The sequence below is a fragment of the Procambarus clarkii genome, chromosome 28 (genome assembly GCF_040958095.1).
Source record: "Procambarus clarkii isolate CNS0578487 chromosome 28, FALCON_Pclarkii_2.0, whole genome shotgun sequence".
NCBI lineage: Eukaryota > Metazoa > Arthropoda > Malacostraca > Decapoda > Cambaridae > Procambarus > Procambarus clarkii.
The window spans coordinates 24,180,442-24,324,620 of NC_091177.1; the positions used below are offsets into that span (position 1 = coordinate 24,180,442).

Genomic DNA, 144,179 nt, shown 5'->3' on the forward strand with positions numbered 1-144,179 from the left:
GAAATGCACAAATGATAAGGTACCCACTCAAGGAAAACGGAACACATGTTATGTCAAAGACCACATATGTACTATGACAGGGCATAATAAAAAGGACCCAAGAATCCAAAATGAAACACACATACATTACACTCCGAACCCGGAGAAAGCATTAATAAAACCAGTTGATAAAACTAGTTAACTATGTAACAAAGTCCCCTCAACCGGAAACAATGTAACAGGGGAGGGGGGGCACAGCACCCCGTAAAATACACATATACACATTAGTACCTGTACCACCCAGAAACTGGGAAAACAGGGAAGCACATCATAGGGACATGCCATGTAAGGAATCCAGGAAACCTACCTCAAACAAACTCATACACACCCAAACTGTCCCAAATCATAGCACCACAAACATCCGTATGATACCCCAGTCACAATACCATCATATTGCTATGCAGTGACACACACAGTGCCGTCACACAAACCCATCACAAGAGGAAAGGAAGGCACACGAACAACAGGTCATGTCGCACGCAATCCCTGCACACACACACAGTCGCACAAATGGAGATAAATCTCACAGCTAATCAATACACATGACAACATGATTCGATTCTCCGAATAGGGCTAGTACCAGCCGCGTCAATACCGGCAGGAGGAGCCCCAACCAGCGGGTGTTCCACACCCCCCACAGCAAACCGCCACTCAGCAACGGAAGACGACCCTCGACGGGTCAAGTTTTTTTTTTTTTTTTTTTTTTATTTTTACATGCAGAGCATGCAAATTAAATACAATAAAAATACAGAATACATAAAGGACCATACATAAATAGACCACCAGCCAGAAGGGCCGACAGCATAGCACAACAAAACAGCATAGCACAACAAAACACATACACAAGAAAAACATGAAAAATACAGCATACATCAAAGCACAAAACAGAATACAATGGCAATCCAGCAATCACAGTACAAAACAACACCTCCAGAAAAACAAAACATACAACAAGAGGCATAGCAGGAAACAGAACAGTGCAAACACAATACTGTCCAAACACGTACAACAGGTAAAGCAACATAAAATCAATACATTAAAAAAAAAACACACCAAGCCATCCGCCCCGTAAACAAAAGGCGAGGCCAAAATAAACAATAACAATAAACACGCACACCTGAAAACAAAACAGGCACAAACACAACAACTAGCCTGAAGGACCAAGAATGCAACAACAAAGTACATCAAGAAACAAACAAATCAATACACAACCATACAAAATCACTAAACACCGGCCTGAAGGGCCGACATCAAAAACACAAGAAAAAAGAAAAATACAACAAAACATCACAACACCACACCAAACACACAGCAAGCACACAGACTACGAAAAGATCTCATACTTGTCCGGCCACTCGTCCGCCGGGAAGCGAATACAATACGCCTCCCAAAGTAACATAATGTCCTCCGAAACATGGTCACTATTGAGCGTACGAGGATCGGGCATTAACTCTGGCACACCTACAATAAAACACTTAGCCCGACGAATCCAGATGGTAGAAGGGCACCACGGATCAGGACGCACACGGTCAACAATTTCAAAATTCAACGGATGGTCAGCATCAATCGCCACTCCGGAGGCCAAGATGAGAGGGAGAGGCACCTTCCCATGAGGCCGGGCAATGGGCAGCACACTGGGAGCCTCCTCAGCTGCCTCACAGGGCCCCGCGTCAACCACCGAACGTTGTACCTGCTGGGACCCCCCACGCTTGGCATCCTTTTTCAGCACCAGCTTGATGCCTCGGCTCGCACCAGGACCCACACCATCCACGCCTGTAGGAGCAACCACCTCCCACTGCGTAGAACCTTCTGCAGGAGAAAGAACAGGAGGTAAATTAGACGCACAACCAACGTCAACAGCAGACACATGGACATCAGCCACCACCAGCGTCGTAGAGCACGAAGCACCCGGAATCGCCACACAATCTCCCGAAGCACCACCCGCGTCGTAGTCCTCTATATCAGCCCAAGCAGTAGAAGAGCGCCTAGAACGCTTGGGCACTGGCCGCACATCCTCACAGCCGGAGGCGGATCCAGAACCACGGCCCTCACTAACCGGGCGAACCAACGCCCGTCGCAGTACGTCACAGTACTCAACCACATGGGGAACCGGGCCGCACACAACAGGATGCTCCGCAGCCCCCCCAACACCCAGCACAGCTGGAACACCTGGCGAGGGTGCAGGACCAGGCGCAGCAGCAGGAGTCGAGGAAGACGCAGACGCACTCGGCTGAGGGACAACAAGCACCAGGGGCATGTCGGGTGACACAGGAGGGGCCGCATCAGCAGCGACTGGGACCTGCTCCACTTCATCCCCGGAATCCACGCCCTGAGGGAGCGGCGGGAAATCCTCCTCCCGGAATAAGTTAACGGGTGCAGCAAGGGTCTCAGAGTATCCGGCAGCCTGATGCCCCAACTGGCCACACCGGAAACAAGTACGGGGCTGCCGGGCATAATACACCCGAACGTAGTAGCCCAGCAGCCGGACAGAAGATGGGATATCTGACCGCAGGCGCATACCTAATGTTCGGACGTTCGTCTGCTTCCCAGCATACTTCCCCGAGGACAGCTTGTTCACCCGCACACTGATGACTACACCATACCTCCCGAAGAAGCGCCGGAGAAGGTCTTCAGGGAACTCCAGGGGTGCACCGTGCACACTGACATATGTCAGGGCACCACTTCGGTCCGAGATCGTAACGGAGCCGGCGCCATCCGGCAACTGCAATGAACGCCCCTCGTTCCGCCGGAGGAAGTCCCGATACTCCTCCTCCCCCACGAACTTGACAATCACCCGGTGGGCCATAACAAGCTCAACGCCATACACAGCTTCCACCGGGACACGAAGCATGTCGCACATAACTAACTCAATGGCCGGATAACCAGCCTTACACGAGAATTCCAGGCCCACGGAATTTACCCGCAAAACAGGAGGAATGGCCAGGCCCCCCATGTCAAAACGGCCACGTCAGCACGCAGCCAGGCAGGCAACAACACTGGACAGGGAAGGTAAGAGACCCCCACACCCCCTGCCGGTGAAAACTGCAACCTCCCCAAACTGCCGGAGTGTTCAGACGACACGTCTTCACCCTACGGCTGCTCAGGTGGAACTCCACTCGACGGGTCAAGTGGTTGCATAATTCCGAGTTACGAGGGGCAGTTGTACAGTTTGACTTGTCAGTGGGAGACAAGATTAAGTTAACGTAAATGTTACTATTATTATTAATATAATCAATTAGTCATTGATTGTTGATCGTCCGAGAAACGAAGTGTTAATGTAAGCATTTAATTAAGGAGGTTTGCTGGAGTTGCCAGTAACCCCATTAGTCATTGTAATGTCATTGTAGACTACTGGTTGATTGCATTAGCAACGGATCTACATGGAGGGCTGCCAGATCGTAAAGTAATATATAGGGAGGTGACAGAAGACCTGTCTCCTAACCTACCTTGTTGCATTGTGATTATAGAGTAGTATGTTTTGCTTGATTGCATCCTCTGTGAACACTCAGTATGTTCAGATTAGTTCATTTATGCAGCACAACGAGATTGCAGGAAGGATCCTGTAGTTATACTCGTGGCTGGTGTCTAGTTGTCGTTAAAGTGCCGCAGGAAGGATTTTGAGCAACGTGTGATATTTGTTGTTGTTGTAGTAATTAGTACTTTGTTGAATAAACTGTGTTGTTAATTTGAACACTGTCTTTTCGTACACCCCCCCCCCCCCACACTATTACTGATTCATATATGTTCTGCCATGTTGCCTAAATTATTATCGCTATTCATTTGAAACTGCTTCTTGAGCTTCGAGCTGAATTCATAGCACCAGACAACAAATAATACGTTGTGAGAATCCATGACCTACTCGTTAGATTCGCTCCGGCGAATTGCGAAGTTCGACGAGCTAGTGATAGGGATTTCAAACTTTTGAAGTCTTGGCGTTTGCTCGCGCATAGTCATTTTTTCTATGGTCTCTAGAGTGAGGAATGAGCTGCTTACACCACTTAGCGTGTTAGCTAAGCAGTCCCTTCCTCAGGAGGCCCATCTAGACTTTCAGTGTAAAGTTGACGGATGTTATATTAGAATATTACGATGAAAAATCTCACAGCTGTGATGGCTGGATCAGGAAGAATATCATAGACTGTAGTGCAGAAAGGAATCGCAATAAAGTGACGTATCAATGAGAAAATCAGTTGTAGCCATGAGGACGATTCGGTCACAATAAAGCACAAATTGAGCTAGATCATCAAATATCTTATTGTAGCAGTTCAGTGTTTTTGCAGTGAAAGCGTAGGCAATAATAAAATGAGGAAACAATCTGGACACTTTCAAATTGTTAAACAATACCAATATATATATTAGCGTTAATAAATTTTAAATTGGCCTTCAACAAACGAACATAATGAAAACAATCACGTGACAGCGTCCAGAAGAATGTCCCTCTGGGATAAAAATGTTTTACAATCATGCATTTTGTTTATTAATGGAATAGGGAAAAACTATCTGACTCTTTCTCTTAACCATTGTGCCAAGGAAGAGGTTATTCAAAATGATACAATGTGATTCATTATCAGGGGCCGGATGGTCGGCAATGAATGGCGATGTGATTTAACTACGCAGTCAACTTTCATCATTTAAAGATGTTATTTTATTTTTGCTCCTGTTGAGAACAATAGGTTTAACAGCTTTGTTGCTCAAAACGTTAATTAAGCACTTTGACCTAAGTGTAAGGATAATATCAGGAGCAATACGTTTGCTTCAAGAAAGAAGCTTAGCCACTGTGATGCGCCGAGTTTATTGTGACATTCCCCCTGTGCGCATGAAATCAAGTGTTCCAAAAAATTATTTTTCTTTATAAAATGACAAATTTTCTTCCCTGAACATGTCTATGTAAAAATAAATATCAAATTCCACTTACTTTGGCAGTGAGGACGTGATCAAGGTGCGTTGTGACGTCATCATGGGCTGGTCGCCCGTGCGTGATGCTACCAAACACAGTCACGTGGGCCAACCCGCGAGTTGCCACAATTAAATTTACAAATAAATAAATCCACAAGGCCCGTGATGAGGGTTCGAACGTACGTCCAAGATGATCCCAGATGTGCCTTAATTGACTGCGCCACGACATAGTAAAATAATTGCAACAGGGTTTGCTACTGCTCACACACGGATCCCACAGTCTCTCAGAGAGAAAAAAAAACGTGATTTTACACAATTCCCCCCATATACCAGACAGACCACTGGAACATTATCTAACACAGTGCACAGTTACAAACCCAATAAGATTTCAACTCAGATTCAACAGAACAGAAGAAGTTAAACACATGGGGCAAAATCTTACTGAAGCGACCATACGAGTCATAGATAATCACACTCCGCCTAAGTAAAACATAAACAAGCAACACTTAGTGGGCCAGCCAGAGGCTTAGGGCCCCCGTGCAGGAATTACCCTGCAAAAAAAAGGCACTTGGGCTCTGCCAACAAGCTGTTCTACCTCTTCACCCTTACTTCATTACTCACATAAATCATAATAGCGTAAATATCAAATGAATAAATCTATGAGGGCCGTGATGAGTGTTCAAACTCATGGCGTGGCGCATTCGATTAAGGTGCGTCTGGGATCATACTCATTTAAGTTCGAACCCTCATCACGGCCCTCGTGGATTTATTCATTTGATATATCATGCTATTGTGATTTCTGTGTATATTTTAAAATATTTTTTCTATGTATTTTCAATGTTTTCTAATGTTTTTTTCGTATCGTATCTGATGCATATATGTGTCCTGACAATGTATATAAAGCGTAACGTTCATAATGTTCCATGGAACTATCATATATGTGTCACTAATGTGTCCTCAATAAATGTTTATTGTGGCAATATTACTTGTTCCACATTCCCTAATAATACATTATATACAGTTTCACACACTTTTACAAAGTAACACATTGTATCACACTCTTAGTACTTAGCAAGCGAGTAATATTCAAAGAAGCCGTCCATGAGACAGAGCGGGACTTTGCACTCGACGCTTATGGTACACACAGATTTTCGCTTTCTTGTTTTTCGCTCTGAGTTCTTGCAAACAATGCCCTCGCGTACACTTTTGGCCTTAGTTCTTGTAGGTGGTAGGTAGGCAGGCTTGTGAATTGTTAAGACGTCTTTACCAGCCAGTCTGTTGCAAACAAAATGTAGTCTTGTTTGGGCATGGGAAAACTGTCCTTACGCTGTCTTCCTGGCCATACTTGACGAGTAGTTGCGACACCAGAGCATGACTAAAAACTCGAATTGATGGTGTTTTGCCCGTTTTCACAAAAAACATATTGTAACAGTTGAGCACTGTTACAAGATGAAAGAAGAATTTCCATGTCCACTTTACACTTTTGCGGACACATTCGACGGCACCAACCATCATGTCACATTTATCTACAAGTCTCATATTTATATCGTTGCCAATGACACAATACGGCTTATACAATGTTCCATCAGTTCTTTACCTTACTTTGCCACTGTCAAGCATTTCACCAGTGTGAATAGTTGACAACATATTGACTTCACGTCTGTCTTTCCAACGCATTGCTAATATTTTGTCACATTTTCTAAGTTCACAATCACCTACACCAATATTATTGACAAAAATAAACTGGCATTTCTTTCCTATTTGTCTTTACAGTGCCACACACTCCCGCTCAAGCATGAACTTGGTTAGTAAGGGGCACGTATAGTAATTGTCATTGTACAGAATGTGCCCCTTGTCCAGCAGTGGTTCCATGAGCGTCTTCACTACACTGCCAGAAAACCCGTGAGGACCCTCTGCGGGTATGTCTACGTCTGTACCAGAATATAATGTCTATCACCATTCCAGTTTCACAGTTGCACGGTACAAAAAAAATGAGGCCAAAGCGGTGCCGTGTCGATGGGATGTACTGTTTGAAGAGAAGACGTCCCTAGAAAAGAAGTAAGGATTCATCAATGTTGATTCATCAATTCATCAATTCATTCATCAAATCATTCTGTCAATGTATAAAGTAATCACGAAATTTAACTCTAATATTTTTTTTTTTTGAGATATATACAAGAGTTGTTACATTCTTGTACAGCCACTAGTACGCGTAGCGTTTCGGGCAAGTCCTTAATCCTATGGTCCCTGGAATACGATCCCCTGCCGTGAAGAATCATTTTTTCATCCAAGCACACATTTTACTGTTGCGTTAAACAGAGGCTACAGTTAAGGAATTGCGCCCAGTAAATCCTCCCCGGCCAGGATACGAACCCATGACATAGCGCTCGCAGAACGCCAGGCGAGTGTCTTACCACTACACCACGGAGACTGCTAAATATATCACTGAACACTTTTCACACTCTCCAAAGTCGACTATTTTTATCAGTATTTGCAATATTTTCAAAGTGTAGGCACCGTAGTAGTATCAGGAACCTGTCTCGTGACATGTACTTGTTAAACACAGGTGTTGGAACAGCACATTTTTTGTTCCAATAATCCTGTATGACGTGCTTCACCGAATGTTTCATGAGCATACACTGAGCAAAGAACACATGCAGCTCAGCCAAGGTGGTGTCCTTCTAACGTATCATACGTAAAGCCTGTACTATGCCACTTTCAATAAGTTCCGTGCATACTTGTTTGTTTCGGCAACATGATGTTGCATGAACTGCTCATCAAAATATGCAAGAAAATAATCCATTTACGTCATGTTGTTACCTGTGTACGGGAACGTGGGTGCGACCCAGACATCATTATGACCAAATTGAGGTTTGTGTAGTACAAAAATATCACAGTACTCCCATACAAATTCACCCATTCTCCTTGTAGCACCGACACGAGCGACTCCACAACGGGTGCGTTTTCCTCCACTAAATCTCCTTTGGAGAGGAGTTGGAGGTCTTCTACCTTGTCTACTAGTAGAGCGAGCAGGGAAAGTAAATGTAGAAGCAACACTGTCGTCAGTGTCGTCGTGAGGGGATACATGGTGGTGTCAGGCAGGCGACCTGCTGAGACAGCAGATCTGCACCGAGACGGCAGCTGCTAGCACTTGGCTTATCTATGCCACTTGTATCAGAAGCAGCATCACTAAACTCAGACAATGACTCAACAGTATCACTTTCGTCAAAAACGGGAGATGGTGGTGGTGGTGGGGAAAATACTGGCAAGGGCGATGACCTGTGACGCACCACTGTGAGTGCCACTCGCCCTGAATGATACACCCTCACCGTATTGTCTTCATTTGTATGTGTTTCACTTCCATCGGAACCTTCCATCAGTCCTTGCGTCATCAATATCACATTCCACTCCATCTTCAAACAATAAAGTGTTTATCTACCTTGGAGAAAGCGGTCTTGCAACATTGCGTCCCACAGGCGAATGGGAGCCAGAAGCATGTGCGTCAGCCACGGTTGCTCGATCAGAACTGAGGCTACCCTTGGGTCTGGGAAATTTTTTTTTCAAAATGGCCACCGCTCACTGAAGATCTCAGGAATCCATCTTGTACACAACCAACTGAGCGTGCGTTTCGAATGGGTATGAAATATTCAAAAGGTGTTTTCTCGGTTGGAGTAGTTTCCCACCGACCGAGTTTTCTCAGTTGGCGCAGCACAGTGGTTAGGGAAGGGCTACCTCCCTTATGCTTGGTGCACCCTCAATATATATTACCTTACTACAATTAGGTTCCAAGATATCAAACAAGCAGCTTGATACCTCCACTACCAATAAGTACAAAAGTTACACAAGTGCAAACTATTAATTTAATTCTATTGTTCAAGTTATTTGTAAGAATCTAATTTTTTTATCATAAGCTATATTAGCAAAAATTTTATATATTTTTTAACACGTATAGTCACATTAAGTGTAATTTATTTAATAATCATGGCATATTTTATTATTATTAACTAGCTGTACCCGCCATGAGTTGCTGTGGCTCAGTCTGGATAAATGGAAAAGAGAGAAAAGAGAGAGTGCACCTGTCTGATATGTTTAATTTTACAGTGCTTGTGAGTATACAATACTTTCTGTTGTTCCATTGTCTGTGGAAATATAAAGATTGTCTGGTTTGCCGACTCTGGAACAGAACATATAATTGTCCATGTGAGAAGCAATCCATGTCTTCATATAGCGCGCACAACTCTAAAGATTGACCCTGAGCTTTGTTGATGGTTATTTTGAGGTTATCTTGAGATAATTTTGGGGCTTAGCGTCCCCGTAGCCCGGTCCACGACCAGGCCTCAGTTTTGTTTACCTCCCCAGGAAGCAGCCCGTAGCAGCTGTCTAACTCCCAGGATAGACAGCTAGCCTGGGAGTTTTACTGCTAGGTAACAGGGGGGGGGGACATCAGGGGGGGTTGGGGCATTTACTGCTAGGTAACAGGGGAACATCAGGGTGAAAGAAACTTTTTTGCCCATTTTTCTCCACCTCCACCGAGGATGGAATCCGGAATCTTAGGACTACGAATCCGAAGCGCTATGCACTCAGTTGTCAGGCGCCCTGCAATGGTCTTAACAACCTCAATCAAGAATCTCTTAAATAGAAATGGCATATCCGTTGGAATCATACGAATGAGAGAAATGAGGACATCTTCACCTTTGAAAGGTTCTGTCAAAATTGTTGCTTCTACGACGTTGGTGATTATTTTTTTACTGCAAGCCGCGTGCCTTTGCAGAGCTTTGTCTGGTTGATATCTCGCAACATGATAATTGACACGCCGATTTTCAATTGCAGCTGCACGTGCGGTGGTATCCCTGGCAAATCGAGTGAATTAAAAAATTCTGTTGGATCATTAACCGCTTAATCTGCTTCAAGAACACTGTAGAATGATTTGTATGTGACTGCCTCGCTTTGGATGTTAGACTGAATTATATTGTTAAGTTCGTAGACGATTTTGTTCTTGGCCTCAGGAATAGCTCGTTCACTCAGCCAATCGTGATCCTTATAGTTGGTTTAAATATTGGAAAATAGTTTTTCAACCAATTCTTCTTTTGACGTCACTAAATTGCAGAAATTATGAGGCAATGAAACTCGTCCTGAGGTCAGATCAACCGGCACGTTTCCGTTGCCAATTTCCAGAAAATAATGTGAGAATATCTCAACTGATGGATCGTTTTCAGCTGGACTCGCACATTTATAGTTAATTTTAATGTCTTTCCATGGCTCCACAAAGTAGAGCAATTCAGGCACGCATTTATTTCGTGCGCTGGTGTCGATCAAGGAATTACAGGTAATGTTTTCCTGAAATCTCCTGCAAGCAATATTAATGCTTTCCCAAATGGTTTGATGTTTCTACGCAAATCTTGTAATGAATGGTCGATCAAGAGCCTCGAGGGATTTTTTTGGAGTCCTTTGTGCATTTTTCCCAAACAATAAGTTTGCATTTCTACAATACTTTTCCCATGCCAAAAGCTTTGGAAATGTTGCACGTGGGAGTTTTAACGAATTGCATGTTCAATGGCAATTTCAAAGTCAAATGAGCAGTTCTTCAACCTGGTAGCAATATTGCAGCTATTCTGTTCGACACAAGAGCTAAGGCTATGCCATTTTGGAATCGAATCGCTGCCAGAATCAATCTAATTAGGAAGGTTTTACCAGTTCCTCCTGGCGCATCTAAGAAGAAGATTTCTCCAATCCCATTATTAACAGTTTGAATTATTTGATCGTAAATGCTTTTTTGCTCAAGCGTTATCTTAGGAATATTTGATTGCACATACGACAACAGATCACCTGTGTTGTAATTTGGTACACGACGCAATTCTATAACGAACGAAGCAGCATCAGATGGATTCGGTGATGTCATTCCCAATTAAATGAGAACTTTGTTCGCGATTTCTAAGCTAAAATCTTTAATCATTATCAACGCTTCGTTGTAGATTTCTGCTGTGAAAACCATGTTTATATTTGAAATTTTTCTTGCGTATTCGACGGACAATATTTGAAGTCATGTGCGATTTATACTTCTCCCATAACTGTGTTGGAGATGGAGAGCAGCCGGTCAATATGATTACAAACAATGCACGAATTTGATTTGTTGTGACGTGTTTGACGCGTCATTAATGCATACATTCCAGTGTCTGTTGTTCGACATTAAATTCACAACTTGAAATGCACTACGGAACGTGGCATGTGTGACGCCGTTTGACAAATCTCAATTGTTGGAAAGACGTTGAACCGGGCACATTGATAAACAGCACGCGAAGGAAAAAGCATTCATCTTGTTTGGGATGCATGGTGTACAATCTGCCTATCTTAGATTGTTTGAATATGCCAAGGTGTCTGTCGACTCGCTCTCCTCGTTGGCGACGTTCAAATGATTTTCTACTCACATTCCATATGTAATACGTAGGCACTTCCGCATACAGCAGTGTTTTCGCAAACGCGTCATTCTAACATAACGTGAAGAAAGCAGTTAATATTGTAGCTGGTGGTTCATGGCTATTTGTTGCACATATGCAGATGTGAAATAAACACGTTGTCCATTTTCTTGTTTTCCAAATAAAATAAAAAAATACTAACGAAATATTTCATTTCAAACACAGTTCAATCGGCACAGCTCAATTTCACCGCCAACTGCACTGAAAAATAAGAACAGTTAAAAAAACTATATGAAAAAATGAAAAAAAATAAAAATATAATATACTCACAAAATGAATGGTATGGTAAACAACACACCTCAATTTCAATGCAATATCACACAAAATAATTAAATCAAATTGAAAATAAATCGAAATACATGAAAATTTAATTCATCAATGGAATTGGAAACATTGAAATGGAATTGTAACAAATTTAGTATTGCGTGTGTTGCTCTTGCATGCAACAGATGGCGCGGTTTAAAAATACATGTTTTTACCTGTCACAGGTATTGCATCTATATAATAGGTATTTAAAAACACGTACGTATTCGAATGGAACGTTCTGTCAAAATTTTAAATCAGTCGGTGAAGAACTTTCAGAGATTACAGTGTGTGTTGCTCCCACGTCCAACAGGTGGCGCTGTTTTTTAAAAAAAATGCATGTTTTTCCCCGTCACAGGTTAGGCATGTATTTAATAGGTATATAAAAACACGCGCCTAATCGAATGCAACGTTGTGTCAAAATTTCAAAGGAATCGGTTAAGAGGTTTCGAAGATTTTCTTCACATGAAAAACACTTGAAAAATACAGTTTTTCAAATAAATCATGTTTTTTCCCTTCCCAGACGTGACATATATTTAGTATGTATATAAAAACCCGCTTGGGTGTGACGGGATCGTTGTGTGAAAATTTCAAAGCAATCAGTGAAGAACTTTCAGAGATTAGCCATTTTGAACAAACGAACATTTCCATTTTTATTTATATAGATTAATTAACATCTACTGTCACAAAATCAAGTTCTGAGAATAACCTTAGTCACAGTGCTGAGGGTTGAGGCGCCGTCCGTGAAGAACATGACGGAACAGCGAGGCTGAGACTCACCTTAGCCACAGTGCTGAGGGTTGAGGCGCCGTCCGTGAAGAACATAACGGAACAGCGAGGCTGAGACTCACCTTAGCCACAGTGCTGAGGGTTGAGGCGCCGTCCGTGAAGAACACGACGGAACAGCGAGGCTGAGACTCACCTTAGTCACAGTGCTGAGGGTTGAGGCGCCGTCCGTGAAGAACATGACGGAACAGCGAGGCTGAGACAGTGTTGCCAACACAGCATTAACACCACCGCTCAGTAGTGTTACTGTATCCTGATTCCCTGTAAAATTTAATATTAATATATTAAATCTTTAATATCTTAAAGTACATTTAATATATAAGTAACAATTTCTAACATTAAATTAAAAGTTATACAAATATAACGTAGTCCAGAACAGACTTCAGAGAACACTAAAAGTGCCAAAACATGAACATTGGTAAAGACGCTAATAGTTAATACCATGGGAAGGCTGGAGCTCCGTGGCTGCCAGGAGGGAAGTGGCTACCAGTAACAGCACCACAAATGTCACTACAGTCATCATGGTAACGTTGAGAGTATATTGCATCTTACTTACACATCAACGTCTTACATCCACCTTCTTCCTCATTCACCTACTTGGAAGAGAAACCCCGTTCACATTAGTTCCTCCTCCATCATTTAATCTTCAAATAATTTTAAGCTATTAACTAGTTAACATTCGCCAAGCCAATATAAAACTATTTATTTAACATTACAACAGTCTCCTTACAGAAAAATTATTTTTCAGCACAAGCCAAATATTTCCGGGAAAACATTATAATAACCTCTCATTCGTTCTACATGTTATGTGTACATATACTTTTCATATTATTATTATTAATATTACTAGCTGTACCCGGCCACGCTTCGCTGTGGCAGAGCAACACGTGGGCGTTGCTGAGACAGAGCAATTCTCCTTCATCCCCCAGTCCTCCTCGCTATTCCCCCCTCCAATGTCCCCTCATCCTCGCAACCATCCCCACTCACCCGTCCCCTCGTCCTCCCCACCATACCCTACTCCCCCGTCCCCTCGTCCTCCCCACCATTCCCCCTTCCCTAATCCCCGTTGTCCTCTCCATCATTCCCCACTCCCCCATCCCCCATCATCCTCCCCACCATCCCGAAATTCCCCATCCCTTAGTCCGATCATTCCCCCACTCCTTCATCCTCTCATTTTTCTGACCATCCCCCACTCCCCCTGTCCCCTCGTCCTCCCCACCATTCCCCACTCCCCCATCTGATGCGTGACCACATGATCTGATGTTCCCATCACTGAAAAATAAGAACAGCTAATAATACTAAATGAAAAAAATAAAAAATAATTAAATAAACTATACTCACGAAATTAATGGTATGGTAAACGACACAGCTCAATTCCAATGCAATGTCACACAAAATAATTAAATCAAAATGAAAATAAATCGAAATCTATGAAAATTCAATTTAACAGTGCAATTGAAAACATTGAAATAAACATATATCTCTTGAAAATCCCCCCACTCCCCCATCCCCTCATCCTCCCGATCATCCCCCACTCCCCTGTCCTCTCATCCTCCTCACCATTCCTCACTCCCCGATCTGATTCGTTCCTAAATGATCTGATGTTCCCATCATAAAAATGGGCCCAAGAAAAAAAATAAATAAACTATTCTGTGTTAACATTGTTTAAAAAAAATCTTGTTTTTACCTATCACAAATGTGGCATCTATATAGTAAGTATATAAAAACACACGCAAAAATTCGAATAGAACATTGTGTTAAAATTTCAAAGCAATTCGTGAAGAACTTTAGGAGATTTGCTATTTTTACCAAACGAACATTTACATTTTGATTTATATAGATAGATGAACGGTAAGGTAAACAACACAGCTCAATTGCAATGCATTGTCACAAATAATAATGAAAGCAAAATAAAAATATATCGAGATCTATGAAAATTCGATTTACGAATGCAATCTGAAACATTGAAATAGAATCGAAACATATTTAGACATAAAGCGTGTGTGGCTTTTACGTGCAACAGATGGTGCTGTTGTTTTTTTTAACATTTTTTACCTGTTACAGATGTGGCATGTATATAGTATTTGTATAAAAACATGTGCGTACTCGAATGGAATGTTTTGTTAAAATTTCAAAGCATTCGGTGAAGAACTTTCATAGATTACAGTGTGTGTTGCTCTTACGTCCTACAAATGGCACTGTTTAAAAAAAAAACTTGTTTTTACCTGTCACAGGTGTGTGGCATGTGTATTCTAATGCAACGTGGTGCCAAAATTTCAAAGCAATCGGTGCAGAGTTTTCGGAGATATCCCTCCCTCAAGAACGCCCATGAAAAAACTGTTTTTCGGAAAAAACATATTTTTACCTGTCACAGACATGACATCTACATCATATGTATATAAAAACCCGCTCGTACGTGAATGGAACAGTGTGTCAAAATTTCAAAGCAATCGGAGAAGGACTTTCGGATATTAGTTATTTTGAACAAATGAATATTTACATTTTTATTTGTATAGATTACTATTATTATTAGTAGTAGTAGTAGTAGTAGAAGTAATTATATTATTATTACTAGCTATACCCGGGAATTCGTTACTGTGGGTCGACAACACGTGGGCGTTGCTGAGACAGAGCAACCCTCCTGCATCCCTCTTTCCTCTCCGGCATTCCCCTTCCAATGTCCCACTCATACTCCCCGGCATTCCCCCTCCAATGTCCCACTCATACTCCCAACCATTCCCCACTCCCTCGTTCCCTCGTCCTCCCCACCATTCCCCACTCCTAAGTCCACTCGTCCTCCCCACCATTCCTTCTGGGCGCTTCTGAGGGTCGTTAGGTCTGAACATGTGTGGTTCTCTTTGTGCCAGGCAGCGAGCTGTGGCGAGGCTCCTCTTGATGATGTCGTTGACTTCTTCATGTCTTGCAATCTTACCCTGGGATTTACAACATTCCAGACCTTGACGAGCATATTGGTCTGCCATCGCAGTTCCGCATATGCAGATGCAGATGTTCGGTGAGGATGGAGGCGGAAGGCGATGGGCAACTCCAACGCGGAAAGAGTCATGATAGAGGTAAGTTCCTAGGGCTGCATTGGGCACAACATATAAAAAATCCCAGGGGTAGGGTGCTGTTTCTGCTAGGAGGCGGGCTTTGTTTTCAGCATCTGCGTTGTCAATCATTGCTGTGACAGTATTTTCCATTATAGGACTATCCCAGTGCGCCTGCTTGAGAGGGGCCTGCTTTCATAGGGGTTAATAGCTGTTGTATCTTGGGCACAGTCCAACTTCAAAGGAATTCGAAGAATTGTTTGACTTGCAACAATGATCGAACCTGTCTGTGACATTTATCAATGTTTCCCTTTGACGTGTTTTTCAAGAGATCCATAACCTTCAAGCACTTTTTGTATCAACGAATGTCTATCTTGTAACTATTAAATACATAATAAACCACAAAAAAAAGGAAGGGGGGTGGTAGGAGAAAAGCACACAGAAACTGTATTGGAGGGGACCTAAACATTCCCTCTAATGCGTTATTTGTGGTTTCCTCCCAGGCTAAGGGCCCCCCCTTCTTCCAGCCAGAGGTAGTACTCAATTAAAAAATTATATATTAATATATATATATATATATATATATATATATATATATATATATATATATATATATATATATATATATATATATATAAATATATATATAAATATATATATAAATATATATATAAATATATATATAAATATATATATATATATATATATACAGTATATATATATATATGTCGTACCTAGTAGCCAGAACTCACTTCTCAGCCTACTATGCAAGGCCCGATTTGCCTAATAAGCCAAGTTTTACTGAATTAATATATTTTCTCTAATTTTTTTCTTATGAAATGATAAAGCTACCCATTTCATTATGTATGAGGTCAATTTTTTTTATTGGAGTTAAAATTAACGTAGATATATGACCGAACCTAACCAAACCTACCTAACCTAACCTAACCTATCATTATAGGTTAGGTTAGGTTAGGTAGCCGAAAACGTTAGGTTAGGTTAGGTTAGGTAGGTTAGGTAGTCGAAAAAACATTAATTCATGAAAACTAGGCTTATTAGGCAAATCGGGCCTTGCATAGTAGGCTGAGAAGTGAGTTCTGGCTACTAGGTACGACATATATATATATATATATATATATATATATATATATATATATATATATATATATATATATATATATATATATATATATATATATATATATATATATATATATATATATATATATAATACTCCCACACCGGCCGCCCGATGGATGGAGGGGATTCCACCAACTAACCAGGAACCCCTCAGCCAAGAACAGGGTCCTGGGAACAGTGCACCCAGACGTGCAACCAGAGGACCCAGACTCAGAGGAACGTGCCGGGTGTGTGACGAATCACAGCCTTAGAAACGATGGAACCCTACGTCAACACAACGGCTGTGAGGGTTCATGGACGGAACCTGTAGAGAGAGAAGCCCCACAGGTCCCCCCGGCCCCCCTACACATCCCAGCAAACTTCATGTCATCAGATGACCTCCTTGGGGCCATCAAAGCATCCACCACCAGAACTCTTCCCCACATTCCTAAAGCAGCGCGCCCATTTGCAGCAGGGAAATATACAGACCTTTTAAGGAAAGTAAATGAACGGTCTGAAAATCTTAATGCTGCAGCCACCATCAAAACATGGCATAATTTGCTCCTGTTTGGCAATATTTGCTTAGGCGTACCTGCAAGAGGAGGCAAGTCACTAGCCTCATCAGTCACTAGGGCAATAAATAATTTCCCCAGAGCTGACAACTTGATCCCCATCCCTCCTCAACGCAAAAACCGTCGTGGCAGACCCAAGAGTTCCAATGATAATTTTAAACTTGGAACACAAGTGACCAAAAAAATTGAAGAGGGCAACACAGTAGGAACAATTAGGTTACTAACCAGCGAAGACAAAATCGCCCCTAGAAATACCGCTACCGCCAACTCGCTGAGAGAGAAGCACCCTCCTAGAGTACCATGGGAACCCACTGCTCAGGACACAAATGTCCTAGACATGGGACCTCTATTCCTCCAAGCGTCAGAGGTATACAAAGCCATCATGTCATTTCCGCCAGGCTCGGCAGGGGGATACACTGGAGTAAGACCTCAGCACCTCAAGGAGATGGTAAACCCAGTTCTCGGAGAAGTTGCCGAGACACTGTTGTCAGAGGTCACGAAGTTTGTCAACGACTGCCTCTCTGGGTTGATCCCAGATACAATTAAACCCTTTTTCTTTGGAGCATCCCTTTGTGCCCTCAAGAAGAAAGATGGTGGAGTCAGACCCATTGCCGTGGGTAACACACTTCGGCGCCTTGTTGCTAGGGCAGCTGTCAGAAAAATTAGCATAGACGCTGCGACGATGCTTCGACCCCATCAACTAGGTTTTGGTGTTCCCCATGGCTGTGAAGCAGCAACTCATGCAACACGAGCCTATATCAAGCACCTCCCAGAAAACAAGGCATTAATTAAATTAGACTTTAAAAATGTGCCGCCATGACTCCCCACTCTCTCCTTGTCTGGAATGATCTCCTCAATCCCCCCTTTTTTTAATTAGTATTCTCTGTCACCATGTCCACAGCTGTGATCCTTTCTCTCTCTCTCTCTCTCTCTCTCTCTCTCTCTCTCTCTCTCTCTCATCTGCTTTCTGGGAAGTCTTACCAGGACAAGTACAAAAGCCAGATAAGAATACACATTTAATAAACAGAAGAACATATACAGTACATGAAATAAGAAAAATAAAACATTAGCATACAACATTTTAAACTACTACAACCTGGTAGCAATCCAATACCATATCCTGGCTTCACCAACCGTCCCTCGCAAGTGGCTACTCAACTCTTGGCTTGCCACTTACTACTCCCTCTCTAAATGGGGTTAAATCTCGCCATAATAATATTGTACAATCAGTCCTAAAATATATATATAACTCAGCTTTTGGCTGTAACACTAGAGACATCTGCATAAATATTCCCCAACACAAAAGAAATCAATATCTCACCTTCCATTGCACCTTACACGACTATAAGCATTCAAGCACAACACATTAGGTGTGAATACCATGAACCTCTGTTCCGCTCCCAGAGGCTCACTACCATGTATATCTCCAGGTTCTCCCAGAATTGTCAACAAGGTTCTTCTGCAGTCCTCCCAAACTGCTACACAATGAACTTCTCTTCAAACACCAGTGATGCCTCACCACTGATCCCACAGACACGTGAAACTCCTCTTCACTGCTCCTTTACACAGCTCGAGGTCTACTCTTCACTATTAGGTCCTGCTCTGCCCCAGCATTCAGAGTTCAGCCTTCACTTCTCCAACCTCGAAGTTTCGTCCATTAACTTCTTCCCTGGCCTCGGAGTTCTTCCATCAACTCCTCAAAGAAACCTGCAATTTCCATGGCCATGCCAATGAAAAATATTTCACTAGTAAAACATAATTAATTGCATTCACAGAACATCAGTCCTCTCTATTTACTGCTTCCTCCCTCCGTTTCTTCTTCTTCTTCTTGCACTTCTCACGTCCAGAGTCAGACATTTACCGTCTGTAACTTCTCTGTCGTTCTCCTATTTCGGTTCATCGTCATCACGATTCAGTCTGTCGCCATCACGCTTCAGTCTCACATCCACATACTTCACTCTGTCGTCTTCATGCTTCTATCTACTACCAACATACTTTAGTCTATCACCAACATACTTCACTCTCCCGTCATACTTCCGCCTTTTGTCATCATACTTCACTTCCTCGTCTTCACCGACGATCCCTTCTTTTGTCTACTCATTTATCCGAGACTTCATCCTTTTCGACTTCTATCGAACATTCGACCTTTTCCTTTTCCTACATGCTTCCATTATCGTCCTCTTCTCACGCTTCACTATACTGCACAACTCCAAGTCTTCTCCTTCAACGCTTCCTCGTTCCTTCAAAGTTTCCTCGAGCACCTTATTACACTCAACAGCCCTGACCGTACTTATCGCTCTACCTCTTCTAGGGTGTTTGTAAGCATCTCTCCACACATACTATCTCTTCTCACTTCCTCTTCTTGGCTATCACTCGTCTCTACTATCTCTTCTTCACGCTTCTCGTGAAATATGTCAACTTCTGACATATCACACTACTCAACTTTATCATCTCTACACCTACAGTTCTGTTCCTGTGAACAACTTGATGTTTTACTCTTGTCCTCAGTCTGTCCATATCCTTCTTCACCTCGGTTCAGCACAGTTATCTCCACTTGCTGACTCTCAATTTCAGCAGGCTGGGCTCTACTCAAGTCCTCTCTCTTCACATTCGTTCTCTCTAGCAAGGTCCTCTTCACTTCTGACCTCACCGGGCCTCCGTTTTCCGAGCCAGACCTTCCCCAAACAGCCACGCTATCTCCACGTAGATATCCTCCTTTGGTGGGGTCGACACTGTCACATCCTCACCAGTGTCTCCTTCATTTCCCTGAGCAAGGCTTTCATCAAAAAGCCGCGCTATCTCCACTACGATATCTTCTTCCAGTGGAGTCGACACTGCCATGTCCTCTTTAGTGACTTCCTTGTCGGCCACCTCAGCCCTAGTCACTTCCGAGACAGGGTTCTCAATGGCTTGGCGGGCCTCTGACTCATCCTCTCGGATGTTAGTCAGGTCTACACTCTCGGGTGTCCCACCCATGTCGTGGCCCTCCGGGCACTCTTCTGGCACAGCTTCCACTATGAACTTTGGCAACACCTTCGTCCCACTCAAGTCATTTCCCAGAATCACCTGGACTCCTGAACAGGTATGTAGGGACATATTCCAAACATCACCTCTGCCGATAAATAGTCCTGCTTTAGCCTGACAGTACACATGGGCATGTCACTCTCCAACAACAACCCATGACTCTTTATTTTCATGCTGCGAGCTAACAGTCGATCATTCCCAATCAGGCTTCTCATAATCAAACTCTGATTAGCTCCAGTATCCCTTTGGATACCAACTTCTACCTCAGGTTGGTTCTATACTGACCCAATCTTTACTCATGAACGATCTATACCGCTCGTTCACTAAGTTTACTTTCTGTGGTTTGTCCTGTAATCAACCCGTTCTCGCAAATTCGTAAAGTCAATATTGACTTATTAACTACGTGCATAGGTGATATACTTAACATAATAGATACCCTTAAAAAGATTCATAGAAAACACCGACCTTACCTAACCTTGTTAGTATCTTAAGATAAGCATCTTATTGCTTCGTAATTACAATTATTACTTAACCTATACCTATTATAGGTTAGGTAATAATTGTAATTACGAAGCAATAAGATGCTTATCTTAAGATACTAACAAGGTTAGGTAAGGTCGGTGTTTTCTATGAATCTTTTTAAGGGTATCTATTATGTTAAGTATATCACCTATGCACGTAGTTAATAAGTCAATATTGACTTTACGAATTTGCGAGAATGGGTTGCCTGTAATCTATATAAATAAAAATGGAAATGTACTTATGTTCAAAATCGCTAATCTCCGAAAGTTCTTCACCGATTCCTTTGAAATGTTCACACAACATTCCTTTCGCATCCGAGTGGGTTACTATATACATATTGTATCGATATTTACGTCTGTGACGGGAAAAAATATGTTTTTTTGAAAAACGGTGTTTCATGTGTTTTTCATGTGAGGGAAAACTTCGTAACTGCTTTATCGATTGCTTTGAAATTTTAGCACATCGTTGCATATGAATAGGCGAGTGTTTTTATATACCTACTATATACATGCCTCACCTGTAACAGGAAAAACAAGCATTTCTTGAAAAAACAGGGCCATCTGTAGGATGCATGAGCAACACACTCTTTAATCTCCAAAAGTTCTTCACCGATTGTTTTGAAATTTTGACACAACGTTCCATTCGCATACGTGCATGTTTTTATATACCTACTATGTAAATGCCACACCTGTGACAGGTAAAACTATGCGTTTTTTTAAACAGCGCCATCTGTTGCATGTAAGACCAAACACAAGCAATGCAAAATATGTTACATTTCTGATTGCATTGATAAATTGAATTTTCATAGATTTTTATTTATTTTAATTTTGATTTAATTATTTTGTGTGACATTGTGTTGTAATTGAGGTATGTTGTTTTCAAACCGTGGGTTTGAAAACCATTTGGTGGGTATAGTTTATTTGTTTCTTTTTTCATTGTTTTTTTATTTCGTTTTTTTAACTGTTCTTATTTTTCAGTGCAATTCGTGGTGAAATATAGCTGTGTCGATTGATCTGTGTTTGAATTGAATTATTTCGTTACTATTTTTTGTTTTTGTTTTAAGAACATGAAAATAGACAACACGTTTATTTTACAGCTGCAAATGTTCAACAAACAACTATGAATCCACCGGCTATAGCGATAACTGCGTTATTCACGTTATGTCAAAATGACGCATTTGCCATAACATTGCTGTATTCGGAAGTGACTACGTGATACACATGGAATGCCAGTAGAAAATCATTTGAACGACGTAATCGAGGAGAGCGAGTCGACGGTCAACCTGACATTTTCAAATTAACTACGATAGGCAGACTGTAAACCATGCATCCCAATCAGGATGAATAGTTCTTTCTTCAAATGCTGTAGGTAAATGTGCCCGGTTCAACGTCTTTCCAGCAATTGAGATTTGTCAACAGCATAACACATGCCAATTCCCGTAGTGCATGTCAAGCTCTGAATTTATTGGAGAACGACCGATACTGGGATGTGTGCATTAATGACGCGTCCAAAACGTTACATCCAAATCAAATTCGTGCATTGTTTGCAATCATATTGACCACCGGCTCTCCTTCATCTCCAACAGAGTTATGGGAGAAATATAAATCGCACATGGTTGAAGATATTATCCGTCGAATACACAAGAAAAGTTCAAATATGACCATGGATTTTGCAGCAAAAATCTACAACGAAGCGTTGATAATGAATGAAAACTTGTGCTTAGAAATCGTGAACAAAGTTCTCAATCAATTGGAAATGCCATCGTCGAATCGATCTGTTGCTGCTTCGTTCGATGTAGAATTGCGTCGTGAACAAAATTACAACATGGGTGATCTGTTGTCGTATGTTTAATCAAATATTCCTTAGCTAATGCTTGAGCGAAAAGGCATTTACAATCAAATAATTCAAACTGTCAATAACATGCTTGGAAAAATCTTCTTAGATGCTCCAGGAGGAACTCGTAAAACATTTATAATTTGATTGATTCTGGCAGCATTTCGATTCCAAAATGGCAAGCCTTAGCTCTTGCATCGTCCGGAATTGCTGCGACATTGCTACAAGGTGGATGAACTGCTACTGCGGCTTTGAAATCGCCATTGAGCATGCAATTCATTGAAACTCCCACGTGCAACATTCCCAAAGCGTCAGGACTCGGAAAAGTATTGCAGAAAGGCAAACTTATTGTTTGGTTTGAATGCACAATGCACGGCAAAAAATCATCTCGAGCTTTAGATCGATCATTGCAAGTTTTGCGTGGAAACATCAGACCATTTGGGAACGCGTTAATATTGCTTGCAGTAGATTTCAGCCAAACATTACCTGTAATTCCTTGATCGACACCAGCGGACGAAATAAATGCCTGCCTGAAATACTCTACTTTGTGGCGCCACGTAAAGACATTTAAATTAACTACAAATATGCATGTAGTTATGTAGCTACTGCAAAACGATCCATCAGCTGAGATATTCTCACATCAATTTCTGGAAATTGGGAACGTGAACGTGCCGTTTGATCGTGCCGTTAGTGACGTCAAAAGAAAAATTGGTTGAAAAAGGTTTTTTCAACATTCAAACCAATTATATAAATCATGATTGGCTGAATAAACAAGCTATTCTTGCGGCCAAGAACAAAGACGTCTACGACCTTAACAATATTATTCAGTCTAACATACAAAGCGAGGCAGTCACATACAAGTCCGTCGACACTGTTGAGGAAGTACATGAAGCGGTTAATTATCCAACAGAATTTTTTAATTTACTCGATCTGCCAGGGATACCACCACACATAAGGCAACTGAAAATCAGCTTGCCAATTATCATGTTGCGAAATATCAACCAGCCAAAACTTTGCAACGCTACGCACCTTGCAGTAAAGAAATTAATCAGCGACGGCGTAGAAGCAACAATCTTGACAGGATCTTTCGAAGCTGAAGATGTTCTCATTCCTTGCATTCCTATCATTCTAACAGATATTACATTTCAATTTAAGAGATTGTAATTTCCAATTCGATTGGCATTTGCAATCACTATCAACAAAGCTCAGGGTCAATCTTTAGAATTGTGCAGTTTATTTCTAGACACGGATTGCTTCTCACATGGACAATTATATGTTGTGTGTTATAGAGTCGGCAAACCAGACAATCTCTATATCTCCACAGACAATGGTACAACAAAAAAATTGTATACCCACAAGCATTGTAAAAATAAACATATTAGAAACGTGCGCTTTCTGTTTTCTTTCTTTCCAATTTAACCAGACTGAGCCACAGCAAAGTGTGGAGGGTACTGCTAGTCTATATAAATGAAAATGGAAATGTTCGTTTGTTCAAAATTGCTAATCTCCGAAAGTTCTTCACCGATTGCTTTGAAATTTTCACACAACGTTCCATCCACATCCGAGCTGGTTTTTATATACATACTATATAGATATCACGTCTGTAACGGGAAAAAACATGTTTCTTTTGAAAAACTGTGTATTCCATGTGAGAGAAATCTTCGACAACTCTTTACCGATTACTTTGAAATTTTGACACAATGTTCCATTCGAATAGGCGAGTGTTTTTATATACCTACTATATACATGCCTCACCTTTAACAGGAAAAAAACCTGCTTTTTTTGAAAAACAGCGCCTTCTGTTGGACGCAAGAGCAACACTCGCTGTAATCTGTTAAAGTTCTTCACCATTTGCTTTGAAATTTTGACACAACATTCCGTTCAAAAATGCGTTTTTTTTTTATATACATACTGTATAGATGCCACTCCTGTGAATGGTAAAAACATTTTTTTTTTTAAACAGCGCCATCAGTTGCACGTAGGAGCAACATACGCCATTCTAAATATGTTGCGATTCCATTTCAGTGTTTTCGATTGCATGGATAAATTAAATTTTCATAGATTTTCATGTATTTTCATTATGATTTAATTATTTTTTGTAACATTGCGCTGGAAATGAGCTGTGTTGTTTACCATACCGTTCAATTTCATGAGTATACGTATAGATACCACACCGGTGGCAGATAAAACCATGTTTTTTTGAAAAACAGTGCCATCTGTTACACATAGGAGCAACAAACGCTATACTAAATATATTACGATTCCGTTTCAATGTTACCGATTGCATTGATATATTGAATTTTCATTGATTTTGATATATTTTAATTTTAATTTAATTAATTTGTTTCACATTGCATTTAAATTGAGCTGTGTTTTTTACCATACCGTTCATTTCGTGAGTATAATTTTTTTAATTGTTTTTCATTATTTTTTTAAATGTTCTTCCTATTTTTCAGTGATGGGAATATTAGATCTTTTCATGTTCCCAGTTTCCTGATGGGAACATCAGATCATTTGGGAATGCATCCGAGGAGGGAGTTTGGAATGGTGGGGAGGACGAGGGGATGGGAGTGGAGGATAATGGTTAGAACGAGGGGACAGAGGAAGAGGTAATGGTGGGGACGACGAGGGGACAGGGGAGTTGGGGACGAGGGGACAGGAAAATGGAGAATAGTGTGGAGGACAAGGGAACAGGGGAAGTGGGTGATGGTGGGGAGGAAGAGGAGACAGGGGTGGGGAGGAATGGAAGGGAGACGAGGGAACGAGGGGATGGGAGATGGTGTGGAAGACGAAGGGGCGGTGGAGTGGGTAATGGTGAGGAGGACGAGGAGACGGTGGTGTGGGGAATGGTGGGAAGGACAAGGGGAGGGGTGAGGCGGGAAAGTTGAGGGAGGACGACGGTATGGAAAAATGGGGAATGGTTGGGGGATGAGGGGACGGGGGAGTGGGGAATGGTTGGAAGGACGAGGGGACGAGGGAGGGGGGAATTGTTAGGAGGACTGGGGGATAGGGGAAGGTTGTTGTGACTCAGCAATGCACATGCAATTGCTAAGCCACAGCAACGTGTGGCTGGGTACAGCTAGTATATTAATACATTTGTTCCGGGGGGTCACACATGGCCAGAGTCACAGCTCTCTTGCCCTGCACACAATCTCGAATCATGTGACCTAATCTGCTACAATTGTAACATCTCATTTGGGAGAAGTCTCTTCTATATGTTCCCGAGTGGCTCTGACTCGGTCCACTCGCGTTCGAGCTCCTCTGACTCCTCAGAGTACAAAATACTTGTACTCTGTGGGGCTTGACTGGACTCTTGATTTCTTGGTACGGGATTAGCTTCTCGTTCAGCTCCTTCATCCTCACTTTCAGATGAAATGTGCAACCTACTTTTCTGAGTCTTAGGATACTTCCGTTTATCTGCCCACCTATCAAAATTTTTATCACCCCAGGTCCCTCTTGGTCTACCATAATTTCTTCCTCCCCAGACTCCACTGGGTCTGCCATTGTTACGTCTCGCCTCACTTTTCACCCTATCTTCCCTTAAGGTCCTATACGCCTCTGTAAACCTGTCTACCCTATCTGCGGCATCTCTTACATCCTTTACTCATGCCTCTTGGATCTTGAACTTTGTCTCGGGGTGCATCATTTCTAGGAATTTATCAATGATCATTAACTGCTTTAGATCAGCATAAGATCCAACTCTGATAGCGACCATCCATCTCTGGAAACGCCATTCCAGATCCCTTGCCGTCTCAGCAAACGTACTTGCTGGAGCCTTCCTCATTTCTGTGAAGCGTTTTCTATATGCTTCTGGGGTCAACTGAAATGAGCGTAATATGCTGTTCTTTACTGTCACAATCTCGGCCTTCCTCCAATGATAGCTGGGTATATGCCTCTCTGGTAAGCCCGGTCAACCTTAATTGAACTAATTGGGCCCACTCTTCCTGTGGCCACTCTTTGATGTCGGCTACCTTCTCAAAACGTTCGATGAAACTCTCTGCCTCCTCAGGCAAGAATACGGGAATTTCCTCTTCTCTAACTTTATTATCGTGTATGTGTGATACCTGGGTGGTGCTCTCTGGCAACCCATATTCAATCCTTTGCTCTGCCAAAGTTCTATTGGCTTCTATCTGCATTTGTTTTTTCTCCTTTTCTCTCTCTACCTCTAGTCTGGTTTTCTCTTTTTCTTTCTCCTGTTCTAACTCCAGTTCCCTTATTCTGGTTTTCTCTTTTTTCTCTACTTCCAATGTGGTTCTCTCCTTTTCTGCTTCATTTTTCATCTGAAGTTCTAACCTCAACTTCTCCAGTTGGAACTGTCTCTCTTCACGCTCTCGTTGCATCTGGAGCTCTAGCTGGAAGCGTTCTAAGCTCCTGTTCCTGCTACTGCGACTACTCCTACTTAATCCTTGGTATCTCACTTCATCTTGCCCATCATCCTCCTTTCCACATCCAGCTCCTTCCTGGGCTCCTTGCTCTGCCACTTCATTCTTTGCTCTCAACTGTCTAAGGATCTCATCCTTCATTCCGGCCACTATAGATGACTTCACTTTGATGCCACATTTCTCTGCTATCTGCTTCAACTGCTCCTTGGTGCACCCTTCCAAGTCCTCAGGCTTGCCTGAACCACAAAAGTTTGCACCTTCTCCATCCTGTCGTGTAAGTCTTCCCGAGAGAGAGAAAATATGCCTACAGTCACACGGCCTACCTACTGAGGCAATGGGTGTATCAGTCCAACCTCCTGGACTCGAACTGAGGGTGTGTCAATCCAATCTCACGGATAGGCCCCTGAATGGAAGCTTCGTCGACATCATACCTATGTACTTAGATTGAAGGTTACATCCTTCGTGGGGGATAGGTGTACATGTATGCAACGCTTGACTGCTGTAAAGGGTTCTACATTGGCTTCAGGCTGTTTTAAATAAGGAGGCCGGTAGTCTTTTTTGTTTTATACAATATGATCAGGAATATGAGGTGGCGGCTGCCAGCCAGTGTCGATCATGGACTCGTCCGGATGGGGGAGTACCCTCGCGATGTATGAGAGTTTAAAGAAATTTCGGCTGGAAAATATTTATGTTCTGTGAATACATTTAAGTAAGTTTTACTAGGGAAATATTTTGTATTGGCATGCCAATGGAAATTGCATGTTTGTTTGGGGAGAGGAGTTGATAGAAGAACTCTGAGGCCAGGGAAGAAGTTAATGGAGGAAACGTTGAGGTTGGAGAAGTGAAGGCTGAACTCTGTGGCAGAGCAGGACCCCATAGTGAAGAGTGGACCTCGAGTTGTGTAAGGGAGCAGGTGAAGAGGAGTTTCATGTGTCTGTGGGATCAGTGGTGAAGCATCACTGGTGTTTGAGGAGAACTTCATTGTGTAGAAGTTTGGGAGGACTGCAGAAGAACCTTGTTGAGAATTCTGTGAGAACTTGGAGATATACATGGTAGTGAGCCTCTAGGAGCGGAACAGAGGCTCCTAGAGATCGTGAGGGAACATTGTGAGGGAATGGGTTGACACCAGCTAAACTTTCCACTGGTTTTACGTGCCTATCGACTCAGCACGTGAACAGCCGTGCACGGCCACGCACGTGGATTAGTTCTGGTAACCTGTACCCGAATCATCTTGAGTTTGGGCTCATCTAAAAGCCTGACTTGTCAGCATCCAGAATATGCTACAGTGGCCGTGGTAGTGCATTTGTTTGAAGGTTGGAGCGAGCAACACTTTTGGTTGTGTAGGGCTTGGAGGGAGACAGAGGGTTTGCGCTGGAGGAGCCAGCGTGGTGACACGGGTTTCCCACCACTCCACCAGCCTTGTCGCCATGGCAACGCCACCTGCTATCTTGGCCAGCCATCTTGGTCGGCCATCTTGGAGTCACCCTGATGCCATAGTAGCTCATCTCTGATTGGCTAAGAGGGGAAGGCAGCTGTATGCCTTCCTCTGCCTGGTTCGTTTGAGGAGAACCCGGGAAGATGCCAGCACCTTGCTTGAGGAAGCCATTCTGCTGCCAGCTGCCGCCTATGCCTAAAGTTCCCTTTGCTCATTCGGCCAAATTGAATAAAAGGGCATCGTGGCGGTTGGCTACTCCACATCTCCAGCGATCAGCCACATCGTCGAGGGCCCGTGGAACACAGCAGAATTCGGGAACTCGTCGTATTTGGGGATAGCAGGGGAGAATAGAAGAAATCGTGGAAAGTGGGTAATGTTTATACGAGCACCAACGGACTTGAGTCCCCACTCCAATGATTTGTCAGACGTTCTCACCTCCTATTAGTGTTCTGTAGCAGTAGAGTGAGAGGGAAATTCGTGCTAGTGTTCAGGGCAGTTTTCCCAAGGAAATTCGTGGGAATTTCGAGTCATAGTGTTTCGACGCCATTGTTGAGGAGCGCCACGCTTTCCTCAGGGGTGGTGCGTGGGCTACCACTTAATCCTAGCTGCTCCACCGCCTAGCCGCCATGACCAGCCTGGTATCATGCAGGAGCCTGGGTTATGATAGGTATTACGTTGTGGGTCGTAATAATATAATATGTTGTTGTGGGTCGCTAGATCGTATCTTCCGGACAACCCACCAAACCAAAACCTCTGTAGAGCGCTTACACTTTAATCGAGAGATCACCCTGCACGCTTCTTGCTTTTGGACAGTGGTTCAGCGTACAATTTTTCGGGGATGAGGCTCCAACACAAACTTCGTTATCATGTGCACACACCCACTTGAGCCGCAGTGACCCCCACTCTCTTCTTGGTTGGTATGAGCCCCTCAATCCCCTTTTCGTTTGAATTATTATTCTGTACTACCCTGTCCACAGATGTGGTGCTTTCTCTTTCTCTCTCTCTGTTCTGTTTTCTGGGAAGCCTCACTAGGACAAGGGCAAACACCTGTAAATTATATACATTTACTAGACAGAGAACATGTACAACACACATAACATATATATTAAAGCACTCACATACAATATACAAGTATATAAACTTCGACACCTTATGATATTATAACCTGGTTGCAAACCAATACCAGCAGGACTCTATCAGTTACTTATACCAAGTGGTAGCCCAACTTCTGGCTTGCCACATATGCTACCAACCTCACCCAGTGAGTTAAATCTTATGAAACAATTATGGCACTATCAACCTCACCTAGAGGGTTAAACCTTGTAAAACAAATATGGCATTATCAGCCCTAGAACATATATATACATATATCTCTGCAGGTAATCCAGCCTACATTTGTAATTCAATAAACTTCCATATTGTCACCCCTTGGCAATAGAAATGATAATCAATCACCCACCTTTCACTGCGTCTTGGACGCTAACCCTTAAACTGCGCATGGTGTATATATACGCCATGAGTAACATGTCTCACCGTGCGCATGGCATATATATACGCCAAAGGGTGCCAGGCACGATTCAAATGTCCTGCGGTGTAAAGGGGTCACCCATACCGTAGCCAGGGGCGATTGTAAACAGACACCATCTGAAAAAAATCTAGAACAGGCCTCCTTTGTTTCCCAGGCCTTAGTTAGTGACCAGACACCATGGCGAGCGCATCACGACCCAGCGTCCGACCTCGCTCAGCGCACTGCACCCGCGCAGTCTTTGACCGAAGAGGAAATAGCCAATGAATTGTTCAAGGACGTTGACGAATCTGATATTGTCGACTCGGATATAGATGAGGACTATACACAGCCTGAAGAAATAGAAACCACGGATAGTGAGGGTAAACTTGTTGGTGCCACGAGGGTGTGGATGCCACTAGAGTTACCCGCTACTACTCAACACCACTCTACACCACTTCGCGCCCATGCACATAGTTCATGTGTTCCATTGCAAGTTTATGATATGATCGACGAGTCTGAAACAGGTGAATCATTCTCAGGTTTTAGTGATGTAGAATCGGAGAATAGTTTTGCCACCCCTGCTAGTGCCAGTACAAGTTTCGCCGCATCAGCTGCCCGCCCAGCCAAGCGCTACCGCATGGAACAATATGGCGACAATGAGGAACATATCCCCTCATATTCCAATACTTTTCCCTCATCGACCCTTCCTGCCCCTACTGTTGCTAGACCTGCTTCAGCTCCTGGTCCCCGGATTCCTCGCCGTGGTGTAGCTAATCGCTCTCGGAAGGCAGCAGGTTTATTTGTGTGGAGTGATGGGGAAGATTTTGTTCCACAAATTCCCGACTTCGACAATAGAGATGTGAGAATTACAGATCTTTTTCCTGATACAGGTGACGAAATGAGTGAAATGGACTTCTTTTTTCCATATTTCGATGACCCGCTCATGGAACATATTGTTCACGAAACGAACAGACTTGTGGCCGATCTCATTGAAGGTGAGGAGGTATTAGAATTTTCACGACTCCAGCGTTGTAAAGAGACAACTGTAGGTGAACTGTATGTGTTTTTTGCAATTTGTATATTGATGAAACATTGTGTGAAAGACTTAATATCAGATTATTGGAGCAAAGACAACGCTGTTCCAACACCATTGTTCGGGAAATATATGTCCCGAGACAGATTTCTGTTGATCCTACACTGCCTTCATTTTACAAATAATGCAGACGAGACACAGGATGATAGGCTTTGGAGGGTGAGGCACGTACTAAATGACCGATTTTTAAAGCTCCGAGATTACTACGTTCCAGCTCAGAAGCTGGTTATTGATGAATCCCAGGTTCTTTTCAAAGGACGGGCTGCCTTCAAGCAGTATATTTCCTCAAAACACCACCAATTTGGATTGAAATTCTTTGTGCTCTGTAACTGTGAATCAGGAATGGTGTTACACATGATACTGTATTCCACTACAAATGTAGACATTCCTGCTAATGACCAACATGGCTTCTCAGGTAGTGTGGTGAAGGCACTGCTTTCACCACCGGCACTGCTTTAACCACTAGGGAGCCGGTCGGCCGAGCGGACAGCACGCTGGACTTATGATCCTGTGGTCCTGGGTTCGATCCCAGGCGCCGGCGAGAAACAATGGGCAGAGTTTCTTTCACCCTATGCCCCTGTTACCTAGCAGTAAAATAGGTACCTGGGTGTTAGTCAGCTGTCACGGGCTGCTTCCTGGGGGTGGAGGCCTGGTCGAGGACCGGGCCGCGGGGACACTAAAAAGACCCGAAATCATCTCAAGATAACCTCAAGATAACCATATCTGAACAAGGGCCACATATTGTACACATAACTATTATACCAGTCCCTTACTAACCAAATTCTTGTTTGATAATAAAACTGGAGTGTGTGACACAGTAAAGCCAAAACGAAGGAAATGCCTCTGTTTGACACTGCTATGCAAGTAGGTGATTGCGAGGTAAGAAAAAGTGGTTCAATACTTTCAGTGCGGTGGAAAGACAGACGTGAAGTGAACATGCTGACCACCATTCACCCTGGTTCAATGGTGGACAGTGGCAAGGTGAACAGAACAAAGCAAATAATATATAAGCCAGATTGTGTGATGGACTACAACATCAACATGCGTTTAGTTGATAAATGTAACATGATGGTGGGTGCTGTAGAGTGTGTACGGAAAACAGTAAAGTGGACAAAGAAAATGATCTTCCACCTTATTGACGTAACAATACTGAACAGTTACAACATATATCTTGTGAAAACAAGTAGAAAACCATATTTCCGTTCATTTAGTTTTCAAGTTGTGAAACAGTTACTAGGTAAATTTGGCAAGGACACCCCTGGCATACAAAGACACATTCGAGACCCAATATTGAACCATGCTCCTGCACCTAGGCTCGCTTACAGGGATGCCTTTCTGGTACACCAAATCAAGAAATTACCACCAACTGGAGCTCGTGCAGCAGGCCAGCGTCGGTGTTGTGTGTTCCAGTACCAAACTGAGGCCACAGAAACGTAAATTGGTGTTAACATGTTGCGAAGTGTGTGCAGTCCCTCTGTGCCATATCGACTGTTTCGCACAGTTTCACAGTCTCCAGGACTACTAAATGTGTAATTCTTTTGTAAATGAATGTTCATATCAAGTCATTTTTAGTGTTTATAATGAAAAAAAAATACATTGAATATTTCCTGTAAACTATATCATTTTGGTGGGCATACTTACAACACTAATATGTGAGCGCGTAGTGAGATTATACCAGTTTTATTATACTACAACGTCTAGTGGTAATAATTGGAACAATACTAGCAAAAAAATTTATTGTAAAATGTGCCAAGAATACTGTAAATAATGCCGCGAAAATAAATTCGCGGCAACTCGGGCCTCCTGAGCGGCCGTGAGTGACGGCTCCCTGATGCATCACCCTTGAGTGCTCACGCTCTGTGACGTCATCGGCTACTTGTCGGCTCAATTACGTGATTGGTAAATACAATATATTTTTTTTTATTATTTTTCCTGTGCTCAGGGAACACAAATTAACATGTTTTGAAAATGATTTTTTTTTTTGCGCACAGGGGTGTAAATGTCCTCAGGAGCCCTTAGCAGCTTAAGGGTTAATGACAATCAAGCACTCTACCAACTCCCTACAAGTAGTCAATAAGAACTTCTTTCCCACATCTGGGTGTTCACTACCCTGACATCATCAGGTGTCAGGGTAGTGAACCCTGACAATGTGTGTGTTCACACGGGAACAGAGTATACATAGATTAGCCAAGGCCAGTGAGGGGCCGTTCTAGTATATTTTACCCTGGTGGGATTCTTTAGGTAATTCATTCTAATTTATTTACGATTATCCTGTCCATGTGGTGTAATCATTTGCAGGAGTGAGAGTCCGGTACCGGTTATCTAAGTGCACAGGTAAAGAGTGTCAGTGTGGTAACACCGGGGATTTCCTGGCATTTGATTGTTGTGGAGTGATACCTGAGTCTGTGTTATTCCTAATGTTGTGTTCCAAGGCTGTGGCAAGTGTGATTAGATATGAATATGCTTATAAGTACATGCTTATAAGTACAATAAAAGCAAGCACATACAACATAGAACAAAAGTACAAAATGACAAAGCACAAACTTGCAAAAGTACGAAGGAACAAAATTACTATACACAAAAACGCCGGCCGGAAGGGCCGACCACAAAACAACAATAATTACAAACAAAACACAACAATAATTTTAAACACAGCGGAATACAATACAGAAATGAAACACCAGTACATAATTATACAGAACAAGCCTACCAGCACCTCAAACACACACAGAAAGGCACCAACACAAAACGATAATAATAATAATAATAACAAGAAAGGAAATACAATTATATAACAAACAAAAAGAAAAGCACAATGACAAAATATGACAAAGAGCACAAACCCAGGCTGGGTCATGCCAACAACCTGAAGGGCACTCAACACGATACAAACAAGCGCACAAACAGCACCATAAAAACCTAGAACCACAAAAACATAACATAAGAACATGACATCCACAACCAGACACACACACTAACCAAACCTCGGACCACACAGGAACCGGACACACATACACAAGCCACACAAATAAACCCACAACAACAATCCGGAGCACGCAGGAACCGGGAAACAAACCCGCCCCACCCACACATACACACGCGACCCGCACCCCACAGCTATGCACACAAATGGAGAAACCCACAAGACACAATATACAAAGGAATACATTTCTCAGAGACAGGAACATATTTCTCAGGGTACGAATCCCAAGGATGCTTTTGGTTATAGGCCTCCCAAATCAAATACTCCATGCCGGTTGGGGGACGATCCCCCAGCCGCCGTGGGCCCTGCATAAACTCAGGAATCACCAGATCAGGCGGAAACGGCCACTCCTGAAGCTCACCGACGCAAGTCGCATAACGAGGCTGGGGAGCGCAAACCACGTCCTTTGAGGAAGCAGATGACACTGAAGAAACGTACGAGGGCTGCCGAGATGGCCGCGTCGCCGTACGCACAGGAGCAAGGGACGGTCCACGAGATGGTAACACCTCCACCGAGACCGTAGGAGACACTGAAGAGACGGCCGGAGACGGAAGAGGCGTCGAGACCGCCGCCGATGAAACGGGGAACGAGGAAGGGGTTACAGAACCCCCAGAGCGAGCAGCCTTTTTCAACACCACCACCTGGCCACCTCGCTCACCACGAACCTCAGTAGGGGAAAGCACCTCCACGAAGAACCGGAGCCATCCGACGCAGGCGACGCACCTAAAGCAGGATCCGCAGACACCATACCAGAAGTGGAGGCCGAAACACCGGCACCGGCATCCGCAGACAAATGCACCTCTGCCACCACCGTAGTATGCAACGCAACTGGAGCCACCCCACCGTCGCCAGAAGATCCACAATCGTCGAAGTCGCCAACATCAGCCCATGCAGAAGAAGAACGCCGGGAACGCTTAGTCTCTGGCCGCACATCATCAGACCTGGAGGCTGACTCAGAGACACGTGCAAGAACAAGCCAGGCGAACCGATGCAAGTCGTAGAACGGCAGCATCCTCAACCACATGGGGGACCAGGCCAGGCACAAAAGGAAGCGCCGGATCCACCCCAACACCCAGCACAGCCGGAACAGACGGCGAGGATGCAGGGACAGGGTCAGACACAGCAGAGGAAGAACTGGAAGATGGGGGATTCGAGCAGAAGGCAGACGAAAGAACCCCAGAGACACCAGCCGGAGCAGGACGATCACCTGGCGATGACACAACCTCTGGAGGAGAGGCGACAACAACAGGGGGCGCAACATGCGGCGCAACAGTCGACACAGGGGGCACATCCACGGCTGAAGAGACGTCCTCATCCACCGAAGCCTCCTCCACAGGAAGAGGCGGAAAATCCTCCTCACTGAAGAGGTTCACTGGTGCAACGGCAGGCGCAGAACAGTCAGCAGCTTGATGGCCCACGAGGCCACAGTAATAACACGTCCGAGGCTGGCGGGCGTAAAACACTCGAATGTTGAATCCCATAAGTCGCATAGAGGACGGAATGCATGCCCAGGGTGCAAATGTTAGTCCTCACACCCTTGAGCGGACTGGAAGATATCATGTGCAACCGCAGACTAACTACGGCGCCAAAACGGCCGAAGTACCGCCGTAGCAGACCCTCTGGAAACTCCAAGGGCGCCCCATGTACACTGACGTAAGTGAGGGCACCACTCCGATCAGAGAGGGTCTCATTGCCCACACCATCCGGCAAGGGTAAGGTCCACCCCTCGTATCGATGGAGAAATTCCCGATATGCCAACTCCTCCATAAACTTCACAATCGCCCAACGTGCTGTTACCAACTCGACTCCATAAATGTCCATCACAGGGACAGAAAGCAAATCACACACCAGCGCTATCTCCAGGTACCCTGCCGGTACAGAAAATTCGATGCCCACAGACTGAGCCTGCACTACAGGGGGAAGAGGGATCCCCAACGTGAACTCCACGTCAGCACAGGTGGTCAGAGACACACACGCCCCCAACCGGCCAAACTGGCAAACAACCACCAACTGCCAGAGAATTCAGGCAACACGTCTGCACCCCACCGGAGCTAGAATGCAACTCCAGTGAAATAGTAATCGTTCATCAGTTAAGAACTCACGTTTTGATAACTGAAGGCTACAGGTGTCAGCAGGTATATAAATATTTATAATCATAGTGTCACGAAGGCTAGTGTGTTATTTACTGTGGTTGCCATATGTGGTTATTGCAACTGGGTTGCAATGTGTGGGCCTGTGTTCTAATATATGGAAATTAGAGCACTGGAAGTTGGTCATTGCAACCGGACAGTAAAGTATTGTGCCGTGTTCTAATAGATTGAAATTAGAGCACTGGCCATGTGTGTTATTGCAAGAGGTTGTAACTATTGGGACACGTGATTGTTGCTAGTGTTGATCAATCACCGTGTGTGGAGTCCACCTGGAACTGCCGTGAGGTGCAGACGTGTCGCCTGGCCTCTGGTAGTTGGGGTGTTTGCCATTTTGGTCGCTAGGTGGTGTGGGCATCTCTGCCCCCCTCCTCAGTTTGTGTTGCAGCCTGGCTGCGTGTTGACGTGGCAAGTTTGACATGGGAGGCCATCTTCCCCCTGTTGTGTGTGTGAACTCCGTGGGCTTGGAGTTCACTAGTCGGGCTGGATATTCGGACATAGAGCTGGTTATGTGTGACATGCTTCGTATCCCTGTGGAGGCTATCTATGATGTTGAGCATGTTACAGCCCACCGGGTTGTTCTCAAGTTCGTGTGGGAAGAGGAGTACTGGGACTTCCTCCGTCGGTACGAGGGGCGTACGTTGTCGTTGCCGGGTGATGCCGGCTCTGTGGCGATCTCGGATTGTAGTGGAGCCCTTACTTATGTCAGTGTCCATGGGGGCGCCCCTGGAGTTTGCTGAAGACCTCCTACGGCGTTACTTCAGGGGGTTTGATACGCTTATCAGCGTGCAGGTGAACACGCTCTCCTTGGGGCGGTATGCTGGAAGGTGCACAAACATTCACACGTTTGGAATGTGCCTGCGATCGGATATACCTTCTTCTGTCCGACTTATGGGCTACTACGTCCGGGTGTATTATTCCCGGCAGCCTCGTACCTGTTTCCGGTGTGGCCTGTTGGGGCATCAGGCTGCTGGGTGCTCTGAGGTCCCAGCTGCTCCTGTCAACTTGTTCCGTGAAGAGGATTTCCCGCCACTCCCACTGGAGGCAGTCTCCGGAGTTGTTGAGGAGGTGCGTGTCCCGTTCGCTGCTGCAGCTCCCCTGGCGACGCCTGACGTTCTTTCGGTTGTTACCGACCCTCCTCCGGGTATTGCAGTGTCGTCGGTTGGTTTGCCTGATCCTGTCACTGTCCAAGCTGCTCCCGTGGGCCTTCCTGGTGCTCCCTGTGTGGCGTTGCTATCTTCTCCCTCGTCTTCGGATGCTGCACCTGGCCCTGTGTCCGTGACTCGGGTCCCGGATGTGCTGGGTGCTGGGGTAGCTGTGGAGCCTCCTGCGGTGTGTGGCCCGGTTCCCCCCTGTGGTAGAGACTGCGGCCGTTCTGTGTCGGGCGTCGGTAAGTCGGTTCGTGGTGCCCGTGTTTCTGGGTTCGCTTCCGGCCCTGACGATATCCAGCCGGAGCCCAAACGTTCCCGACGTTCGTCTTCTTCCTGGGCCGATGTTGGTGACCTCAGTGACTGTGGGTCTTCGGGTGTTGACTGTGTGGATACGGATACGTCGATGTCTCCGCAGTTCTTGGTGGAGGAGGTCCATGTGCCTGCTGGTGCTGGTGCCAGTGTCTCGGACGTGCCTTCGGTTCTTTCTCCGCCAGGGGACTCTCCGCAGTGGGGGGTAGTGGCTTCCGCTGCCAGGGATGGTGTGGACTCTGGCACTGGGCGTGGCCTGGTGGTGACATTACGGAAGGATGCGTGCCGTCCGGGTTCCCTGCTGTCGTCTGGTGGTGTGCCCGGGGCCGCGGGTGCCCCTGTGGTGGTGCCCTGGGGCCCGTTCGCTCCTGTGAGGGTGCGCATTGGGGCCTGGAGGACGTGTTGCCGGCGTCTGTGATGCCGCCGGGTCACTGATCGGAGATTGCCGAGTTACTGCTGTCTGAAGGACCGGAGAACTTTCGTGGGTGTCAGGTTCCCTTCATGTGGGGGCAAGTGGTGTCTTCTCGCCTCATGAGTACTCCCATCTGGGTCCCCTGTTTGCGGGTGTTTGTTGCCCCAGTTCCGGATGTTATGGCGTCCCCGGTGGATGGACGAGACCCTTGGTGGTGGGTGCTCTGGGAAGCATTTAATGTACGGTTCCCGCTGGCCAGGTTCCCGGGCAAGGATGTGCACTGATTTCCTGTGTATTTGCTCTATGGAATGCTGTGTTCCCCTCTGGCTGTTTGTTTGCCTTGTCATATTATGTGCTTAAGCCTCTCCCTTTGTGCGTTTCTTTGCCGTGTGGCATATTAGTTTCTAGTGCTTGGTGTCATTAGTTTTGTGTTTTGGCTTGGCGTTTCGCCTTTCCTGGCTTCGCGAATCACCCATAACGGGTACGCCGGGGCGCATTCGATCCCACGATCGTCGTCGCCCCTAAATCAACAACAACAACAACACCGTGTGTGTTATTGCAGTTCAGTAAATCACTATTGGGCCGTGTTCTAGTGGGCTAGAGCACTGAGTGTTATTTACTGGTGTTCTGCAGTAATTGTAACTGTAATCGTAATTGTAGTTGTAAAGTGAAGTACTTGGTGATATATTTCCAGTGTACCTGGTGGACATCGATGTCCAGTATTCAGTGAGGTGACTGCAAGGCAATTAATGTAACGTAACCAAGGGAACACCCATTGCTTATAGAGAAATAGTTCTTTAACAATTTGAGTAACGTAAGATGCATTTGGGTCAATTATTTTCCTAAGAACAGCTGTGTTGGTCTCTCAGGGAGCCTAGCCAAAGCCAGACAAGTATTGTAACATTCTGGGAGAGCTGAATCATACATCTTTTAGTATTGTCTGTTGAAATTATTGGTCAGTGAACAGGTAATTAATGGGTTAGAGAAGTCAAAGTAATTAACTTCGATCAGAGTTGATCGACTCACACGAAGGCTCCATTGTTTCATTAACTTAACGTCGGTTATTAATCTGTCAGTGGGCAGGTAATTTGATTGACTCTTTGGCAGAGTAACATCAATGCAAAACAATGTAAACGTGGTGATTAATTATCGGTTCCTGGGATCGTGAACGAGTCACTTGAATATGTCAAGGGTATGGAAGGCCGCAGACGGATTTCATTACCATTAATATTATAATTGCTGAGCCAGAGTGAAAGGTAACGTTTTCGTATCAATTAATTATTGATCTTCCGGATAGTAGTTAATTGCTCTGGGGTAGTCAAAGGTGATTGCCGTTTGCTTAGCACGTTGAACATTGTGATTGGAGCAAACTATCGAAGGGGCGATAGTAACCGATAACGTAGATATTGTAACTCATGCAGGGATTAATCAGCTGTCTGGAGTACAGGGATTAATGAGGATTACTCACTGAATGGTCGATGGGTAGAGAGTTTGTGTAATTTCCGAGTTACTAGCGACAGTTGTACAGTTTGATTTGTCTGTGGGAGACATGATTAAGTTAACGTGGCTATTATTAACAGTGGCTTGATGATAAATGCATAGTAACCTCTCACTTGTCTAGTGCCCTTGGAAAGTGGAGATATTTGAGGTGTATATATATCTCGAAGTCTCTACTTCTTTTAAGGGTCTGATGGTGAAGTGGGTTAAGGCGTACTAGTTATGGCAGCTACTGGAAGGTAGTTGTGCTTTCTGGGTTCGAGGCCCACTGGTGGGTGTTGTCCAAAGATTGTTAATAAATAAATAAATATATATATATATATATATATATATATATATATATATATATATATAAATATATATATATATATATATATATATATATATATATATATATATATATATATATATGCGAACAAGCCTGAATGGTCCCCAGGACAATATGCAACTGAAAACTCACACCCCAGAAGTGACTCGAACCCATACTCCCAGAAGCAACGCAACTGGTATGTACAAGATGCCTTAATCCACTTGACCATCACGACCGGACATAATGAGGTGATAGCCGAGGCTATTTGAACCACCCCACCGCCGGCACTCGGATAGTAATCTTGGGCATAGCATTTTACCAAATCACCTCATTCTTTGGGGCACACGTGATGAACACAAATGCGAACAAGCCTGAATGGTCCCCAGGACAATATGCAACTGAAAACTCACACCCCAGAAGTGACTCGAACCCATACTCCCAGAAGCAACGCAACTGGTATGTACAAGATGCCTTAATCCACTTGACCATCACGACCGGACATAATGAGGTGATAGCCGAGGCTATTTGAACCACCCCACCGCCGGCACTCGGATAGTAATCTTGGGCATAGCATTTTACCAAATCACCTCATTCTTTGGGGCACACGTGAGGAACACAAATGCGAACAAGCCTGAATGGTCCCCAGGACAATATGCAACTGAAAACTCACACCCCAGAAGTGACTCGAACCCATACTCCCAGAAGCAACGCAACTGGTATGTACAAGATGCCTTAATCCACTTGACCATCACGACCGGACATAATGAGGTGATAGCCGAGGCTATTTGAACCACCCCACCGCCGGCACTCGGATAGTAATCTTGGGCATAGCATTTTACCAAATCACCTCATTCTTTGGGGCACACGTGAGGAACACAAATGCGACCAAGCCTGAATGGTCCCCACGACAATATGCAACTGAAAACTCACACCCCAGAAGAGACTCGAACCCATACTCCCAGAAGCAACGCAACTGGTATGTACAAGATGCCTTAATCCACTTGACCATCACGACCGGACATAATGAGGTGATAGCCGAGGCTATTTGAACCACCCCACCGCCGGCACTCGGATAGTAATCTTGGGCATAGCATTTTACCAAATCACCTCATTCTTTGGGGCACACGTGAGGAACACAAATGCGAACAAGCCTGAATGGTCCCCAGGACAATATGCAACTGAAAACTCACACCCCAGAAGTGACTCGAACCCATACTCCCAGAAGCAACGCAACTGGTATGTACAAGATGCCTTAATCCACTTGACCATCACGACCGGACATAATGAGGTGATAGCCGAGGCTATTTGAACCACCCCACCGCCGGCACTCGGATAGTAATCTTGGGCATAGCATTTTACCAAATCACCTCATTCTTTGGGGCACATGTGAGGAACACAAATGCGAACAAGCCTGAATGGTCCCCAGGACAATATGCAACTGAAAACTCACACCCCAGAAGTGACTCGAACCCATACTCCCAGAAGCAACGCAACTGGTATGTACAAGATGCCTTAATCCACTTGACCATCACGACCGGACATAATGAGGTGATAGCCAAGGCTATTTGAACTACCCCACCGCCGGCACTCGGATAGTAATCTTGGGCATAGCATTTTACCAAATCACCTCATTCTTTGGGGCACACGTGAGGAACACAAATGCGAACTAGCCTGAATGGTCCCCAGGACAATATGCAACTGAAAACTCACACCCAAGAAGTGACTCGAACCCATACTCCCAGAAGCAACGCAACTGGTATGTACAAGATGCCTTAATCCACTTGACCATCACGACCGGACATAATGAGGTGATAGCCGAGGCTATTTGAACCACCCCACCGCCGGCACTCGGATAGTAATCTTGGGCATAGCATTTTACCAAATCACCTCATTCTTTGGGGCACACGTGAGGAACACAAATGCGACCAAGCCTGAATGGTCCCCAGGACAATATGCAACTGAAAACTCACACCCCAGAAGTGACTCGAACCCATACTCCCAGAAGCAACGCAACTGGTATGTACAAGATGCCTTAATCCACTTGACCATCACGACCGGACATAATGAGGTGATAGCCGAGGCTATTTGAACCACCCCACCGCCGGCACTCGGATAGTAATCTTGGGCATAGCATTTTACCAAATCACCTCATTCTTTGGGGCACACGTGAGGAACACAAATGCGAACAAGCCTGAATGGTCCCCAGGACAATATGCAACTGAAAACTCACACCCCAGAAGTGACTCGAACCCATACTCCCAGAAGCAACGCAACTGGTATGTACAAGATGCCTTAATCCACTTGACCATCACGACCGGACATAATGAGGTGATAGCCGAGGCTATTTGAACCACCCCACCGCCGGCACTCGGATAGTAATCTTGGGCATAGCATTTTACCAAATCACCTCATTCTTTGGGGCACACGTGAGGAACACAAATGCGAACAAGCCTGAGCTTGTATGCGAACTGGTATGTACAAGGCATCTTGTACATACCAGTTGCGTTGCTTCTGGGAGTATGGGTTCGAGTCACTTCTGGGGTGTGAGTTTTCAGTTGCATATTGTCCTGGGGACCATTCAGGCTTGTTCGCATTTGTGTTCCTCACGTGTGCCCCAAAGAATGAGGTGATTTGGTAAAATGCTATGCCCAAGATTACTATCCGAGTGCCGGCGGTGGGGTGGTTCAAATAGCCTCGGCTATCACCTCATTATGTCCGGTCGTGATGGTCAAGTGGATTAAGGCATCTTGTACATACCAGTTGCGTTGCTTCTGGGAGTATGGGTTCGAGTCACTTCTGGGGTGAGTTTTCAGTTGCATATTGTCCTGGGGACCATTCAGGCTTGTTCGCATTTGTGTTCCTCACGTGTGCCCCAAAGAATGAGGTGATTTGGTAAAATGCTATGCCCAAGATTACTATCCGAGTGCCGGCGGTGGGGTGGTTCAAATAGCCTCGGCTATCACCTCATTATGTCCGGTCGTGATGGTCAAGTGGATTAAGGCATCTTGTACATACCAGTTGCGTTGCTTCTGGGAGTATGGGTTCGAGTCACTTCTGGGGTGTGAGTTTTCAGTTGCATATTGTCCTGGGGACCATTCAGGCTTGTTCGCATTTGTGTTCCTCACGTGTGCCCCAAAGAATGAGGTGATTTGGTAAAATGCTATGCCCAAGATTACTATCCGAGTGCCGGCGGTGGGGTGGTTCAAATAGCCTCGGCTATCACCTCATTATGTCCGGTCGTGATGGTCAAGTGGATTAAGGCATCTTGTACATACCAGTTGCGTTGCTTCTGGGAGTATGGGTTCGAGTCACTTCTGGGGTGTGAGTTTTCAGTTGCATATTGTCCTGGGGACCATTCAGGCTTGTTCGCATTTGTGTTCCTCACGTGTGCCCCAAAGAATGAGGTGATTTGGTAAAATGCTATGCCCAAGATTACTATCCGAGTGCCGGCGGTGGGGTGGTTCAAATAGCCTCGGCTATCACCTCATTATGTCCGGTCGTGATGGTCAAGTGGATTAAGGCATCTTGTACATACCAGTTGCGTTGCTTCTGGGAGTATGGGTTCGAGTCACTTCTGGGGTGTGAGTTTTCAGTTGCATATTGTCCTGGGGACCATTCAGGCTTGTTCGCATTTGTGTTCCTCACGTGTGCCCCAAAGAATGAGGTGATTTGGTAAAATGCTATGCCCAAGATTACTATCCGAGTGCCGGCGGTGGGGTGGTTCAAATAGCCTCGGCTATCACCTCATTATGTCCGGTCGTGATGGTCAAGTGGATTAAGGCATCTTGTACATACCAGTTGCGTTGCTTCTGGGAGTATGGGTTCGAGTCACTTCTGGGGTGTGAGTTTTCAGTTGCATATTGTCCTGGGGACCATTCAGGCTTGTTCGCATTTGTGTTCCTCACGTGTGCCCCAAAGAATGAGGTGATTTGGTAAAATGCTAAGCCCAAGATTACTATCCGAGTGCCGGCGGTGGGGTGGTTCAAATAGCCTCGGCTATCACCTCATTATGTCCGGTCGTGATGGTCAAGTGGATTAAGGCATCTTGTACATACCAGTTGCGTTGCTTCTGGGAGTATGGGTTCGAGTCACTTCTGGGGTGTGAGTTTTCAGTTGCATATTGTCCTGGGGACCATTCAGGCTTGTTCGCATTTGTGTTCCTCACGTGTGCCCCAAAGAATGAGGTGATTTGGTAAAATGCTATGCCCAAGATTACTATCCGAGTGCCGGCGGTGGGGTGGTTCAAATAGCCTCGGCTATCACCTCATTATGTCCGGTCGTGATGGTCAAGTGGATTAAGGCATCTTGTACATACCAGTTGCGTTGCTTCTGGGAGTATGGGTTCGAGTCACTTCTGGGGTGTGAGTTTTCAGTTGCATATTGTCCTGGGGACCATTCAGGCTTGTTCGCATTTGTGTTCCTCACGTGTGCCCCAAAGAATGAGGTGATTTGGTAAAATGCTATGCCCAAGATTACTATCCGAGTGCCGGCGGTGGGGTGGTTCAAATAGCCTCGGCTATCACCTCATTATGTCCGGTCGTGATGGTCAAGTGGATTAAGGCATCTTGTACATACCAGTTGCGTTGCTTCTGGGAGTATGGGTTCGAGTCACTTCTGGGGTGTGAGTTTTCAGTTATATATATATATATATATATATATATATATATATATATATATATATATATATATATATATATATATATATATATATATATATATATATATATGAATGAAAACTCACACCCCAGAAGTGACTCGAACCCATACTCCCAGAAGCAACGCAACTGGTAACTACAGGGCGCCTTAATCCGCTTGACCATCACGGCCGTCAAAAGGAAGTGATAGCCGAGGCTATTTGAGCCACTTCCCCGACGGCAACTCGGATGGTAATCTTGGGCATAGCATTTCACCAAATCACCTCATTCTTTGGGGCACACGTGAGGAACACAAATGCGAACAAGCCTGAATGGTCCCCAGGACTATATGCGAATGAAAACTCACACCCCAGAAGTGACTCGAACCCATACTCCCAGAAGCAACGCAACTGGTAACTACAGGGCGCCTTAATCCGCTTGACCATCACGGCCGTCAAAAGGAAGTGATAGCCGAGGCTATTTGAGCCACTTCCCCGACGGCAACTCGGATGGTAATCTTGGGCATAGCATTTCACCAAATCACCTCATTCTTTGGGGCACACGTGAGGAACACAAATGCGAACAAGCCTGAATGGTCCCCAGGACTATATGCGAATGAAAACTCACACCCCAGAAGTGACTCGAACCCATACTCCCAGAAGCAACGCAACTGGTAACTACAGGGCGCCTTAATCCGCTTGACCATCACGGCCGTCAAAAGGAAGTGATAGCCGAGGCTATTTGAGCCACTTCCCCGACGGCAACTCGGATGGTAATCTTGGGCATAGCATTTCACCAAATCACCTCATTCTTTGGGGCACACGTGAGGAACACAAATGCGAACAAGCCTGAATGGTCCCCAGGACTATATGCGAATGAAAACTCACACCCCAGAAGTGACTCGAACCCATACTCCCAGAAGCAACGCAACTGGTAACTACAGGGCGCCTTAATCCGCTTGACCATCACGGCCGTCAAAAGGAAGTGATAGCCGAGGCTATTTGAGCCACTTCCCCGACGGCAACTCGGATGGTAATCTTGGGCATAGCATTTCACCAAATCACCTCATTCTTTGGGGCACACGTGAGGAACACAAATGCGAACAAGCCTGAATGGTCCCCAGGACTATATGCGAATGAAAACTCACACCCCAGAAGTGACTCGAACCCATACTCCCAGAAGCAACGCAACTGGTAACTACAGGGCGCCTTAATCCGGGTTCGAGTCACTTCTGGGGTGTGAGTTTTCATTCGCATATAGTCCTGGGGACCATTCAGGCTTGTTCGCATTTGTGTTCCTCACGTGTGCCCCAAAGAATGAGGTGATTTGGTGAAATGCTATGCCCAAGATTACCATCCGAGTTGCCGTCGGGGAAGTGGCTCAAATAGCCTCGGCTATCACTTCCTTTTGACGGCCGTGATGGTCAAGCGGATTAAGGCGCCCTGTAGTTACCAGTTGCGTTGCTTCTGGGAGTATGGGTTCGAGTCACTTCTGGGGTGTGAGTTTTCATTCGCATATAGTCCTGGGGACCATTCAGGCTTGTTCGCATTTGTGTTCCTCACGTGTGCCCCAAAGAATGAGGTGATTTGGTGAAATGCTATGCCCAAGATTACCATCCGAGTTGCCGTCGGGGAAGTGGCTCAAATAGCCTCGGCTATCACTTCCTTTTGACGGCCGTGATGGTCAAGCTGATTAAGGCGCCCTGTAGTTACCAGTTGCGTTGCTTCTGGGAGTATGGGTTCGAGTCACTTCTGGGGTGTGAGTTTTCATTCGCATATAGTCCTGGGGACCATTCAGGCTTGTTCGCATTTGTGTTCCTCACGTGTGCCCCAAAGAATGAGGTGATTTGGTGAAATGCTATGCCCAAGATTACCATCCGAGTTGCCGTCGGGGAAGTGGCTCAAATAGCCTCGGCTATCACTTCCTTTTGACGGCCGTGATGGTCAAGCGGATTAAGGCGCCCTGTAGTTACCAGTTGCGTTGCTTCTGGGAGTATGGGTTCGAGTCACTTCTGGGGTGTGAGTTTTCATTCGCATATAGTCCTGGGGACCATTCAGGCTTGTTCGCATATATATATATATATATATATAACAAAACCTAATGTCGGCAACTGGCACACGTCTCACAGTACACAGAAGTGGCAGATCAGAAATTTTAAATAAATATATCTATGATCTGGAATCAGTCTCATCACACACTTTTCCATATTTCGAGTAATTAATATTTGATTAATTTTATTATTTTCATTATTATTTTTAAAAGGATAAATATATATTATTTTCAAATTATCTGCATTTGTATTATTAATATTAAAATAGTACTTGATATTTAAACTTCCTTGTGTAAGATTAATGGAATATTTTGAATAAGGTATTATATACAAGCATTTGATATCTTTAATTATATGTAAATAAACCTTTATGTATATTAAAAAATTTATTGAAATTTATATCAGTCATGGTAGTAGCTGTAACATAAATAATTCAAAAGATAAAAGTAGTAGTAGTTAGTATAAACTTATTAATATTAAATGAAGTAGCAATTACTATAGGTAGTATCAATAATATTTTGGTTGTAATAGCAATAATAGCTGTAGAACTAGTTGATCCTGTAGTAGTACCAGTAGAAACATAACTGTAAAATATAATTATATGACTAAAAATTACAAGAACACGTGATTTCGATATGTTAATTTAAATATAATTTTGAAAATTCTTTTTTCTACAGTAATTCACGGTGCTCCACATGTGTTGATAATTCACGGTGTTCCACATGTATTGAACTTATTAAAGGGAACCGAGTAATGCAATCAAATCTCCTAGAAGTTTTTATTATGCCCAATAAAACATGATATCTAAATATAACAAGTGAATGTTATACATTACAACATACATAAAAAAACGCTGACTTTGATTTGCTTTGTTTATTATCAATCATATGTATTTGTTCTGCATGTTATTGTTGACATGTTTTGGATTTTGTAAATTTCCATTATTTTGTTTTGGACTGTGAAGGTTGTTGTTTATTTGTATTAGGATATAAAGGTTATCAGTTACGTGTCAATGATGATGTACGTTAACATTCTCACGTCTCGGTCTATAGACACTAAAGTGTACTTGTCAAGTACTGCGTCTATGATCCATGACTTGTGTGGGACTTTGTACGCTACTAGAGACTAGTCTGTGACTTTGTACATTGACCTATTTGGGCCATAGAACGTTATCTTTGACCAGTTTGGGCCGCTTGATATAATCGCTGACGTGTCTGTAAATTTGGCCACGTTCACACAGACCTAGCTCTCTGTGGGTCTGTGCATTGGAAAGATAACGTTATATAAATTGAAAGGAGAATATGAAGAACTTTACTTCCGGAGCAATAATTGTTTTTAACAATCTTTGTAAAATTTTTCATAAGAGCAATTCAAAACATTTACACTTGTGACGTGACAAACATAAAATTACAACAAACACAGTATTTCAATTTCTATATTCTAATTTACATTGCAGAATGTTCACGGAAAATTATGTCATCGCCGAAGCACCATTGCAAATGATATATTGATATATTAAAAAGAGTTCCATGTATAAATGTTGGATAATTGAGGATAATTAGCTGGACTATTCAAGCACTGACAAAATGCTTGAATATAGGAGGTTCTGTAGGTGATATTCTCCGGCTGAGAGACACCCAGAGACGGTCTATTCGGTATTGACCCCTGTATTTGCGATATCCTCGAGTCCTCGTTGAGACATTTTTTAAACTTTCCATTCCATATGCGATTTGGGCTCAAGACTCCTTCGTGCTTCCAGCGCTTTATCCATCTAAACACGGTGGAGGCGCTGTATCTGCTCTCTCTAGCGATGTCTCGGACTGGGTGTCCGCTCTTCCACATCTCTATAAACATTACACGATCAGAGACAGACGTTTTTTTGTAAATTTTTCGTCTCACCATTTTCCTGTGTACAACAAAAAAAGTTTTAAAATCAAAAACATGAACATAACATTGCATTTATACCCGAAAATATTTAGGAGAACTAAAGCACAAGGGTTAGTGTTAGTTCTATTCAATATGTTCATAGTATTCTTAAATGTACTCCGAAATATTTAAGAGTACATTTAGGAATATACTCTGAAATATTGTCCGTTCTAGACAACACCATTGTGCCTACTGTACAACCATTGTCCCTACTGTATTACACCATTGTCGTTATTTTACTGTACCAAAGTCACTACTGTACTACACAATTGTCTCTACTCTGCTGCACCATTACCGTTGCACTTACTGTACTACACCATTGTCTCTTATGTACTACACCATAATCCCTACTGTACTACACCATTGCTCTTACTGGTCTACACCAATGTCTATACTGTACTACACCATTATCCCTACTGTGCTACACCATTGTCCCAACTGTACTTCACTATTGTCCTTATTGTATTTCACTATAGTCCCTACTGTACTAAACTATTGTCTCAACTGTACTACACCAATGACGCTACTGAACTACACCAGTCTCTACTGTATTACACCGTTGTCTATAATGTACTTCATCATTGTCTCTACTGTACTATACAACGTCTTTATTGTACAACACAATTGTCGCTACTGTTCTACACTATAATCCCTACTGTACTACACCATTATCCATACTGTACTACACCATTATTCCTACTGTACTACACCATTGTCCCTACAGTACTTCACCATTGACCCCTACTGTACTAAAGCATTGACCCTACTATACTACACAATTGCCACTATTGTACTACTCCATTGTCCTTAATGTACGTCACCATTATCTCTCCTGTACTACAACATTGTCCCTACTTTACTTCACCACTGACCTTACTGTACTGCATCATGGTTCCTACTGTACTACACCATTGTCTCTAATGTACTACGTTATTATTCATACTGTACTACATCATTGTTCCTATTGAACTACACCTTTGTTTCTACTATACTAACCCATTGTCCCTTTTGTTCTACACAATTGCCCCTACTGTACTACACCATTATTCTTTCTGTACTACACCATTGTCTGTAGCGTAGTACACAAATTCTCCTACTGCACTACACCATTCCAACTGCATCTCTCTATTGTCCCCTACTGTACTACATCAATGTTATTTTTGTACTACATCATTGTCCATTCTGATTTAAACCATTGTAACTACTGAACTACACCATTTTTTCCCTACTGTACTACACCATTGTCCCTACTGTACTACACCATTGTGTCTAGTGTACTACACAATTTTCCTTACTGAACTACATAATTGTCCCTACTATTCAACACCATTGACCCTCCTAAACTACACAATTTTCCCTACTATAATACACAATTGTCCGTACTGTACTACACCATTGTCTCTACTGCACTACACTATATTCTACTGTATCTATTATACTACACCATTATCCCTACTGTACTACATAATTGTCTCTACTGTATTACACCATTATCCTTACTCTACTTCATTATAGTACCTACTGTACAACACCTTTATATCTACTGTACTACACAATTGTCACTTTTGTACTACACCATTGTCTCTAATGTACGACACAATTGCCCCTACAGTGCTAAACCATTGTCCGTACAATACTACTCCACTGTTCTTACTGTACTACATCATTGTTCCTACTGTAATACACCATTATCTCTAGTGTACTACAACATTGTTTTTTTTTGTATTACACCATTACCCTGTTTTGTACTACACTATTGGCCCTACTGAAATGCACAATTCTCTCTAGCGTACTACACAATTTTTATTTCTGTACTACACCTATATAATCCTATTGTACTTCTCCATTGTCCCTTCTGAACTAAACCATTCTCCCTATTGTATTAATCCATTCTATCTTCTGTACTACACAATTTTCCCTACTGTACTACAATAATCTCCCAATTATACTACGCATTTGTCCATACTGTACTACACCATTGTCCTTACTGCACTACACCATTGTCCCTACTGTACTACACCATTGTATCTAGTGTACTGCACAATTTTACTCACTTAACGACACAAATGTCCCTACTGTACTAAACCATTGTCACTTCTGTACTATACGATTGTCTCTACTAAACTACACAATTGTCCCTACTGTAATACACCATTAGCCCTACTGTACTACACTATTGTGTCTAGTGTACTACACCATTTTCCATACTGTTCAACACCATTATCCCTTCTGTACTACACTACTGTCTCCACTGTATTACACCATTACAGTATTATCCTTACTATACTACTACACCATTGTCCCAACTGTACTTCACCATTGTCCTTACTGTATTTCACAATAGTCCCCTACTGTACTACACAGCTGTCGCATGTGTACTACACCATTGTCTCTAATGTACGAGACAATTGCCACTACGGTACTACACCATTGTCTCAACTGTACTACACTATTGTCCCTACTGGAATACTCCACTGTTCTTACTGTACAACACCATTGTCCGTAATGTTATACACAATTCTCTCTAGTGAACTTCACAATTTTTCTTTCTTTACTACACTATTATCCCTACTGTACTACACTATTGTCCCTAATGTACTTCACGATTGTTCCTATTGTAGCACACAATTGTCCCTACTGAACTACCCCACATTCTCTACTGTATTACACCATTGTCACTACTATACTTCAGCATTCTCTCTACTGTACTACACAATTGTCTCTACTTTACTACACAATTGTCTCTACTGTACTACACCATTGTCTCTAATGTACTACACCAATGTCTTTATTGTACTACACCATTGTCCCTACTGAACTACCCCACAGTCTCTACTGTACTTCACAATTGTCTCTACTGTACTTCACCATTGTCTCTACCGTTCTACACTGTTGACCCTACAGTACTAAACTTTCATCCATATTGTACTACACCATTTTTTCTACTGTAATACACCATTTTCTCCACTGAACAACATCATTGACCCTAATGTACTAAAGCATTATCCATACTGTACTACACCATTGTCCCTAATTTAATACACGCTATAATCTTCTGTACTACTCCATTATCCATACTACACCATTGTCCATACTGTACTACAGTGTTGTCTCTAATGTACTTCACAATTGTCTCAACTGATCTACACCATTAACCTTACTGTACTACACCATTATCCCTTCTGTCCTTCACCATTGTCCTTACTATTCTAAACAATTGTCGCTTCTGTACAAAAAAATCTCTCTAGTGTACTACATATTTTTTTCTTTCCGTACTACACCTTTATCCTTACTGTACTACACCATTGTCCCTACTGTACGAAACATTTGTATCTACTGTACTACGCAATTTTCTCTACTGTACTACACGATCGTTTCTACTGTACTACACCATTATCCCTACAGTACAACACCATTGTGTATTCTGTATTTCTCTATTGTCCCCTACTGTAATTCGCAATTGTTCTTACTTTACTGTATCATTGTCCTTATCGTACCTCACTATAGTCCCTACATTACTACGCCATTGCCACTACTGTACTTCACCATTGTCACTACTGTACTACATCATTGTCTCTACTGTACTACACCATTGTCTCTTCTGTACTACACAATTGTCCCTACTGAACTACACTATGGTCTCTAATGTACTTCACAATTGTCCATACTGTCCTACATCATTGTCTCTACTGTACTACACCATTTTCCCTACTCTACTACACCATTGTGTCTTCAGTACTCCAACATTGTGCCTTCTTTACACAACTGTCTATTGCCCCTACTGTATTACATCTTTGTTTCAAATATATTTAACCATTGATCCTACTCTTCTACACCATTGTCCCTACTGTACTACACTCTCGTCACCACTGTACTACAACATTTTCCCCTACTGTACAACACCATTGCAACTACTCTATTTTCTCTAATGAACTTCATAATTTTGTCTCCTCTACCACCACAGGAGAAAAAATTATAGTACTGTACCCTTGTCACTTCAGTAATACACCATTGTCCCAACTGTACTACACCATTATCCCATCTGTACTACACCTTTGCCCCTTCTGTTATATACCATTGTCTCCAGTGTACTACACAATTGTCCCTTCTGAACTACACAATTGACTCTAGTGTACTACACAATTGTTCTTTCTTTACTACACCATTGTCCCTACTGAATTTCACCATTGTCCATACTGTACTTCACCATTGTCTCTCACGTACTACAACATTGTCACTACTGTACTACGACATTGTCCCAACTGTACCACACATTGTCCCTACTGTGCTACACTATTGTATCTAGTGTACTACACAGTTGTTCTTACTGTACTTCACCACTGTCCCTTTTGCATTACACAAATGTTTCTTTTTGTACTAAACAATTGTCTCTCCTGTACTACAACATGGTCACTACTGTACTACACCATTGTCCTTTCTGTATTACACCGTGGTTCCTAGGATACTACATAACAGTCTCCGTGGTGTAGTGGTAAGACACTCGCCTGGCGTTCCGCGAGCGCTATGTCATGGGTTCGTATCCTGGCCGGGGAGGATTTACTGGGCGCAATTCCTTAACTGTAGCCTCTGTTTAACGCAACAGTAAAATGTGTACTTGGATGAAAAAACGATTCTTCGCGGCAGGGGATCGTATTCCAGGGACCGTAGGATTAACGACTTGCCCGAAACGCTACGCGTACTAGTGGCTGTACAAGAATGTAACAACACTTGTAATGTAACACCATTGTCTTTAGTGTACTACACCATTGCCCATTCTGTACTACACAATTATATCTTGTGTACTACATAATTGTTCTTACTGTAATACATTATTGGCCCTTCTGTACTACTCCATTGTCCCTACTCTATTACACCATTGTCTTGAGTGTACAACACCATTGTTCCTACTGTACTGCACCATTGTCCCTTCTGTACCTACAACATTTTCCCTACTGTTCTTCACCAATGTCTGTAGTGTACTACACAATTGTTCTTACTATACTACACCATTGTCCCTTCTATACTAAACCATTTTCACTTCTGTACTACACCAATGTCCCTACTGTACTACTCCAATGTCCCTTCTGTACTACACCATTGTCCCTTCTGTACTACACCATTGTCCCTACTCTACTACACCATTGTCCCTACTGAACTACACTACTGTCACTACTGTACTTCACAATTGTCCCTACTGTCCTACATCATTGTCTCTACTGTACTACACCACTGCCCTTTCTGTATTACACCATTGTCCCTACTACACTACACATCTGTCCCTACAGAACTACACAATTGTCTCTGCTGTACTTCACAATTGTCCCTTCTGTACTACACCATTGTCCCTACTGCACTACAACATTTTCCCTACTGTTCTACACCATTGCAACTACTGTACTACTTCATTGTCTCTAATAGACTTCGCCAATTTATTTTCTGTACCACACCATTGTTACTACACCATTGTCCAAATTGTACTACACAATTGTTCCTTCAATACTACTCTATTGTCCCTACTGAACTAGACCATTGTCTCTAGTGAACTACACCATTGTCCCTTCTGTACTACACCATTGTCACCACTAATGAACTATACAGTTGTCCTTACTATACTACACCATTGTCCCTCCTGTATTACACCATTGCCTCTAGTCTACTACACAATAGTCCGTACTGCACTACACATTTGTCCTTACTGAACTACACAATTGTCCCTACTGTACTAAATCATTGTCTTTACTGTATTGCACAATTGTCTCTACTGTATTCACCTAGTTGGGTTGAGATTTGCTCTTTCGGCCCGCCTCTCAACTGTCAATCAACTGTTCACTAACTACACTTTTTTTTCCTCTCCACACCACACACACACACACCAGGAAGCAGCCCGTGACAGCTGTCTAACGCCAAGGTACCCATTTACTGCTAGGTAACAGGGGCAATCAGGGTGAAAGAAACTTTGCCCATTTGTCCTGCGCGGTATCCAACAGGCTACAAGGCGCTAACAATCTGGGCTATCAGGCCCAGACTGAACAACACCATTGTCCCTACTGTACTACATCATTGTCTTTACTGTATTACATTATTGTCTGTCTGTATTAAACGATTGTGTCCTTTGTACTGCACCACTGTCTCTATTGAACTTCACCACTGTCTCTATTGTACTACACCACTGTCTCTACTGTACTACACCACTGTCTCTACTGTACTATACCATTGTTCCCACTGTAATACACTATTGTCCCGACTGTTCTGCATCATTGTCCCTACTGTTCTACACCTTTGTTTCTACTGCATTAAACCATTGTCCCTACTGTTCTACGCAATTGTCCTTACTCTACTTCACCATTGTGTCTTCAGTACTCCAACATTGTGTCCTTCTGTACTACACCACTGTCTCTACTGCACTGCAGCACTGTCTCTACTGTACTACACCATTGTCCTTACTGTACAACCATTGTTCCAACTGTAGTACTCCATTGTCCCTACTGTACTACACAATTGTCCCTTCTGTACTACACCAAAGTCCCTGCTGTACTAATCCATTGTCCCTACTGAGCTACACCATTGTCCCTACTGTACTACACCATTGTTCCTACTGTACTACACAATTGTCCCTAATTAACTACATCACTTTCTCTACGTTACTGCACCATTGTCTCTAAGTACTACACAATTGCCCCTACTGTACTACTCCATTGTCTCTAATGTACGTCTCCATTGTTTCTACTGTACTACACCATTGTCCCTACTATACAACACAATTGTCCCTACTGTACTACACCAATGTCCCTACTATACAACACAATTGTCCCTACTGTACTACACCATTGTCCCTACTATACAACACCATTGTCCCTCTAAATTGCACCATTGTGTCTTCAGTACTACACTATTGTCCCTACTGTAGTACACCATTGTACCTACTGTATTTCACTATTTTATCTACTCTTCTATACCATTATCCTTACTGTACTACACCGTTGTCTCTATTGTATTACACCATTGTATCTACAGCACTACACCATTTTCCCTACTGTACTACTTCATTTTCCATACAGTACTACATAATTGTCCCTACTGTATTACACCATTGTCCCACCTGAACTACACCATTGTTTCTACTATACTTCACCATTGTGTTAGTGCAAAACCATTGTCCTAAAGGTACTACTCCATTGTCCCTACTGTACTACACCATTGTCCCTTCTGTACTACCCCATAGTCCCTACTCTACTACACCATTGTTCCTGCTGTATTACTCCAATTTCTCTACTGAAATACATCATTGCCCCTACTGTACTACACGATTGTTTCTACTGTACTACACCATTGATCCTTCTGTAGCACATTATTGTCCCTAGTGAATTACACCACTTTCTCTACTGTACTACACTATAGTCCCCACTGTACTTCTTCATTGTCCCTACACTACTTCACTATAGTTCGTACTATACTACACCTTTGGCTTTACTTTTCTACTCCATTGCTCTCAGGTACTTCAAAATTGTCCATACTCTACTACACCATTGTCCTTACTCTACTACACCATTGTCTCTACTGTACTTCTCCATTGTTTCTTTCTGTACTACACCGTTCTCCCTAATGTACAACACTGTTGACCCTACTGTACTACACCATTGTCGCTAAAGAAATACACCATTGTCCCTATTGTAACATTTCATTGTCCCAACCGTACTTCACCATTGTCTCTACTGTACTACACAATTGTCCCTACTGTACTAAACCATTGTCCTTTACTGTACTACACCATTGTTTCTACTGTATTAAAGAATTATCCCTACTGTATTACACCATTTTCCTACTGTACTACTCCATTGTTCCTACTTTAAAACACCATTGTCCCTACTTTACTACTCTATTGTCTCTACTGTACTACTCTATTGTCTCTACTGTACTACTCTATTGTCTCTACTGTACCACACCATAGTGTATACTGTACTACACAATTGTCTCTATTGTAGTACACAATTGTCTTTGTTGTACTACACCATTGTCTCTTGTTCTACACCATTGTCCCTTCTGTATTATATCATTATTCTTACTATACCACACCATTGTCCATACTGTACTTCACAATTGTTTTTACTCTGCTTCACTTTAGTCCCTATTGTACTACACCATTGTCTCCACTTTACTATACCATTGTCTCTGGTGTACTACACCATTGTCCTTTCTGTATTACACCATTGACCCTTCTGTACTACACCATTGTCCCTCCTGTACTACATCACTGTGCCTTCTGTACTACACCATTTTCCTTACTGTATTACACCATGCTATCTATAGTACGACTCCATTTTCCTTACTGTTCTACACAATTGTTCGTACTTAACTACTCAATTGTCCCTACTGTACTACACTATCGTCTCTTTTGTACTACACCATTGTCCCTTCTGTATTACATCATTGTTCTTTCTGTTCTACACCATTGACTCTCTTGTACTACATTATTGTCCCTACTGTATTACATCATTGTTCTTTTTGTACTACACCATTGTCCTTACTCTACTTCATAATTGAGCTTACCGTACTTCACTATAGTCCCTACTTTACTACACCATTGTCCACTACTGTACTACACCATTATCTTTACTGTATTACACTAATGTGCCTTCTGCACTACATCATACTCTCCTGTATTACTCCATTGTCACTTCTGTACTTCACCGTTGTCCCTACTGAACTGCACCATTGTCCCTTCTGTAATACACGATTGTCTGTACTGTATTACACCATTCTCTTTACTGTACTACACCAAAGTTACTTCTGCTCTACACCATTATCCCTACTGTACTACACAATTGTCTCTAGTGTGCTACTCCATTGTCTCTACCGTTCTACTCAATTTATCCTACTGTACTACACCTTTATCTCTAATGTACTACAATATTGTCCCTTCTATACTACACCATTGTCACTAGTGTACTACACCATTGTCCCTAGTGAACTACACAATTTTTCCTAGGGACACCATTGTCCCTTCTGAACTACACCATTGTCCTCTCTATACAACATTATTGTCCATACTGAACTGCACTATTGTCCTTTTTGTACTACACAATTGTCCCTTTTGTACTACACCATTGTCCTTTCTGTACTACACTATTGCACATAATGTACTGCAAAATTGTCCCTAATGAACTTGACAATTGTCCCTACTGTACTACACCAATGTCCATACTGTATTACTCCATTGTCCCCTCTCAACTAAACGATTGTTCCATCTGTACTACACGATTGTCCATACTGTATTCCTCTATATTCCCAACTGTACTGCACCATTGTCCCTATTGTACAACCCTTATCCCTACTGGACTACACCATTGTTCTTATTGTTCTGCACCATTGCCTCTGCTGTACTACACCATTTTCAATACTTTGCTACACCATAGTCCCTACTGTACAATACCATTGACGTTACTGTATTACTCCATTGTCCCTACGTAACTACATCATTGCCCCCTAATGTACTACACGCGTGCCCTTACTGTTCTACTCCATTGTTCCTACTTAATGAAGGCGATGAGTCACAATAATGTGTCTAAAGTATGTTGACCATACCACACACTAGAAGGTGAAGAGACGACGACATTTCGGTCCTTCCTGGACCATTCTCAAGTCGATTGTGACCTGTCAAGTCGAGACAATCGACTTGAGAATGGTCCAGGACGGACCGAAATGTCGTCGTCCCTTCACCTACTAGTGTGTGGTCCCTACTTAATTACAACATTACCCCTACTGTATGACATCATTGTCCCAACTGTACCATTCCATTGTCCATACTGTACCTACAATATTGTCCCTACTGTTCAACACCATTGTCTCTACTATAGTATACCATTACCCCTACTGTACTACACCACTGTCCCATCTGTATTACACCATTGTCTATACTGTACTACATCTTTGTGCCTTCTGTACTTCACTATTGTCCCTAATGTTCTTCTCCCATGTCCCTTGTGTACTACACCATTGTCCCTTCGGTACTACACCATTGTCTCTAATGTACTTCATCATTGTCTCTACTGAACTTCACCATTGTCTCTACTATACTACACAATTGTCGCTTCTGTAATACAACATTGTCTCTACTGTACTCCACCATTGACCCTACTTTACTACACCATTGTCCGGACTGGAACAACATCATTGTCCCTACTGTAATACACTATTTACTCTGCTGAACTTCAACATTGTCTGTACTGTACTACACCATTGTCTCTACTGTACTTTACTATTGTGTCTACTGTACTTTACCATTGTCACTTCTGTACTACACTATTGATCATACTCTAGTACACCATTGTCCCGACTGTACTACACCATTGTCTCTACTGTATTACACCTTTTTCTCGAGTGGATATACACCATTCTTTCTTCTGTGCTACACCAATGTCCCTACTGTACTTCACCCTTATCCATACTGTCTTACACCATTGTCAGAACTGTACAACACCTTTATCCATAATGCACAGCACTATTGTCTTTTTTGAACTACACCATTGTCTCTTCAGAACTCTACTAAACAATTGTCTTTATTGTACTGTACCATTGTCTCTGCTGTACTACACCATTGTATTTACTGTACTACACCTTTGTCTCTTCTGTATTACACTATTGTCTCTACTGTACTTCACCATTGTCCCTACTGTATTACACTATTGTCCCTACTGTACTATACCATTGTCCCTACTGTACTACACCATTGTCTCTTCTGTACAATACAATTGTCCCAACTGTACATCACCAATGTCCAACTCCACTGACCGACTCCATTGTCTCTACCATAGTTCACCATTGTCTCTACTGTACAACACTATTGTCCCTACTGTACAATACCATTGTCTCTACTGTACAAAACCATTGTCTTTTCTGTACTACACCACGATCTCTATTTCACAACACCATTGTCCCTACTCTACAACACAATGGTCTCTACTGTACTACACCATTGTCCCTAATGTACTACACCATTGTCCCTAATGTACTACACCATATTCTCAACTGTACTACACAATAGTCTTTACTGTACTACACCTTGTCCCTACTAAGCTACATCATTCTCCTTACTCTACTACATCATTGTCTCTTCTGTACTACACCATTGCCCTCACTGTAATACATCTTTGTCCCTTCTGTACTACTCCATTGCCCCTACTGTACTACATCATTGTCCCATCTGTACTACTCCATTGCCCCTACTTTACTATACTTTGTTCTATAATTTAATACACAATTGTCTTTTCTTTCATACACTACTGTTTTTACTGTACTAGACCATTGTCTCTATGGTACAACACCTTTGACTCTACTGTACTACACAATTGCCACTGCTGTGCTGCACCATTGTCCCTACTGTACTACATAATTGTCTCTACTATACTACAACTTTGTCTCTTCTGTACTACTCCGCTGTCTTTACTGTACTTCACCATTGTCTCTTCTGTACTCTATTCATCAAATTGAATATACTATCGAACTACACCATTGTCCCAAATGACAATGACACACAATTGTCTCAACTGTAATACACCATTGTGCCTACTGTACTACACATTTGTCTTTAATGAACTACACATTTGTCCCAAATGTAATACATCATTGTCTTTACTGTACTACACTATTGTCCCTACTGTACTATACCAATGTCACTACTGTACTGCACCATTGCCCCTACTGTACTACACCATTTTTCCTACTGTACTACAACTTTGTATCTTCTGTACTACAACACTGTATGTTATGATCTCAGCCTACAGGAGAAACGAGTCTCCCTTCTTGAGAGTTATTCAGCAAGCCTGACCTGATTAGAAGGTCTAGCGAATATTGAAGTGATAACGCATATGTAAAATAGTTGGTTGGATATGTGTAACAGTTTGAGATTATGGGCAATGCAGAAGAAAATAGATAAATGACTGGCGAGGAGATGTGGACATTTTGCTGGAGGTGTGAGGCTCGCTTCCGGAGGACCTTGACCTCACTTGAGTGCCAGACATCGCAGGGGGTAGCCGCGCTCCGTTGAGCTCCCATCAGAAGGGAACCCCTAGTGATATATCTCGAAGAGAAGAGAAGTGTGCGGACGTACCAGCTGTGGAATCGAGCTGGGAACGTTGTGGTCTCAAGTCCTGGTCGACGAGCAGATATTAAATCGCCCAGAAGCATTATTGTGGGCTGTGTGGAGCGCCCTGACCAGACGCCGTCAGAGGGAAAGCGCCCTCGACCAATTAATCTGTGGTAAGCATGATATACGCCAGTTCATAGTGATCACTTGTAGTTGGTCGTGTGCCCAGCGACAGTAGCAATGTTTATTTATAAGTTAGACATGTTTTAATAAGGCAGAAGGCCTGAAATAGGAGAGTGAAGAGGGAGGAACACGGAGCGACGTCCGCCCCCTCTGAGCGCTGGCGGACGACTGAGGGAGCCCGGCTCCGGATGGAGGAAGACCCTCCCAGTGAGTGAGGACCGCCGCCAGGCGAGGTGGAGTATGGACCCGCCCAAAACGGGGGAGTCCACTCTCACTGTATGTAGAGGACAGATAGAGGTTTGAGGCAAGCATATTGTGTGGTTATTTTTTGTTTATGTGTTAAAGGGGAACATTTTATTGGAACGTCGATGGGTTGCAGGTTTGTTCTTTGGGGAAGAAGTTGCTGAGAACTTCGAAGCCAGCAGATGATGTAGCTGATGAGACTCCAAGGTAGTGGAGCAGAGGACCTCGAGCTGTGAGGAGAAGCAGCAGTGAAGAGGAGTGTCACGTGCTTCTGTAGAGGTGGTGTAGCAGCCAAGAGAGCTGTGGAAGAACCTAACAGAAGGGTGAAGCACCGTAGTTGCACAAGGAAACTTCATGATAGCAGCCGGGAGGAGCTGCAGAGGATCCTGGTAGTGAAGCCCGGAAGAACCTAAGGATATTAGGGTTGTGAACTTCCAGAGGTGGAAGGGGAAGTTCTGGTGGATTACTTGTAGGGAGTTGATAGTGTTTGGTTGTCAGTAGCGTGCAAGACGCAGTGAGAGGTGAGTGACTGTTGGCATTCTTATGTCAAGGAGTTTTTATACTGAAGTTTAGAGTTGCAGTCGTAGGCTTGATTACCTACAGATGTATGTGCATGAGGACTGACAGTGATCGATTAATCATTGTTGTGTATCAATGAACATTTATACTGATATATGTTATTGCATTCAAATGCTGATTTTCTATATATATATTATCTTGCTGATAGTGCAACAGTGTATGTAGGCTTGACCAACTTGAGGAGGTTAATAGTATCAGGTGGTGAACCAGGAGATAAGATACCACTTGATAAGCTGATAATAGAGTTCTGATGGTATTGGAGTGCAACCTGATTGTGATATTATAGAGTATAGGATTCATTATTATTATATGTGTGTATGTATCGTGTATGTGCTTTGTTCAGTAAATGTGTCACAATTTGCTGGTGTTTGCCCTTGTCCTAGTGAGGCTTCCCAGGAGGTAGTAAAGAAGGAGAGAGAGAGAGAGAAAGAACCAAGAACCACTGCTGTGGACAGGGTAGGAGGTAATACTAGTAAGTCATAGGGGGATTGAGGAGATCATATCTCATAAGGAGAGAGTGGGGAGTCACAGCGGCTCGAGTGGGTGTGTGCACGTGACAACGAGGCTAAGTGTTGGAGCCGCATCCCCTGAACGTGTGACGTTGAGCCCCTCTCCAAGAGCCAGAAGCGCCAAGGGTGATCTCCTAGTATAAGCACTCTGCCGAGTTGTGGGTTGGGTTGTCCATAGAGAAGGATCGACGACGACAACACCAACCAACCCACAGTCTATAAGAAATTGGGGGCCTGTGTCCGGGAGAGTGAACTGACACACCCACACCCTGTCCAAGAGTGGATTTGTACACCCTTGCTGAAATAGATAAACTGTGTGAACGCAGGTGTATATTCTCTCTTGGGAAGACTCACAGGACAAAGATGGATAAGGTGCAAGCGTTTGTGGAGTCAGGCAAGCCTGAGGATTTCGAAGGTTGCACGAGGGATCAATTGAAACAAATAGCAGAAAAATGTGGCATTAGGTTGAAAGCGTCTAAAGTAGCTGGGATGAAGGATGAGATCCTGAGGCAGTTAAGAGCCAAAAATGAAGCGGCAGAGCAAGGAGCCCAAAAAGGAGCTGAAAGTGGAAAGGAGGATGATGGGCAGGATGAAGTGAGATCCCAGGGATCGAGTAGGAGCAGCAAGAGTAGCCGCAGTAGTAGGAGTAGCCGAAATAGGAGCTTGGAGAGATTCCAGTTAGAGCTCCAGATGCAGCGTGAGGAGAGACAGTTCCAGCTGGAAAAGATGAAATTAGAACTCCAGATGAAAAATGAAGCCGAGAAGGAAAAAGAGAAAACCAGGATGGAAGTAGAAAAAGAGAAAACCAGGTTGGAAGTAGAAAAAGAGAAAACCAGAATAAGAGAACTGGAGTTGGAACAAGAGAAAGAAAAAGAGAAAGCAAGACTAGAGGTCGAAAAAGAAAAAGAGAGAACAAAACAAATGCAGATAGAAGCGAATAGAACCTTGGCTGAGCGAAGGATTGAACATGGGTTGCCAGAGAGCACCACCCAGGTATCACACCCACCAGATGTTAGGGTTAGGGAGAAGGACATTCCCTTGTTTGTTCCCGAAGAGGCAGAGAGCTTCTTCGAGCATTTTGAGAAAGTAGCCAGTATCAAGGAGTGGCCACAGGAGGAATGGGCCCAGCTGGTCCAGTTAAGATTGACCGGTGCAGCCAGGGAGGCATACACCCAATTGTCACTGGAAGAGTGCCAGGATTACGCCACAGTAAAGAGCAGCATATTGCGCTCGTTTCAGTTAACCCCAGAAGCTTATAGAAAGCGCTTCAGAGAAATGATCAAAGTTGGAGCATGTACGTTTGCTGAGACAGCAAGAGATCTGGAAAGACGATTCCAGAAGTGGATTGAGGCTGCTGGAGTTGGATCTTATGCTGACCTGAAGCAACTGATGGTCATGGAGAAGTTCTTGGAGATGATGCATCCCGAAACAAAGTTCAAGATCCAAGAAGCAGGGATAATGGAGGTGAAAGATGCCGCAGATAGGGCGGATATGATTACTGAAGCGTACAAGAGCTTAAGGGAGAACAGAGTGAGAAGCGAGGTGAGACGCAGCAATGGCAGACCCAATGGAGTCTGGGGAGGAAGAAATTATGAAAGACCCAGAAGAGTCTGGGGTGAGAAAAATTTTGATAAATGGGCAGATAAAAGTAAATACCCTAAAACTCAGAAGAGTAGGTCGCACACTTCATCTGAAAGTGAGGATGGAGGAGCCAAACGAGAAACTAATCGTTATCCGGGAAATCAAGAGCCCAGTAAAGCTCCACAGAGTGCGAGTAGTACGTCTGGCCCGAGGAACTCCAATACGAGTGGGCAGAGTCAGAGCTACTCTGGTACATATAGGAGAGATTTTTCACAGATGAGATGTTACCAATGTAACGGATTGGGTCACGTGATGCGAGATTGTCGGCAGGGCAAGAGAGTTGTGACCCTGGCCATGTGTGACCCCCGAAGTAAATATACTAATGTGTTCCGAGACAAACCACAGAAAGTGAACTTAGTGAACGAGAGGTATAGGCCGTTCATGAGCAAAGGTTGGATCAGTGTAGGAGGCCAACCTGAGGTAGAAGTTGGTATCTTAAGAGATACCGGAGCTAATCAGAGCTTGATTACGAGAAGCCTGATTGGGAATGATCGACGGTTAGCTGGCAGGAGTAAGATGAGAGTATATGGGTTATTGTCTGAGAGTGACATGCCCGTTTGTACTGTCCAGCTAAGGTCGGAATATGTGTCGGCAGAGGTGATGTTGGGAGTGTGCCCCGACATACCTATTCCAGGAGTCCAAGTGATCTTGGGGAATGACTTGTGCGGGACAAAGGTGTTGCCGAGAGTCGTAGCGGAGACTGTGCCAGAGGAGTGCCCAGAAGGCCACAGCACGGGTGGGACACCTGAGAGTGTGAACCTGACTGACATCCGAGGAGATGCGTCAGGAGACCGCCAAGCCATTGAGTACCCTGTCTCGGTAGTGACGAAGGCAGAGGTGGCCGACGAGGAAGACACTGGAGAAGGTGAGACAGTGTCGATTCAGCCAGTGGAAGATATTGATGTAGACATAGCGTGGCTGTTTGATGAAGGTCCAGCCCAGGAAAATGAAGTCTCGGTGAGGTCAAAAGTGAGGATGACCCAGCCGAAGAAGAATACTGTGAAGAGAGCGGACCTGAGTAGAGCCCAGACTGCTGAAATTAAGGGTCGGAAGGTGAATGCAACTGTGCTGAGTAGGAATGAGGAAGGATGTGGACATACAGAGGACAAGAGTAGAGCGTCAAGTTGTCCACGAGCACAGAGGCATTTGGGTAGTAGAGTTAAGTTGTTTGAGATGTCAGGAGTTGACATGTTTCACAGAAACCGTAGAGTAGAGATAATGAAGAAGAGTAATAGCCGGGAAAATGAAAGGAGAAGAGACAGTATGTGTGGAGAGATGCTTACGAGCACTCTGGGAGAGATAAAGCGACATGTACGGTCGAGTGCTGTTGGATGTAATACAGTGCCCGAAGAAACTTTTAGGGAACGAAGAAGAGTTGAAGGAGAAGAAATGGAGTTGTATAGAGGTGAGAGGTGTGAGAAGAGGATGATGATGCAAGCATGGATGAATAGAAGAAAGCCGAGGACGCGATGGAGGTCAAACAGGATGAGCTCTCGGATAAAGGAGGAGACGGAAGGGAGAATCGTCGGTGAAGACGAGGGAGTGAAGTATGATGACAGGAGACGAAAGTATAATGGCAGTAGATGGAAGAGTGAAGACGACAGAGGAGGTACAGACAGCAGATGTCTGACTCTGGACGTGAAGAGAAGAAGACGAGGAAATGGAGGGTGGAGACAATAAGTAGAGTGGACCGATAGAGTGCAGGCGTCCACGGAGGACAACCTAGCTAAGAGCTGTCAGAGGTCAAATCGTTTATGAGAAGATCATGTTTCTGGAGAGAGGTGAGCCAGATGTTGCAAGGTGCAACGAATTAATTGTAGACTCCTAAGAGAGTATATGGGGTGAAGAAAGAGACAGTGTGGTGGCGGATGTATTATCCCGAGCTTTGCCACTGGAATAACTCTCAAAATAAGGGGAGGGGAGTGTTATGATCTCAGCCTACAGGAGAAACGAGTCTCCCTTCTTGAGAGTTATTCAGCAAGCCTGACCTGATTAGAAGGTCTAGCGAATATTGAAGTGATAACGCATATGTAAAATAGTTGGTTGGATATGTGTAACAGTTTGAGATTATGGGCAATGCAGAAGAAAATAGATAAATGACTGGCGAGGAGATGTGGACATTTTGCTGGAGGTGTGAGGCTCGCTTCCGGAGGACCTTGACCTCACTTGAGTGCCAGACATCGCAGGGGGTAGCCGCGCTCCGTTGAGCTCCCATCAGAAGGGAACCCCTAGTGATATATCTCGAAGAGAAGAGAAGTGTGCGGACGTACCAGCTGTGGAATCGAGCTGGGAACGTTGTGGTCTCAAGTCCTGGTCGACGAGCAGATATTAAATCGCCCAGAAGCATTATTGTGGGCTGTGTGGAGCGCCCTGACCAGACGCCGTCAGAGGGAAAGCGCCCTCGACCAATTAATCTGTGGTAAGCACGATATACGCCAGTTCATAGTGATCACTTGTAGTTGGTCGTGTGCCCAGCGACAGTAGCAATGTTTATTTATAAGTTAGACATGTTTTAATAAGGCAGAAGGCCTGAAATAGGAGAGTGAAGAGGGAGGAACACGGAGCGACGTCCGCCCCCTCTGAGCGCTGGCGGACGACTGAGGGAGCCCGGCTCCGGATGGAGGAAGACCCTCCCAGTGAGTGAGGACCGCCGCCAGGCGAGGTGGAGTATGGACCCGCCCAAAACGGGGGAGTCCACTCTCACTGTATGTAGAGGACAGATAGAGGTTTGAGGCAAGCATATTGTGTGGTTATTTTTTGTTTATGTGTTAAAGGGGAACATTTTATTGGAACGTCGATGGGTTGCAGGTTTGTTCTTTGGGGAAGAAGTTGCTGAGAACTTCGAAGCCAGCAGATGATGTAGCTGATGAGACTCCAAGGTAGTGGAGCAGAGGACCTCGAGCTGTGAGGAGAAGCAGCAGTGAAGAGGAGTGTCACGTGCTTCTGTAGAGGTGGTGTAGCAGCCAAGAGAGCTGTGGAAGAACCTAACAGAAGGGTGAAGCACCGTAGTTGCACAAGGAAACTTCATGATAGCAGCCGGGAGGAGCTGCAGAGGATCCTGGTAGTGAAGCCCGGAAGAACCTAAGGATATTAGGGTTGTGAACTTCCAGAGGTGGAAGGGGAAGTTCTGGTGGATTACTTGTAGGGAGTTGATAGTGTTTGGTTGTCAGTAGCGTGCAAGACGCAGTGAGAGGTGAGTGACTGTTGGCATTCTTATGTCAAGGAGTTTTTATACTGAAGTTTAGAGTTGCAGTCGTAGGCTTGATTACCTACAGATGTATGTGCATGAGGACTGACAGTGATCGATTAATCATTGTTGTGTATCAATGAACATTTATACTGATATATGTTATTGCATTCAAATGCTGATTTTCTATATATATATTATCTTGCTGATAGTGCAACAGTGTATGTAGGCTTGACCAACTTGAGGAGGTTAATAGTATCAGGTGGTGAACCAGGAGATAAGATACCACTTGATAAGCTGATAATAGAGTTCTGATGGTATTGGAGTGCAACCTGATTGTGATATTATAGAGTATAGGATTCATTATTATTATATGTGTGTATGTATCGTGTATGTGCTTTGTTCAGTAAATGTGTCACAATTTGCTGGTGTTTGCCCTTGTCCTAGTGAGGCTTCCCAGGAGGTAGTAAAGAAGGAGAGAGAGAGAGAGAAAGAACCAAGAACCACTGCTGTGGACAGGGTAGGAGGTAATACTAGTAAGTCATAGGGGGATTGAGGAGATCATATCTCATAAGGAGAGAGTGGGGAGTCACAGCGGCTCGAGTGGGTGTGTGCACGTGACAACGAGGCTAAGTGTTGGAGCCGCATCCCCTGAACGTGTGACGTTGAGCCCCTCTCCAAGAGCCAGAAGCGCCAAGGGTGATCTCCTAGTATAAGCACTCTGCCGAGTTGTGGGTTGGGTTGTCCATAGAGAAGGATCGACGACGACAACACCAACCAACCCACAGTCTATAAGATGTATTACACAATTGTTTTAACTGTACAACACCATTGTTACTAGTGTACTATATTGTCCCTACTGTACAGCACCATTATCCCTACTCTACAACACCATTGTCCCTACTGTGCAACACCATTATCCCTACTGTACTACACCATTGTCTCTACTGAAAAACATAATTGTATATATTGTCATAAACCATTGTTCCTTCTGTACTTCTCCATTGGCCCTACTGTACTACACTAGTGTCCCTTCTGAACTACACCACTGTCACTACTGAAATACAATTTTGTCCCTGTTGTACTACACTTTTGTCCCTACTGTACTACACTATTGTCTCTAATGAACTACACCATTGTCCATACTGTAATACACAATTGTCCCAACTGTAGTACACTATTGTCCCTACTGTACTAAACAATTGTCCCTACCGTATATACACTATTGTCTTTACTTTACTACATAATTGTCCTAACTGTACTAAACCATTGTCTCTACTGCACTTCACTATTATCTCTAATGTACTACAAAATTGTCTCTTCTGTACTCTATACCATTATCTCTCCTGTTCTACTGGGCTAAACAATTGTCTTTATAATACTATTCTATTGACTCTACTGTACTACACCATTGTCCATACTGTGACGGTATTCCCCCCCTTATATTTCTCCCACGCCTGCAGTAAGAGTCATGTCCACTTTACCCGAGCGTTCTCTACGTCGCAGGCATCAGTTTGATATATGTGGGAGAATGTAGTGTTCTCGAAGTGGCGAGAAATTTGTAAAAGAAGAGTATTTTGGCCTGTGGTTTCGGCCCTTTAGGAAGCCAATATGGCGCTGGCTACTCTGTTTTGCCGCCAAAACTGTGTGACGTCAGTGGCACCAGATTGGTCACCGACAGCGATGTGGCACAGGGAGCCAATGAAAACCTCCCATGCGAATACGACGTCACGAAGGAAGGGGGGTCCGGTCAGAGCGCCACGGCGGCGCCATCAGTCTAAGACAGCACGTCAAGGAGGTCGGACGTGCGCTGGGGGGTCCTGTCAGGTGGACAGTTTACGCCGTCTCCGGAGGATTTACGCATCACCCATGGTCTGCCAACACCTGTGGGGTCTTCCTTCATTCCATGTGTGGACCGAAGAGGGAATTGGCAGAATATTGAGCGACGATAGCTTCACAGTGATGACGTAGTGGTTGGGCCAATCCTCCGGAGGGAATCATTCTGACACGACACGTCAAGGTGGTCTGATGTGTGAAGATTGATCCTGTCAATCTGACAGTAACACGCCACTCCCGTGGATCTTACGCGTCACCCGTAGTCTGCAAGTACGCCAGAGGTCTTCCTTCATTCCAAGTGTGGACCGAAGAGGGAATTGACGGAATATTGAGCATCAAGTGCTCCAGGATCAGGTGCTGTGCAGGTGAAGTTTAGGCAGTATCGTCTGGGACGTCTGATAGCTTCACAGTGACGACGTAGCGGCTGGCCCAATCCACTGGGAAGCAGTGAAGAAGACACTAATCGGGAATCCGAACGACTGCAGCCGAGACGTAAGCAGGCAGCCGTAGCTGGGAGGAGAAGTTGACGGCCAGGAGACCGACTCCAACCCTACAAGAAGTCGTGGAGGAGCACGGACCTGCAGTGGAAAGGCACGGAGACGACGTGTTTATGGTGGGAGGTTGATTGAGTTCCTGGAGGACACGGCAGGGTGTGTGTGGGGGCGTTCCCTACACGAGGCAGGAGCCTCGACCAGGAGCTACAACTCAACTCTCACCGGAGGATAGGTGGAAGTAGGTGATTCTAGTTTCCCTCCCAATTCCCCTTTAGTCAGCTATATTATTTAGCCAGAGTATTTTGTATGTCGTGAGCAAGGCTCACCTATGTCACAGTAAGGCACCAGTGTGCAGAGTGGGACTATATAGAGTACTCACGGAATTTATTACTATTATTGGTGTGTGCAGGCACCCGGAGTAATTGATGAATTTACTGTGTTGATAATGTCTTTCATGAGACTTTAATATGATCAGTTATTGAGAGAGTATATATATATAAATATACCAGTATTTGGTGATAGGCTAAGTGCCCAGTAACTATATTATTAATATTATTGATGTCTATGATTTATCTATATATATATATATGTTTCATTGAATATGACCGCATATTCTGTATTTATTATTTTCTGGTTTAGGGCTTCTATCCCTCTAACTATTTTCTTAGCATCAGGGCTTAATTGAAATAGGAGTTCTCCAAAACTCATTTTCGTACTTTTAAGGTGAAGAAAAGAAGTGATTTACTATAGAGTGTATTACACTTATTTGTATAATTTGCACGACGTTTCGAACCTCCATGGTTCATTCTCAAGTGAACAGATCTTACAATACTAGTTGATTTTATACCCGCATTAGGTCAGGTGATAATACAATGAAGGTGAAAACATGGGGGGATACATAAGGGATAAACATAGGGGCTGCAGAAGGCTTATTGGCCCATACGAGGCATCTCCTATCTAAACACAAAGATTAATCCAGTGTAATTGGCCTGTTATGTTGGACATTGTCTTCTGTGTTGGCATCGATATGTTCTTGTCTTGTCCTTACTCTCATGGTGGGTAGAGTAAATAGTTCCGTGATTTGGGTGTTCATGGTAGGTCGCTCTATTCTTATGTGAATTGCCTCAAGAATTTGTAATCTTCTTGAATCTTGGGTTTTGTCTATTATGCAAGTATTTTTGTTCAACATTTCTCTTGTTAGAGTAATGTCATGGGCTTGTCTCATGTGATTCCTAGGGGCACCAGATTGAAGATGGCATGTCAAACGCCTCGTCAGCTTGGTCGACGTCATACCTATGTACTTACATTGAAGGTTACATCCTTCGTGGGGGCAAGTGTACATGTATACAACGCTTGACTGCTGTAGAGGGTTCTCCGTCGGCTTCGGGCTGTTTTTGATAAGGAGTTCGGAAGTCTTCTTGGTTTTGTAGAATATTATCAGGTTTATGTTTTGGTTAGGAGTAGTGCTTTTTACTCCTTTACGGATTATTTCTTTCATTATTCTTTCCTCTTTTATATGTTCACTGTGCATGGTTGATTTGTAATATAATTTTATTGTGGGTGTTGTGGTTTCTGTTCTAGGTTCTGAATTATACCAACGGTCCAGGTGTCTTCTTATAGCAGCGTTTATTTCCGCGTTGCTATATCCGTTGTTCACCAATACCTGAGTTACTCTTTCAAACTCTCTACTCACGTTGCTCCATTCAGAGCAGTGGGTAAGCGCTCGACGAATATAAGCATTGAGAACACTGGCTTTGTATCTTTGGGGGCACTCACTTCTACCGTTCAGGCATAATCCTATGTTGGTGGGCTTGGTATATACGTTGGTGCTTAAAGAGGTTCCTGTTTTTGTTATTAGTACATCCAAGAATGGCAGACTGTTATTTTCACTATTTTCATGTGTAAATCGGAGTACTGACTCTCTCTCTAGGTGTCTTTTTAGGTCAATTAGTTCATCTGAGTCTTTTACTATTACGAATATGTCATCTACATAACGGCAGTATACAGTTGGTTTTTGTCTGCTACTGAAGACCCTATCAAAACAAAGCAGACAAAAACCAACTGTATACTGCCGTTATGTAGATGACATATTCGTAATAGTAAAAGACTCAGATGAACTAATTGACCTAAAAAGACACCTAGAGAGAGAGTCAGTACTCCGATTTACACATGAAAATAGTGAAAATAACAGTCTGCCATTCTTGGATGTACTAATAACAAAAACAGGAACCTCTTTAAGCACCAACGTATATACCAAGCCCACCAACATAGGATTATGCCTGAACGGTAGAAGTGAGTGCCCCCAAAGATACAAAGCCAGTGTTCTCAATGCTTATATTCGTCGAGCGCTTACCCACTGCTCTGAATGGAGCAACGTGAGTAGAGAGTTTGAAAGAGTAACTCAGGTATTGGTGAACAACGGATATAGCAACGCGGAAATAAACGCTGCTATAAGAAGACACCTGGACCGTTGGTATAATTCAGAACCTAGAACAGAAACCACAACACCCACAATAAAATTATATTACAAATCAACCATGCACAGTGAACATATAAAAGAGGAAAGAATAATGAAAGAAATAATCCGTAAAGGAGTAAAAAGCACTACTCCTAACCAAAACATAAACCTGATAATATTCTACAAAACCAAGAAGACTTCCGAACTCCTTATCAAAAACAGCCCGAAGCCGACGGAGAACCCTCTACAGCAGTCAAGCGTTGTATACATGTACACTTGCCCCCACGAAGGATGTAACCTTCAATGTAAGTACATAGGTATGACGTCGACCAAGCTGACGAGGCGTTTGACATGCCATCTTCAATCTGGTGCCCCTAGGAATCACATGAGACAAGCCCATAACATTACTCTAACAAGAGAAATGTTGAACAAGAATACTTGCATAATAGACAAAACCCAAGATTCAAGAAGATTACAAATTCTTGAGGCAATTCACATAAGAATAGAGCGACCTACCATGAACACCCAAATCACGGAACTATTTACTCTACCCACCATGAGAGTAAGGACAAGACAAGAACATATCGATGCCAACACAGAAGACAATGTCCAACATAACAGGCCAATTACACTGGATTAATCTTTGTGTTTAGATAGGAGATGCCTCGTATGGGCCAATAAGCCTTCTGCAGCCCCTATGTTTGTCCCTTATGTATCCCCCCATGTTTTCACCTTCATTGTATTATCACCTGACCTAATGCGGGTATAAAATCAACTAGTATTGTAAGATCTGTTCACTTGAGAATGAACCATAGAGGTTCGAAACGTCGTGCAAATTATACAAATAAGTGTAATACACTCTATAGTAAATCACTTCTTTTCTTCACCTTAAAAGTACGAAAATGAGTTTTGGAGAACTCCTATTTCAATTAAGCCCTGATGCTAAGAAAATAGTTAGAGGGATAGAAGCCCTAAACCAGAAAATAATAAATACAGAATATGCGGTCATATTCAATGAAACATGTTTGAAAGAAAACCTGCTGCCAGTATACACCAATATATATATATATATATATATATATATATATATATATATATATATATATATATATATATATATATGTCTATGCTTGTGTATTGAATAATCATTCATGTGTGCAGTGATTAATTGTGTTATCGCCCACGAAAGGAATTACTGAGAACTCCAGTGATATATACTTGTATACGTTATCATTAAATGAAGGACAGTGTGTAATACCATGATAGTGAGTTATTGTGTCCATTAATTTTAGAAATGTTTGATTGAGCTCAAGATCAGTGCAGCGAAGTATTTACGTGCTATTGTCGCAAATATTGTGTGTATGAACTTTTAGTGATCTTTGAGAATTTAAAGAAACAGGCGCCTCACGCCAGGCAAACAAGTACACGAACATTTGCGGGGTGGGAGTCGCCCAGCTGATTTTGACATTGACGTGAGGGGGAGCATTGCCGGCTTGGCGAGTTCATGATATTTGTGAGAACGAGCGACTTCCGCATGAAACAGTTGTTTGCTTATTGATATAATCTTGTGATGTCTTGAGTTTTAAGTAAAATACAAAATACCTTGGTGTTTACATCATCCCCCTCCATATTTCTTGTGTCTATATAATACCTGAAAGGAAATAGAGTGATAGAAATAAATACCTGCCTGATATCAGATCTATTGAGTGTGTTCTTGCCACTGCTACCACAATTCAACAAAACCACTGAAGTGTTACTGGACACGGGAAACACTAGTTGGCGACCTTGTGGTTAGTAGTAGAGCCCATGTCTGGGCGGGCACACAATAGTTAAGAGAACAAGTTGTGTTCCCACTCTTTCTCGATCAGAGGCCGGTTGGGACTGACTGGGATACTCTCCTGGCGTACAGTGGCGCCGCGAGGATAGAGTGAAGACCCGCAGGGCTACGGTGAGTGACCTTGAGTATACTGTTACTCGCCCCTCTTGTGGTGGTGAACCCCGACAATACTGACCTACACTATTGTGTTTATGTTATATAAGACATTATATCTACTGTACTACATAATTGTCTCCACTGTAATTAATCATTGTCTTCTCTATTACACCATTTTCCCTTTTCTACTACACCAGTACCCTGCTGTACTGCACCATTGTCTCTGCTGTACTACCCCATTGTCTGTTCTGTACTACACCATTGTCACTACTGAACTACACCATTGTCCCCTTTTGTACTGCACCATTGTCCTACTGTACTACACCATTGTCACTACTGTACTACTCCATTGTCCCTTCTGTAGTACACCACTGACCCGACTGGAACTACACCATTGTCCCCTTCTGTACTACACCATTGTCCCTACTGTACTACACCATCGTCCCTAGTCTACTACAATATTGTCCCTACTAAACTACACAATTGTCTCTACTGTAGTACTCCATTGTGACTATTGTTCTTTACCAGTGTTCATTCTGTTATACACTATTGTACCTAATGTACAACACCTTGGCCTTAATGAACTACCCATTTGTCCCAATTGCAGTAATTGTTCCACTTCTACCACAGTACAATTGGAACTATTACTACAATTCTACTGTACTGCACTGTAGTAGAGATAATTCTGTACTACAGAATTATCTCTAAGGTATTACAATTGTCTCTACTGTTCTACACAATTGTCTTTATTGTACGACTCTATTGTGTCCACTGTACTACACAATTATCTCTACTGTACTACCATTCTTTTTAATGTACTACACCATTGTCTCTTCCGCACTAATCCACGGTCTCTACTGTACAACATCATTGTCCATACTGTCCAACATAGTTGGCCTTACTGTACAACACCATGTCCCTTCTCTGCTACACCATTGCATCTTCTGTACTTCACAATTGTCCCTACTGTACAACACCTTTTTCCATAATGTACTGCACTATTGTTTTTTTTGTACTACACCATTGTCTCTACTGAACTTTACCAAACAATTGCACTATTGTCCCTACTGTACTACATCATGTTCTCTACTGTACTCCACAATTGTCAGTACTGTACTACACCATTGTCCCTAGTGTACTACACAATTGCCTCTACTGTACTACTCCTTGTTCTCTTCTTTACTACACAATTGTCTTTAATGGACAACACCTTTTTATCTACTGCACTACAACATTGTCTACACTCTATTGCAATATTGTTTCTTCTGTATTTCACAACTGGCTCTACTGTACTATACTTTTGTCTCTATTATACTACACCATTGTCTCATTGAACTACACCATTGTCTCATTGAACTACACCATTGTCCCTACTCTAGTACACTATTCTCCCTAATGAACTACACAATTGTCTCTAGTGTACTTCACCATGGTGCCAACTGTACTTCACCAGTGCCCATTATGTACTACACCATTGTACCTAATATACTACACCGTTGTCCTTAATGAACTACACATTTGTACCAAAGGTAGTACACCATTGTCCCTACTGTTCTACACAATGGTTTCTACTGCATTACTCAATTGACCCTACTGTTCTACATCATTGTCCCTACTGTACTACACCATTGTTCCTACTGTACTATACCATTGTCCCTACTGTACTACACCATTGTCTCACCTATACTACTTTACCTTACCTTGAGGTTACCTTGGGGTGCTTCCGGGGCTTAGCGTCCCCGCGGCCCGGTCGTCGACCAGGCCTCCTAGTTGCTTGACTGATCAACCAGGCTGTTAGACGCGGCTACTCGCAGCCTGACGTATTAGTCGCAGCCTGGTTGATCAGGTGTCCTTTGGAGGTGCTACTAGGAGGTGCTGGAGGTACTACACCATTGTCTCTACTGTACAATATAATTGTCTCTACTGTAATGCACTATTGTCCTTTCTGTACTAGGCGATTGTTTCTCCTGTACTACACCACTGTCCCTTGTGTACTACACAATTTTCCCTACTGCACTACACAATTATCCCAACTGCAGTACTCGATTGTCCCTACTGTACAACACTATGGTCTCTACTGCATTTCACCATTGTCTCTACTGTACGACTCCATTGTCTCTACTGTACGACTCCATTGTCTCTACTGTACTGCACAATTTTCTCTACTGTACTACACCATTGATTCCTCTGTACTACACAATTGTCCTACTATTCTTCACCAATGTCCCTACTGTACTACACAATTGTCTCTACTGTACTACACCATTGTACTTTATTGCTACACTATTGTCTGTTCTGTACTACACCATTGTCCCTACTCTGCTACGCTATTGTCTCTTCTGAACTGTACCATTGTTTTTACTGTCCGACAAATTTCTCCCTTACTGTACGAAACCATGTCTCTACTTTACTACTCCATTTTCTCCTACTGCACTACACCATTGTCTCTACTGTACAACACCATGTTCTCTACTATACTTTGTAATTGTTTTTACTGTAGTACACCATTGTCCCTACTGTACTACACCATTGTCGCTAATGTACTACACTATTGTCCCTCCTGTACTACACCATTATCCCTCCTGTACTACACCATTGTCCCTCCTGTACTACACCATGTTCTCTACTGTACTTCGCAAATGTCTTTACTGTACTACACATTTGTCTCTTCTGTACTACACTATTGTCTCCACCGTACTGAACCATTATATCTACTGAAATTCACCATTGACTTTTCTGTACTACACCATTGTGTCTTTTGTACTCTACACCATTGTGTCTTTTGTACTCTACACCATTGTGGCTTTTGTACTCTACACCATTGTCTCTACTGTAGTACACTGTTGTCCTACTGTACTACCCCATTGTCTCATTGCACTTCACCATTGTCCTTACTGTACTACACCGTTGTCCCTACTCTAGTACACTATTGTCCCTACTCTAGTACACTATTGTCCCTACTGAACTACAAAATTTTCTTTACTGTACTACACCATTGTGAGTACTGTATTTCACCAGTGTCCATTCTGTACTATACCATTGCACCTAATGTACTACATCTTTGTCCTTAATGAACTACAAAATTGTTCCAACTGTAGTGCACCATTGTCCCTACTGTACTACACCAGTGTCTTTTCTGAACTAAATTATTGTTCCTACTGTACTATACAATTGACCCTTATGTACTACACTATGGTCTCTACTTTACAACACAATTATCCTCACTCAACCACACTACTGTGTCGACTGTACTGCACAATTGTCTCTACTCTACTACACCATTGTCTCTACTGTACTGCACTATTGTTTCTACTGTACTACTCTATTGTCTCTACTGTACAACACCATTATCCCTAATGTATTACACATTCGTCACTACTGTTCTAAACAATTGTCTTTATTGTACTATGCCATTGTCTGTATTGTACTATACCATTGTCACTGCTGTACACAATTGTCCCTACTACAATACACCAATGTCCGTACTCTACAACACCATTGTCTCTACTGTAATAAACCATTGTTCTTTCTGTACTACATGATTGTCCCTACTGTACTACTCCATTGACCCTACTGTACTATACCAATGTCCCTTCTGTATTACACCATTGTCCCTACTGTACTACACTTTGACCCCTACTGAACTACACCATTGACTCTAATGAACTACTCCATTGAGCCTACTGTAATACACAATTGACCCAATTGTAGTAAACCATTGTCCTACTGAAGTATAACTTTGTCCCTTCCGTACTACACCATGCAATGTGAAAAAATCTATTTTTTCTTCAATGTATCTAAAAGCTCTTCGAGTTGTGAGTCCCGAATTCTTAGATGAAGAGTTTAGGAATATTGATTCGACTGGTCTCAAGCTTTGTTACCCACTGAGTTTTTTGGAAGTTTGCTGTATCAACGCACGTCGTACATATTACAATAATATATGCAGTCATAAAATTCGCCCAAAGAATATGTTATGTTTACCGTATTTCTCTGGGTTTGAGAATATTGTCAAGACCTTGATACTTTTTGATATACATGTATTGTTTAGCTAGGAAAATATTGTTGGTAAGCTATTAGTTAGGAACAGCCCTCGTAGTGATAATTGTTTCATTTATAAAATACCTTGTAAAGACTGTATAAAGTTCTATGGTGGGCAAACATCTAAAGATTTGAAATGTAGAATTTCGCAACATAAATACTCTGTAAGACATGGTCAATTGTCTAATGCTTTGTTTGTTCATCTGTCAGAAAATGCTCACCAAATTGATTGGGAGATAGCTTCTTCAATAACGAATTGTAAAAGCACCTATAACAGAAACATAATTGAATCTGCTTTGATACAGATCACAAAAGAAAGTAATTTGAACATTAGCAGTGGTTTATATAACTTAGATCCATTTTTAATAAATAAATTAAAGGGCGATTTAAGGAGGATCATTGGAACACATTTGTCTCACTAATTCATTGTAAATATTTACTATTTTATGCTATAATTATCCATGTGTGGTTGCTGCATCGGATGGGCTAATAGGCCCTCTGCAGTGTCCACGTATTGTACCTCACCTCACTCCACCATTCTCTCCTGCCTATTTATGTCCAGTACTCGTCCTTGTAAAACTACTCCTTCTGAAGATGTATTAATATACGAAAGTACTTAAGGAAATTCCTGTTTCAATTTTCCTCCGTGGTCTGACACTGTCACATTTTTAATCACGTGTTTATTTTCGTGATACACACACACACACACACACACACACACACACACACACACACACACACACACAGATATATATATATATATATATATATATATATATATATATATATATATGTATATATATATATGTATATATATATATATGTATATATATATGTATATATATATATATATATATATATATATATATATATGTATATATATATATATATATATATATATATATATATATATATATATATATATATATATACATATATATATATACATATATATATAAATATATATATATATATATATATATATATATATATGTATATATATATATATGTATATATATATATATATATATATATATATATATATATATATATATGTCGTACCTAGTAGCCAGAACGCACTTCTCAGCCTACTATGCAAGGCCCGATTTGCCTAACAAGCCAAGTTTTCATGAATTAATTGTTTTTCGACCACCTAACCTACCTAACCTAACCTAACCTAACTTTTTCGGCTACCAAACCCAACCTAACCTATAAAGATAGGTTAGGTTAGGTTAGGTAGGGTTGGTTAGGTTCGGTCATATATCTACGTTAATTTTAACACCAATAAAAAAAATTGACCTCATACATAATGAAATGGGTAGCTTTATCATTTCATCAGAAAAAAATTAGAGAAAATATATTAATTCAGGAAAACTTGTCTTATTAGGCAAATCGGGCCTTGCATAGTAGGCTGAGAAGTGCGTTCTGGCTACTAGGTACGACATATATATATATATATACATATATATATATATACATATATATATATGTATATATATATATATATATATATATATATACATATATATATATGTATATATATATATATATATATATATATATACATATATATATATGTATATATATATATATATATATATATATATATATATATATATATATATATATATATATATATGTATATATATATATATATATATATATATATATATATATATGTATATATATGTATGCCGTACCTAGAAGCCAGAACGCACTTCTCGGCCTACTATGCAAGGCCCGATTTGCCTAATAAGCCAAGTTTTCCTGAATAAATATATTTTCTCTAAATTTTTTCTTATGAAATGATTAAGCTAACTATTTCATTATGTATGAGATCAATTTTATTTTATTGGAGTTAAAATTAACGTAGATATATGACCGAACCTAACCAACCCTACCTAACCTAACCTAACCTATCTTTATAGGTTAGGTTAGGTTAGGTAGCCGAAAAAGTTAGGTTAGGTTAGGTTAGGTAGGTTAGGTAGTCGAAAAACAATTAATTCATGAAAACTTGGCTTATTAGGCAAATCGGGCCTTGCATAGTAGGCTGACAAGTGCGTTCTGGCTACTAGGTACGACATGTATATATATGTATGTATATATATATATATATATATATATATATATATATATATATATATATATATATATATATATATATATGTCGTACCTAGTAGCCAGAACGCACTAATCAGCCTACTATGCAAGGGCCGATTTGCCTAATAAGCCAAGTTTTCCTGAATTAATATATTTTCTCTAATTTTTTTCTTATGAAATGAAAAAGCTACCCATTTCATTATGTATGAGGTCAATTTTTTTTTTATTGGAGTTAAAATTAACGTAGATATATGATCGAACCTAACCAACCCTACCTAACCTAACCTATCTTCATAGGTTAGGTTAGGTTAGGTAGCGGAAAAAGTTAGGTTAGGTTAGGTTGTCGAAAAAACATTAATTCATGAAAACTTGGCTTATTAGGCAAATCGGGCATTGCATAGTAGGCTGAGAAGTGCGTTCTGGCTACTAGGTACGACATATATATATATATATAATGTCGTACCTAGTAGCCAGAACGCACTTCTCAGTCTACTATGTAAGGCCCGATTTGCCTAATAAGCCAAGTTTTCATGAATTGATGTTTTTTCGACTACCTAACCTACCTAACCTAACCTCATTTTTCGTCTACCTAACCTAACCTATAAAGATAGGTTAGGTTAGGTATGTGTGTGTATATATATATATATATATATATATATATATATATATATATATATATATATATATATATATATATATATATATATACATATATACATATATACATATATACATATATACATATATATATATATATACATATACATATATATACATATACATATACATATATATACATATACATATACATATACATATACATATATATACATATACATATACATATATATACATATACATATACATATATATATATATATATATATATATATATATATATATATATATATATATATATATGACGTACCTTGTAGCCAGAACGCACTTCTCAGTCTACTATGTAAGGCCCGATTTGCCTAATAAGCCAAGTTTTCATGAATTGATGTTTTTTCGACTACCTAACCTAATCTCATTTTTCGTCTACCTAACCTAACCTAACCTAACCTATAAAGATAGGTTAGGTATATATATATATATATATATATATATATATATATATATATATTAGTATATTTTGGTAGCAGTCTTTCCTGTAGACATATATTATTAAATATGACCGAAAAAGTAAGATTAATAATTCTAACACGAATTTTCTCAATCTTTCGTACATTACGCTTCACTGTTGGAGGTAAATCAAAAATCAATTCTCCAAAATTCATTTTTATTTCTAGTCTGACGCGACACGGGCGCGTTTCGTAAAACTTATTACATTTTCAAAGACTTTAGTTCACAAATACACAACTGATTAGAACTTACGTATCTCCGATTTTATATCTACATTTGAGTGAGGTGGGAGGGGTGATGTGGCATTAACACAAGACAGAACAAGAGGGGATATTAATAGGGTATTAAAAGTATCAACACAATTGATACTGTATTGCATAGTAGCTGAGAAATGCGTTCTGGCTACTAGGTACGACATATATATATATATATATATATATATATATATATATATATATATATATATATATATATATATATATATATATATATATATATATATATGTCGTACCTAGTAGCCAGAACGCATTTCTCAGCTACTATGCAAGGCCAGATTTGCCTAATAAGCCAAGTTTTCCTGAATTAATATATTTTCTCTAATTTTTTTCTTATGAAATGATAAAGCTATCCATTTCATTATGTATGAGGTCAATTTTATTTTATTGGAGTTAAAATTAACGTAGATATATGACCGAACCTAACCAACCCTGCCTAACCTAACCTAACCTATCTTTATAGGTTAGGTTAGGTTAGGTGGCCGAAAAAGTTAGGTTAGGTTAGGTAGGTTAGGTACTCGAAAAACCATTAATTCATGAAAACTTGGCTTATTAGGCAAATCTGGCCTTGCATAGTAGGCTGAGAAATGCGTTCTGGCTACTAGGTACGACATACATATATATATATATATATATATATATATATATATATATATATATATATATAGATAGATATATAAAACATCACCTTCCTATGTCCTGCTTATGCGCGCCTGTCATACCGCGGTGGGAACTCCCCCACACCTGGACGAGTAAACACTGAAATTCTCCACCAGGTGCAAGAGACTCCCTTTCTCAGTCACTCACTGACCTCAGGCAGGCTAGCATGTATTGCTTCCGCCTCCATTATGTCAAATCTTCGCAAATACATTATCTCTCATTTTCATAAGCTCTCTAATTTACTTTCACAAACGTTCTCTACGATTTCTGGGCACAGTAATATCAATAATAAACAGTATAATACAGTGTATTGGGTGCTTACCGAAGAAGGACGGTGCGACGACGTTTGTCCACTGGAGCTCCAAAATGGCGCTACACCTTGTCATTAACCAATCTCACTTGGACGTGCTACTCTCGACATCTAACCGTCTAGACTTAAGAGTGAGGAATCCCCAAACAGGTGCCACACAGGCACACTTGCTCAATTTATCCTCTTAAAGGATTCTCACAGTAGGTTCCACACAGGTACGACCACCGCAATTGGCTTCAGGTCGCCCCAACGACCGTTACCACAATCTCAGAGATACATTGCACGTCGTCCTCCAAAACAGCTTCCTCACTCGCTGATCACACAGACTTCTCTCAAAGGCTCTTCACCAGCAACGACGTACGTCTGTCCTCAACGATTCTTCCGACTCAAGTGATGCTTTACGACCTCCGCCCACGTCACGTCTTGTATCATACTGTCGACATCTTATCTTACCTCGTTTCCTTAAGATGTTTCCCTTCTGCTTTCTTCTCTTCAGTCATAATTTACTGACGTTTGCTTAGTTTAATTCCTTCCCCTGACTCTTACATCCAGTCAGGCGTGGATTAACTCGCACAAGGCAGACCTACCTAATTAGTCTTCCTGGGGTTCATAACATCTGAATCAATCCCCGACCGTCCAAGTGGTTGGGCACCATTCCTCCCCCCTTCCCCCCTTCTCGCCCCCTCTCTTGTCCCATCCCTAATCTTTATCCTGACCCCTCTTCCAAGTGCTATATAGTCGTAAGGGCTTAGCGCTTTCCCTTGATAATTCCCTTACCTTCCTCCCTCTGTTTCTGTTCTCTCTTTGTTCCTCTCCTCTGTCTTTTTTTCTTTACTTCTGTCTGTTTGACTGTCTGTTTTTCTCTTTTCCTGCCAGTCTCTATCTATCTCTCTTTCTTCCTCGGCCGCTCTCTTTCTCCATCTTCCGCTCTCTCTCTCTGTATACCTCTGTCTCTGTCTCCTCACTGTCTGTTTCTGTCTCATCTGTCTCCATTTCTCTCTCTATTCTTTATGTCTCACTCCTTCTCTATGTCTCTCTCATCTCTGTTTCTTTGTCTCTCTCTCCTTCTCTCTCTATGTTTCTCTCCTGTCTCTCTATCTCTACTCATTAGGTCTCTGTTTCTCTCATTTTCTCTCCTCTCTCTGTCGTCCCTTCTCTCTTTCTCTTTCTCACCTCTCTCTGTCGCCCCTTCTCTCTTTCTCTTTCTCACCTCTGTCTCTGTCTCTCCTTCTGTTTCTCTCCCCCTCTTTTTTGTCTCTTTCTGTATTTATCTGTCTCTCTCCTATCTCTTTCAGTCTCTATCCCTCTCTCTGTGCTTATCTCTCTGGTTCTCTATATCCTCTCTTTCATCTTCTCTCTCAGTATCTCGCTGCTTTTCTATCTGCTGTGTTTTTCTTCCTTTCTATCTGCCTTTTTCTCTCTCCTGTCTCTATTTGTCTGCTTCTTTTTCTCTCTTCTTCTCTTTCTGTCTCTATCCTTCACTCTCTCTCTGACTATTTATCATTATCTCTCGATCTCCTTTTTATGTTTCACTTCTCTATATGACTCTGTATCTCTCTTCTTCTCTATCTGCTTCTGTCTTTCTCTTCTTCTTCTCTAGCTGCCTCTGTCTCTCTCGTTCTGCCTCTGTCTCTCGTCTGTCTCCATCTCCATTTTAACCAAAATATATGGATAAGCTTACATTATGCATGAAATGTTCTCGGTGGGGACAAATGGCTTGGACATGCCAGTTTGACCCAAGATGTCGGTATTGTGGTACGAAGCGTGACTCGCGAAAGTGAAGAGTCTGGATTGAAAAAGGAAAAAAAATATTCCCATCTTGATACAATTGTCGAAACATCAACAATGCTGGTTCCTCTCTATGTCCCATGAAGCCCTATGTGAGAGATTCAGTGCCGACATCCACAAGCAGCGTAAACAAAGTTCCGAAGGAAGGCAAGCTCATACAGGAGGAAGAAGGAAGATGCATTGGAGAGACAACGATAAACTATCGTGACCATCTTTTGGGAGAAGGGAACGGCGACAATGTCCTAGTGGCTGTAGGAAACGAAGTTAAAAACATTTACCCTGCTGGCGATAAGGTGCAGGGTAGCGTCGTGAATCTTGTAATTAGTACACAGACCTTGGAATACCTCACAAAGATGGACAAGAGGATAGAAGCTTTAGAAAAGTTAGCTGTGTTAAACAGATGATGTGGAATGGGGGATGAAGTGGGAAATGAAGTTGGGAGTGAAGAAAGGAGTGAAACGGAGGAGGAAGGAAGTAAGGATGAGGCTGGAGTATCACTTATGGAAGAGTCTCAGGAAAATTAATCCACTAGTGATAACAGTGTTCAACCCTAAGTAATTGAAAATATTGAAACAAAAGATAGAGTAATAGTTTACTAAATGGAAGTTGAAGACATGGTTAAGAATGGCATTACCTTTGATTGTACTGGGAGTACAAGTGTTGAGCAAGAAGAAATGTTAGTGTTGGGAGTCTGTTTCCAAGGCGCTCTTGGTTCTCAGTCAATACTCAGACAGCGGCAAATTTCAATGTCAATTGAAAATTCTTCACTGAATAAAATAAAGGGAACGATTACCACATCTACGTTACATTCCGCCGATGATGGTATTAATTGGTTCTTTGGAATTGCATTACAATATGCCGACCTGCAAAAAGTGAGACCATCGCTCTACCGTCCAGCGCAAGTGGTTGGAGAATTGATAGTAGTCCTGGTCCGGTGCAGCTCGACAACCTCTTCCATGGCGGAAGAATTCACACGACGAAGCTACAAATGAGGTGGTGAACCAGTACGTGGGGCTGTATTATTGATAGGCCAGGCAACATCAGATTCCACCTAACATCAGGTAAGGAACACCTTGTGGAGTGAGCGAGGCTCAAGGAGGATCGTATGTAACAGTCGGCACCAAGAGAAGAGTCATTCACCCGCAAGAAGACATCTCAAACGTTGTGGATTGTTGACGAGCTACGCTGCAAGCCTACGATCTTCAGACTCTACGATCCATAAGGTAGTTAAATTGCTCGCCCATTTTCCCCATTGTGTTAGGAAAAGTGTTATGACGTCCCTGATCCGCTCGTGGCCCTCTTACACGCCCTGATCCGCTCGTGGCCCTCTTACACGCCCTGATCCGCTCGTGGCCCTCTTACACGCCCTGATCCGCTCGTGGTCCTCTTACACGCTCTAATCCGCTCGTGGCCCTCTTACACGCCCTGATCCGCTCGTGGCCCTCTTTCACGCCCTGATCCGCTCGTGGCCCATCTTACACGCACCGCAAAGTCTTTTCCAGAAAAATGTCTTGCTTCGAGTCCAAAGATGTTATCTTCAATCATTTTTCCTGGAAAACATGTGACAGTTGTCGTGTCTCTTATCGGGCACACTTTTCATGTCATCTCTCAACTCTGTCATCTCTTCCAAACACTTATTTTAACACACAAATTTTAATGGATTTGTTCTCTTATTTTAACGCTTCATCATTGTGATTGCAGGACCATGAGGGGAAGATTATTATATCAAAGAGATATTATCAACTCTTTGATAATAATTTGTTCTTTAAATATACATATATATATATATATATATATATATATATATATATATATATATATATATATATATATATATATATGAATTTAAATATGGAAGGGAGTACCACCTCTAGCTGGAAGAAGGGGGACCCATAGCCTCGGAGGAAACCACGCATAACGCATTAGAGGGAATGTTTAGATCCCCTCCAATACAGTTTCTGTGTGCTTTTCTCCTACCACCCCCTTCCTTTTTTATTTTTTGTGCTTTATTATGCATTTGATGGTTACAAGATATACATGGGTTGATACAAAAATAATAATGCAAAAAGGTGCTTAAAGGTTATGGATCTCTTGAAAAACACAACAATGGGAAACATTGATGAATGTCACAGACGGGTTCGATCATTGTTGCAAGTCAAACACTTCTTCGAATTCCTCTGAAGTTGGACTAGTGCCCAAGACGCAACAGGCATTTCCCCTCTGAATCGCAACACTGAGGCACTGGAACAAGAAACTTTTTGCTCTCTGGTCTTTTGTAGCGCTGATCAATTTGTCCCCCAATTCCTTCAGGAACTTCAATGCACATTTACCCCACGAACCGAGGGTCTCCGAGCCGATCGGAACAAAGCTGTAGCAGTGTGCTAGACCTCTGTATTTAATAATTTTCTGAGATTCCCTGAAAGAAGCAGCACCACCGCTTTCACGTGTGCTGTAGTGGAGGTAGGTACTGGTCAGTGTGGCAGCGCACGTGTAGTCCCATACCACTTGCTTACCATCCTTCCAAGGTAGCAAGGTGACCCCATCAGGGCGCTTCTGAGGGTCGTTAGGTCTGGATAAGTGTGGTTCTCTTTGTGCCGGGCAGCGGGCTGTGGCGAGGCTCCTCTTGATGATGTCGTTGACTTCTTCATGTCTTGCGATTTTACCCTGTGATTTACGACATACCAGACCATGACGACCATATTGGTCTGCCATCGCAGTTCCGCAGATGCACCTATGTTCGGTGAGGATCGGGGCGGCAAGGCGAAGGGCAACTCCAATGCGGAGAGCGTCATGACTGAGGCGAGTTCCCAGGGCTGCATTGGGCACAGCAAATAAAAAATCCCCGGCGTGGGGTGCTGTTACCGCTAGGAGGCGGGCTTTGTTTTCAGCATCAGCGTTGTCAATCATTGCTGTGACAGTCTTTTCCATTATGGGGCTATCCCAGTGGGCCTGCTTGTGGTCTTTTGGGACTTGTGGTCGGGGTTGAGGGTGTGCAATGGTGTCCCATTGTCTGGCTGCTTCGATGAACGTTTGATCATGAGTTCCCGCTGTCTCTCTCATACGCTCTGGTAGGATCTGCCCTACCAATTCGTTGGCTGCTGTACATGAGGATAAGAATGCTGGAAGTGCTACCTCAGTTGCCTTTCGTATGCCTATCCCTCCAAATCTCACTGGTAGTGTTGCTTGGTCCCACTGACTGTCATCTAAATCTAGGTTGAGCGCCTTCCTGAATATTGACCTGAGGAGCTCATCATATTGATTTAGAAGTGGGTTGCCAAAAGCTGGTGCACACCTTAAGAAGTATGTTAGCCTGGGCAAGGTAAGGCACTTTGTGAGAAGGTAGAGGGCATCGTGGGAGTCCAAGTCCCCAATTCTCTCTTCCATCCTCTTTAGGTCTCTAAACTTTTCGTCAAGGACTGCAGCAATGGCATTGTGGCCCAGAGGTGCTCCGAGTAGTGTGCTGTCGGTAGGTTTAACGACTGAGGCTTCTGGTAAAACTGATTTCACTGCTCTAATGATTACTTCACTAGATGCAATAATTTCGCACTTGGAGGGGTTAAGAACGAGACCCATGGACTCCCATGGGTATATATATAATATATATATATATATATATATATATATATATATATATATATATATATATATATATATATATATATATATATATATATATATATATATATTATATATATATATATATATTTGAAGAACAAACACGAATTTTCTCAATATATCTTATGTTTCTTTTTACTGTCGATGGTAATTGAACAATCAATTCTCCAAAATTCATTTTTATTTCTAGTCTGTCGTGATGCTTAAACGCGTTTTGTAATAACTTATTGCATTTTCAAAGACTTTAGTTTACACACACAACTGTAACCTGAAAACACTAAACAGAGTTTTACTTATGCTAACACTAAACAGCTTATCCGTCATATATACTCGCACTTGGGTGAGGTGATATGTTGCAACAGTTTTGGATGAGGTGAACAAACTTTTGAAAAACACCAGACAAAACACAGAAGAATTGGTATTAATTGGATATATGAGAGCATAAGAAGGGAAGCAACTGCAAAGGGCCTATTGACCCATGCTTCCTTTAAAGCTTCTATATTGGTACGGAGTCTTGAAGTGGGTAGAATATAGTTGTGCATTAAATGGCTGTTGATTGCTGGTGTTGACTTTTTGATGTTTTGATAAGCAGAACTTATTGCAGAAGGAGGAAAGATTCGAGGCAACAACAGAAGCACCATACTGTCCCCCGAGCTCAAAGCGGCAGCTAAGAGCCTTCGTAAGAACAAGGAGAGGTGACAAGTCGCCAATATACGTCATTCTTAAAAAAGACGAATATTTGGCGAAAATGAACCTCATACTCTCTGACCAAACTAAATTCCAAAGGGTAACGAAGGACACTTCAGCCGAATTGAAAGCAAAGGTTAACAGACTGATCGAAACTGTGAACGCAAAGAAATCCGGACTCCACCTGCCAAAGATTATTGGGGAATACAACCCTGGGTATGCATATGGAAATGTCAAGACACACAAGCCTGGAAACCCACTTCGGCTAATCATCAGCCAGATACCCACACCCACGTACAGACTGGCAAAGCGACTCAATGGCTTGCCGACTCCTAATGTCCCTTGCGCCTTCAGCCTGAAGTCTCCAAAGGAATTTGTTGACTTACTGTGGGGAACACAGGCAGCAGGGATAAGAGACTCGTTGGATGTAGAATCACTGTTTACCAACGTACCTGTGGATGAAACAATCGGGATGATAGCGGACAGAGTGTATCGTGATCCGGCCTGTACTCCTCTTGACATACCAGAAAAGATTCTAAGGTAACTACTCCGAGCTTGTACTAAAGAGGCACCCTTTTTGAGCCCGGATGGGCACATGCATAAGCAAGTAGATAGTGTCGCCATGGGTTCTCCCCTAGGTGTCCTGTTTGCGAACTTCTACATGGGTACCATCGAACAGAAGGTCTTAGTCGACATGAACTTGAAACCGGCCATATACTGCCGATATATTAACGACATTTTTACACAGGTATCTGATGTCAGACATCTGTAGGAGCTGAAAGAGGCATTTGAGCAGAATTCTGTGTTGCGTTTCACTTACGAGATGGAGAAGGATGGGAAGCTGCCCTTTCTAGATGTAACAGTCATGGAAAGGAGCGGAGGTTTCCACACTGCAGTCTACACTAAGGAAACAAACATAGGAATGTGCCTCAATGCCAACAGTGACTGCCCAGACAGGTACAAGAGGAGTGTTGTTAATGCTTATGTCGATCGTGCTCTCAGCCACAGCTCAGGATGGAAGCAAATCGAATAAGAACTCTGTAGGGTAAGGCAGGTCAACCCGTTCTCGCACTTTCTTATAGTTAATATTGAATTACTAAATAAGTGCATAAATGACAGTTGGGCAGGTCCTAATCAACAACGGATTCTCCAATGGTTTTTTTGAAGACATCATTTTTTGAAGACATTATATATATATATATATATATATATATATATATATATATATATATATATATATATATATATATATATATATATATATTAGTATATTTTGGTAGCAGTCTTTCCTGTAGACATATATTATTAAATATGACCGAAAAAGTAAGATTAATAATTCTAACACGAATTTTCTCAATCTTTCGTACATTATGCTTCACTGTTGGAGGTAAATCAAAAATCACTTCTCCAAAATTCATTTTTATTTCTAGTCTGACGCGACACGGGCGCATTTCGTAAAACTTATTACATTTTCAAAGACTTCACAAATACACAACTGATTAGAACTTACGTATCTCTGATTTTATATCTACATTTGAGTGAGGTGGGAGGGGTGATGTGGCATTAACACAAGACAGAACAAGATGGGATATTAATAGGGTATTAAAAGTATCAACACAAGACAGAACAGAAACAATGGGTATTGAATAGAAGTGTTTGTAGAAAGCCTATTGGTCCATATTTCTTGATGCTTCTATATTGGAGCGGAGTCTTGAGGTGGGTAGAATATAGTTGTGCAATAATTGGCTGTTGATTGCAATAAACAGCCAATTATTGCACAACTATATTCTACCCACCTCAAGACTCCGCTCCAATATAGAAGCATCAAGAAATATGGACCAATAGGCTTTCTACAAACACTTCTATTCAATACCCATTGTTTCTGTTCTGTCTTGTGTTGATACTTTTAATACCCTATTAATATCCCATCTTGTTCTGTCTTGTGTTAATGCCACATCACCCCTCCCACCTCACTCAAATGTAGATATAAAATCAGAGATACGTAAGGTCTAATCAGTTGTGTATTTGTGAAGTTTTTGAAAATGTAATAAGTTTTACGAAACGCGCCCGTGTCGCGTCAGACTAGAAATAAAAATGAATTTTGGAGAAGTGATTTTTTATTTACCTCCAACAGTGAAGCGTAATGTACGAAAGATTGAGAAAATTCGTGTTAGAATTATTAATCTTACTTTTTCGGTCATATTTAATAATAATATATATATATATATATATATATATATATATATATATATATATATATATATATATATATATATATATACACTGTTCATAGGTGTATTTGCTGCGAGGCACATGCTGACGAATACGGATTGCATGGCCTGCACTGTGGAAAATCTGGTGGTTGGCACATTATACACGACGAAGTCAATGACATCATTAAAAGAAGCGTTGCCTCTGTTCAGTGTCCAGCGGAGAGAGAGCCCCTCAACCTTCTGAACCGTGACTCTGTAGGTTGGCCTAATAGGCCAAGTTTTCCTGAATTTATATATTTTTCATTTTTTTCTTACGAAATGATAAATCTGTCCATTTCATCATGTATAAGTTAATTTTGTTAAAATTGAGTTAAAACTAATTTAGATATATCACCGAACCTAACCAACCTTACCTAACCTAACCTAACCTATCTTAACCTAACCTAAACTAACATAACTAAAACAATAATTTATGTTCTTAATATAATATAAAAATAATATTTAAAATAAACCAATAGGAAACAATTTATTGAAAATAAAGAAAATCACTCGGCTTATTAGGCAAATCGGGCCTTGCATTGTTGGCCGATAAGTGCATTCTGGCTACTAGGTACGACATATATATATATATATATATATATATATATATATATATATATATATATATATATAATGTCGTACCTAGTAGCCAGAACTCACTTCTCAGCCTACTATGCAATGCCCGATTTGCCTAATAAGCCTAGTTTTCATGAATTAATGTTTTTTCGACTACCTAACCTACCTAACCTAACCTAACGTTTTCGGCTACCTAACCTAACCTATAAAGATAGGTTAGGTTAGGTTAGGTAGGGCTGGTTAGGTTCGGTCATATATATACGTTAATTTTAACTCCAATAACAAAAAATTGCCCTCATACATAATGAAATGGGTAGCTTTATCATTTCATAAGAAAAAAATTAGAGAAAATATATTAATTCAGTAAAACTGGGCTTATTAGGCAAATCGGGCCTTGCATAGTAGGCTGAGAAGTGAGTTCTGGCTATTAGGTACGACATATATATATATATATATATATATATATATATATATATAGGGGGGGGGGGTAGTACCACCTCTAGCTGGAAGAACGGGGACCCATAGCCTCGGAGGAAACCACGCATAACGCATTAGAGGGAATGTTTAGATCCCGAATGATTTAGATTTGAATGATTTAGATTTGAATGAATTTAGATTCGAATGAATGATTTAGATTATATATATATATATATATATATATATATATATATATATATATATATATATATATATATATATATATATATATGTCGTACCTAGTAGCCAGAACGCACTGCTCAGCCTACTATGCAAGGCCCGATTTGTCTAATAAGCCAAGTTTTCATGAATTAATTGTTTTTCGACTACCTAACCTACCTGACCTAACCTAACTTTTTCGGCTACCTAACGTAACCTAACCTATAAAGATAGGTTAGGTTAGGTTAGGTTAGGTTAGGTAGGGTTGGTTAGGTTCGGTCATATATCAACGTAAATTTTAACACAAATAAAAGAAAATTGACCTCATACATAATGAAATGGGTAAGTAAGTAAGTAATTATCAAAAGAAGGCACCAAACCGGGAAGGCTATGTAAATGAAATGGGTAGCTTTACCATTTCATAAGAAAAAAAAAAAAAAAAAAAAAAAATTAGAGAAAATATATTAATTCAGGAAAACTTGGCTTATTAGGCAAATCGGGCCTTGCATAGTAGGTCGAGAAGTGCGTTCTGGCTACTAGGTACGACATTATATATATATATATATATATATATATATATATATATATATATATATATATATATATATATATTACATATATATATATATATATATATATATATATATATATATATATATATATATATATATATATATATGTATATGTATATATAAGAAGGAAGGAGGAGTAGGGCGAGGAGGAAGGAGGAGGAGGGCGAAGAGAAAGGAGGACAGCGAGGAAGACTGAGGAGGAGGGCGAGGAGGAGGAGAGCGAGGAAGATGGAGGAGGAGGAGGGAGAGGAGGGAGGAAGAGGAGAAAGGAGGAGTAGGGCGAGGAGGAAGGACGAGCAGGGCGAAGAGGATGGCGAGGAGGAAAGAGGAGGAGTAGGGCAAGGAGGGAGAGGGAGGAGGAAGCGGGTGAGGAGTAAGGAGGAAGAGGGCGAGGAAGAAGGAGGAGGACGAGAAATAAGGAAGGAGGGGGAAGGAGTAGGGCGAGAATGAAGGAGGGGGAAGGAGGAGGGCGAGAAGGAAATAGGAGGAGAAAAGAGGCGGAGGAAGGAGTAGGAGGGCGAGGAGGATGGAGGAGGAGAGCGAGGAGGAAGGAGTATGAGGGCGAATAGGAAGGAGGAGGCAGAGGAGGAAGGAGGGGGAGGGCGAGAAGGAAGGAGGAGGGCGAGGAGGAAGGAGGAAAGAAGAAGAGGAAGGAGGAGGAGTAGGGCGAGGAGGGAGACGGAGGAGGCGGAAGAGGAGTAAGGAGGAGGGCGAGAAGGAAGAAGGAGGGCAAGAAGGAAGGAGGAGGACGACGAGAAGATAGGAGGGGGAAAGAGGAGGGCGAAGAAGGAGGAGGTCGAGGAAGAAGGGGGCGACGAGGAAGGAGAAGGAGGAGAACAAGTAGGAAGGAGGAGGAGGAGGACAAGGTGGAAGAAGGAAGAGGGCGAGAAGGAAGGAATAGGAGGAGGAGGAGGGCGAGGAGGAAGGAATAGGAGGTCGAGGAGGAAGAAGGAGGAGGTGGAAGAAGGAGGGCAAGGAGGAAGGAAGAGGAGGAGGGCGAAGAGGAAGGAGAAGGAGGAAAGCAAGGAGGAAGAAGAAGGAATAGGAGGTCGAGGAGGAAGGAGGAGGAGGGTGAGGAGGAAGGAGGAAGAAGGCGAGAAAGGAGGAGGAGAGCGAGAAGGAAGGAGGAAAGAAGAGGAGAGCGAGGAGGAAGGAGGAAAGAAGAGGAGAGCGAGGAGGAAGGAGGAGGAGGAGAGCGAGGAGGAAGGAGGAAAGAGGAGAGCGAGGAAGGAGGAAGAGGGCGAGGAAGAATAAGGAGGAGGGCGAGAAGGAAGGAATAGGATGGCGAGGAGGAAGTAGAAGGAGGGCAAGGAGGAAGAGAGCGAGGAGGAAAAAGGAGGAGAGCGAGGAGGAAGGAGGAAGAATGAGGAGGAGAGCGAGGAGGAAGGAGGAGGAAGGCGAGGAGGGCGAGGATGAAGTAGGAGGAGGAGAGCGAGGAGGAAGGAGGAGGAGGGCGAGGAGGAAGGAGGAGGAGGGCATGGAGGAAAGAGGAGAAGAGCGAGGAGGAAGGAGGAGGAGGCCGAGGAGGAAGGAGGAGAAGAGCGAGGAGGAAGGAGGAGGAGGAGGAGGGCGAAGAGGCAGGAGGAGGAGAGCGAGGAGGAAGGAGGAGGAGGGCGAGGAAGGCGAAAAGGAAGGAGGAGGAGGTTAAGGAGGAGAAGAGCGATGAGAAAGGATGTGGAGGAGGTCGAAGAGGAAGGAGGAGTTGGTAAGGTAGGAAGGTTGTGGAGGAGGAGGTCGAGAAGAAGGAGGAGGAAGGAGGAGGTCGAGGAGGACGAGGTCAAGGAGGAAAGAGGAAAAATTCCATGTAGAAGGATGAGGTCGAGGAGGAAGGAAAATGTTGTTGAGGGGGAAGAAGGAGGAGGAGATCGAGGAGGAATGAGGAGATCAAGGAGGAAGGAGGAGGAGGTCGAGGCAGAGGAGGAAGGAGGAAAAAGAGGAGGAAGGAGCAGGGCGCTAGGTAACGGAGGAGGAGAGGAGGGGAAGAATAGCAGGGGTAGGAGTAGTACAGGTAAGAGGGGAGGGGGAAGAGGAGGAGGAGTAAGAGAAGGGGGATGAGAAAGAAGAGGAAGAGGAGGGGGAGAGGGTAGGGGGGGAGAGAAGGGGATGAGGAGGAAGGGGAAGAGGAGCGGTTAGTGAAGGGGAAAAGGAGAGGGAGGGGTAAGAGAAGGCGGATGTGGAGGAAGGGGAAGAGGAGGGGGAGGGGTAAGAGAAGGGGGATGAGGAGATGAGGGGCAAGATGACGGGAAGAGGGGAGGGAGAAATGAAGAGGATGAGGAGGAAGGGGAAGAGGAGGGAGAGAGAGGAGGGGTTAGAGAAGGGGAAGAGGGGAGGGGTAGGAGAAGGTGGGTAAGGAGGCGGGACAGGTAAGAGAATGGGTGGATGAGGAGGAAGGGTAAGAGAGGAGGGGCAAGAGAAGCGGGGATGAGGAAGGGGAAGAGAGGAGGGGCAAGAGAAGGGAGGATAAGGAGGAAGGGGAAGAGGGGAGGGATAAGAGAAGAGGGGATGAGGAGGAAGGGTAAGAGAAGGAAGAGGCTGAGCAGGGGAGGGGGTGATGGTCACTACTCGCGGGTATAAACACTGGTCCACCACGGTGATGGTCATTTTTTTTTTTTTTATAAATTACACAAAGACAAGAATACACAAAACAACGAAAATCTGTACACACAAGTATACCAATGAAGGAACAGTGCACAGGAATAAACAGTCTCTACACTAAACAATAACAGTAACCGCAAAAACAAACACAAGCGCTGAACAAAATAAAAACGCATTGAAGCAATGGGCTAAACAGTACAGGTAAATAAGTGCTAAAACAGTACATGGAAACAATAGGCTAAACAGTTCATATCTACATAGCAACACAGAACATGGCAAAGAAAATGACATGAAAAATAAAGAAAACAATAAAGTACATAAATAACAGTTAAACACACCTGGAACCAATAACATAAAACATACACAAACGTGGATATAGAATCACGTGCACAAAACCACGCCTACCACACACACAGAAGAACAAAGGAGCACAGGACCATACACGCGCTACCCAGGAAAATGACATACACTAAATGAGAAGAAATTATGTACACACACTAAACACACCCTAAACAACAAGACAAACACACTCATACCACCCACACCACCACGGCACACCACACTGCACCCAAGCACGCAAAATAATGGGTCACAGGCCAAAGCGAAACACGGCCACAAAAAGAACAGTAGAAAACAGTACAGCAGAAAACCCAGGCCCACGCAGGAGCCAAAACCCCCCTCAAAACCACACACCCACACGCATACAGACACAACCGGCACCCGGAGGTACGGAAACACACCACACACACACAGGAGCAGCAGCATCTCAAGGGGGGAGACACACAATCACACGCATCCCCCGCCAAGGACACCCAAAGAAGCGGAAAGGGAGCGCATAGCAAAGCAAACCCCAAAACCCCCCAACCCAGCCAAACCCACATCGACACCCCAACCCCACCCAAGACGAGAACATCACCTTCCCACCAAGGTATCTACCGACCCAAAGGCAACCCCACGAACATAGGCATCTGCGTACGACCGACCAAACTCCTCCGGAAAAGCGCGCTGCAACCACCACCAGGTAAACCGCACGCGCCCCCGCAAAAATCCTAAAATTCGGGCAACCCCAAAACCCTCCCGCCTCCCAACCCACACACAAAACACATAATCAGCAACCAAAACACATAACGTATTACGCACCCGCTGCGAATAAGCCGGAAAATACAAAAACAAAAACTGCAAAACATCACCCCGACAACCCGGACCGCAAAACACCTCCAGGACATCCCGAAACCAGTCCACCAACCCCTGTAACCGGACACAAAAATAAAATACATGCACCTGCGATTCACTTAAACCACAATGAACACACGCCCCAAAATCACGCAAGCCAAGCATACACAACCGCTCATTTGTCGCCAGCGACAAATGCAGAACCCGAAACAGCAATTCACGCTGCTGAGGCGCCAAGAACCGTGCCCCCAAACACGACCAGATACCACCCCAATCCCAACACGGGAATAAGCCCTCCACTCGAGGCCGCACCCGGGGCAACAACACCCCATACACAGCCTTGCACGAGAAGGACAGAAACCCAGGATGGCGGCAGAGCTCCCGAAGAATCCCCACGGCCCAAGAATAAACAGGGGGGTTAACCAAGGCCACCTCCTGACAAACCCCCAAATCAACCAAAAAACTGAAGCGAAGCGAGCAGAAAAAAACACTCAGCGTATTCAACCCCCCACCGAGAACCAGCCCCTGAAGCAACGAGACCCAGAAGAGGGCCTTGGCCTTCGTGAAAACGTCAGGAATGCCAACACCCCCCTCTCTCACCCCTAACACCAACGTCGAACTGCGCACCGGTTGATAACGCCCACACCATACATACCTGTACACCACACTCTCCAAACTCAAGGCCTTCCGACGATCCAACGGGAAACATCGAGCCACAAACCAGATACGCAACAAGCAGTCCCCTCTGATAAATCGTCAAAGGCCGACACGACAAAAGGCCAACCGCAACACCAACCGACCGAGAGACAGCACCCCAATTCCACTCCAAGGAGTGGTCATAGGAGGCAAACCAAGTAACCCCAAGAACCCGAATCTAGGATACCACCGGAAACCACGACCTATCCCACACCAGGCGGGAGGCCCACTCACCGATCCCCATCAACCCCGACTTCGCCCGATTAAGAACGGCCCCTGTAGCGGACTCAAACCGCAGGAGAACGTCCTGGACAGCTCCAACAGAACCCTCCGAAGCTACAAACAGAACGGTGTCGTCAGCATACCCGCAAACGGGTAGCCAGAGACCGGACGGCAGACAAGGAGGCACAATCAAGGAACACGCTTTCACCGCCCGGAAAAGAGGTTCCTGGAAAATTACATACAAAAGCATGGACATGGGACACCCCTGACGAACGCAACGGCAAATAGGAAAAAATTAACTAAACCCATTCACACAAACGCGACTGCGACTCCGGACATACAACAAACGGACCCACCCCACAAACACCACCGGAAAACCAAGCCTCTCCATAGCACTAAAAACAAACTCTAAAGACACCCAATCGAAGGCCTTTGACCAGTCCAAGCTGATCATAGCCGCCAAAAGCCGATACTCGGACGCATAGAGAAGCACGTCACGAAGTAAGGCATTGCAATGCATCAGGGCATGGCCAGGCACACCACAAAATTGCTCCATAGAGACCACCGACGCAACTACACCCCGACATCGACGCGCTAAAACCTTAGAAAGAATTTTATAATCAACATTTAGGAGCGTAATAGGCCTCCAATTGGAAAACAACTGCAAATCGCCCGGCTTTGGGAGCAGCCGCACGATCCCGTCACAAAAGGAATCAGGTAGAGCACCCAAACGCAAACACGCCTGCACCACTTCCAAAAGCACCTCCCCCAACACATCCCAAAAGGTAAGGTAGAGCTCAATGGGCAGGCCATCCGCACCTGGCACTCTCCAAGAATGAAACGACCGAACCACCTCCAGGAGCTCCACCGTGGAAACATCCTGCACCAACCAGTCACACTCCGAGCGCTACAAACCGGGGAAGCCCCTGTCCAAAAAGGAACCCGCGAGCACACTATCCCCACGCACCTCCCCATAGAGTGCCTCCAACTCCTGCCGCGCGGTAAGCAGAACACCCTCCGTGCTAGAAATCACAGACCCATCAGGCCGCCGAAGGCCCTTGAGAAGAATGGAACCCCGAGCAGCCTTCTCCCTCCCTAAAAGAAAGGGAGAGAGCCTCTCCCCATCCACCTGCTCAGCTACACGAGCACGCACGCGAACACCGTCAGCCAACACCGCACGCAAATCACAAAATACGCTCCTTACACTCAGCAATCTCATAAAAGCAGTCAACCCCAGCATTCAACCGCACATATAAAGAAGACAAACGCGCCTGAAGTAACCGCAGCAGACCAAACCTCCCGGCAGCGTCCCGCTTAGCAACAATCCCAAAAAACCTCCGACACTCCACCTTACACCACTCCCAACAAACGAACAAAGAGGAGAAATCAGCCTTCCGGGCAACGATCCCAACCCACCAGGCCCGAAACTGCGCACAAATACGTGGACAACGCAATAACCGACAATTTAGTTTCCACCACCCAGGCCCCACCCGCACCTGACTCCGGACACCAATCCAGACAACCACCAAACAATGATCCGAGAAAGCCACCGGGACCGTGCGAAAATAAAAAACCGAACACTCCCCACCAGAAACATAAAATCTATCCAACCTAGAACTCGCCCCACGCGCAGCGAAGGTATACTCCAACGAGCTGCCACACAAAACAGCCGCATCGCGAAACCCGCACACACGCAAAACCTCAAGTAAAGCAGCCGAAAGATTCCGAGGGTGAGCACTAGAGCAATCCCTCACACACGTAACACAATTAAAATCCCCCCCAAAGATCAAATCCCGCGTATCATGCCGCAGGTATGGCAAAAGCCCCTCCCGAAAAAACAGCTCCCGGTCCTGACGATGCGCCACCCCAGAAGGGGCGTACACCGTCAATAATGGAATCACAACCCCCAAATACTCAGCCTGAACAAACAAGACCCGCCCTTCTTCATCCATTTCCGTGTGAAGCACGGAAATAGATGCCCTCCGCGAAAACAACATGAGCGTTCTCCCAAAGGACGTCCTCGGCGGGTTCAACACAACATGATACTCAGCACACAACCCCTGTAACACAGACACATCCCGAACATTGTGCTCCTGGATCAGAGCCACATCCACCCGCTGCTCCCGAAGCACATCCACAAGGCCCAATTGGACCGCCAAAGCATTCAGACCACGAACATTCAAAGACGCACAAACAATAGCAGGCGCCATTGAACCCATTAATGACCCCCAGCCCCTCCAGGACCACCATAGGGCACAGAGCCACCCACTGCAGAGGCGCCGTCATCATCCTGAGGCTCAAACTGCCGCCCCCCCACCGTCGGGCAATCCACCATAATGCCGGGCCTCTGATCCCGCAGGAGGCGGACAGTGCCGGCATCACCCAGCGAAGCACGCCGACACCCCGCTGCCACTGACCAGGTATCACCGACGTCCACCACCGACGAGGAAATCTTGCTGCAATCCGGCACTTCATCACTCCCGGAATCCATATCAGACACACGAGAATTAGGAGGAGGAGGAGGGGCACTACCCAAGGCACAACTCCGCGAAGCCTCAATCCGTTTGCCAGGGGGCTCTCAACTGCGTGAGCGCGCCCCTGCAACGCGCTTCCGGCGAGGAGCAATGGAGGTCACCGCCCCCTCATGGCACGCACCCTCAGGGGGAGCAGAAAGCGGACTCGCAATGCATGCAACAGGAACGCCGGCACCAACGACGACGCTTCCATCACCCTCAGCGAACGCACCGCCCACAATGGGAGGCACCGAGACGACACTCCCAACACCACGCCCATCCACCAACGAAGCACCAGGAACAGGATGCACCTCCACATCCACCGGAAGTAGAAGACGGGAATCAGGAGCAGCCACGTCCTCCACCACAGCCGGCACAGGAGACACCACAGGCACAGACGAACCACCAGGCACAGCAGTCGCAGGTGCACCACCAGGTACAGCAGTCGCAGGTGCACCACCAGGCACAGCAGTCGCAGGTGCACCACCAGGCACAGCAGTCGCAGGTGCACCTCCAGGCACAGCAGTCGCCGGTGCACCACCAGGCACAACAGTCGCAGGTGCACCACCAGGCACAGCAGTCGCAGGTGCACCACCAGGCACAGCAGTCGCCGGTGCACCACCAGGCACAGCAGTCGCCGGTGCACCACCAGGCACAGCAGTCGCCGGTGCACCACCAGGCACAGCAGTCGCCGGTGCACCACCAGGCACAGCAGTCGCCGGTGCACCACCAGGCACAGCAGTCGCAGGTGCACCACCAGGCACAGCAGTCGCAGGTGCACCACCAGGCACAGCAGTCGCAGGTGCACCACCAGGCACAGCAGTCGCAGGTGCACCACCAGGCACAACAGTCGCAGGTGCACCACCAGGCACAGCAGTCGCAGGTGCACCACCAGGCACAGCAGTCGCAGGTGCACCACCAGGTACAGCAGTCGCAGGTGCACTACCAGGCACAGCAGTCACAGGTGCCCCACCAGTCACACCCCCATGCCGAGGACCGGCCAGGGATGCACCATTCTCACGGAGGGGGGTGAAAATCCCCCACACTGAATACAGAAGCAGTTTCCATTCGAGGAACCTCACACTGGGCAGCGTCATGGCCCTCCTCCCCACAGCGGAAGCACGTGCGGGCCTGCCCTGGATAGAAAACTCGGAGCGGAAGACCACAGCACATAACCTTCGAGGGGATGGACTCCTTGAGGCGCATATGCAGCGTGTGAGTACCCAGACGGAGGCCCCACAGCCGCCCGGCACTAAACAAGTTGTACCGATGACGCAACACCGCACCATACCTCGCAAACACAGAAGAAAGCTCCACCTCAGGAAACGTAACAGGTACCCCGTGCACGCTCACAAAGGTCAGTGGACCCCACGGATCAGAGACAGTCACAGACACAGCCGAATGAGGAAGGGGAGTCGTCCGCTCGTTCCAACACCACCCCACAAACCGCTCGTATCCAGGTGACGTGGCAAACGTCACCGCCACGCGAGTGGGAGAAAATTTCTCGAGACCGAGGAGATCCTTAATATCCACCTTCAGGACATCCAAAAGCGCAGCCGCAACACGTTCCCAATCCACCGGCGCAGAGAACTCCAGCCGAGCAGTATTCACACGGCGGATGCGGCCACCACCAGCCGCCGCCATATTGCTGACCTCCGCCCCAGTCAGCTGGCGCCCCACACCAACGAGCAACCACCACCAGTCAGCGACAAACAGCTACTGGCAGCCAGAGCCCGACGTCCACGCCCCCCAGAGGCAGAGGACGGAATCCAGGTGGTCAGTTGGGTACTACTGACCCTCGCCTGGTGGGACCCTCACGACAACCGTCGTTTCCTCACCAACCTGCATGTTCACTAATAATATTAATTTAATTCATTTGTAAAATCGTAGATAAAGTTTTGTAAAACATTATTATCTGATTCTTTATTTTTCTTGCTGTATTTTATGAAGATGAACACACCATAGTCATTTATCAAGACATGCCTGTTTAATCCAGCGCCCTAACACGTCATGGCAACTCTGTAGGCCAAATGTGTATACACTCCATGCCTCACACAAGTCCCATTACACTCCCTTCCCATCTTCCCTCCTCCCTCCTCCCTTCTTCCCCCCTCCTCTTCCCCTTCCTCCTCCTCATTCCCTTTCTCTTACCCCTCCTCTTTCCCTTCCTTCACATCCCCCTTCCTCTTATCCCCTCCCCCCCCTCCTCATCCCTCTTCCCTTACCCCTCCCGCCTCCTCATTCCCCTTCTCTTACCCCTACCCAATTCCCTTTCCCTTTCTCTTACCTCCTCCCTTCTTCCAACCTCCTCCTCATTCCCCTCCCCTCTTCCCCTTCCTCCTCATTTTCATCCTCCTTCTCTTCCCTATCCTCCTCATCCACTATTGTCTTATCCCTCCCCCTCTTTACCCCCTTTTCTTACCCCTCCTCATCCCCTTCTCTTACCCCTCCTCCTCATTCCCCCTTCTCTAACCCCTCCCCCTCCTTACCCCCCCATTCTCTTACTTCTTCCCCCTACCCTCACCCCCTCCTCTTCCCCTTCCTTCTCATCCCCCTTCCCTCACTCCTTCTTCCTCCTCCCCCTCCATCTCCTCCTTCCTCCTCGTTCTGTTCCTTACTCCTCGCCCTCCTTCTCCTTCCTCCTCGCCCTCCTCCTCCTTCCTTCTCGTCCCCCTCCTCCTCCTTCCTCCTCGCCCTCGTCCTCCTTTCTTCTCGCCCTCGTCCTCCTCCATCCTCCTCGCCCTCCTCTTTTCTCCTCACCATCCTCCTTCCTCTTCCTTCTCCTCCTTTCTCCTCGCCCTCCTCCTTCCTCCTCATCATCCTTCTTACTCATTGTCCTCCTCCTCCTCCTCCTTTCTACTCGCCCTGCTCCTCCTTCCGCCTAGCCTTGCTCTTCACCCTCCTCCTTTGTCCTCGCCCTCCTCCTCCTTCCTCCTCGCCCTACTCCTCCTTCCTCCTCGCCCTACTCCTCCTTCCTCCTCGCCCTCCTCCTTCCTCCTCGCCCTCCTACTCCTTCCTCCTCGCCCTACTCCTCCTTACTCATCACCCTCCTCCTCCTTCCTCCTCGCCCTCCTCATGCCTCCTCGCCCTACTCCTCCTTCCTGCTCGCCCTCCTTCCACCTCGCCCTCCTCGTTCCTCCTCGACCTCCTACTCCTCCTTCCTCCTCGACCTCCTACTCCTCCTTCCTCCTCGACCTCCTACTCCTCCTTCCTCCTCGACCTCCTCCTCCTAAGTGCAGTATGGATGCACTTCCATTCTCCTCTTCCTTGACTTCTGTAGTTTTGAGTTGTTGCATGGTGAGTTGTACTCACCTAGTTGTTCTTGTGTAGTCGTATTCACCAACATGCACTCCCCTAGTTGCTTTCATGCAGTTGTATTTACCCACTTGTATTCATCTAGCAGTGTTCACCAAGGTGTACTCACCTAGCTACATGTACTCTCCTAGTTGCCCTTGCCAATTTGTTCTCACCTATTTGTACTTCAGTAATATTTAATGTAAAATCTACTGTAATACAGATGCATGCGATAAAGAGGTATTTTGATGCACTCTAATTTTTTATTTGAAAAAATGGTAGGTTAAATGTTGCGTGTGTCCTTCATACACCTATGCAGCATCATTTTCCATTTATGTTGATGTATTATGCATAACGTACCAAAATATAATTTAAACATAAAAACAGTATTACTGAATACAGCATTTAGCAAACAGGGTTATAAATTTTTTTAGCAAGATCATAATAAAAGTAAGTGTTTCGCACACCTATCATACAATTAAGTCACAGCATTCACAATTTATGTGTATAATGTACATAAATTTAATATTTAAACTTGAACAAAATATTTTTTTAGTAAATAAAGGTGAAACTAGTGTAAGAAAAGGTAGCATTTGCTGTATTACATAAAGAAATACTTTTACCATTCTTGGGTTAAGGGTTGCTCATGTGCTTGTTGAACCACCCATAAAACTTATCTCTCCCCAAAACCATGTTGAAACTTTGGTGAAGGTTTCCAAAACGTTTTGTGTGTGCTGGGAAGTTACTGTTCCATACTATTAATTACACTGTACCACACCGTTTTCTACACTATGCGAGAAGGAAGGAATAGGAGGTCGAGGAGGAAGGAGGAGAGCCAGGAGGAAGGAGGAAAGAGGAGGAGAGCGAGGAGGAAGAGGGCGAGGAGGAAGGAGGAAGAGGGCGAGGAAGAATGAGGAGGGCGAGGAGGAAGGAGGAGGAGGGCGAGGAGGTCGAGGCAGAGGAGGAAGGAGTAGGTCCAGGAGGAAGAAGGGGGCGGGCGAGGAAAGAAGAAGGGGGGGAAGGAGCAGGACGTCTGGGGGGGGGAAGGGGGAATTGGGTAACGGAGGAGTAGAGGAGGGGGAAGAATAGCAGGGGTAGGAGTACTACAGGTAAGAGGGGGAGGGGGAAGAGAAGGAGGAGTAAGAGAAGAGGAATGAGAAAGACGGGGAAGAGAGGAGGAGTCAGTGAAGGGGAAGAGGAGAGGGGAGGGGTAAGAGAAGGTGGATGTGGAGGAAGGGGAGAGGAGGAGTTAGTGAAGGGGAAGAGGAGAGGGGAGGGGTAAGAGAAGGTGGATGTGGAGGAAGGGGAGAGGGGTAAGAGAAGGGGGATGAGGAGGAAGAGAAAGAGAGGAGGGGCAAGGGAAGGGGGGATGAGGAGGAGGGGAAGAGGGGAGGGAGAAATGAATGGGAAGAGGAGGGGGAGGGGCAAGAGAAGAGGGGATAAAGAGGAAAGGGAAGAGGGGAGGGGTACGAAAAGGGGATGAGGAGGAAGGGGAAGAGGAGGGAGAGAGAGGAGGGGAAGAGGGGAGGGGTACGAGAAGGGGATGAGGAGGAAGGGGAAGAGGAGGGAGAGAGAGGAGGGGAGGGGTACGAGAAGGGATGAGGAGGAAGGGGAAGAGGAGGGAGAGAGAGGAGGGGAAGAGGGGAGGGGTAAGAGAATGGGGGGATGAGGAGGAAGGGTAAGAGCGGAGGGGCAAGAGAAGGGGGGATGAGGAGGAAGGGGAAGAGAGGAGGGTCAAGAGAAGAGGGGGATGAAGAGGAAGGGGAAGAGAGGAGGGGCAAGAGAAGAGGGGGATGAGGAGGAAGGGGAAGAGAGGAGGGGCAAGAGAAGTGGGGATGAGGAAGGGGAAGAGGGGAGGGGTAAGAGAAGGGGGTAAGAAGGAAGGGGAAGGGGGGATTAGGAGGAAGGGGAAGAGGGGACGGGGTAAGAGAAGGGGGGATGAGGAGGAAGGGGAAGAGTGGAGGGATAAGAGAAGGAAGGGGCTGAGCAGGGGAGGGGGTGATGGTCACTACGCGCGGGTATAAACACTGGTCCACAACGGTGATGGTCAGTTGGGTACTACTGATCCTCGCCTGGTGGGACCCTCACGACAACCGTCGCTTCCTCACCAACCTGCATGTTCACTTAATAATATTAATTTAATTCAATTGTAAAATCGTAGATAAAGTTATGTAAAACATTATTATCTGATTCTTTATTTTTCTTGCTGTATATTATGAAGATGAACACACCATAGTCATCTATCAAGACATGCCTGTTTAATCCAGCGCCCTAACACGTCATGGCAACTCTGTAGGCCTAATGTGTATACACTCCATGCCTCACACAAGTCCCATTACACTCCCTTTCCATCTTCCCTCCTCCCTCCTCCCTTCTTCCCCCCCTCCTCTTCCCCTTCCTCCTCCTCATTCCCTTTCTCTTACCCCTCCTCTTTCCCTTCCTTCACATCCCCCTTCCTCTTATCCCCTCCCCCCCCTCCTCATCCCTCTTCCCTTACCCCTCCCGCCTCGTCATTCCCCTTCTCTTACCCCTACCCCATTCTCTTTCCCTTTCTCTTACCTCCTCCCTTCTTCCAACCTCCTCCTCATTCCCCTCCCCTCTTCCCCTTCCTCCTCATTTTCATCCTCCTTCTCTTCCCTATCCTCCTCATCCACTATTGTCTTATCCCTCCCCCTCTTTACCCCCTTTTCTTACCCCCTCCTCATCCCCTTCTCTTACCCCTCCTCCTCATTCCCCCTTCTCTAACCCCTCCCCCTCCTTACCCCCCCATTCTCTTACTTCTTCCCCCTACCCTCACCCCCTCCTCTTCCCCTTCCTTCTCATCCCCCTTCCCTCACTCCTTCTTCCTCCTCCCCCTCCATCTCCTCCTTCCTCCTCGTTCTGTTCCTTACTCCTCGCCCTCCTTCTCCTTCCTCCTCGCCCTCCTCCTTCCTTCTCGTCCCCCTCCTCCTCCTTCCTCCTCGCCCTCGTCCTCCTTTCTTCTCGCCCTCGTCCTCCTCCTTCCTCCTCGCCCTCCTCTTTTCTCCTCACCATCCTCCTTCCTCTTCCTCCTCCTCCTTCCTCCTCATCATCCTTCTTACTCCTTGTCCTCCTCCTCCTCCTTTCTACTCGCCCTGCTCCTCCTTCCGCCTAGCCTTGCTCTTCACCCTCCTCCTTCGTCCTCGCCCTCCTCCTTCCTCCTCGCCCTACTCCTCCTTCCTCCTCGCCCTACTCCTCCTTCCTCCTCGCCCTCCTCCTTCCTCCTCGCCCTCCTACTCCTTCCTCCTCGCCCTACTCCTCCTTACTCATCACCCTCCTCCTCCTTCCTCCTCGCCCTCCTCATGCCTCCTCGCCCTACTCCTCCTTCCTGCTCGCCCTCCTTCCACCTCGCCCTCCTCGTTCCTCCTCGACCTCCTACTCCTCCTTCCTCCTCGACCTCCTACTCCTCCTTCCTCCTCGACCTCCTCCTCCTAAGTGCAGTATGGATGCACTTCCATTCTCCTCTTCCTTGACTTCTGTAGTTTTGAGTTGTTGCATGGTGAGTTGTACTCACCTAGTTGTTCTTGTGTAGTCGTATTCACCTACATGCACTCCCCTAGTTGCTTTCATGCAGTTGTATTTACCTACTTGTATTCATCTAGCAGTGTTCACCAAGGTGTACTCACCTAGCTACATGTACTCTCCTAGTTGCACTTGCCAATTTGTTCTCACCTATTTGTACTTCAGTAATATTTAATGTAAAATCTACTGTAATACAGATGCATGCGATAAAGAGGTATTTTGATGCACTCTAATTTTTTATTTGAAAAAATGGTAGGTTAAATGTTGCGTGTGACCTTCATACACCTATGCAGCATCATTTTCCATTTATGTTGATGTATTATGCATAACGTACCAAAATATAATTTAAACATAAAAACAGTATTACTGAATACAGCATTTAGCAAACAGGGTTATAATTTTTTTTAGCAAGATCATAATAAAAGTAAGTGTTTCGCACACCTATCATACAATTAAGTCACAGCATTCACAATTTATGTGTATAATGTACATAAATTTAATATTTAAACTTGAACAAAATATTTTTTTAGTAAATAAAGGTGAAACTAGTGTAAGAAAAGGTAGCATTTGCTGTATTACATAAAGAAATACTTTTACCATTCTTGGGTTAAGGGTTGCTCATGTGCTTGTTGAACCACCCATAAAACTTATCTCTCCCCAAAACCATGTTGAAACTTTGGTGAAGGTTTCCAAAACGTTTTGTGTGTGCTGGGAAGTTACTGTTCCATACTATTAATTACACTGTACCACACCGTTTTCTACACTATGCGAGAAGGAAGGAATAGGAGGTCGAGGAGGAAGGAGGAGAGCGAGGAGGAAGGAGGAAAGAGGAGGAGAGCGAGGAGGAAGAGGGCGAGGATGAATGAGGAGGAGGGCGAGAAGGAAGGAATAGGATGGCGAGGAGGAAGTAGGAGGAGAGCGATTAGGAAGGAGGAAGAGGGCGAGGAAGAATGAGGAGGAGGGCGAGGAGGTCGAGGCAGAGGAGGAAGGAGTAGGTCCAGGAGGAAGAAGGGGGCGGGCGAGGAAAGAAGAAGGGGGGAAGGAGCAGGACGTCTGGGGGGGGGGGAAGGGGGAATTGGGTAACGGAGGAGAAGAGGAGGGGGAAGAATAGCAGGGGTAGGAGTACTACAGGTAAGAGGGGGAGGGGGAAGAGAAGGAGGAGTAAGAGAAGAGGAATGAGAAAGATGGGGAAGAGAGGAGGAGTCAGTGAAGGGGAAGAGGAGAGGGGAGGGGTAAGAGAAGGTGGATGTGGAGGAAGGGGAGAGGAGGAGTTAGTGAAGGGGAAGAGGAGAGGGGAGGGGTAAGAGAAGGTGGATGTGGAGGAAGGGGAGAGGGGTAAGAGAAGGGGGATGAGGAGGAAGAGAAAGAGAGGAGGGGCAAGGGAAGGGGGGATGAGGAGGAGGGGAAGAGGGGAGGGAGAAATGAATGGGAAGAGGAGGGGGAGGGGCAAGAGAAGAGGGGATAAAGAGGAAGGGGAAGAGGGGAGGGGTACGAGAAGGGGATGAGGAGGAAGGGGAAGAGGAGGGAGAGAGAGGAGGGGAAGAGGGGAGGGGTACGAGAAGGGGATGAGGAGGAAGGGGAAGAGGAGGGAGAGAGAGGAGGGGAAGAGGGGAGGGGTACGAGAAGGGGATGAGGAGGAAGGGGAAGAGGAGGGAGAGAGAGGAGGGGAAGAGGGGAGGGGTAAGAGAATGGGGGGATGAGGAGGAAGGGTAAGAGCGGAGGGGCAAGAGAAGGGGGGATGAGGAGGAAGGGGAAGAGAGGAGGGGCAAGAGAAGAGGGGGATGAGGAGGAAGGGGAAGAGAGGAGGGGCAAGAGAAGAGGGGGATGAGGAGGAAGGGGAAGAGAGGAGGGGCAAGAGAAGTGGGGATGAGGAAGGGGAAGAGGAGAGGGGTAAGAGAAGGGGGTAAGAAGGAAGGGGAAGGGGGATTAGGAGGAAGGGGAAGAGGGGACGGGGTAAGAGAAGGGGGGATGAGGAGGAAGGGGAAGAGTGGAGGGATAAGAGAAGGAAGGGGCTGAGCAGGGGAGGGGGTGATGGTCACTACGCGCGGGTATAAACACTGGTCCACAACGGTGATGGTCAGTTGGGTACTACTGATCCTCGCCTGGTGGGACCCTCACGACAACCGTCGCTTCCTCACCAACCTGCATGTTCACTTAATAATATTAATTTAATTCAATTGTAAAATCGTAGATAAAGTTATGTAAAACATTATTATCTGATTCTTTATTTTTCTTGCTGTATTTTATGAAGATGAACACACCATAGTCATCTATCAAGACATGCCTGTTTAATCCAGCGCCCTAACACGTCATGGCAACTCTGTAGGCCAAATGTATATACACTCCATGCCTCACACAAGTCCCATTACACTCCCTTCCCATCTTCCCTCCTCCCTCCTCCCTCCTCCCTTCTTCCCCCCTCCTCTTCCCCTTCCTCCTCCTCATTCCCTTTCTCTTACCCCTCCTCTTTCCCTTCCTTCACATCCCCCTTCCTCTTATCCCCTCCCCCCCCCTCCTCATCCCTCTTCCCTTACCCCTCCCGCCTCCTCATTCCCCTTCTCTTACCCCTACCCCATTCTCTTTCCCTTTCTCTTACCCCCTCCCTTCTTCCAACCTCCTCCTCATTCCCCTCCCCTCTTCCCCTTCCTCCTCATTTTCATCCTCCTTCTCTTCCCTATCCTCCTCATCCACTATTGTCTTATCCCTCCCCCTCTTTACCCCCTTTTCTTACCCCCTCCTCATCCCCTTCTCTTACCCCTCCTCCTCATTCCCCCTTCTCTAACCCCTCCCCCTCCTTACCCCCCCATTCTCTTACTTCTTCCCCCTACCCTCACCCCCTCCTCTTCCCCTTCCTTCTCATCCCCCTTCCCTCACTCCTTCTTCCTCATCCCCCTTCCCTCACTCCTTCTTCCTCTTCCCCCTTCATCTCCTCCTTCCTCCTCGTTCTGTTCCTTACTCCTCGCCCTCCTTCTCCTTCCTCCTCGCCCTCCTCCTCCTTCCTTCTCGTCCCCCTCCTCCTCCTTCCTCCTCGCCCTCGTCCTCCTTTCTTCTCGCCCTCGTCCTCCTCCTTCCTCCTCGCCCTCCTCTTTTCTCCTCACCATCCTCCTTCCTCTTCCTCCTCCTCCTTTCTCCTCGCCCTCCTCCTTCCTCCTCATCATCCTTCTTACTCCTTGTCCTCCTCCTCCTCCTTTCTACTCGCCCTGCTCCTCCTTCCGCCTTGCCTTGCTCTTCACCCTCCTCCTTCGTCCTCGCCCTCCTCCTCCTTCCTCCTCGCCCTACTCCTCCTTCCTCCTCGCCCTACTCCTCCTTCCTCCTCGCCCTCCTCCTTCCTCCTCGCCCTCCTACTCCTTCCTCCTCGCCCTACTCCTCCTTACTCATCACCCTCCTCCTCCTTCCTCCTCGCCCTCCTCATGCCTCCTCGCCCTACTCCTCCTTCCTGCTCGCCCTCCTCGTTCCTCCTCGACCTCCTACTCCTCCTTCCTCCTCGACCTCCTACTCCTCCTTCCTCCTCGACCTCCTCCTCCTAAGTGCAGTATGGATGCACTTCCATTCTCCTCTTCCTTGACTTCTGTAGTTTTGAGTTGTTGCATGGTGAGTTGTACTCACCTAGTTGTTCTTGTGTAGTCGTATTCACCTACATGCACTCCCCTAGTTGCTTTCATGCAGTTGTATTTACCTACTTGTATTCATCTAGCAGTGTTCACCAAGGTGTACTCACATGTACTCTCCTAGTTGCACTTGCCAATTTGTTCTCACCTATTTGTACTTCAGTAATATTTAATGTAAAATCTACTGTAATACAGATGCATGCGATAAAGAGGTATTTTGATGCACTCTAATTTTTTATTTGAAAAAATGGTAGGTTAAATGTTGCGTGTGTCCTTCATACACCTATGCAGCATCATTTTCCATTTATGTTGATGTATTATGCATAAAGTACCAAAATATAATTTAAACATAAGAACAGTATTACTGAATACAGCATTTAGCAAACAGGGTTATAAAAACAATTTTTAGCAAGATCATAATAAAAGTAAGTGTTTCGCACACCTATCATACAATTAAGTCACAGCATTCACAATTTATGTGTATAATGTACATAAATTTAATATATAAACATGGACAAAATATTTTTTTAGTAAATAAAGGTGAAACTAGTGTAAGAAAAGATAGCATTTGCTGTATTACATAAAGAAATACTTTTACCTTTCTTGGGTTAAGGGTTGCTCATGTGCTTGTTGAACCACATATGAAACTTATCTCTCCCCAAAACCATGTTGAAACTTTGGTGAAGGTTTCCAAAACGTTTTGTGTGTGCTGGGAAGTTACTGTTCCATACTATTAATTACACTGTACCACACTGTTTTCTACACTATGCGATACCTTTAACTTCACTGTATCACACCATTAACTCGTCACTCTGTGGAGTCCCTGTGCCTTCTTTCACCAACTTCGAGGTCAATTCCGGAGCTCACAGTTCCTTCGACGGCACAGGAACAAATCATATTGGCATTTGCCTTTCCATTGGAAACTTTCGGCGCCGTGGAGAGGGGGAATCTACCTGCATGAGTAACAGCTTCTCCCCCGTATCAACCTACCCAGGCTTTGCGCCCTGGAGAGGCCACTCCAGACCGACAACCAGAGCACAACTCCATAGTCTCCCGAGACTGATGGATGCCTACTACTTCCAAACTTTTAACTACACTGTATCAGAACATTATCTACACTTTACCACACCGTTAACTGAACTATACCACACAAAAAACAAACAGTACCACACCATTAACCACACTATACCACACCTTTAACTACACTGTACCACACCGTTAACTGCACTGTACCTCACCATTAACTACACTACCGTTCAGGATTAAATTTTATTACAACATTGAATTCCATGAAATGCACTATTGACTCCACTACTCCACACCTTTTTCTGCACTGAGCAATACCATTGAGCCACACCTTTTACTCAGGAGCTACACTACTCAACTGAATTAACTGCACTACTATATTACTACTTTGCATTACACCATTGATTTCTCTGTACTACACCATTTACAGAGCTTACATGATAATGCCCCAGAATGGACTAAAGTTGTGATGACTTTTCTTCAACAGGCCTGTACTGAGTGAACCAATTAAAAACCTTTTCTTGACTTTTCATATGGATATAATTTGGAAAATTCCTGAAGTATAACGACATCGTCGCTGACTTCACATATACCCATTCAGTTAAGGATCAACCAACCAATGAGAGTTTATTTACAAGTACTATATGGTCCCTGATCCGCTCGTGGTCCACTTTACACATCTTGCTCCGCTCGTGGCCCACCTTACACGCCCTGATCCGCTCGTGGCCCACCTTACACCCCCTGATCTGCTCGTGGCCCACCTTATATGCCCTGATCTGCTCGTGGCCCACCTTACACCCCCTGATCTCCTCGTGGCCCACCTTATATGCCCTGATCTGCTCGTGGCCCACTTTACACGCCCAAGGCGCTCTTGGCCCACCTTACACGCCCCGCAAGTCTTTTCCCTAAACATGTCATGGTTCGAGTCCAAAGATGTTATCTCCATTCATTTTTCCTCGAACACACGTGACAGGTGTCGTGTCTCTTAGCGGACACGTGTCACGTCATCTCTCAACTTGGTCATTAGTGTCATTTGTCAAGTCAATCTTCGGACACACAGGTCATGTGTCATGTCCTCTCTGAAACACATGGGACACGTGCCATATCCTTTCACGGATACACGTGTCATATCTAGGCTCTCCCAGAACACATGTTTCATGTGTCAGATTACTCCTCAGACACACGTGTCATGTGTCATTTCTTCGAAACACTTATTTTAACGCTTCATCATTGTGATTGCAGACCCATGAGGGGAAGCTTATTATCTCAAAGAGATATTATCAACTCTTTGATAATAATTTGTTCTTTAAATGAATATTCTGTTAACTCCGAGCATACCACAACAATTGATTCGTATTTACTGACATAATCATGATATATATAATGAATCCATTGCCACATTCATTCTTAATTCTTATTTAGTGTCATAAACATTTATTTCACATATGCCAAAACAACAACCTGACAACTAACCAACTTGTGTAACTTACAAACACGAGACGACGAGTGTCAGCGGGAGAGTCGTCTAGGACGTGTTGTTGGCTGGGGATCTCAGAGTGTAATGAGCGGACAGTAAAGGTGCAGCAGGTATTACCCCTCGGGACTGTTGGCCCCGCCCCCTGGCCTCCCCAGAGTTGGTTACGCCCCCCTGGCCTCCTCAGAGTTGGCCACGCCCCCCCGTCCTCCCCAGAGTTGGTCACGCCCCCCCTGTCCTCCCCAGAGTTGGTCACGCCCCCCTGGCCTCCCCAGTGTTGGTCACGCGCCCCACCCTGGCTTCCCCAAAGTTGGTCACGTCTTCCCTGTCCTCTCCAGAGTTTGTCTCGCCTCTCCTATCCTCCCAGACTTGGTCACGCCCCTTGTTCTCCCCAGAGTTGGTATCACACTATTAACTACACTGTCCCACACTATTAACTACAATGTAGCAAAACTGTCAACTACACTCTACCACACCATTAACTACACTGTACAACACCGTTAACTATACTTTACTACACTGTTAAATACACTATAAACTCTACTAACTACACTGTGTGAGACCGTTAACTGCACTGCACACCCCAACCACTAACTTCACTGTAGCACACCATTAACTACACTTTACTAGTCATGATTTAATTTTAATTTACCATTAACTCTACCATTGAATTCCCTGAAATGCAATATTGACTCCACTGCTCCACAACTTGTATCTGCACTGAACCACACCACTGAATCACATCTTTTACTCAAGTGCTACACTACTCGATTGGATCCACTGTACTACACCATTACTACTCTGCATTACCCCACTGACTTCTCTGTCCAACTCCATTACTACTCTGTATTATACCATTGACTTCTCTGTCCTACGCCATTCACAGAGCTCGGATGACAATACCCCAGAATGGACCAAAGTTGTGATGGGTTTTCTTTAACAGGCCTACGTTGTGTAAAAGTTTGAAAAACCTCTTCTTGACCTTTCATAAGGATATAATTTGGAAAATTATTGAAGTATAACGACATTGTCGCTGACTTCATATAAACCCATACAGTTAAGGATCAACCAACCAATGAGGATTTATTTACAAGTGCTGTATGGTCCTTGATTCGCTCGTGGTCCACTTTACACGCCCTGATCCGCTCGTGGCCCACCTTACACGTCCTGATCCGCTCGTGGTCCACCTTTCACGCCCTTTTCCGCTCGTAGCCCACCTTACACGCCCTGATCCGCTCGTGGGCCAAATTTAACGCCTTGATCCGCTCGTGGCCCACCTTACACGCCCTGATCCGCTCGTGGCCCACCTTACACGCCTTGATCCGCTCGTGGCCCACCTTACACGCCCTGATCTGCTCGTGACCCACCTTACACGCCCTGATCTGCTCGTGGCCTACCTTACACGCCCTGATCTGCTCGTGGACCACCTTACACGCCCTGATCTGCTCGTGACCCACCTTACACGCCCTGATCTGCTCGTGACCCACCTTACATACCCTGATCTGCTCGTGACCAACCTTACATGCCCTGATCTGCTAGTGGTCCACCTTACACGCCCTGATCTGCTCGTGGCCCACCTTACACGCCCTGATCCGCTCGTGACCCACCTTACACGCCCTGATCTGCTCGTGACCCACCTTACACGCCCTGATCTGCTCGTGATCCACCTTACACGCCCTGATCTGCTCGTGACCCACCTTACATGCCCTGATCTGCTCGTGACCCAACTTACATGCCCTGATCTGCTCGTGGCCCACCTTACACGCCCTGATCTGCTCGTGGTCCACCTTACACGCCCTGATCTGCTCGTGACCCACCTTACACGCCCTGATCTGCTCGTGACCCACTTTACACGCCCAAGGCGCTCTTGGCTCACCTTACACGCCCAGCAAGTCTTTCCCTAAACATGTCATGGTTCGAGTCCAAAGATCTTATCTCCTTTTATTTTTCCTCCAACACACGTGACAGGTGTCGTGTCTCTTAGCGGACACGTGTCACGTCACCTCTCAACTTGGTCATTAGTGTCATTTGTCAAGCCAATCTTCGGACACACAGGTCATGTGTCATGTCTTCTCTGAAACACATGGACACGTGTCATGTCCTTTCACGGATACACATGTCATATCTAGGTTCTCCCAGAACACATGTTTCATGTATCAGATTTTTCCTCAGACACACGTGTCATGTGTCATTTCTTCGAAACACTTATTTTAACGCTTCATCATTGGTATTGCAGACCCATGAGGGGAAGTTTATTATCTCAAAGAGATATTATCAATTCTTTGATAATAATTTGTTCTTTAAATCAATATTCTCTTAACTCCGAGCATACCACAACAATTGATTTGTATTTACTTACCTAACTATGATATATATAATGAATCCATTGCAACATTCATTTTTAATTCTGGTTTAGTGTCATACACATTTATTTCACATTTGCCAAAACAACAACCAGACAACTAACCAACTTGTGTAACTTACGAACACGAGACGACGAGCGTCAGCGGGAGAGTCGTCTAGGGCGTGTTGTTGGCTGGGGATCCCAGAGTGTAATGAGCGGACAGTGAAGGTGCAGCAGGTATTACCCCCGAGACTGTTGGCCACGCCCCCTTGGCCTCCCCAGAGTTGGCCACGCCCCCCTGGCCTCCCCAGAGTTGGTCACGCCCTCTCTGTCTTCCCCAGACTTGGCCGCACCCCCATGGCCTTCCCATAGTTGGTCTAGCCTTCCAACAGTTGGCCACGCCTTCCCAGAGTTCGTCACACCTTCTATGTCTTTCCCAGAGTTGGCCACGCCATCCCTAGCCTTCCCAAAGTTGGTCATGCCTTCCATGTCCTTCCCAGAGTTGGCCACGCCTTCCTTAGCCTTCCCAGAGCTGGACACGCCTTCCCTGGCCTCCCCAGAGTTAGGCCTTTTCCCCTTTCCCAACCCCTTTCATATCCTTCCCTCCCATCTCCTCAGCCTCCCGCTCTGCCCCTCTCCCTCTTTACTCCTTCTCTCCCACTTCTTCCCTCCACCCTCGAACAAACATCTTCATTAATATCAATAAAGGAAAAAGTCTGTTTGTTTGTCTATCTGTCTGTCCTAAGGTAAAGGCCAGATGCTGGGGGCTAGCCATATCCAACTTTGCAGGGGAAGAGGCCTGGGGTACACCACAGACAGATTCATCAGGGTAGGCCTAAGTTAATTGTTTTAAGAAATATGTGTATTAATATAGACCCGCAGGCAATATTCACTGCGTCAAGTGTGAAATATTTGTGTTTCAGACGATGAGTCACCATAATGTGGCTGGTGATATGAAGACTAAACCACACACTAGAAGATGAGGAGACGACGACGTTTCGGTCCAACCTGGACCATTATCAAGTCGATTGTCATAATGGTCACAATCACAATCACATTATCACAATTGACTTGATAATGGTCCAGGACTCATCTTCTGGTGTTTGGTTTGGTCTTCACTTTTGTGTTTCTCTCTAGAGTTTTTTTTAAATATTAATACATTTTCTGAAAGACCCATTCAGTTTCTGAGAGAATGGGGAAAGGATGGGGGGGGGGGATGGGCTAAGGAAGAGGAGGAGAGATGAAGTGGAGGACCAGAGGAAAGGGGACGATGGGACCGGGTGGAACGGAAAGATGAGGGAAATTGGGGAAAAGGGTGGAACTAGTGGAGGGGGGGGGGGGGAGAGAACCTAGTGCAGCCGGATTACATTTCTATCTTTATTATAAGAATGTCTGTCTGTCGATCTGTCTGCTCGAAGTTGGATGCCACATACTTAAAGTTCGCCAACGCCATATTGGCAGAGGGAATGGTGTGAACATAAGCTGGTCTGGCTTGCCTGAATTCAAAAGGGAATTGCTTGCCAGTGCCACATTCAGACCCTGACGACCATATTTGCACTGCACTTCACAGCTAAATTTTTTCAAAATGAACTTTAACAAAAAAATTATAGCAATATTTATCATTATTCACTGATCTCAGGAAAATGAACAGAAACTTGCTACGGTCAATAATTTGCCCGTACTAGCATAAAATACTAACTAGTATGCTAGTACGCTAGTACTAGCATACTAGAGAAAGTGGGTAGCTATTCTTTTCTAAGTAATTCACACCACTGAGGTCTTCTCAATGCCCAACACCCACACATTAGACAATTACATATTTATGAGAGAGAAAGCCAGGCAAACATAGACAGAGAAAGACAGGGAGCGAGACGAACAGAGAGAGAGAGAGGCAGAGACTGAGACACCGAGATAGACAGAGAAAGAGACAGACATCTCTGTCTGTCTTATTGGGCTTGACAGTTGAGTGGACAGCGCTCGGGATTCGTAGTCCTGAGGTTCCGGGTTCGATCCCCGGTTATGGCAGAAACAAAATGAGCAGAGTTTCTTTCTCTCTGATGCCCCCTGTTCACCTAGCAGTAAATAGGTACCTGGGAGTTAGATAGCTGCTACGGGCTGCTTCCTGGGGGTGTGTAACAAAAAGGAGGCCCTAGTCGAGGACCGGGCCGCGGGGACGCTAAGCCCCGAAATCATCTCAAGATAACTGACACAGAGATAGATGGATAGATAGAAGGATAGGCGGGTGGATAGCAAGATGAATAGATAGAAAAATCGATAGATGGATATAAGTATAGAGTGGCAGAAAGACAGTTGAGTAGAAGAAGGGATATATTTGTCAGGAGATGAATTTTTCCCACTCCCTTGTGCACTGAATGGGTGCACAAGTGCGTGTGCACCGTGGCACCAGATTACGAAATACAACTCTCACATAGCCGTGTGTTGTATCTATAGAGAGCCCATGACGAGTGCGAGTCATTGAGGCTACTGTACTCACCTAGTTGTGCTTGTGGGGGTTGAGCTCTGGCTCTTTGGTCCTGGCTTTCAACTGTCAATCAACTGGTGTACAGATTCCTGACCCTACTGTGCTCTATCATATCTACATTTAAAACTGTGTATGGAGTCTGCCTCCACCACATCACTTCCTAATGCATTCCATCTGTTAACTACTCTGACACTGAAAAAGTTCTTTTCTAACGTTCCTGTGAATCATTTTGGTTCTCAGTTTCCACCTGTGTCCCCTTGTTCGCGTACCACCCATGTTAAACAGTTTATCTTTATCTACCCTGCCAATTCCTCTGAGAATTTTGTAGGTGGTGAGCATGTCTCCCCTTACCCGTCTGTCTTCCAGTGTTGTGAGGTGCATTTCCCGCAGCCTTTCCTCGTAACTTATGCCTGTTAGTTCAGGGACTAGCCTAGTGGCATACCTATTAACTTTTTCAAGCTTCGCCTTGTGCTTGACACGTTACGGGCTCCATGCTGGGGCTGCATGCTCCAGGATTAGTTTTACATATATGGTATACAAGGTTCTGAATGATTCCTTACACAGGCTCCTGAAGGCAGTTCTGATGTTAGCCAGCCTCGCATACGCTGCAAATGTTATTCTTTTGATGTGGGCTTCAGGAGACAGGTTTGGTGTGATATCAACTCCTAAATCTTTCTCTCTGTTCGTTTCATGAAGGGTTTCATCTCCCATTCTGTATCCTGTGTCTGGCCTCCTGTTTCCACTGACTAGTTTCATTACCTTACGTTTACTCGGGTTGAACTTTAGTAGCCATTTGTTGGACCATTCATTCAGTCTGTCTAGGTCATCTTGTAGCCTCATACTATCTTCCTCCATCTTAATCCTCCTCATAATTTTTGCATCATCAGCAAACAATGAGAGGAATGATTCTATACCATCTGGAAGATCATTTACATAACTGTTTGACTCATACTGTTCTTTACAAGGAACAGTATGGGTCCAAGGACTGAACCCTGCGGGACTCCACTGGTGACGTCTCGCCAATCTGAGACCTCATCCCTCACAGTGACTCGTTGTCTTCTGTTACTTAGGTACTCCCTTATCCAATGGAGTACTTTCCCTTTCACTGCAGCCTGCATCTCCAGCTTTCGCACTAGTCTCTGGTGTGGAACTGTGTCAAATTCTTTTTGGCAATCCAAAAATATGCAGTCTGCCCACCCCTCTCTTTCTTGTCTGATGTTTGTTGCCTGATCGTAGAATTCAATTAATCCTGTGAGGCATGACTTGCTTTCCCTGAAACCATGTTAGTGTTGTGTTACAAAGTTCCTCCGCTCCAGATGTTCCACTAGCTCTTTTCGCACAATTTTCTCCAATAACTTGAATGGTATGCAAGTTAGGGCCTGTAGTTCAATGCCTCCTGTCTATCCCCCTTCGTGTATATTGGGACTTCATTTGCCGTCTTCCAAATTTTTGGCAGTTCACCTGTTACCAGTGATCTGTTATACACCATGGAGAGTGGTAGGCACAGTGCTTCTGCTCCTTCTTTTAGTATCAATGGTGATATTCCATCCATGCCGGTTAGGGGAGCCTGTCGGCCGAGCGGACAGCACACTGGACTTGTGATCCTGTGGTCCTGGGTTCGATCCCAGGCGCCGGCGAGAAACATTGGGCAGAGTTTCTTTCACCCCTATGCCCCTGTTACCTAGCAGTAAAATAGGTACCTGGGTGTTAGTCAGCTGTCACGGGCTGCTTCCTGGGGGTGGAGGCCTGGTCGAGGACCGGGCCGCGGGGACACTAAAAATCCCCGAAATCATCTCAAGATAACCTCAAGATATGCCTATAGCCTTTGTCACATCCAACTCTAGCAAAAGCTTCCTTACAGCCCCACTGGTAATCTCAAATTCCTCTATTGGTGCCTGGTTAATTTAACTATTTCTTCTCTTATCTCTGGAACTTCTCCTTGCTCTAATGTAAAGACTTCCTGGAATTTCCTATTTAGTTCCTCTCACACTTCTTTGTCGTTTGTAGTGAATCTGTATGCTCCTATTCTCAGTTTCATTACCTGTTCCTTCACTGTTATCTTTCTTCTGATGAGGCTGTGTAGCAATTTGGGTTGAGTCTTAGCCTTGCTTCCTATGTCGTTTTCATATTTGCCTTCTGCCTCTCTTCTCACCCTGACGTATTCATTCCTGGCTCTCAGGCATCCTTCTCTGCTCTCAAGTGTCCTGTTATTTCTATCGTTTCTTCATGGTCTTTTGCTTACTTAGGTAGCTTACATCTCTGATTAAACCATGGGTTTTCACATCTGTATTTAATTTTTTTACCTTTTGGGCCAGGATAAACTTTTCTGCTGCCTCCTTACATTTCTCTGTGATGTATTCCATCATGTCTTTGGCCGTCTTTGCCCTTAGCTCTGTTTCCCATGTTATATCCGTTAGAAATTTTCTCATCTCCTCATAGTTTCCTTTATGGAATGCTAGCCTTTTGCTTTCAGTTCCCTTTCTCGAGTACATTAACCCTTCTTTGACCAGATACTCAAGCGTGAGTACACTGTGATCGCTCAATTCTACTGGGGCCTCGATGTCAATTTCCCTTATGTCGGAGTCATTCAGAGTGAAGACTAGGTCGAGTCTCGCTGTTTCACTTCAAACTCGCTTCATCGTTTCCCCTCATTTTTGTGGGTTCCCTGACATGCTGACTAAAAAAATTTTTTTGCCACTTCCAGTAGTTTAGCTCTCCATGTTTCCTCTCCTCCATGCGAATCCTCGTTCTCCCAGTCTATCCTTCCGTGATTAAAGTCACCCATGATGAGCAGATTGGATCAAATTTACTGGCAGCAAAGGCTGCCCTCTCAATTATATTGTTAACTGCCATGTTATTTCTATCATACTCTTGCCTGGGTCTTCTGTCGATTGGTGAACGGTTATATATCACTGCTACCACTACTCTTGGTCCTCTCATCGTCATGGTGCCTGTTATGTAGTCTCTAAACCCTTCACAGCCTGGGATAACCATCTCCTTGTTTCTTTTTCATGAGTAGGGCCACTCCACCTCCTCCCCTTCCCTCCCTCTCTTTCCTTATTACAGTGCAGTCCTGAGGGAACACTGCATTTGTTATGATTCCTGAGAGTTTTGTTTCCATGAATATTGGGTTTGCTTCTTTTGCTCTTTCCCTAAGTTCACTTGCCTTGCTTGTAATCCCATCAATGTTCGAGTACATCACCTTGAAGCTGAATCTTTTCTGTCCATCCTCAGTTTCTGTTAATTCCACTGGAGTAGGTAAACATGGAGGGTCTGAGATGGAGAGGGAGAAGGGTGGGCCCGGGGTTGGGAGGGGGGGGCTGAGGGTGAGGGGGACCTGGGTTGTGATGGGGCTTGAAGGATCTGGTTTGGAGAGGGTAGGGGCGAAGCGAGAGCTTCGTAGGTAGGTGAGAAGGGAGGGCATGAGGGGTGGGGAAAAGAGGGGGGGGGGGGCTTGGGTGGGTAAGGAAGAAGGGAGTGCTTGGGGGAGAGGGGAAAAAGGAGGTTTTTGGGGGGGAGGGGGAGAAAGGAGGGCTTGTGCGGGCAGGAAAGGAGGGAGGGCTTGGGGGGTGAGGGAGAAAGGAGGGCTTAGTGGTGTGGGACAGAAGGGAGGACATAGGGGGGCTTGGGGAGAAGGGAGGGAGTAGTGGGGTGGGGGTGAGAAGGGAGGGGTTAGGGTGGGGGGAATTGTTGGGGCTAGGGCAGGTAGGGCTTCTATTGGGTGGGAAGTGGGTGTGATCCTCCTCCCACTGGGGTTGTTGAACTGCCTGTGGAGAGTTCCCTACTCCCTTCTGGGATCGAAGGGTTCTGGGCTGTGGTTCCCTGATTCCTGTCTCTCTCCTTACGCTCATTCCTCGCTGCTGCTGCCCTCAATCTCTCCTCCCTGGTCATATCCCTCTACAGGAATACCTTCTTGAACTTCTGTACATTGAATAGGCTGCTCGTCCTTGCTAGAATTACTTCTTTTGTGTCCTCACTTTTGAAAACCACTTTTATCAATCGATCTTTGTCCTTGTTGTACCTGCTAAGCCAGAAAACCTTTTCTATATTCTATTCTTCTCTCTCCATCTGTACCCCTTCAAGGATCTCTTTGACTGTGGCTTTGTCCATATCTCTCCTCACCCCTGCACTGGCCCCTATTTGCTTCTTAATACCTGCTATGACTACTGCTCTTTTCCTCTCTATCAGTCAGCTAATGCATCTTGCAGCTTCGTGAGAAGTAGCAACTTTCATGGCAATTTCCTGTACTGCAAAGACAACTTCCATGGTCCTTCTAAGTATGTCTGCAAATAAGGGTTGTATTGTAGAAGTTCCTTCTACAGATACAATACCATCTTCCTGAGGGCTGGTTCATGTCTGATATTCGAGATTTTCTTTCAGGCTTTTAATCTCCTCCCTTGCCTCATTCAGTTCATCCTGCGGGTTGGCTACCTTTTACCCCACTACCTATAGTTCCTCCCTGATTTCTCCCAACATTTAAAAGAGTAAATCCTGAAGCGAGACATCTTCTCCTGTCTCTGTGTTCCATTTTTTCCCTGCCATGTTTGTTTCCTATTCAATGTTTGTACTCACCTAGCTGTGTCTGCAGGATCGAGCATTGACTCTTGGATCCCGCCACACACACACACACACATGTGTGTGTGTGTGTGTGTGTGTGTGTGTACTCACCTAGTTGTACTTACCTAGTTGTGCTTGCGGGGGTTGAGCTCTGGCTCTATGGTCCCGCCTCTCAACTGTCAATCAACAGGTGTACAGGTTCCTGAGCCTATTGGGCTCTATCATATCTACACTTGAAACTGTGTACCACATCACTTCCTAATGCATTCTATTTGTCAACCACTCTGACACTAAAAAAGTTCTTTCTAATATCTCTGTGGCTCATTTGGGCACTCAGTTTCCACCTGTGTCCCCTAGTGCGTGTGCCCCTTGTGTTAAAGAGCCTGTCTTTATCAACCCTGTCGATTCCCTTGAGAATCTTGAATGTGGTGATCATGTCTCCTCTTAACTCTTCTGTCTTCCAACGAAGTCAGGTTTAATTCCCGTAGTCTCTCCTCGTAGCTCATACCTCTCAGCTCGGGTACTAGTCTGGTGGCAAACCTTTGAACCTTTTCCATTTTAGTCTTATGCTTGACTAGATATGGACTCCATGCTGGAGCCGCATACTCCAGGATTGGTCTGACATATGTGGTATATAATGTTCTGAAAGATTCCTTACACAAGTTTCTAAAGGCCGTTCTTATGTTAGCCAACCTGGCATATGCTGCTGCTGTTATCCCCTTGATATGAGCTTCAGGGGACAGGTCTGGCGTGATATCAACCCCCAATTCTTTCTCTCTCTCGGACTCTTGAAGTATTTCATCTCCCAAATGATACCTTGTATCTGGTCTCCTGCTTCCTACCCCTATCTTCATTACTTTACATTTGCTTGGGTTAAACTCTAACAGCCATTTGTTCGACCATTCCTGCAGCTTGTCCAGGTCTTCTTGAAGCCTAAAGCTGTCCTCCTCTGTCTTAATCCTTCTCATAATTTTGGCGTCGTCAGCAAACATTGAGAGGAATGAGTCTATACCCTCTGGGAGATCATTTACGTATATCAGAAACAGGATAGGTCCAAATACAGAGCCCTGTGGGATTCCACTGGTGACTTCACGCCAGTCTGAGGTTTCACCCCTCACTGTAACTCTCTGCTTCCTATTGTTTAGGTACTCCCTTATCCACTGGAGCGCCCTACCAGTTACTCCTGCCTGTTTCTCCAGCTTATGCATCAACCTTTTATGGGGTACTGTGTCAAAGGCTTTCCGACAGTCCAAAAAAAAGCAGTCCGCCCACTGTGTGTGTGTGTTTATGGGTGTGTGAGAGTGTGTTTATGGGGTGTGTGTGTGTGTGTGTGTTTCTGGGTGAGTGTCTGTGTGTGCGTGTTATGGGTGTGTGTTTGTGTGTGTGTGTGCGTGCGTGTGGGTGCGAGCTTGCGTGTGTGTGTGTGTTTGTAAGTGGGGAGAGGCGTGGAAAACTGGGGAGGTGGGAGGGGCAGAGATGGTCACTTCAGGTCAGGTGGTCAGGTGCAATGTTGCCAGATTGGGCTACAAATAGCGAATAGGGCTACTTTTGAGAGCCCCGCACTCCCAAATATTTAATTTCGCTACTTGCTACTTTTTGGGCTAATTTAAAAGCAAAATGTGCTAATTTGGGCTATTAATGTTAAGAAACTCAATTATGATTATTTAGGATCAGATGCAACACAAACAAGCACCCCGCGATAGCAGCCACAGACTGACGATTTATATGCGAGCACAGCATGTAGGGTATATCCTTTCACGACCACAGAGATCACATTCACTCCAAAAAAATCTTCCACTTATGGGCTATTCATGCCCGTGACACCTATTGGGTGGCTTAATCTTCATCAATCAATCTCAAATAAGCAATTACAGCCTCGCTCCTGTGCCAAGAACCATTGAGGGCCACAGGGACCAGACATGACAGTCTGCTCTCAGCAAAACTTTTAAATTACTGAACAGTTTGGAAGATATTAATCGAGAACACTTCTTCAAAAGGCTAGAAGATGTAAGACGAACAAGGAGCAACGGTTTCGAGCTCAACAAGTCACACTGAAAGATGGAAAATATTTGTTTTCACCCATAGAATAATAAAGTTGTGGAAACGCATACCCGCCGAAGTCGTAAATGCCAAAACATTGCTCGATAAAATCCCCAAAACAAATGGGAGGGGCCTTCGACAAGCCAGACAACCTTCTTGTCCTCGTCGAGACCACTAGAGAGAGATACCTGAATTTGCCCCAGGGCCACCCTCGAGTAAAATCATGGAAAGCATGGAACCACCTTCCCGACGAAGGCGTAAATGATAATTCGTTCCCTATCACCTAATGCATCTGTTTACCCTAGCAGTACATAAGCACCCGGGAGTTAGTCAACTGTCGCGGGGTTGTATCCAAGGGAGGGTCACCAGTCCGACGTTATAGACCTTGATATGTCTAATGTACGTGACTATTAACTTCCTAAGTGTAGTGACAGAATGAGTGCGTGTGTATGTGTGTGTGAAGTCACACAAATCATCTCAGAACTAAGTCGACTCTCATACCCGGAATGGTTGAGGGCCATGTTACGTACTCCTAGCTGGATGCATATATAAATTTAAATAAACTTGTTTTGTTCCATTTCATCATATATGTACACATTATTATATTTTTGTAAATTATCGTGTAGTGTGGCAATGTCAGTGGGGACAGGAGCGCGGTTGCTCTTCACACGTCTAATACCTGTTAGATTCGGGAAATTAGAATTTCTGGACCTATTCAGTTATGGGAGTTCCAGATGTCACTTTCACTAAGTTTATATAATTGTTTATTTACTGTAATTAGGCAGGTGGCATTGTAACTTATATATTTTGAAAGTAACTATTATATTTAATTTGCATTCTTATGTGTTTTGAGAACAAGTGGTTGTTAAATTAGTTTTAAATATTAAAAAGTCTGTATTTTCCATCCCTCATCCTGGATGAGGAAGAGGGGGAGAGGATTATGGGTAGCAACAGCGCGAGTAGTCAGTAGCTGATAGATCAGTAGCTGATACGGGCCCAGAGAGATCACATCTTTGTAGAGTTAAGTCTTTAACATTCATGTTGTGCCATATTTTTATATATTATATTATATGAGAGACAATACTTTTTGTTTGGTTGTATAAGTTAACTTGACCATCTGTATTTTTATATTATACTGTATTGATTATATTGAATATATATATTATATGTTATATGTATAATTTTTTAGTTCTAAGGGAGAAATACTTTTCATTCTTAGCCTGTTATCATTCATGGGGTTACACTGGTGACCCACTCTTGAGAACAGCAGTTTGTAGTAGCCCTTGATAATTAAGGTCCATGCTGTTGTTAGGGTTTCGAGCCATAACGAACGTGAAGTTTTGTGTATTAATGGGAAGTGGAAGCCTGTGGTTATTCTTCGTGATACAGGTGCTTCCCAAACCATAATTTCATCCAGTATTCTTTCTGATGTTGAAAAGAGAGAGACTGGAAAGTTTGTGGTTCTTCAAAGTGTTGCAGGATGTAAAACTGTACCTCTAATAGACATTAATTTCTGATCCACCATTACACCAAGTTTATGCACTGTGGGTGTTAGTACACAGTTGCCCATCCCAGGTGTGGATGTTATATTGGGTAATGATGTGGCCATAAATCATGTTGTGGGTGAGATTGATCCCCGTTTGTGTAAACAGCCAGTTGCAGACCATGTTTATTCTGCCTGTGCTGAAGTTAGTTCTATGAATGAACAACCTGTTGTAGAAGATGGTTTTGTCCATTCTACCTGTGCTGATGTCAGTACTATTATAAATCCAGTTGTCAGTTCTAATGTTGTTACTCAAGCATTTGTTTCAGTAACCAGTACCCCTTCAGTGGAGAAGTGGGATGTGGTTGTTCCAGATTCCTGTGTGACCGACCTAGTTGTTGAGAGTAAGCCTGATACTATGACTGCTTTCTTCCAATAAATTGGGAAAGGATGTCCATGTACCATTGTCTTGCCCACTCACTACGAACGTTGTGCCAGGAGTTGAGAGAAACTTAAAAGCCACGACTCTATTGTATTCCAGCCAAGTGAATGGTTTAGGACAAGATGTCGGGTTGCAGAAGTATTCCCGCTCACTCCAAGTTTAGAATCAGTTGTCGAGAGTAAGTCTGTTGTAGAGGCGCCTCACCCTAGTCAAGGTGATCGTATAGGGGAGGAGGTCACACTACCTGTTACTTGCCCGCTCGTTTCAGATTCCCTTAATTTATGTGCATTGATTAGAACTGACCCTAAGATTTCAGAGAGAAGCAAGGAGACAGTCTGTACTGTAGATCCAGTTCTGGAGAGTGTGGGAAAGCAGCCAGAGGATCAGCTTCTGTTGAGTAGATGGAGACCCATTGAGCCTCCCTCTTCAGTTGTCTGTGAGGATGTGACCCAGCTTGGTAGTGTTATTATTGATTGTGAGCAGACAGTACTCCGAGCAGCTCCAGATGTCATGGGAGGAAATTTTGGTAAAACAATTAAGAGCGGTAAAGTAGCATTTGGATCTAAGTTGCGGAGATTTGTGGGTTGTGATTCTTATTCCATGGGAGTAAGTATTTCTCATTGTGTAAAATGAGTGTGTGTAGGATGTTGAAATCTACTTTTATTCTGCAGGAGCCATTTTCTTGTGAAGTAATGGACTGTGGGACATCTTTGTCCAGCCTTGTGGTTGAGCAGAGAGAGTTTACTCAAGTAGGTTGTGCATCCAGTTGTTCTGAGGAAGTGGTGAGTTATACTAGAGTAGTGTTTCTATGTTCAGATCCAGGTAATTTTGATGCATGAGTGATGAAAGTGTATGTTCCACTCAAGTATGGTGTTGACTTTCAGAGTCATATTGGAGTTGACTTTCAGAGTCATAGTGATGGTGGAGGATTTAATCATACTGGGGAGCAGATGTTTGAGGCTCCAGGTGTGTATTTCAAGTTGGGGGATAACGTTATCCTACCTAGTGTTAATCATTGTGAAGGGTTTCAGATTGTCCTTGGGTGTTTTCCAGGTAATCTGCTGTGCATCTTCAAGATGTTAAGACCCTTAAACCTCTTGGTTGATTGTTTGTCATCAGACGTAAATCACTTGGGAAGTGATGGTGAGGGTTGTCAAGTTTTCGGCATGTTATATTTAGTCTTTTGGAAGACTAGAAGGTTGATGAAAGTGTGTGTTGTGTTCAAGTCCACCATCAGGGGGTGTGACCTTGTCTTGAGAGTTATGATTGAGATATGGTGCCTAGGCATATGCCTGTTTTCTTTCACTGATCGTTATGACAGAGTTATGAGGAAATTGATTTCTGTGTTCCTTATGGATCATCTGAGTCAGTTCGATCAGGTAGTCTTTGCACTTATCTTGGGTTGTATTTATTGGTTTGGAGGTAAACGGTTTGCTAAGTTGTTGTGTTGTGTTTCGGAAGGTTCTATGACTGGGAAAGCTTTATACATAATTGTGAGGTTTAATGCTAATTTCTCTAATTTTAGTATCCATTGGGCGAGAGTATGTGTTCCACAGAGGATCAAGAGTGATGAAGAGCAGATGTCTTTGTCAGAGAATACCCAGGAGAAGTCCCAAATCTACTGTACATCCAGTCAGCTTCCATTAAGCAGTTCAGCTCCAGAAAAAGGGGGTAATGGAAAATGGAGTCTGTCTTGGAAAAATTCACAATGTGGAAAAGGGATCACATGGAAATACGGGACTGATCTTAGAGCAATAGTAGAAACAGATAGAGAGATAAATTCCTGTGATAACTGTGTGAAAGCAGCTACCTTTATTGACAATTCTATTCATGATAATGTTGTAGATAGGAGTGTGAAATCTGATCTGAAACAAAGTGAAATAAATGAGATAGTACTCTGGAGGGATAAATTTGCATACTCCAGTGAAACATATGTAGAACATAGTCATACGACTTAAATTTCTGAGTTTCCTGTAAGAATATATTTGGAGTGTTTTCATTTTTGTCCAGAAATGTGTTCTTATTACTTTTACATGTTTGGTGTAATTAATACCATAAATCTCAAGTGTCATACATTTTTCTTCGGAAAAAATGCCATTGATCTTCAATCCATTGCATTTTTTTTCTTGGAGGTGGAAGTGTTACGTACTCCTAGCTGGATGCATATATAAATTTAAATAAACTTGTTTTGTTCCATTTCATCATATATGTACACATTATTATATTTTTGTAAATTATCGTGTAGTGTGGCAATGTCAGTGGGGGACAGGAGCGCGGTTGCTCTTCACACGTCTAATACCTGTTAGATTCGGGAAATTAGAATTGCTGGACCTGTTCAGTTATGGGAGTATCAGATGTCACTTTTACTAAGTTTATATAATTGTTTATTTACTGTAATTAAGCAGGTGGCATTGTAACCTATATATTTTGAAAGTAACTATTATATTTAATTTGCATTCTTATGTGTTTTGAGAACAAGTGGTCGTTAAATTAGTTTTAAATATTAAAAAGTCTGTATTTTCCATCCCTCATCCTGGATGAGGCAGAGGGAGAGAGGATTATGGGTAGCGACAGCGTGAGTAGTCAGAAGCTGATACGTCAGTAGCTGATACGGGCCCGGAGAGATCACATCTTTGTAAAGTCTGTAACATTCATGTTGTGCCATATTTTTATATATTATATTATATGAGACAATACTTTTTGTTTGGTTGTATAAGTTAACTTGACCATCTGTGTTTTTATATTATACTGTATTGATTATATTGAATATATTTATTATAAGTTATATGTATAATTTTTCAGTCCTAAGGGAAAAATACTTTTCATTCTTAGCCTGTTATCATTCATGGGGGTTACACTGGTGACCCGCTCTTGAGAACAGCAGTTTGTAGTAGCCCTTGATAATTAAGGTCCATGCTGTTGTTAGGGTTTCAAGCCGTAACGAATGACAGGTAACAGGCCACAGGGCTAACAACACTGCACACCAGACATGACAGGGCTGATCTCATCAAAACTATTAAAATACTGAACAATTAGGAGGATATTCATCCACACCACTTCTTCTAACAAACAAGGAACAACGGTTTCAAGCTCAACAAGCCACAATGTGGGACTGAAAACAGGAGATGGTTTCTCACTCATGGGGTTACTTCACTCATGGTTCCTCTCCTACCACCCCAATTGTTTTTTTATATATTTATTATTTTCACTTCTGATCACTGTAGGTAAACTTGTAAGATTTAGTTTTACTTAACATATCTTAATTATTAGGTTTGTTTCAAATTACATTATTTTGTAGACAAAATTAAACAGAAAATAAAAATTGAAAACATTAATCCACACAAATAATCATAAGTTTCGTGATTTAATAATATTAAATCATTCGTAAAATGCAAACTAAATAGTTTACTATAATTATTATAATACGTATTAACTTTACCATAGTTACAGGGGATACTAGCCAGCACATATTTTTACCATTTCGGACACAAAACTAGTACGTTTCGTATACATATATATATCATTGTTCAATATTAAAACCACAATATAATGCTATTAGCAAATTAAAATCTTCTACTTAACAGGCATATAGTTATCAAATGAAGTCAATGGACATATTCCGTTGATGTGATGGACATATTCATAAGAACGACGCACGCCAGTGTTAACACATCTGAAGGCCAACAAACATGGTCGAACGCACAAAACACTTGACTGTATTTACGCGCTATTCATGCCCGTGTCACCTTTTAGGTGGCTTAATCTTTAGCAAGCAATCAATCACTTGACTGTGGCCAGTTTTTGAGTTGGCTCCTATTAAATGTGTGATAGTTGTACTTATATATATAATAATTTGTATTAAGGGTAAATGCCTAACATGTAATATTAATTAATAAAAACACACGCCTATCTCCACATGTCTATTGTGTAAAAGTAAAGTTGACGTAAAAAGTATAAGGAAAGTTAAAGTTGTGTTCAACTTTAACACTCTTTTATGAATAAAATTTAAAGTAAGAAATTGGTCCTTGTGCACAACAACAAGGTTGTTGTGAGAAAGAACAACAATTTCTGTTTTGCACCTGACAGAAATCTCCATCTAACTGAATAATTTACTTGAATAAGAGGGCAGAGCAGTGCATCATTATTTGTGTCAAGGCAACCCCCAATAACAACGTCACAAGTTAGGTAGCCAGCCCATTTTTATATCCTGCAATATTTAATTATCACTTTAATCACACTTGAAATAATTAACACTTCACTTTTTTTGGGTAAATTAAGGTTAAAGCAGAATTCCATAAGCAGGACTGGTGGGCTGAACTAAGATGATTTACTAAGTGGATGGCACCTATAACTGATCCCTTCCTGTGATTGGCTGTTGTGTGAATATCAATAAAGAGTTTCTACCAATGATATGCCACCATTTTATTTATTATGCACCCCATATCCATCTTGTGGGCGGAGCTTGAGACCTCTTACCCGAGCACAACAACCCGCCTTATGGGTTGCTGTTCGGCTATATATAGTGCGTTGGAAAAGCAACAGATGGCGTTAGTTGTATTTTGTAGGGTAATTTGTAATAAGTGTAATTTGATGTCAACAGATGGCGTAAGCTGTATCTTATGGCTACTTTTGACCTGCCAGTTGATAGTGTTCTTATCTGCCGACAGATGGCATCAGCTGTATTATTATTATTATTTTAATAATATTATTACATTAATAATAATGTATTATTATTACTTTAAACACTGATCTATACGTCTAGTAACTTATAATAAGGTTTTATACCATGCTGGTATTAGGTAACTAGAATTCTGCAATTACTTTTTTTTATCTACTGTTGAGGATATGTAAGACAAATGTAAGGTTTTGAGGCTAAGTAACTAAGATAGTTACAAGCCAGATGGTGTTGAGATTGCAAAAGGGATTATGATTAGAACTTAACCCAAAAAATCAATGCATAAATGTTCGCAAATATGAGACTGGGATTTATTTCTCGAAAAATTAGCAATAAAATACGCTTTTTAGTTATTTATTTAAAAAATTTAGACCAGGGATTCTGTCTATCTAAGCTGCAAGCTAAAACACCATTATCCTATAATGTTCATCTGTAGCTTGACCCTAAATACTCGTTTATTAAACGAATTTATTGTTAGAGTTCATTAGGAATCAACTTTGTTGAAGGCAGAGTTTCCAACAAATACCTTCCTGTGATTGACTGTTGCGGGGAATACCAACGCTTATATGAATAAACTGCAAAATAAGAAATACGTCCTTTTGCTCAATAACCTTGTTGTTGTATAAAAGAACAACAATTTCTGTTTTATACAAGAGAGAAATTTCCATCTAACTGAATAATGCAGACTAATAAGAGGGCGGAGGCATTGTATCACTGATGTTATTTGTGTGAGGCAACCCCCCACTGATGACGTCACAAGTTAGGTAGCCAGCCCATGTTGCTGTAACACCCTTTACATCCTGCAGTATTTAATTATCACTTTATTAATACTTTTAAATACTTAACATTTCACTTTTTAAGTAGATTAAAGTTGAAGCAGAATGTCATAAGCAAGGATGGTGTGCTGAATAAAGATGATTTATTAAGTGGATGGAGCCTTTAGCTGATGCCTTCCTGTGATTGGCTGTTGTGTGAATGTCAACAAAGAGTTTCTACCAATGATATGCCATCATTTTTTTATTATGCACCCCATACCCATCTTGTGGGCAGAGCTTGAGACCTCTTACCCAAGCACAACAACCTGCCTTATGGGTTGCTGTTTGGCTATTTATAGTGCGTTGGAAAAAAACAGATGGCATTATTTGTATTTTGTAGGGTAATTTGTTATAAGTGTAATTTGATGTCAACAGATGGCGTAAGCTGTATCTTATGGCCACTGTTGACCAGCCAGTTGATAGTGTTCTCTTCTGCCGACAGATGGCATCAGCTGTGTTATTATTACTTACAAATTACCTTTAAACACTGATCTACAAATCCATTGGCTTATGATAAGGTTATATACCATTTATGATAAGTATTTGATAACAGGAGTTCCGCAATTACTTTTATTTATCAACTGTTCAGGATATCATCATGTAATGTCTGGTTAGGACGTACTGCTCTCGATTGATGAAGATTAAGCCACCCAAGAGGTGGCACGGGCATGAATAGCCAGTAAATACTGCTCACGTAATATTATTCAGGGGGGTGGGGGAATTATCAAGTGAAAGCGCCAAGCCATTACGACTATATAGCACTCGGACAGAATCAGGATAAGGATTTGGGATGGAACGGGGGAAAGGAATGGTGCCCAACCTCTTGAGTGGTCGGGGATTGAACGCGGACCTGTAGGAAACGAGACCGTCGCTCTGCCGTCCAGCCCAAGTTGTTAAGAGTAATATTATTAAAACAACAATTTATGCATATAATAACAGCATTTCACACTAAAAATACTTGGATATATTGAAATTTGGTAGTGAATTCCAATCTAGGAATCTCCTATGACTAAACTGTACTTTTTAATCATTTTTTTTATGAACTTACTACTTATTATTAAATTATTAAGTACTTACTATATTTAAATGAATTATTTAATTTAATATTTGAATTAAATGAAAAAATAATAAGTAATAATAAATTATTGTGTACGGGGACAGGCAGCCAGTGTATATATACATGTTAGGCTTATACCAAGGTCCCACAAAGGTCCCACAAAGGTGCCAAATTAAAGAGTGGGTGCTGCCGGCCCTGGCCAGGCTGAACTTCCGTGCCCTTATAATCACCATTGTTTAATAATCTTCACAGGGAGAAACAACTGTAAATATAGGAATAGTTTATTACAACATACACGGTAAAGAAAACAGCTCGGAAACTAAGGAAATAAAGCTGCCGAAAAAAACATTAAAGTCCACTTCAAGTTCAAGTATGTTTATTGAGACTATAAGAAAATACATCTCAAAGGGATAGAGTAGCTAAGGCTATTTCTACGCCTCCCCTTTACTTTAAGTCCCTCAAAGGGCGCACAAATTCAGTGAGTACAAATACACAAATCACAATACAAGAATCCCATTTAACATTGCAGGTTAAAATAGGAAGCACAGCATATAAGTGTTACAAGTGAGTTACAAGTTACAAGGGAACAAGTGAGAAGGCGGTGGAGGCCAAAACCGGAATTGCACACTGATTATAATGCAGATATGATTATCGTAATATAAAGATGTTAAGGCACGAAATCTTTTTATTCGTTAAATTTTATAAGGCAATTAAAAGAACCTAACTCACAGCCCCTCTGTTCAAGTCCCTCAACATGCTAAACATATACTCACTCTATACATTCTCGTGTGCTATCTACATGTTTAAAACCCTTGTTCCTAAATGCTAATCTTGATCTGAAACTTTTCCTTGATAGGTGTACCAGAACCCATGAGTACCACACCAGAAATAAGTATCTATTTGATATCCCCAGAGTTAGGCTAAATCTGTGTAAACTCTCCATGCAAATTAAAGGGGCCCAGTCTTTGGAACTCACTCCCTGATGAATTAAAAAATTGTCCAACCTCTGCCCTGTTCAAAAGTAAAACCAAAAAGTACCTAATTTCATCCTCATAGTTCCTACCTTGTGCTTCAAACTCACACTATCTTGTACTTCCCCAATATTAGTAAAGACTAATTAAGTACTTAATCTTTACCAGTGTAATCACCCCTTTCAATTTATATTGTTGATATAAACCTTACCACAATGTACTTTTTCACCTTACCGTATTTGTTAGATTAAAGACCTACCCGAAACGATATGCGTGTTAGTAGCTTTGCAAGAATGGAAAAATATCACTAATGTAATATCACCAAGCCATTGTAACTTGTAAATAACATTAATAATGATTATTATTATTAAACATTATTTGAATTCATGTGCTAATTATATGATAATGTGCCATCTATTTATTCATATTATTAACTAATTATCAACTTCTGTTGCCTCGATTTTGGTCATAATAGTGTCTTGGAAGACGAAACCAGCAGCGAACACAAGCCAGCGCATATGTATATACGAAAGGGTTCGTATATATATATATATGTATATATATATATATATATATATATATATATATATATATATATATATATATATATATATATATATATATATATATAACTGAAAACTCACACCCCAAAAGTGACTCGAACCCATACTCCCACAACTGGTATGTACAGGGACGCCTTAATCCGCTTGACCATCACGACCGGACATAAGGAAGTGATAGCCGAGGCTATATGAACCACTTCCCCGCCGGCACTCGGATGGTAATCTTGGGCATAGCATTTTATCAAATCACCTCATTCTTTGGGGCACACGTGAGGAACACAAATGCAAACAAGCCTGAATGGTCCCCAGGACTATATACAACTGAAAACTCACACCCCAGAAGTGACTCGAACCCATACTCCCACAACTGGTATGTACAGGGACGCCTTAATCCGCTTGACCATCACGACCGGACATAAGGAAGTGATAGCCGAGGCTATATGAACCACTTCCCCGCCGGCACTCGGATGGTAATCTTGGGCATAGCATTTTATCAAATCACCTCATTCTTTGGGGCACACGTGAGGAACACAAATGCAAACAAGCCTGAATGGTCCCCAGGACTATATACAACTGAAAACTCACACCCCAGAAGTGACTCGAACCCATACTCCCACAACTGGTATGTACAGGGACGCCTTAATCACGTTGTGGGAGTATGGGTTCGAGTCACTTCTGGGGTGTGAGTTTTCAGTTGTATATAGTCCTGGGGACCATTCAGGCTTGTTTGCATTTGTGTTCCTCACGTGTGCCCCAAAGAATGAGGTGATTTGATAAAATGCTATGCCCAAGATTACCATCCGAGTGCCGGCGGGGAAGTGGTTCATATAGCCTCGGCTATCACTTCCTTATGTCCGGTCGTGATGGTCAAGCGGATTAAGGCGTCCCTGTACATACCAGTTGTGGGAGTATGGGTTCAAGTCACTTCTGGGGTGTGAGTTTTCAGTTGTATATAGTCCTGGGGACCATTCAGGCTTGTTTGCATTTGTGTTCCTCACGTGTGCCCCAAAGAATGAGGTGATTTGATAAAATGCTATGCCCAAGATTACCATCCGAGTGCCGGCGGGGAAGTGGTTCATATAGCCTCGGCTATCACTTCCTTATGTCCGGTCGTGATGGTCAAGCGGATTAAGGCGTCCCTGTACATACCAGTTGTGGGAGTATGGGTTCGAGTCACTTCTGGGGTGTGAGTTTTCAGTTGTATATAGTCCTGGGGACCATTCAGGCTTGTTTGCATATATATATATATATATATATATATATATATATTTATTTAAACTTTATATAGATTTATGTTCTTTTAAACTAAAGAAATTTACATTTAATTTGGAAATATATATTTGTCTGTATCTCAGTTAAATGCATTAATTAAAAAATGACAACAGTTGCCAAAATCACAAAATACGAAATGTAAACCCAGATAAGGGGGGTTGCTAGGGCGGTTGCTAGAGACGCTACACAAGCCTTGAGCAAGCTGGTCGACGATTGAGTTCACACATTTTTTAGCAACGGTAATATTACTTCACTGTTTGTGCACATACAAATGACTAGCATTGCCGTTACAATAGCTTCTGAAGATGTATTTAATATACGAAAGTACTTAAGGAAATTTCCTGTTTCATTTTTCCTCCGTGGTCTGACATTGTCATATATATATATATATATATATATATATATATATATATATATATATATATATATATATATATATATATATATATATATATATATATATATATATATATATATATATATATGTAGTTGAATATGCCTGAAAAAGTAAGATTAATAATTCTAACACATATTTATTCAATATTTCTTATGTTTCTTTTTACTGTCGGTGGTAACTGAAAATCTATTCTCCAAAATTCATTTTTATTTCTAGTCTGATGCGACGCTTGAGCGCGTTTCGTAATAACTTATTACATTTTCAAAGACTTTTGTTTACACACACACACAACTGTAACCTGAGAACACTAAACAGAGTTTTATTTATGCTAACACTAAACAGCCTTCACCCATAGCCTCGGAGAAAAAAATAAAGAGTAATCAGAGAAGACCTTGTGGATCCTCACTGAACACTTTGATATTTTCTTCTCCTACCACCCCTATTCTTTTGGTATGTATCTAACTTTATTTGAAAATGTCATTACACAAAAAAAGTTACAATATTGATTACATGCATGGTACAAGGCTGCTTGTCACAAGTTGAACAGCTCCTCCAGCTCCTCAGATGGCGGGCAGGAACTGTGGATGCAGTGAGTATTTCTTCTCTGGATTGCCACACTAAGGCTCTGAAAAAGAAAACTGGCAGCTCTAGGGTCTCTAGTTGTTTCAATTAGCTTAGACCCCAACTCCTTCAGAAAGCTAGCAGCACTTTTACCCCAGGCACCAAGTGTCTCTGAGGCAATGGGGACAAAATTGTAGTGGTGCTCAAGGTCTCTGTATTTACGTGACTTGGCCGCTTCCCGGTGATTGGCAGCTCCTCCTGCTTGTGTAGCACTGAAGTCAACATAGGTATTGGCTAAAGTTGAAACGCATGTGTAGTCCCACACCAACTGTCTACCATTCTTCAAGGGGTTCACTGTAATTCCGTCTGGGCGACCGACAGGCTCATCAGAGTTGCGGGACATTAGGTAACGGGGCTCTCTCTCTGCTGGACAACCGGCTGTGGTAAGGCTTCTCTTAATAATGTCATTAACCTCGCCGTGTCTTGCATGCCATCCTCCTGTCCTTTGGCAAAGAAGGCCATGCCGTCCATATCTGTCGGCCTCTGCCACGCCGCAAAAACACCTGTATTCCGTGTGGATTGGGGCAGCGAGGCGGAGAGCCACGGCAATTCGGAGGGCCTGCGGTGTGAGACGGGTGCCGGTTGCTGACATTGGGGTTGCTAATAGGAAATCACCTGCATGGGGAGCTGATACAGCTCTAAGTCGGGCAGTGTCATGTGGTGTTGTCGCAGCTTCTAGCAAAGTGGCAGCTTCTTGGTCGGCAATGGGGCGATTCCAGCTGGATTGCTTATGGGCTTCAGAAGGCGGTGGTTGGGGTGCTGGTCCTGTGAGAAAGACCCATTTGTTTGTGCAGTCTGTGAAGCTGGGATCATGCACCCCTGCCTGTTGAACTAGGTGCTCAGGTAGGATTTCCTTCACCAAGTTGTCAGACCCCACTGAAGAGGACAGGAACGCTGGTACAGCAATTTGTGTTGCTGTGCACACGCCAAGGCCCCCGAGTCTGACAGGAAGGGTGGCCTGTTTCCACTGTGAGTCGCTGAGGGAAAGATTGAGGGCTTTTTCTAGTGTTGATTTCAGCAAGCTGTCATACTCTTCTAATTTAATATTGTTGAAAGATGGTGAACATCTTAGAAAGTAGGTCATCCTGGGGAGGGACAAGCATCTGGTGATGAGGTAAAGTGCATCATGAGCATCGATGTCTTCAATCCTCTCGTTCATCCTCTTCAGGTCAGTGATCTTCTTACCAAGGACCCCGTCGATGGCATTCCTTCCAAGAGGAGCACCTAGGAGTGTGCTGTCCTCAGGGTTGGTTGTATGAATGTCAGGCAAAACAACCTTTATTTGCTCTATTATGTGCTGGTTGGTGGAGGTTATTTCGCACTTGCAAGGGTTCAGGGTGAGGCCTAGGCTTGCTCCTTGCTCCTGAATTATTCTTATGTCGTCCAAGAGTGAGGCTGGGGAGCCGGCTAGAGTACCATCATCCAAAAACCAAGTGTTGAGCTCACTGGACAGGTTATCGGTGACTTCCTTGATAACTAGGCAGAAAAGAAAAGGAGCAAGGGGGTCACCCTGTTGGATACCTTCTTGTGATTCAATTTCTTGTTCCCCAAAAAGCAGAGTTAGATTCTTGCTGTAGCATGAGTTTACAAACGGGTAGAGGGAAGGAAAAAGGCAAGAACTGCACTGAGTACTGCATCCCTTCTAACCAGATTGAAAGCATTTTTGAAGTCCAGCTTTATCAGGGCTTTTTCATTCGTAATGTTGGCAATGTAGGCTCTAGCTGCATGAGCCGCTGCCTCACACCCTTGGGGAATGCCAAACCCAAGCAGTTTTGGCTTCAGCATGTCGGCTGCTGCCTGACTAACTGCTATAGCAGCAGCCTTAGCGACGAGACGCCGGAGTAAATTGACCACAGCTATTGGTCTGATTCCTCCATCTTTTTTCCTCAGGGCACAGAGGGTAGCGCCAAAAAAGAGAGGCCGTATGGTCAGTGGTATGTTGCCAGCTAGACATGTGTTGGCGAATCTAGTTAGTTCCACCAGGAGGCCCTGTGCAATGTCTCCCAGTGCAGGGTTGAGCATTTGTTTGATGTGGTTGGGTCGTAGTCCTGTGAACCCACCTGCTGATCCTGGTGGGAAGGATAAAGCTGCTTTGTGCACCATGGATTCGAGCACACACAGGGGTTCTGCTATGGTGACACCGACTAGGGAAACACTGTCGTCACGAGGAGCTCTGGGTGGGTGTTTTTCCCTGAATCAGGGCTTGTGCTGTATGGGCATCCCAGGTGGCAACTGTGTCTTCACTGGTGATGACTGTGATCGCCCCGGTGATCGACTGGTGATGACACCACCACCAGCAACACCACCACTAGCAACACCACCACCAGCAACACCACCACCAGCAACACCACTACCAACAACACCACCACCAGCAACACCACCAGCAACACCACCACTAGCAACACCACCACCAGCAACACCACCACCAGCAACACCACCACCAGCAACACCACCACCAGCAACACCACCACCAGCAACACCACCACCAGCAACACCACCACCAACAACACCACCACCAACAACACCACCACCAACAACACCACCACCCGCAACACCACCACCAGCAACACCACCACTAGCAACACTACCCCTGCAACACCACTACCAACAACACCACCACCAGCAACACCACCACCAGCAACACCACCACTACCAACACCACCACCAGCAACACCACCACCAGCAACACCACCACCAGCAACACCACCACCAGCAACACCACCACTAGCAACACTACCCCTGCAACACCAACAACACCACCACCAACAACACCACCACCAGCAACACCATCACCAGCAACACCACGACTAGCAACACCACCACCAGCAACACCACCACTAGCAACACCACCACCAGCAACACCACCACCAGCAACACCACCACCAACAACACCACCACCAGCAACACCACCACCAGCAACACTACCCCTGCAACACAACTACCAACAACACCACCACCAGCAACACCACCACCAGCAACACCACCACCAGCAACACCACAACCAGCAACACCACCACCAGCAACACCACCACCAGCAACACCACCGCCAGCAACACTACTCCTGCAACACCAGTTCCAACAACACCACCACCAGCAACACCACCACTAGCAACACCACCACCAGCAACACCACCACCAACAACACCACCACTAGCAACACCACCACCAGCAACACAACCACCAGCAACACCACCACCAACTACACCACTACCAGCAACACCACCACTAGCAACACTACCCCTGCAACACCACTACCAACAACACCATCACCAGCAACACCACCACCAACAACACAACCACCACCAACACCACCACCAGCAACACCACCACCAACACCACCACCACCAGCAACACCACCACTAGCAACACTACCCCTGCAACACCACTACCAACAACACCACCACCAGCAACACCACCAGCAACACCACCACCAGCAACACCACCAGCAGCAACACCACCACCAGCAACACCACCACCAGCAACACCACCACTAGCAACATTACCCCTGCAACACCACCACCAGCAACACCAGCCACCAGCAACACCACCACCAGCAACAACACCACCAGCAACACCACCACCAACAACACCACCATCAGCAACACCAACAACACCACCACCAACAACACCACCACCAGCAACACCATCACCAGCAACACCACGACTAGCAACACCACCACCAACAACACCACCACCAGCAGCACCACCACCAACAACACCACCACCAACAACACCACCACCAGCAACACCACCACTAGCAACACCACCTCCAGCAACACCACCACCAACAACACCACTACCAACAACACCACCACCAGCAACACCACCAGCAACACCACCACTAGCAACACCACCACCAACACCACCACCACCAGCAACACCACCACTAGCAACACCATCACCAGGAACACCACCACTAGCAACACTACCCCTGCAACGCCACTACCAACAACACTACCACCAGCAACACCACCCCAGCAACACCACCAGCAACACCACCATCAGCAACACCACCACCAGAAACACCACCACTAGCAACACCACCAGCAACACCACTACCAGCAACACCACCACCAGCAACACCACCAGCAACACCACCACCAGCAACACCACCACTAGCAACACCACCACTAGCAACACCACCAGCAACATCACTACCAGCAACACCACCACCAGCAACACCACCACCAGCATCAACACCAACACCATCAACACCACCCCAGCAACACCACCCCAGCAACACCACCAGCAACACCACCACTAGCAACACCACCACCAGCAACACCACCACTAGCAACACCACCACCAGCAACACCACCACCAGCAACACCACCACCAGCAACACCACCAGCAACACCACCACTAGCAACACCACCACCAGCAACACCACCACCAACAACACCACCACAAACAACACCACCCCTCCAACACCACCCCAGCAACACCACCACCAGCAACACCACCACACGCAACACCACCACAGCAACACCACCACCAGCAACACGACCACCAGAAACACCTCCACCAGCAACACCACCACCAGCAACACCACTCCACCAACACCATCACCAGCAACACCCCTACCAGCACCACCCCAACCAGCACCACCCCCACCAGCACCACCCCCACCAGCACCACCCCCACCAGCACCACCACCACCAGCAACACCACCACCAGCAACACCACCACCAGCAACACCACCAACACCACTACCAACAACACCACCACCAACAACACCACCACCAGCAACACCACCACCAGCAACACTACCCCTGCAACACCACCACCAGCAACACCACCACCAGCAACACTACCCCCGCAACACCACTACCAACAACACCACCACCAGGAACACCACCAGCAACACCACCACTAGCATCACCACCACCAGCAACACCACCGCCAGCAACACCACCACCAGCAACACCACCACCAGCAACACCACCACCAGCAACACTACCCCTGCAACACCAGTTCCAACAACACCACCACCAGCAACACCACCAGCAACACCACCACTAGCAACACCACCACCAGCAACAGCACCACCAGCAACACCACCACCAGCAACACCACCACCAGCAACACTACCCCTGCAACACCAGTTCCAACAACACCACCACCAGCAACACCACCACTAGCAACACCACCACCAGCAACACCACCACCAGCAACACCACCACCAGCAACACCACCACCAACAACACCACAACCAGCAACACCACCACTAGCAACACTACCCCTGCATCACCACTACCAACAACACCACCACCAGCAACACCACCACCAGCAACACCACCACCAGCAACACCACCACCAGCAACACCACCACCAACAACACCACCACCAACAACACCAATACCAGCAACACCACCACCAGCAACACCACCACCAGCAACACCACCACCAACAACTCCACCACCAGCAACACCACCACCAGCAACACCACCACCAACAACACCACCACCAGCAACACCACCACCAACAACACCTCTACCAGCAACACCACCAACAACAACACCACCACCAACAACACCACCACCAGCAACACCACCACCAGCAATACCACCACTAGCAACACCACCACCAGCAACACCACCACAACAACACCACTACCAACAACACCACCACCAGCAACACCACCAGCAACACCACCACTAGCAACACCACCACCAGCAACACCACCACCAGCAACACCACCACCAACAACACCACCACCAGCAACACCACCACCAGCAACACCCCTACTAGCAACACTACCCCTGCAACACCACTACCAACAACACCACCACCAGCAACACCACCAGCAACACCACCACTAGCAACACCACCACCAGCAACACCACCACTAGCAACACTACCCCTGTAACACCACTATCAACAACACCACCACCAGCAACACGACCCCAGCAACACCACCAGCAACACCACCACCAGCAACACCACCACCAGCAACACCACCACTAGCAACACCACCAGCAACACTACTACCAGCAACACCACCACCAGCAACACCACCAGCAACACCACCACTAGCAACACCACCACCAGCAACACCACCACTAGCAACACTACCCCTGTAACACCACTATCAACAACACCACCACCAGCAACACGACCCCAGCAACACCACCAGCAACACCACCACCAGCAACACCACCACCAGCAACACCACCACTAGCAACACCACCAGCAACACTACTACCAACAACACCACCACCAGCATCACCACCACCAGCATCAATACCACCACCATCAACACCACCCCAGCAACACCACCAGCAACACCACCAGCAACACCACCACCAGCAACACCACCACTAGCAACACCACCACCAGCAACACCACCACCAGCAACACCACCACCAACAACACCACTACCAGCAACACCACCACCAGCAACACCACCACTAGCAACACCACCACCAGCAACACCACCACTAGCAACACCACCACCAGCAACACCACCACCAACAACACCACCACCAACAACACCACCCCTCCAACACCACCCCAGCAACACCACCACCAGCAACACCACCACCAACAACACCACCCCTCCAACACCACCCCAGCAACACCACCACCAGCAACACCACCACACGCAACACCACCACAGCAACACCACCACCAGCAACACCACCACCAGAAACACCACCACCAGGAACACCACCACCAGCAACACCACTCCACCAACACCACTCCACCAACACCACTCCACCAACACCACCACCAGCAACACCCCCACCAGCACCACCCCCACCAGCACCACCCCCACCAGCAACACCACCACCAGCAACACCACCCCCAGCAACACCACCACCAGCAACACCACCACCAGCAACACCACCACCAGCAACACCCCCACCAGCACCACCCCCACCAGCAACACCACCACCAGCAGCACCACTACCAGCAACACCACCACCAGCAACACCACCACCAACAACACCACTACCAACAACACCACCACCAACAACACCACCACCAGCAACACCGCCACCAGCAACACCACTACCACCATCACCACCACCAGTAACACCACCACCAGCAACACCACCACCAGCAACACCACTACCACCATCACCACCACCAGCAACACCACTACCACCATCACCACAACCAGCTAAACCACCACAAGCAACACCACCAACAACAACACCACCACCACCAACACCACTACCAACAACACCACTACCAGCAACACCACCACCAACAACACCACCACCAGCAACACCACCACCAGCAACACCACTACCACCATCACCACCACCAGCAACACTTCCACCAGCAGCACCATCACCAGCAACACCATCACCCCAGCAACACCCCCACCAGCAACACCACCACCAGTAACACCACCACCAACACCACCACCAGCAACACAACCACCAGCTCCACCCCAGCAACACCACCACCAGCAACACCACCACCAACACCACCACCAGCAACACCCCCACCAGCTCCACCCCAGCAACACCACCACCAGCAACACCACCACTAACACCACCACCAGCAACACCACCAGCAACACCGCCACCAGCAACACCACCACCAGCAAGACCACCACCAGTAACACCACCACCAACACCACCACCAGCAACACCCCCACCAGCTCCACCCCAGCATCACCACCACCAGTAACACCACCACCAACACCACCACCAGCAACACCACCACCAACACCACCCTCCCAGCAACAGCACCACCAGCAACACCACTACCAGCAATACCACCATCAGCAGCACCACGGCAGGAACACCACCCCAGCAACACCAGCAACAACACCATCAGCAACAACACCATTAGCAACAACACCATCAGCAACAACACTACCACCAAGCTACTATACCACACCACTACTCCAGGCTACCACACCACGCCAATACATTAGGCTACTACACCACACCACTACATCAGGCTACTACACCACGCCACTACACTAGGCTACTACACCATGCCACTAGACAATGCCACTACACTACACAACTACACCATGGTTACTACACCAGGCTACTACACCTTGCCACTACACCACAACATCACACCATGCCACTACTCCATGCTTCTACACCACGCTACTACCCCATGCT

General features: G+C 44.3%; 1 long non-coding RNA gene across 1 annotated transcript; it reads right to left on the minus strand.

The window, feature by feature from the left end:
- Positions 1-12,636: 12,636 nt before the first annotated feature.
- LOC138369392 (uncharacterized) lies at positions 12,637-114,906 on the minus strand. Its single transcript, XR_011229818.1, has 3 exons — positions 114,852-114,906; positions 12,936-13,090; positions 12,637-12,755 (listed from the first exon to the last, which is right to left on the minus strand). It is a non-coding gene; the product is annotated as an uncharacterized lncRNA (long non-coding RNA).
- Positions 114,907-144,179: the final 29,273 nt, after the last annotated feature.